Source organism: Oncorhynchus clarkii, chromosome 10 (assembly GCF_045791955.1).
Source record: "Oncorhynchus clarkii lewisi isolate Uvic-CL-2024 chromosome 10, UVic_Ocla_1.0, whole genome shotgun sequence".
Taxonomy (NCBI): domain Eukaryota; kingdom Metazoa; phylum Chordata; class Actinopteri; order Salmoniformes; family Salmonidae; genus Oncorhynchus; species Oncorhynchus clarkii.
Genome location: NC_092156.1, coordinates 9,238,543 through 9,381,000, shown reverse-complemented (window position 1 = coordinate 9,381,000; position 142,458 = coordinate 9,238,543). Strand labels below are relative to the sequence as shown.

At 42.6% G+C, this 142,458-nt stretch overlaps 8 protein-coding genes across 9 annotated transcripts; 5 read left to right on the top strand and 3 right to left on the bottom strand.

The window, feature by feature from the left end:
- Positions 1–34,879: 34,879 nt before the first annotated feature.
- Positions 34,880–36,900, bottom strand: LOC139419420 (forkhead box I3a). Its single transcript, XM_071169367.1, has 2 exons — positions 36,160–36,900; positions 34,880–35,975 (listed from the first exon to the last, which is right to left on the bottom strand). Exons 1-2 carry the CDS (start codon positions 36,752–36,754, stop codon positions 35,428–35,430), a joined length of 1,143 nt encoding a protein of 380 aa, XP_071025468.1. The 5' UTR covers positions 36,755–36,900; the 3' UTR covers positions 34,880–35,427.
- Positions 36,901–38,926: 2,026 nt separating this feature from the next.
- LOC139417987 (lymphocyte cytosolic protein 2a) lies at positions 38,927–55,821 on the bottom strand. 2 transcript variants are annotated; one of them, XM_071167038.1, is made up of 22 exons: positions 55,573–55,819; positions 55,221–55,315; positions 55,027–55,089; positions 54,829–54,875; positions 54,271–54,336; positions 54,149–54,174; positions 53,999–54,039; positions 53,689–53,887; positions 53,394–53,491; positions 53,238–53,304; positions 47,327–47,428; positions 46,837–46,862; positions 46,546–46,565; positions 45,570–45,689; positions 43,563–43,587; positions 43,402–43,414; positions 43,181–43,271; positions 42,988–43,049; positions 42,756–42,865; positions 41,839–41,913; positions 40,109–40,258; positions 38,927–39,765 (listed from the first exon to the last, which is right to left on the bottom strand). In XM_071167038.1, exons 2-22 carry the CDS (start codon positions 55,296–55,298, stop codon positions 39,613–39,615), a joined length of 1,632 nt encoding a protein of 543 aa, XP_071023139.1. In that variant the 5' UTR covers positions 55,299–55,315; positions 55,573–55,819; the 3' UTR covers positions 38,927–39,612. The 2 variants fall into 2 exon arrangements, with proteins under 2 accessions (XP_071023139.1, XP_071023138.1); XM_071167037.1 differs by having other exon boundaries at positions 54,149–54,336; positions 55,573–55,821.
- A 2,681-nt stretch (positions 55,822–58,502) lies between these two features.
- LOC139419813 (putative ammonium transporter 1) lies at positions 58,503–62,611 on the top strand. Its single transcript, XM_071169799.1, has 10 exons — positions 58,503–58,569; positions 59,610–59,699; positions 60,417–60,638; positions 60,755–60,837; positions 60,930–61,055; positions 61,164–61,388; positions 61,531–61,669; positions 61,768–61,847; positions 61,948–62,074; positions 62,190–62,611. Exons 1-10 carry the CDS (start codon positions 58,503–58,505, stop codon positions 62,249–62,251), a joined length of 1,221 nt encoding a protein of 406 aa, XP_071025900.1. The 3' UTR covers positions 62,252–62,611.
- On the bottom strand, positions 62,436–65,370 carry LOC139417986 (zinc finger, matrin-type 2). Its single transcript, XM_071167036.1, has 6 exons — positions 65,334–65,370; positions 64,701–64,812; positions 64,417–64,540; positions 64,149–64,222; positions 63,460–63,605; positions 62,436–63,291 (listed from the first exon to the last, which is right to left on the bottom strand). Exons 1-6 carry the CDS (start codon positions 65,349–65,351, stop codon positions 63,151–63,153), a joined length of 615 nt encoding a protein of 204 aa, XP_071023137.1. The 5' UTR covers positions 65,352–65,370; the 3' UTR covers positions 62,436–63,150.
- A 3,550-nt stretch (positions 65,371–68,920) lies between these two features.
- Positions 68,921–71,589, top strand: LOC139419812 (stem-loop binding protein 2). The gene is made up of 7 exons (XM_071169798.1): positions 68,921–69,045; positions 69,625–69,702; positions 69,885–69,968; positions 70,176–70,322; positions 70,542–70,709; positions 70,789–70,945; positions 71,029–71,589. The coding sequence occupies exons 1-7, from the start codon at positions 68,921–68,923 to the stop codon at positions 71,206–71,208; spliced, it is 939 nt and encodes a 312-aa protein (XP_071025899.1). The 3' UTR covers positions 71,209–71,589.
- Positions 71,590–73,697: 2,108 nt separating this feature from the next.
- LOC139417985 (family with sequence similarity 53 member C) lies at positions 73,698–85,622 on the top strand. Its single transcript, XM_071167035.1, has 5 exons — positions 73,698–74,037; positions 76,597–76,853; positions 77,028–77,085; positions 82,497–83,341; positions 84,340–85,622. Exons 2-5 carry the CDS (start codon positions 76,779–76,781, stop codon positions 84,613–84,615), a joined length of 1,254 nt encoding a protein of 417 aa, XP_071023136.1. The 5' UTR covers positions 73,698–74,037; positions 76,597–76,778; the 3' UTR covers positions 84,616–85,622.
- A 656-nt stretch (positions 85,623–86,278) lies between these two features.
- LOC139417984 (C-terminal-binding protein 2-like) lies at positions 86,279–102,564 on the top strand. Its single transcript, XM_071167034.1, has 10 exons — positions 86,279–86,384; positions 87,157–87,329; positions 95,205–95,359; positions 97,624–97,768; positions 98,013–98,219; positions 98,741–98,955; positions 99,178–99,308; positions 99,439–99,566; positions 99,787–99,907; positions 100,046–102,564. Exons 2-10 carry the CDS (start codon positions 87,272–87,274, stop codon positions 100,233–100,235), a joined length of 1,350 nt encoding a protein of 449 aa, XP_071023135.1. The 5' UTR covers positions 86,279–86,384; positions 87,157–87,271; the 3' UTR covers positions 100,236–102,564.
- A 3,906-nt stretch (positions 102,565–106,470) lies between these two features.
- Positions 106,471–141,083, top strand: LOC139419811 (cyclic nucleotide-gated potassium channel). Its single transcript, XM_071169796.1, has 42 exons — positions 106,471–106,596; positions 106,724–106,910; positions 121,094–121,373; positions 121,604–121,703; positions 121,877–121,962; positions 122,333–122,417; positions 122,704–122,881; positions 123,933–124,097; positions 124,223–124,369; positions 124,629–124,691; positions 124,837–124,951; positions 125,097–125,233; positions 126,951–127,049; positions 128,566–128,701; positions 128,876–128,989; positions 129,123–129,295; positions 129,372–129,514; positions 129,615–129,724; positions 129,805–129,937; positions 130,032–130,148; positions 130,254–130,353; positions 130,634–130,780; positions 130,920–130,982; positions 131,082–131,203; positions 132,380–132,540; positions 132,633–132,741; positions 134,800–135,455; positions 135,875–135,978; positions 136,142–136,285; positions 136,385–136,546; positions 136,659–136,751; positions 136,857–137,006; positions 137,150–137,283; positions 137,381–137,768; positions 137,806–138,123; positions 138,333–138,404; positions 138,621–138,895; positions 139,064–139,185; positions 139,394–139,620; positions 139,770–139,927; positions 140,089–140,192; positions 140,443–141,083. The coding sequence occupies exons 2-42, from the start codon at positions 106,749–106,751 to the stop codon at positions 140,739–140,741; spliced, it is 6,651 nt and encodes a 2,216-aa protein (XP_071025897.1). The 5' UTR covers positions 106,471–106,596; positions 106,724–106,748; the 3' UTR covers positions 140,742–141,083.
- The last annotated feature ends 1,375 nt before the right edge of the window (positions 141,084–142,458 follow it).

The following is a 142,458-nucleotide window of genomic DNA, read 5'->3' as shown; positions in this document are numbered from 1 at the left end:
GTGAGTCCTCCAGATCAGAGGCAGTAGGGATGACCAGGGATGTTCTCTGTTTAGTGAGTCCTCCAGATCAGAGGCAGTAGGGATGACCAGGGATGTTCTCTGTTTAATGAGTCCTCCAGATCAGAGGCAGTAGGGATGACCAGGGATGTTCTCTGTTTAGTGAGTCCTCCAGATCAGAGGCAGTAGGGATGACCAGGGATGTTCTCTGTTTAGTGAGTCCTCCAGATCAGAGGCAGTAGGGATGACCAGGGATGTTCTCTGTTTAGTGAGTCCTCCAGATCAGAGGCAGTAGGGATGACCAGGGATGTTCTCTGTTTAGTGAGTCCTCCAGATCAGAGGCAGTAGGGATGACCAGGGATGTTCTCTGTTTAGTGAGTCCTCCAGATCAGAGGCAGTAGGGATGACCAGGGATGTTCTCTGTTTAGTGAGTCCTCCAGATCAGAGGCAGTAGGGATGACCAGGGATGTTCTCTGTTTAGTGAGTCCTCCAGATCAGATGCAGTAGGGATGACCAGGGATGTTCTCTGTTTAGTGAGTCCTCCAGATCAGAGGCAGTAGGGATGACCAGGGATGTTCTCTGTTTAGTGGGTCCTCCAGATCAGAGGCAGTAGGGATGACCAGGGATGTTCTCTGTTTAGTGAGTCCTCCAGATCAGATGCAGTAGGGATGACCAGGGATGTTCTCTGTTTAGTGAGTCCACCAGATCAGAGGCAGTAGGGATGACCAGGGATGTTCTCTGTTTAGTGAGTCCACCAGATCAGAGGCAGCAGGGAGGACCAGGGATGTTCTCTGTTCAGTGAGTCCTCCAGATCAGAGGCAGTAGGGATGACCAGGGATGTTCTCTGTTTAGTGAGTCCACCAGATCAGAGGCAGTAGGGATGAGCAGGGATGTTCTCTGTTTAGTGAGTCCTCCAGATCAGAGGCAGTAGGGATGACCAGGGATGTTCTCTGTTTAGTGAGTCCACCAGATCAGAGGCAGTAGGGATGACCAGGGATGTTCTCTGTTTAGTGAGTCCACCAGATCAGAGGCAGTAGGGATGACCAGGGATGTTCTCTGTTTAGTGAGTCCACCAGATCAGAGGCAGTAGGGATGACCAGGGATGTTCTCTGTTTAGTGAGTCCACCAGATCAGAGGCAGTAGGGATGACCAGGGATGTTCTCTGTTTAGTGAGTCCTCCAGATCAGAGGCAGTAGGGATGACCAGGGATGTTCTCTGTTTAATGAGTCCTCCAGATCAGAGGCAGTAGGGATGACCAGGGATGTTCTCTGTTTAGTGAGTCCTCCAGATCAGAGGCAGTAGGGATGACCAGGGATGTTCTCTGTTTAGTGAGTCCTCCAGATCAGAGGCAGTAGGGATGACCAGGGATGTTCTCTGTTTAGTGAGTCCTCCAGATCAGATGCAGTAGGGATGACCAGGGATGTTCTCTGTTTAGTGAGTCCTCCAGATCAGAGGCAGTAGGGATGACCAGGGATGTTCTCTGTTTAGTGAGTCCACCAGATCAGACGCAGTAGGGATGACCAGGGATGTTCTCTGTTTAGTGAGTCCACCAGATCAGAGGCAGTAGGGATGACCAGGGATGTTCTCTGTTTAGTGAGTCCACCAGATCAGAGGCAGTAGGGATGACCAGGGATGTTCTCTGTTTATTGAGTCCTCCAGATCAGAGGCAGTAGGGATGACCAGGGATGTTCTCTGTTTAGTGAGTCCACCAGATCAGATGCAGTAGGGATGACCAGGGATGTTCTCTGTTTAGTGAGTCCTCCAGATCAGATGCAGTAGGGATGACCAGGGATGTTCTCTGTTTAGTGAGTCCTCCAGATCAGAGGAAGTAGGAATGACCAGGGATGTTCTCTGTTTAGTGAGTCCTCCAGATCAGAGGCAGTAGGGATGACCAGGGATGTTCTCTGTTTAGTGAGTCCACCAGATCAGAGGCAGTAGGGATGACCAGGGATGTTCTCTGTTTAGTGAGTCCACCAGATCAGAGGCAGTAGGGATGACCAGGGATGTTCTCTGTTTAGTGAGTCCTCCAGATCAGAGGCAGTTGGGATGACCAGGGATGTTCTCTGTTTAGTGAGTCCACCAGATCAGAGGCAGTAGGGATGACCAGGGATGTTCTCTGTTTAGTGAGTCCACCAGATCAGAGGCAGTAGGGATGACCAGGGATGTTCTCTGTTTAGTGAGTCCACCAGATCAGAGGCAGTAGGGATGACCAGGGATGTTCTCTGTTTAGTGAGTCCTCCAGATCAGAGGCAGTAGGGATGACCAGGGATGTTCTCTGTTTAGTGAGTCCTCCAGATCAGATGCAGTAGGGATGACCAGGGATGTTCTCTGTTTAGTGAGTCCTCCAGATCAGAGGCAGTAGGGATGACCAGGGATGTTCTCTGTTTAGTGAGTCCTCCAGATCAGATGCAGTAGGGATGACCAGGGATGTTCTCTGTTTAGTGAGTCCACCAGATCAGAGGCAGTAGGGATGACCAGGGATGTTCTCTGTTTAGTGAGTCCACCAGATCAGAGGCAGTAGGGATGACCAGGGATGTTATCTGTTTAATGAGTCCACCAGATCAGAGGCAGTAGGGATGACCAGGGATGTTCTCTGTTCAGTGAGTCCTCCAGATCAGAGGCAGTAGGGATGACCAGGGTTGTTCTCTGTTCAGTGAGTCCTCCAGATCAGATGCAGTAGGGATGACCAGGGATGTTCTCTGTTTAGTGAGTCCACCAGATCAGAGGCAGTAAGGATGACCAGGGATGTTCTCTGTTTAGTGAGTCCTCCAGATCAGAGGCAGTATGGATGACCAGGGATGTTCTCTGTTTAGTGAGTCCACCAGATCAGAGGCAGTAGGGATGACCAGGGATGTTCTCTGTTTAGTGAGTCCTCCAGATCAGAGGCAGTATGGATGACCAGGGATGTTCTCTGTTTAGTGAGTCCACCAGATCAGAGGCAGTAGGGATGACCAGGGATGTTCTCTGTTTAGTGAGTCCACCAGATCAGAGGCAGTAGGGAGGACCAGGGATGTTCTCTGTTTAGTGAGTCCTCCAGATCAGAGGCAGTAGGGATGACCAGGGATGTTCTCTGTTTAGTGAGTCCACCAGATCAGAGGCAGTAGGGATGACCAGGGATGTTCTCTGTTTAGTGAGTCCTCCAGATCAGAGGCAGTAGGGATGACCAGGGATGTTCTCTGTTTAGTGAGTCCTCCAGATCAGAGGCAGTAGGGATGACCAGGGATGTTCTCTGTTTAGTGAGTCCTCCAGATCAGAGGCAGTAGGGATGACCAGGGATGTTCTCTGTTTAGTGAGTCCTCCAGATCAGATGCAGTAGGGATGACCAGGGATGTTCTCTGTTTAGTGAGTCCTCCAGATCAGAGGCAGTAGGGATGACCAGGGATGTTCTCTGTTTAGTGGGTCCTCCAGATCAGAGGCAGTAGGGATGACCAGGGATGTTCTCTGTTTAGTGAGTCCACCAGATCAGAGGCAGTAGGGATGACCAGGGATGTTCTCTGTTTAGTGAGTCCACCAGATCAGAGGCAGTAGCGTTGACCAGGGATGTTCTCTGTTTATTGAGTCCTCCAGATCAGAGGCAGTAGGGATGACCAGGTATGTTCTCTGTTTAGTGAGTCCACCAGATCAGATGCAGTAGGGATGACCAGGGATGTTCTCTGTTTAGTGAGTCCTCCAGATCAGATGCAGTAGGGATGACCAGGGATGTTCTCTGTTTAGTGGGTCCTCCAGATCAGAGGCAGTAGGGATGACCAGGGATGTTCTCTGTTTAGTGAGTCCTCCAGATCAGATGCAGTAGGGATGACCAGGGATGTTCTCTGTTTAGTGAGTCCACCAGATCAGAGGCAGTAGGGATGACCAGGGATGTTCTCTGTTTAGTGAGTCCACCAGATCAGAGGCAGTAGGGATGACCAGGGATGTTCTCTGTTTAGTGAGTCCTCCAGATCAGAGGCAGTAGGGATGACCAGGGATGTTCTCTGTTTAGTGAGTCCACCAGATCAGAGGCAGTAGGGATGACCAGGGATGTTCTCTGTTTAGTGAGTCCTCCAGATCAGAGGCAGTAGGGATGACCAGGGATGTTCTCTGTTTAGTGAGTCCACCAGATCAGAGGCAGTAGGGATGACCAGGGATGTTCTCTGTTTAGTGAGTCCACCAGATCAGAGGCAGTAGGGATGACCAGGGATGTTCTCTGTTTAGTGAGTCCTCCAGATCAGAGGCAGTAGGGATGACCAGGGATGTTCTCTGTTTAATGAGTCCTCCAGATCAGAGGCAGTAGGGATGACCAGGGATGTTCTCTGTTTAGTGAGTCCTCCAGATCAGAGGCAGTAGGGATGACCAGGGATGTTCTCTGTTTAGTGAGTCCTCCAGATCAGAGGCAGTAGGGATGACCAGGGATGTTCTCTGTTTAGTGAGTCCTCCAGATCAGAGGCAGTAGGGATGACCAGGGATGTTCTCTGTTTAGTGAGTCCTCCAGATCAGAGGCAGTAGGGATGACCAGGGATGTTCTCTGTTTAGTGAGTCCTCCAGATCAGATGCAGTAGGGATGACCAGGGATGTTCTCTGTTTAGTGAGTCCTCCAGATCAGAGGCAGTAGGGATGACCAGGGATGTTCTCTGTTTAGTGGGTCCTCCAGATCAGAGGCAGTAGGGATGACCAGGGATGTTCTCTGTTTAGTGAGTCCACCAGATCAGAGGCAGTAGGGATGACCAGGGATGTTCTCTGTTTAGTGAGTCCACCAGATCAGAGGCAGTAGCGTTGACCAGGGATGTTCTCTGTTTATTGAGTCCTCCAGATCAGAGGCAGTAGGGATGACCAGGTATGTTCTCTGTTTAGTGAGTCCACCAGATCAGATGCAGTAGGGATGACCAGGGATGTTCTCTGTTTAGTGAGTCCTCCAGATCAGATGCAGTAGGGATGACCAGGGATGTTCTCTGTTTAGTGAGTCCTCCAGATCAGAGGAAGTAGGAATGACCAGGGATGTTCTCTGTTTAGTGAGTCCTCCAGATCAGAGGCAGTAGGGATGACCAGGGATGTTCTCTGTTTAGTGAGTCCACCAGATCAGAGGCAGTAATGATGACCAGGGATGTTCTCTGTTTAGTGAGTCCTCCAGATCAGAGGCAGTAGGGATGACCAGGGATGTTCTCTGTTTAGTGAGTCCACCAGATCAGAGGCAGTAGGGATGACCAGGGATGTTCTCTGTTTAGTGAGTCCACCAGATCAGAGGCAGTAGGGAGGACCAGGGATGTTCTCTGTTTAGTGAGTCCTCCAGATCAGAGGCAGTAGGGATGACCAGGGATGTTCTCTGTTTAGTGAGTCCACCAGATCAGAGGCAGTAAGGATGACCAGGGATGTTCTCTGTTTAGTGAGTCCTCCAGATCAGAGGCAGTAGGGATGACCAGGGATGTTCTCTGTTTATTGAGTCCTCCAGATCAGAGGCAGTAGGGATGACCAGGGATGTTCTCTGTTTAGTGAGTCCACCACATCAGATGCAGTAGGGATGACCAGGGATGTTCTCTGTTTAGTGAGTCCTCCAGATCAGATGCAGTAGGGATGACCAGGGATGTTCTCTGTTTAGTGAGTCCTCCAGATCAGAGGAAGTAGGAATGACCAGGGATGTTCTCTGTTTAGTGAGTCCTCCAGATCAGAGGCAGTAGGGATGACCAGGGATGTTCTCTGTTTAGTGAGTCCACCAGATCAGAGGCAGTAAGGATGACCAGGGATGTTCTCTGTTTAGTGAGTCCTCCAGATCAGAGGCAGTAGGGATGACGAGGGATGTTCTCTGTTTAGTGAGTCCACCAGATCAGAGGCAGTAGGGATGACCAGGGATGTTCTCTGTTTAGTGAGTCCACCAGATCAGAGGCAGTAGGGAGGACCAGGGATGTTCTCTGTTTAGTGAGTCCTCCAGATCAGAGGCAGTAGGGATGACCAGGGATGTTCTCTGTTTAGTGAGTCCACCAGATCAGAGGCAGTAAGGATGACCAGGGATGTTCTCTGTTTAGTGAGTCCTCCAGATCAGAGGCAGTAGGGATGACCAGGGATGTTCTCTTTTTAGTGAGTCCTCCAGATCAGAGGCAGTAGGGATGACCAGGGATGTTCTCTGTTTAATGAGTCATCCAGATCAGAGGCAGTAGGGATGACCAGGGATGTTCTCTGTTTAGTGAGTCCTCCAGATCAGAGGCAGTAGGGATGACCAGGGATGTTCTCTGTTTAGTGAGTCCTCCAGATCAGAGGCAGTAGGGATGACCAGGGATGTTCTCTGTTTAGTGAGTCCTCCAGATCAGAGGCAGTAGGGATGACCAGGGATGTTCTCTGTTTAGTGAGTCCTCCAGATCAGAGGCAGTAGGGATGACCAGGGATGTTCTCTGTTTAGTGAGTCCTCCAGATCAGAGGCAGTAGGGATGAGCAGGGATGTTCTCTGTTTAGTGAGTCCTCCAGATCAGAGGCAGTAGGGATGACCAGGGATGTTCTCTGTTTAGTGAGTCCACCAGATCAGAGGCAGTAGGGATGACCAGGGATGTTCTCTGTTTAGTGAGTCCACCAGATCAGAGGCAGTAGGGATGACCAGGGATGTTCTCTGTTTAGTGAGTCCACCAGATCAGAGGCAGTAGGGATGACCAGGGATGTTCTCTGTTTAGTGAGTCCACCAGATCAGAGGCAGTAGGGATGACCAGGGATGTTCTCTGTTTAGTGAGTCCTCCAGATCAGAGGCAGTAGGGATGACCAGGGATGTTCTCTGTTTAATGAGTCCTCCAGATCAGAGGCAGTAGGGATGACCAGGGATGTTCTCTGTTTAGTGAGTCCTCCAGATCAGAGGCAGTAGGGATGACCAGGGATGTTCTCTGTTTAGTGAGTCCTCCAGATCAGAGGCAGTAGGGATGACCAGGGATGTTCTCTGTTTAGTGAGTCCTCCAGATCAGATGCAGTAGGGATGACCAGGGATGTTCTCTGTTTAGTGAGTCCTCCAGATCAGAGGCAGTAGGGATGACCAGGGATGTTCTCTGTTTAGTGAGTCCACCAGATCAGACGCAGTAGGGATGACCAGGGATGTTCTCTGTTTAGTGAGTCCACCAGATCAGAGGCAGTAGGGATGACCAGGGATGTTCTCTGTTTAGTGAGTCCACCAGATCAGAGGCAGTAGGGATGACCAGGGATGTTCTCTGTTTATTGAGTCCTCCAGATCAGAGGCAGTAGGGATGACCAGGGATGTTCTCTGTTTAGTGAGTCCACCAGATCAGATGCAGTAGGGATGACCAGGGATGTTCTCTGTTTAGTGAGTCCTCCAGATCAGATGCAGTAGGGATGACCAGGGATGTTCTCTGTTTAGTGAGTCTTCCAGATCAGAGGAAGTAGGAATGACCAGGGATGTTCTCTGTTTAGTGAGTCCTCCAGATCAGAGGCAGTAGGGATGACCAGGGATGTTCTCTGTTTAGTGAGTCCACCAGATCAGAGGCAGTAATGATGACCAGGGATGTTCTCTGTTTAGTGAGTCCTCCAGATCAGAGGCAGTAGGGATGACCAGGGATGTTCTCTGTTTAGTGAGTCCACCAGATCAGAGGCAGTAGGGATGACCAGGGATGTTCTCTGTTTAGTGAGTCCACCAGATCAGAGGCAGTAGGGAGGACCAGGGATGTTCTCTGTTTAGTGAGTCCTCCAGATCAGAGGCAGTAGGGATGACCAGGGATGTTCTCTGTTTAGTGAGTCCACCAGATCAGAGGCAGTAAGGATGACCAGGGATGTTCTCTGTTTAGTGAGTCCTCCAGATCAGAGGCAGTAGGGATGACCAGGGATGTTCTCTGTTTATTGAGTCCTCCAGATCAGAGGCAGTAGGGATGACCAGGGATGTTCTCTGTTTAGTGAGTCCACCACATCAGATGCAGTAGGGATGACCAGGGATGTTCTCTGTTTAGTGAGTCCTCCAGATCAGATGCAGTAGGGATGACCAGGGATGTTCTCTGTTTAGTGAGTCCTCCAGATCATAGGAAGTAGGAATGACCAGGGATGTTCTCTGTTTAGTGAGTCCTCCAGATCAGAGGCAGTAGGGATGACCAGGGATGTTCTCTGTTTAGTGAGTCCACCAGATCAGAGGCAGTAAGGATGACCAGGGATGTTCTCTGTTTAGTGAGTCCTCCAGATCAGAGGCAGTAGGGATGACCAGGGATGTTCTCTGTTTAGTGAGTCCACCAGATCAGAGGCAGTAGGGATGACCAGGGATGTTCTCTGTTTAGTGAGTCCACCAGATCAGAGGCAGTAGGGAGGACCAGGGATGTTCTCTGTTTAGTGAGTCCTCCAGATCAGAGGCAGTAGGGATGACCAGGGATGTTCTCTGTTTAGTGAGTCCACCAGATCAGAGGCAGTAAGGATGACCAGGGATGTTCTCTGTTTAGTGAGTCCTCCAGATCAGAGGCAGTAGGGATGACCAGGGATGTTCTCTGTTTAGTGAGTCCACCAGATCAGAGGCAGTAGGGATGACCAGGGATGTTCTCTGTTTAGTGAGTCCACCAGATCAGAGGCAGTAGGGATGACCAGGGATGTTCTCTGTTTAGTGAGTCCACCAGATCAGAGGCAGTAGGGATGACCAGGGATGTTCTCTGTTTATTGAGTCCTCCAGATCAGAGGCAGTAGGGATGACCAGGGATGTTCTCTGTTTAGTGAGTCCTCCAGATCAGAGGCAGTAGGGATGACCAGGGATGTTCTCTGTTTAGTGAGTCCTCCAGATCAGAGGCAGTAGGGATGACCAGGGATGTTCTCTGTTTAGTGAGTCCTCCAGATCAGAGGCAGTAGGGATGACCAGGGATGTTCTCTGTTTAGTGAGTCCTCCAGATCAGAGGCAGTAGGGATGACCAGGGATGTTCTCTGTTTAGTGAGTCCTCCAGATCAGATGCAGTAGGGATGACCAGGGATGTTCTCTGTTTAGTGAGTCCTCCAGATCAGAGGCAGTAGGGATGACCAGGGATGTTCTCTGTTTAGTGGGTCCTCCAGATCAGAGGCAGTAGGGATGACCAGGGATGTTCTCTGTTTAGTGAGTCCACCAGATCAGAGGCAGTAGGGATGACCAGGGATGTTCTCTGTTTAGTGAGTCCACCAGATCAGAGGCAGTAGGGATGACCAGGGATGTTCTCTGTTTAGTGAGTCCACCAGATCAGAGGCAGTAGGGATGACCAGGGATGTTCTCTGTTTATTGAGTCCTCCAGATCAGAGGCAGTAGGGATGACCAGGGATGTTCTCTGTTTAGTGAGTCCACCAGATCAGATGCAGTAGGGATGACCAGGGATGTTCTCTGTTTAGTGAGTCCTCCAGATCAGATGCAGTAGGGATGACCAGGGATGTTCTCTGTTTAGTGAGTCCTCCAGATCAGAGGAAGTAGGAATGACCAGGGATGTTCTCTGTTTAGTGAGTCCTCCAGATCAGAGGCAGTAGGGATGACCAGGGATGTTCTCTGTTTAGTGAGTCCACCAGATCAGAGGCAGTAATGATGACCAGGGATGTTCTCTGTTTAGTGAGTCCTCCAGATCAGAGGCAGTAGGGATGACCAGGGATGTTCTCTGTTTAGTGAGTCCACCAGATCAGAGGCAGTAGGGATGACCAGGGATGTTCTCTGTTTAGTGAGTCCACCAGATCAGAGGCAGTAGGGAGGACCAGGGATGTTCTCTGTTTAGTGAGTCCTCCAGATCAGAGGCAGTAGGGATGACCAGGGATGTTCTCTGTTTAGTGAGTCCACCAGATCAGAGGCAGTAAGGATGACCAGGGATGTTCTCTGTTTAGTGAGTCCTCCAGATCAGAGGCAGTAGGGATGACCAGGGATGTTCTCTGTTTATTGAGTCCTCCAGATCAGAGGCAGTAGGGATGACCAGGGATGTTCTCTGTTTAGTGAGTCCACCACATCAGATGCAGTAGGGATGACCAGGGATGTTCTCTGTTTAGTGAGTCCTCCAGATCAGATGCAGTAGGGATGACCAGGGATGTTCTCTGTTTAGTGAGTCCTCCAGATCAGAGGAAGTAGGAATGACCTGGGATGTTCTCTGTTTAGTGAGTCCTCCAGATCAGAGGCAGTAGGGATGACCAGGGATGTTCTCTGTTTAGTGAGTCCACCAGATCAGAGGCAGTAAGGATGACCAGGGATGTTCTCTGTTTAGTGAGTCCTCCAGATCAGAGGCAGTAGGGATGACCAGGGATGTTCTCTGTTTAGTGAGTCCACCAGATCAGAGGCAGTAGGGATGACCAGGGATGTTCTCTGTTTAGTGAGTCCACCAGATCAGAGGCAGTAGGGAGGACCAGGGATGTTCTCTGTTTAGTGAGTCCTCCAGATCAGAGGCAGTAGGGATGACCAGGGATGTTCTCTGTTTAGTGAGTCCACCAGATCAGAGGCAGTAAGGATGACCAAGGATGTTCTCTGTTTAGTGAGTCCTCCAGATCAGAGGCAGTAGGGATGACCAGGGATGTTCTCTGTTTAGTGAGTCCACCAGATCAGAGGCAGTAGGGATGACCAGGGATGTTCTCCGTTTAGTAAGTCCACCAGATCAGAGGCAGTAGGGATGACCAGGGATGTTCTCTGTTTAGTGAGTCCTCCAGATCAGAGGCAGTAGGGATGACCAGGAATGTTCTCTGTTTAATGAGTCCTCCAGATCAGAGGCAGTAGGGATGACCAGGGATGTTCTCTGTTTAGTGAGTCCTCCAGATCAGAGGCAGTAGGGATGACCAGGGATGTTCTCTGTTTAGTGAGTCCACCAGATCAGAGGCAGTAGGGATGACCAGGGATGTTCTCTGTTTAGTGAGTCCACCAGATCAGAGGCAGTAGGGATGACCAGGGATGTTCTCTGTTTACTGAGTCCACCAGATCAGAGGCAGTAGGGATGACCAGGGATGTTCTCTGTTTATTGAGTCCTCCAGATCAGAGGCAGTAGGGATGACCAGGGATGTTCTCTGTTTAGTGAGTCCACCAGATCAGATGCAGTAGGGATGACCAGGGATGTTCTCTGTTTAGTGAGTCCTCCAGATCAGATGCAGTAGGGATGACCAGGGATGTTCTCTGTTTAGTGAGTCCTCCAGATCAGAGGCAGTAGGGATGACCAGGGATGTTCTCTGTTTAGTGAGTCCACCAGATCAGAGGCAGTAGGGATGACCAGGGATGTTCTCTGTTTATTGAGTCCTCCAGATCAGAGGCAGGAGGGATGACCAGGGATGTTCTCTGTTTAGTGAGTCCACCAGATCAGATGCAGTAGGGATGACCAGGGATGTTCTCTGTTTAGTGAGTCTGCCAGATCAGAGGCAGTAGGGATGACCAGGGATGTTCTCTGTTTAGTGAGTCCATCAGATCAGAGGCAGTAGGGATGACCAGGGATGTTCTCTGTTTATTGAGTCCTCCAGATCAGAGGCAGTAGGGATGACCAGGGATGTTCTCTGTTTAGTGAGTCCACCAGATCAGATGCAGTAGGGATGACCAGGGATGTTCTCTGTTTAGTGATTCCTCCAGATCAGAGGCAGTAGGGATGACCAGGGATGTTCTCTGTTCAGTGACTCCTCCAGATCAGAGGCAGTAGGGATGACCAGGGATGTTCTCTGTTTAGTGAGTCCTCCAGATCAGAGGCAGTAGGGATGACCAGGGATGTTCTCTGTTTAGTGAGTCCTCCAGATCAGAGGCAGTAGGGATGACCAGGGATGTTCTCTGTTTAGTGAGTCCACCAGATCAGAGGCAGTAGGGATGACCAGGGATGTTCTCTGTTTAGTGAGTCCACCAGATCAGAGGCAGTAGGGATGACCAGGGATGTTCTCTGTTTATTGAGTCCTCCAGATCAGAGGCAGTTGGGATGAGCAGGGATGTTCTCTGTTTAGTGAGTCCACCAGATCAGAGGCAGTAGGGATGACCAGGGATGTTCTCTGTTTAGTGAGTCCACCAGATCAGAGGCAGTAGGGATGACCAGGGATGTTCTCTGTTCAGTGAGTCCACCAGATCAGAGGCAGTAGGGATGACCAGGGATGTTCTCTGTTTAGTGAGTCCACCAGATCAGAGGCAGTAGGCATGACCAGGGATGTTCTCTGTTTAGTGAGTCCTCCAGATCAGAGGCAGTAGGGATGACCAGGGATGTTCTCTGTTTAGTGAGTCCTCCAGATCAGAGGCAGTAGGGATGACCAGGGATGTTCTCTGTTTAGTGAGTCCACCAGATCAGAGGCAGTAGGGATGACCAGGGATGTTCTCTGTTTAGTGAGTCCACCAGATCAGAGGCAGTAGGGATGACCAGGGATGTTCTCTGTTTAGTAAGTCCACCAGATCAGAGGCAGTAGGGATGACCAGGGATGTTCTCTGTTTAGTGAGTCCTCCAGATCAGAGGCAGTAGGGATGACCAGGAATGTTCTCTGTTTAATGAGTCCTCCAGATCAGAGGCAGTAGGGATGACCAGGGATGTTCTCTGTTTAGTGAGTCCTCCAGATCAGAGGCAGTAGGGATGACCAGGAATGTTCTCTGTTTAGTAAGTCCTCCAGATCAGAGGCAGTAGGGATGACCAGGGATGTTCTCTGTTTAGTGAGTCCTCCAGATCAGAGGCAGTAGGGATGACCAGGGATGTTCTCTGTTTAGTGAGTCCTCCAGATCAGAGGCAGTAGGGATGACCAGGGATGTTCTCTGTTTAGTGAGTCCACCAGATCAGAGGCAGTAGGGATGACCAGGGATGTTCTCTGTTCAGTGACTCCTCCAGATCAGAGGCAGTAGGGATGACCAGGGATGTTCTCTGTTTAGTGAGTCCACCAGATCAGAGGCAGTAGGGATGACCAGGGATGTTCTCTGTTTAGTGAGTCCACCAGATCAGAGGCAGTAGGGATGACCAGGGATGTTCTCTGTTCAGAGACTCCTCCAGATCAGAGGCAGTAGGGATGACTAGGGATGTTCTCTGTTTAGTGAGTCCACCAGATCAGAGGCAGTAGGGATGACCAGGGATGTTCTCTGTTTAGTGAGTCCTCCAGATCAGAGGCAGTAGGGATGACCAGGGTTGTTCTCTGTTTAGTGAGTCCACCAGATCAGAGGCAGTAGGGATGACCAGGGATGTTCTCTGTTTAGTGAGTCCACCAGATCAGAGGCAGTAGGGATGACCAGGGATGTTCTCTGTTTAGTGTGTCCACCAGATCAGAGGCAGTAGGGATGACCAGGGATGTTCTCTGTTTAGTGAGTCCACCAGATCAGAGGCAGTAGGGATGACCAGGGATGTTCTCTGTTTAGTGAGTCCTCCAGATCAGAGGCAGTAGGGATGACCAGGGATGTTCTCTGTTTAGTGAGTCCACCAGATCAGAGGCAGTAGGGATGACCAGGGATGTTCTCTGTTTAGTGAGTCCTCCAGATCAGAGGCAGTAGGGATGACCAGGGATGTTCTCTGTTTAGTGAGTCCACCAGATCAGAGGCAGTAGGGATGACCAGGGATGTTCTCTGTTTAGTGAGTCCACCAGATCAGAGGCAGTAGGGATGACCAGGGATGTTCTCTGTTTAGTGAGTCCACCAGATCAGAGGCAGTAGGGATGACCAGGGATGTTCTCTGTTTAGTGAGTCCTCCAGATCAGAGGCAGTAGGGATGAGCAGGGATGTTCTCTGTTTAGTGAGTCCACCAGATCAGAGGCAGTAGGGATGACCAGGGATGTTCTCTGTTTAGTGAGTCCACCAGATCAGAGGCAGTAGGGATGACCAGGGATGTTCTCTGTTTAGTGAGTCCTCCAGATCAGAGGCAGTAGGGATGACCAGGGATGTTCTCTGTTTAGTGAGTCCACCAGATCAGAGGCAGTAGGGATGACCAGGGATGTTCTCTGTTTAGTGAGTCCACCAGATCAGAGGCAGTAGGGATGACCAGGGATGTTCTCTGTTTAGTGAGTCCTCCAGATCAGAGGCAGTAGGGATGACCAGGGATGTTCACTGTTTAGTGAGTCCACCAGATCAGAGGCAGTAGGGATGACCAGGGATGTTCTCTGTTTAGTGAGTCCTCCAGATCAGAGGCAGTAGGGATGACCAGGGATGTTCTCTGTTTAGTGAGTCCACCAGATCAGAGGCAGTAGGGATGACCAGGGATGTTCTCTGTTTAGTGAGTCCACCAGATCAGAGGCAGTAGGGATGACCAGGGATGTTCTCTGTTTAGTGAGTCCACCAGATCAGAGGCAGTAGGGATGACCAGGGATGTTCTCTGTTTAGTGAGTCCTCCAGATCAGAGGCAGTAGGGATGAGCAGGGATGTTCTCTGTTTAGTGAGTCCACCAGATCAGAGGCAGTAGGGATGACCAGGGATGTTCTCTGTTTAGTGAGTCCTCCAGATCAGAGGCAGTAGGGATGACCAGGGATGTTCTCTGTTTAGTGAGTCCACCAGATCAGAGGCAGTAGGGATGACCAGGGATGTTCTCTGTTTAGTGAGTCCACCAGATCAGAGGCAGTAGGGATGACCAGGGATGTTCTCTGTTTAGTGAGTCCTCCAGATCAGAGGCAGTAGGGATGACCAGGGATGTTCTCTGTTTAATGAGTCCTCCAGATCAGAGGCAGTAGGGATGACCAGGGATGTTCTCTGTTTAGTGAGTCCTCCAGATCAGAGGCAGTAGGGATGACCAGGGATGTTCTCTGTTTAGTGAGTCCTCCAGATCAGAGGCAGTAGGGATGACCAGGGATGTTCTCTGTTTAGTGAGTCCTCCAGATCAGAGGCAGTAGGGATGACCAGGGATGTTCTCTGTTTAGTGAGTCCTCCAGATCAGAGGCAGTAGGGATGACCAGGGATGTTCTCTGTTTAGTGAGTCCTCCAGATCAGATGCAGTAGGGATGACCAGGGATGTTCTCTGTTTAGTGAGTCCTCCAGATCAGAGGCAGTAGGGATGACCAGGGATGTTCTCTGTTTAGTGGGTCCTCCAGATCAGAGGCAGTAGGGATGACCAGGGATGTTCTCTGTTTAGTGAGTCCACCAGATCAGAGGCAGTAGGGATGACCAGGGATGTTCTCTGTTTAGTGAGTCCACCAGATCAGAGGCAGTAGGGATGACCAGGGATGTTCTCTGTTTAATGAGTCCACCAGATCAGAGGCAGTAGGGATGACCAGGGATGTTCTCTGTTTATTGAGTCCTCCAGATCAGAGGCAGTAGGGATGACCAGGGATGTTCTCTGTTTAGTGAGTCCTCCAGATCAGAGGCAGTAGGGATGACCAGGGATGTTCTCTGTTTAGTGAGTCCTCCAGATCAGAGGCAGTAGGGATGACCAGGGATGTTCTCTGTTTAGTGAGTCCACCAGATCAGAGGCAGTAGGGATGACCAGGGATGTTCTCTGTTCAGTGACTCCTCCAGATCAGAGGCAGTAGGGATGACCAGGGATGTTCTCTGTTTAGTGAGTCCACCAGATCAGAGGCAGTAGGGATGACCAGGGATGTTCTCTGTTTAGTGAGGCCACCAGATCAGAGGCAGTAGGGATGACCAGGGATGTTCTCTGTTCAGAGACTCCTCCAGATCAGAGGCAGTAGGGATGACTAGGGATGTTCTCTGTTTAGTGAGTCCACCAGATCAGAGGCAGTAGGGATGACCAGGGATGTTCTCTGTTTAGTGAGTCCTCCAGATCAGAGGCAGTAGGGATGACCAGGGTTGTTCTCTGTTTAGTGAGTCCACCAGATCAGAGGCAGTAGGGATGACCAGGGATGTTCTCTGTTTAGTGAGTCCACCAGATCAGAGGCAGTAGGGATGACCAGGGATGTTCTCTGTTTAGTGTGTCCACCAGATCAGAGGCAGTAGGGATGACCAGGGATGTTCTCTGTTTAGTGAGTCCACCAGATCAGAGGCAGTAGGGATGACCAGGGATGTTCTCTGTTTAGTGAGTCCTCCAGATCAGAGGCAGTAGGGATGACCAGGGATGTTCTCTGTTTAGTGAGTCCACCAGATCAGAGGCAGTAGGGATGACCAGGGATGTTCTCTGTTTAGTGAGTCCTCCAGATCAGAGGCAGTAGGGATGACCAGGGATGTTCTCTGTTTAGTGAGTCCACCAGATCAGAGGCAGTAGGGATGACCAGGGATGTTCTCTGTTTAGTGAGTCCACCAGATCAGAGGCAGTAGGGATGACCAGGGATGTTCTCTGTTTAGTGAGTCCACCAGATCAGAGGCAGTAGGGATGACCAGGGATGTTCTCTGTTTAGTGAGTCCTCCAGATCAGAGGCAGTAGGGATGAGCAGGGATGTTCTCTGTTTAGTGAGTCCACCAGATCAGAGGCAGTAGGGATGACCAGGGATGTTCTCTGTTTAGTGAGTCCACCAGATCAGAGGCAGTAGGGATGACCAGGGATGTTCTCTGTTTAGTGAGTCCTCCAGATCAGAGGCAGTAGGGATGACCAGGGATGTTCTCTGTTTAGTGAGTCCACCAGATCAGAGGCAGTAGGGATGACCAGGGATGTTCTCTGTTTAGTGAGTCCACCAGATCAGAGGCAGTAGGGATGACCAGGGATGTTCTCTGTTTAGTGAGTCCTCCAGATCAGAGGCAGTAGGGATGACCAGGGATGTTCTCTGTTTAGTGAGTCCACCAGATCAGAGGCAGTAGGGATGACCAGGGATGTTCTCTGTTTAGTGAGTCCTCCAGATCAGAGGCAGTAGGGATGACCAGGGATGTTCTCTGTTTAGTGAGTCCACCAGATCAGAGGCAGTAGGGATGACCAGGGATGTTCTCTGTTTAGTGAGTCCACCAGATCAGAGGCAGTAGGGATGACCAGGGATGTTCTCTGTTTAGTGAGTCCACCAGATCAGAGGCAGTAGGGATGACCAGGGATGTTCTCTGTTTAGTGAGTCCTCCAGATCAGAGGCAGTAGGGATGAGCAGGGATGTTCTCTGTTTAGTGAGTCCACCAGATCAGAGGCAGTAGGGATGACCAGGGATGTTCTCTGTTTAGTGAGTCCTCCAGATCAGAGGCAGTAGGGATGACCAGGGATGTTCTCTGTTTAGTGAGTCCACCAGATCAGAGGCAGTAGGGATGACCAGGGATGTTCTCTGTTTAGTGAGTCCACCAGATCAGAGGCAGTAGGGATGACCAGGGATGTTCTCTGTTTAGTGAGTCCTCCAGATCAGAGGCAGTAGGGATGACCAGGGATGTTCTCTGTTTAATGAGTCCTCCAGATCAGAGGCAGTAGGGATGACCAGGGATGTTCTCTGTTTAGTGAGTCCTCCAGATCAGAGGCAGTAGGGATGACCAGGGATGTTCTCTGTTTAGTGAGTCCTCCAGATCAGAGGCAGTAGGGATGACCAGGGATGTTCTCTGTTTAGTGAGTCCTCCAGATCAGAGGCAGTATGGATGACCAGGGATGTTCTCTGTTTAGTGAGTCCTCCAGATCAGAGGCAGTAGGGATGACCAGGGATGTTCTCTGTTTAGTGAGTCCTCCAGATCAGATGCAGTAGGGATGATCAGGGATGTTCTCTGTTTAGTGAGTCCTCCAGATCAGAGGCAGTAGGGATGACCAGGGATGTTCTCTGTTTAGTGGGTCCTCCAGATCAGAGGCAGTAGGGATGACCAGGGATGTTCTCTGTTTAGTGAGTCCACCAGATCAGAGGCAGTAGGGATGACCAGGGATGTTCTCTGTTTAGTGAGTCCACCAGATCAGAGGCAGTAGGGATGACCAGGGATGTTCTCTGTTTAGTGAGTCCACCAGATCAGAGGCAGTAGGGATGACCAGGGATGTTCTCTGTTTATTGAGTCCTCCAGATCAGAGGCAGTAGGGATGACCAGGGATGTTCTCTGTTTAGTGAGTCCACCAGATCAGATGCAGTAGGGATGACCAGGGATGTTCTCTGTTTAGTGAGTCCTCCAGATCAGATGCAGTAGGGATGACCAGGGATGTTCTCTGTTTAGTGAGTCCTCCAGATCAGAGGCAGTAGGGATGACCAGGGATGTTCTCTGTTTAGTGAGTCCACCAGATCAGAGGCAGTAGGGATGACCAGGGATGTTCTCTGTTTATTGAGTCCTCCAGATCAGAGGCAGTAGGGATGACCAGGGGTGTTCTCTGTTTAGTGAGTCCACCAGATCAGAGAGAGTAGGGATGACCAGGGATGTTCTCTGTTTAGTGAGTCCACCAGATCAGAGGCAGTAGGGATGACCAGGGATGTTCTCTGTTTAGTGAGTCCTCCAGATCAGAGGCAGTAGGGATGACCAGGGATGTTCTCTGTTTAATGAGTCCTCCAGATCAGAGGCAGTAGGGATGACCAGGGATGTTCTCTGTTTAGTGAGTCCTCCAGATCAGAGGCAGTAGGGATGACCAGGGATGTTCTCTGTTTAGTGAGTCCTCCAGATCAGAGGCAGTAGGGATGACCAGGGATGTTCTCTGTTTAGTGAGTCCTCCAGATCAGAGGCAGTAGGGATGACCAGGGATGTTCTCTGTTTAGTGAGTCCTCCAGATCAGAGGCAGTAGGGATGACCAGGGATGTTCTCTGTTTAGTGAGTCCTCCAGATCAGATGCAGTAGGGATGACCAGGGATGTTCTCTGTTTAGTGAGTCCTCCAGATCAGAGGCAGTAGGGATGACCAGGGATGTTCTCTGTTTAGTGGGTCCTCCAGATCAGAGGCAGTAGGGATGACCAGGGATGTTCTCTGTTTAGTGAGTCCTCCAGATCAGAGGCAGTAGGGATGACCAGGGATGTTCTCTGTTTAGTGAGTCCTCCAGATCAGAGGCAGTAGGGATGACCAGGGATGTTCTCTGTTTAGTGAGTCCTCCAGATCAGATGCAGTAGGGATGACCAGGGATGTTCTCTGTTTAGTGAGTCCTCCAGATCAGAGGCAGTAGGGATGACCAGGGATGTTCTCTGTTTAGTGGGTCCTCCAGATCAGAGGCAGTAGGGATGACCAGGGATGTTCTCTGTTTAGTGAGTCCACCAGATCAGAGGCAGTAGGGATGAGCAGGGATGTTCTCTGTTTAGTGAGTCCACCAGATCAGAGGCAGTAGGGATGACCAGGGATGTTCTCTGTTTAGTGAGTCCACCAGATCAGAGGCAGTAGGGATGACCAGGGATGTTCTCTGTTTATTGAGTCCTCCAGATCAGAGGCAGTAGGGATGACCAGGGATGTTCTCTGTTTAGTGAGTCCTCCAGATCAGATGCAGTAGGGATGACCAGGGATGTTCTCTGTTTAGTGAGTCCTCCAGATCAGAGGCAGTAGGGATGACCAGGGATGTTCTCTGTTTAGTGAGTCCACCAGATCAGAGGCAGTAGGGATGACCAGGGATGTTCTCTGTTTATTGAGTCCTCCAGATCAGAGGCAGTAGGGATGACCAGGGATGTTCTCTGTTTAGTGAGTCCACCAGATCAGATGCAGTAGGGATGACCAGGGATGTTCTCTGTTTAGTGAGTCCGCCAGATCAGAGGCAGTAGGGATGACCAGGGATGTTCTCTGTTTAGTGAGTCCACCAGATCAGAGGCAGTAGGGATGACCAGGGATGTTCTCTGTTTATTGAGTCCTCCAGATCAGAGGCAGTAGGGATGACCAGGGATGTTCTCTGTTTAGTGAGTCCACCAGATCAGATGCAGTAGGGATGACCAGGGATGTTCTCTGTTTAGTGACTCCTCCAGATCAGATGCAATAGGGATGACCAGGGATGTTCTCTGTTTATTGAGTCCTCCAGATCAGAGGCAGTAGGGATGACCAGGGATGTTCTCTGTTTAGTGGGTCCTCCAGATCAGAGGCAGTAGGGATGACCAGGGATGTTCTCTGTTTAGTGAGTCCACCAGATCAGAGGCAGTAGGGATGACCAGGGATGTTCTCTGTTTAGTGAGTCCACCAGATCAGAGGCAGTAGGGATGACCAGGGATGTTCTCTGTTTAGTGAGTCCACCAGATCAGAGGCAGTAGGGATGACCAGGGATGTTCTCTGTTTATTGAGTCCTCCAGATCAGAGGCAGTAGGGATGACCAGGGATGTTCTCTGTTTAGTGAGTCCACCAGATCAGATGCAGTAGGGATGACCAGGGATGTTCTCTGTTTAGTGAGTCCTCCAGATCAGATGCAGTAGGGATGACCAGGGATGTTCTCTGTTTAGTGAGTCCTCCAGATCAGAGGCAGTAGGGATGACCAGGGATGTTCTCTGTTTAGTGAGTCCACCAGATCAGAGGCAGTAGGGATGACCAGGGATGTTCTCTGTTTATTGAGTCCTCCAGATCAGAGGCAGTAGGGATGACCAGGGATGTTCTCTGTTTAGTGAGTCCACCAGATCAGATGCAGTAGGGATGACCAGGGATGTTCTCTGTTTAGTGAGTCCGCCAGATCAGAGGCAGTAGGGATGACCAGGGATGTTCTCTGTTTAGTGAGTCCACCAGATCAGAGGCAGTAGGGATGACCAGGGATGTTCTCTGTTTATTGAGTCCTCCAGATCAGAGGCAGTAGGGATGACCAGGGATGTTCTCTGTTTAGTGAGTCCACCAGATCAGATGCAGTAGGGATGACCAGGGATGTTCTCTGTTTAGTGACTCCTCCAGATCAGAGGCAGTAGGGATGACCAGGGATGTTCTCTGTTCAGTGACTCCTACAGATCAGAGGCAGTAGGGATGACCAGGGATGTTCTCTGTTTAGTGAGTCCTCCAGATCAGAGGCAGTAGGGATGACCAGGGATGTTCTCTGTTTAGTGAGTCCTCCAGATCAGAGGCAGTAGGGATGACCAGGGATGTTCTCTGTTTAGTGAGTCCACCAGATCAGAGGCAGTAGGGATGACCAGGGATGTTCTCTGTTTAGTGAGTCCACCAGATCAGAGGCAGTAGGGATGACCAGGGATGTTCTCTGTTTAGTGAGTCCTCCAGATCAGAGGCAGTTGGGATGACCAGGGATGTTCTCTGTTCAGTGAGTCCTCCAGATCAGAGGCAGTAGGGATGACCAGGGATGTTCTCTGTTCAGTGAGTCCTCCAGATCAGAGGCAGAAGGGATGACCAGGGATGTTCTCTGTTCAGTGAGTCCTCCAGATCAGAGGCAGAAGGGATGACCAGGGATGTTCTCTGTTCAGTGAGTCCTCCAGATCAGAGGCAGTAGGGATGACCAGGGATGTTCTCTGTTCAGTGAGTCCTCCAGATCAGAGGCAGAAGGGATGACCAGGGATGTTCTCTGTTTAGTGAGTCCTCCAGATCAGAGGCAGTAGGGATGACCAGGGATGTACTCTGTTCAGTGAGTCCTCCAGATCAGGCAGAAGGGATGACCAGGGATGTTCTCTGTTCAGTGACTCCTCCAGATCAGATGCAGTAGGGATGACTAGGGATGTTCTCTGTTCAGTGACTCCTCCAGATCAGATGCAGTAGGGATGACCAGGGATGTTGTCTGTTTAGTGAGTCCTCCAGATCAGAGGCAGTAGGGATGACCAGGGATGTTCTCTGTTTAGTGAGTCTTTTTGGTGTCAGGGAAAATGTATGGAGTTAAAAGTACATTATTTTCTTTAGGAATGTACTGAAGTAAAAGTAAACGTTGTCCAAAATATAAATAGTAAAGTAGAGTACAGATACCTAAAGAAACTACTTAAGTAGTACTTTAAAGTATTTTTACTTAGGTACTTTACACCACTGTCAGTCAGACAACATTTTTGGTAGTTAACATAACATCTGTAAACCCAGACAGGAAACTGAGGTCAGGTTTTCTCAATCCAAGTATCACTCTGGTAATGTACTGTACCACCCATATTCCTAAGCAAATTGTCTGGAGCTATAACTGTAGGGACAGCAACAATGGGAACTGGACCAAATTGTCTGGAGCTATAACTGTAGGGACAGCAACAATGGGAACTGGACCAAATTGATCAAGGATTACAGTGCCTTCCAAAACTATTCACCCTCCTTTGGTGTTTTTCTCATTTTGTTGCATTACAACCTGTAATTTAAATAGATTTTTATCTGGATTTCATGTACTGGACAAACACAAAATAGTCCAAATCAGTGAAGTGAAAAAAAAAAAAAAAACTTGTTTAAAAAAATTCTAAAAGATAAAAAAACAGAAGAGTGGTTTGTGCATATGTATTCACCCCCTTTGCTATGAAGCCCCTAAATAAGATCTGGTGCAACCAATTATCTTAGGAAGTCACATAATTAGTTAAATAAAGTCCACCTGTGTGCAATCTAAGTGTCACATGATCTGTCACATGATCTCAGTATATATACACCTGTTCTGAAAGGCCGCAGAGTCTGCAACACCACTAAGCAAAGGGCACCACTATGTAAGCGGCACTATGAAGACCAAGGAGCTCTCCAAAGAGGTCAGGGACAAAGTTGTGGAGAAGTACAGATCAGGGTAGGGTTATAAAAAAATATCAGAAACTTTGAACATCCCACAAAGCACCATTAAATCAATGATTTAAATATTGAAAGAATATGGCACCACAACAAACCTGCTAAGAGAGGGCCGCCCAGGACCAGGCAATGAGGGCATTAATCAGAGAGGCAACAAAGAGACCAAAGATAACCCTGAAGGAGCTGCAAAGCTCCACAGCGGAGATTGGAGTATCTGTCCATAGGACCACTTTAAGCCGTACACTCCACAGAGCTGGGCTTTATAGAAGAGTGTCCAGAAAAAATAAGCAAACACGTTTGGTGTTCGTCAAAAGGCATGTGGGAGACTCCCCAAACATATGGAATAAGGTACTCCGTTCAGATGAGCCTAAAATGTAGCTTTTTGGCCATCAAGGAAAACGCTATATCTGGCGCAAACCCAACACCTCTCATCACGCTGAGAACACCATCCCGACAGTGAAGGACGGTGGTGGCAGCATCATGCTGTGGGGATGTTTTTCATCAGCAGGGACTGGGAAACTTGTCAGAATTGAAGGAATGATGGATGGCGCTAAATACAGGGAAATTCTTGAGGGAAACCTGTTTCAGTCTTCCAGAGATTTGAGACTGGGACAGAGGTTCACCTTCCTGCAGGACAATGACACTAAGCTTACTGCTAAAGCAGCACTTGAGTGGTTTAAGGGGAAACTTTTAAATGCCTTGGAATGGCCTAGTCAAAGCCCAGACCTCAATCCAATTGAGAATCTGTGGTTTGACTTAAAGATTGCTGTACACAAGCGGAACCCATCCAACTTGAAGGAGCTGGAGCAGTTTTGCCTTGAAGAATTGGCAAAAATCCCAGTGGCTGGATGTGCCAAGTTTATAGAAACATACCCCAAGAGACTTGCAGCTGTTGCATCAAAAGGTGGCTCCACAAAGTATTGACTTTAAATAGTCATGCACGCTCAAGTTTTCTGTTTTTGTGGTCTTGTTTGTTTCACAATAAAAAATGTTTTGCATCTTCAAAGTGGTAGGCATGTTGTGGAAATCAAATGATGCAAACCCCCCCAAAATCCATTTTAATTCCAGGTTGTAAGGCAACAAAATAGGAAACATGCCAAGTGGGGTGAATACTTTCGCAAGTCACTGTATGTCTGTGTTAAGAGGAATAGTACCAACAACCCCATTTAAGATCATATTTCCCCAGGCAAACCTGGATTATGTTCTGACATATATCGTATAAACAAACATGTCATTCATTTTGCAATATTTTAGAGACATACAGTGCCTTCGGAAAATATTCAGACCCCTTGACTTTTCCACATTTTGTTACGTTACAGTCTTATTCTAAAATGGATTTTAAAATTCAATTATCAATCTACTCACAATGCCCCATAATGACAAAGCGAAAACAGGTTTTAGAAATGTTTGTACATTTATTCAAAATCAAAAACAGCAATACCTTATTTACATAAATATTCAGACCCTTTGCTATGAGACTCAAAATTGAGTCGGGCTCTAACCAGAATAGAAAGAGGAGTGGGAAGCCCCGGTGCACAACCGAGCAAGAGGACAAGTACATTAGAGTGTCTAATTTGAGAAACAGAAGCCTCACAAGTCCTCAACTGGCAGCGTCATTAAATAGTATTTGCAAAACACTTTACGTCTCAACGTAAAGGGTGAAGAGGCGACTCTGGGATGGTGGCCTTCTAGGCAGAGTTTTAAAGAAAAGGCCGTATCTGAAACTGGCCAATAAAAAGAAAAGATTAAGATGGGCAAAAGAACACAAACACTGGACAGAGAAACTCTGCCTAGAAGGCCAGCCTCCCAGAGTTGCCTCTTCACCCTTTACGTTGAGACTACTATTTAATGACGCTGCCCGTTGAGGACTTCTGAGGCATCTGTTTCTCAAACTAGACTCTCTAATGTACTTGTCCTCTTGCTCAGTTGTGCATCGGGGCCTCCCACTCCTCTTTCTATTCTGGTTAGAGCCAGTTTGCGCTGTTCTGTGAAGGGAGTAGTACACAGCATTGCACAAGATCTTCAGTTTCTTGGCAATCTCTCGCATGGAATAGCCTTCATTTCTCAGAACTCGAATAGACTGATGAGTTTCAGAAGAAAGTCTTTGTTTATGGCCATTTTGAGCCTGTAATCGAACCCACAAATGCTGATGCTTCAGACACTCAACTAGTCTAAAATAGGCCATTTTTATTGCTTCTTTAGCAGCACAACAGTCTTCAGCTGTGCTAACATAATTGCAAAAGGGGTTTCTAATGATCAATTAGCCTTTTAAAATGATAAACTCGGATTAGCTCCTGGAACACAGGAGTGATGGTTGCTGATAATGGGCCTATGTAGATATTCCATAAAATATCAGCCGTTTCCAGCTACAATAGTAATTTACAACATTAACAATGTCTACACTGTATTTCTGATCAAATGTATGTTATTTTAATGGCCGAAAAAATGTGCTTTTCTTTCAAAACAAGGACATTTCTAAGTGACCCCAAACGTTTGAACGGTAGTGTGTATAAAGTGTAATATTGGGATGCAAACTCAAAATTGAATACAAATCTGACATGGTACAGGTATATATTTTTTAATAAAGCCCATAAACATGTGTGAGGTGTATACATTTGTTTCAAAGTAGATTTTTTTTAAAGACTACCAAGAAACCACCGATTTCGCCCCAATTAGGCCTTTGTTCTTCTGAGATACCTACAATGTGAGAACACTATCTGGGCCAAAGTCACGATCAATCAACTATCTCAAATGTCTCAATATGTCATTAATATTTTTGACACTCTTACTCAACTCTGATTCATGTTTTTGAACTGTGCCAAACAAATAAAAACACAATTTTTTTGTTGGTCGCATGTTTCATGAGCTGAAAAGCTTATTTATCTCAAATTTTGTGCACAAATGTGTTTACATATCTGTTAGTGAGCATTTCTCATTTGCCAAGATAATCCATCCACCTGACAGGTGTGGAATATCAAGAAGCAAATTAAACAGCACGATCCTTACACAGGTGCACCTTGTGCTGGGCACAATACAATTACACTTTAAAATGTGCAGTTTTGGCACACAACACAACGCCACAGATCTCTCAAGTTTTGAGGGAGGCATGCTGACTGCAGGAATGTCCAGCAGAGCTGTTGCCAGATAATTGAATATTAATTGCTTTGCCATACGCTGCTGAGGAGTATTGCTGTCTGTAATAAAGCCATTTTTGAGAAAAACACATTTTGATTGGCTGGGCCTGGAACCCCAGTGGGTGAGCTTGGCTGCCAAGTGGGTGGGCCTATGCCCTCCCAGGCCCATCCATGGCTGCACCCCTGCTTAGTCATGTGAAATCCATAGATTAGGGCCTAATGAATGTATTTCCATTGACTCATTTCCTTATATGAAGTGTAACTCAGTTGCATGTTGTCTTTATATTTTTGTTCAGTGTACATTACTCTGTATTACTCCTCCTCTTTCTTTGCATTGATCCAACCATTTGTTTCATACCTTTCTGAATGAGCACAAGGGCATAGTGAGGCACATAGGTGTTCATATCTCTGCCCCCATCAGCACTAGTGTTTACCAAAAATACAGACTTATTGATGTGGAATGCCACAGCAAACAATATTACGTTGTCACGACCTAGTGAGAACGTAACTTTTCGTACCGCTTACTGTACGTAACTATCTCACGTCACTAGAACCGGAATTGGGACGGACCTATTTTGGTTGGTCGTTACAACGTAATTTACAAACCTTGTCGTTACGCAGTAAAAATCACCAGTCAAGAAATGTTGTCTTCAAGTTTCAAGTTTTAATGTCACATGCAGTGAAATGCCTTTCTAATCCCAGCAATGCAGTAATCCAAATAACAATGTAATACTAAACATAACAAGGTAGAACAAAAAAACAAATTATATAAAAATTGTCATATATTTTAAAATATATTATATTTGAATAACTGCATAAGGCATATACTACTACCATATATTACTTGTTTCTATGTGCTGTTGTAGGAAATTGTAATTTAAAATATTTGACACAGGTCCTCAGATCCTCAAAAAGTTCTAAAGCTGCACCATCTTGACTGGCTGCATCCCTGCTTGGTACGGCAACTGCTTGACATCCGACCGCAAGGGGCTACAGATGGTAGTGCGGAAGGCCCAGTACATCACTGGGGCCGAGCTTCCTGCCATCCAGGACCTCTATACCAGGCGGTGTCAGAGGAAGGCCCTGAAAATGGTCAAAGACTGCAGTTACCCAAGTCATAGACTGTTCTCTCTGCTACCACACGGCAAGTGGTACCGAAGCGACAAGTCTAAGTCTAAAAGACTTCTTAACAGCTTCTACCCCCAAGCCATAAGACTCCTGAACAGATAAACAAAGGCCTAACCAGACCCCTATTTTACGCTGCTGCTACTCTCTGTTTAAAATCTATGCATAGTCACTTAAACTCTACCTACATGTACATATTACCTCAATTACCTCGACTAACCGGTGCCCCCGCGCATTGACTCTGTACCGGTACCCCCTGTATATAGCCTCCACATTGACTCTGTACCGGTACCCCCCTGTATATAGCCTCCACATTGACTCTGTACCGGTAGCCCCTGTATATAGCCTCCACATTGACTCTGTACCGGTACCCCCTGTATATAGCCTCCACATTGACTCTGTACCGTAACACCCTGTATATAGCCTCCACATTGACTCTGTACCGTAACACCCTGTATATAGCCTCCACATTGACTCTGTACCATTACCCACCCCTGTATATAGCCTCCACATTGACTCTGTACCGTAACACCCTGTATATAGCCTCCACATTGACTCTGTACCGGTACCCCCTGTATATAGCCTCCACATTGACTCTGTACCGGTACCCCCTGTATATAGCCTCCACATTGACTCTGTACCGGTACCCCCTGTATATAGCCTCCACACTGACTCTGTACCGTAACCCCCTGTATATAGCCTCCACATTGACTCTGTACCGGTACCCCCTGTATATAGCCTCCACATTGACTCTGTACCGGTACCCCCCTGTATATAGCCTCCACATTGACTCTGTACCGGTACCCCCTGTATATAGTCTCCACATTGACTCTGTACCGGTACCCCCTGTATATAGCCTCCACATTGACTCTGTACCGGTACCCCCTGTATATAGCCTCCACACTGACTCTGTACCGGTACCCCCCTGTATATAGTCTCCACATTGACTCTGTACCGGTACCCCCTGTATATAGCCTCCACACTGACTCTGTACCGGTACCCCCCTGTATATAGTCTCCACATTGACTCTGTACCGGTACCCCCTGTATATAGCCTCCACACTGACTCTGTACCGGTACCCCCCTGTATATAGCCTCCACATTGTTATTTTACTGCTGCTGTTTAATTATTTGTTACCTTTATTTTCCATTTTTATTATTATTTTACTATTTTAATTCACCTTTATTCAACCAGGTAGGCCAGTCGAGAACAAGTTCTCATTTACAACTGTGACCTGGCCAAGATAAAGCAAAGCAGTGCAACAAAAACAACACAGAGTTACACATGGAATAAACACACATACAGTCAATAACAAAATAGAAAATGTATATGTACAGTGTGTGCAAAGGTAGTACGATTGTAAGGCAATAAATAGGCCGTAGTGGCGAAATAATTACAATTTAGCAATTAACACTGGAGTGATAGACATGCAGATGATGATGTGCAAATAGAGATACTGGGGTGCAAAAAAGCAACAAAAACTAAAAAATATAATGAGGATGAGGTAGTTTGGTGTGCTATTTATAGATGGGCTGTGTACAGGTACAGTGATCGGTAAGCTGCTCTAACAGCTGATGTTTAAAGTTAGAGAGGGAGATAAGTCTCCAGCTTCAGTGATTTTTGCAATTCCTTCCAGTCATTGGCAGCAGAGAACTGAAAGGAAAGGCGGCCAAAGGAGGTGTTGGCTTTGGGGATGACCAGTGAAATATACCTGCTGGAGGGCGTGCTACGGGTGGGGGTTGCTACGGTGACCAGTGAGCTGAGATAAGACGGGACTTTACCTAGCAAAGACTTGATGACCTGGAACCAGTGGGTTTGTAGCGAGGGTCAGCCAACGAGAGAATACAGGTCGCAGTGGTGGGTAGTACATGGGGCTTTGGGGACAAAACGGATGGCACTGTGATAGACTACATCCAATTTGCTGAGTAGAGTGTTGGAGGCTATTTTGTAAATGACATGGCAGAAGTCAAGGATATGTAGGCTAGTCAGTTTTACGAGGGTTTGTTTAGCAGCCTGAGTGAAGTTGTTGTTAACTTATCTATTTTTTACTTACCACTTATTTGTATTTCTTTTCTTAAAATGTCTTAAAGCATTGTTGGTTAAGGGCTTGTAAGTAAACATTTCCTGTTCGGCACAAATAATGTTTCATTTGATTTGATACAGCAGGTTTGAACCATACAGCAGGTTGGAACCATACAGCAGGTTGGAACCATATAGCAGGTTGGAACCATACAGCAGGTTGGAACCATACAGCAGGTTGGAACCATACAGCAGGTTGGAACCATACAGCAGACTGGAACCATACAGAAGGTTGGAACCATACAACAGGTTGGAACCATACAGCACATGCAGCAGGTTGGAACGATACAGCAGACTGGAACCATACAGAAGGTTGGAACCATACAGTAGGTTGGAACCATACAGCAGGAAACCTGTCAGCAGCAAACCTGTCTCTGTGTCAAAATGGGTTTATTGGTGCCACTGGTTTGGATTCAAAGTGCTCACATGATGAATGGTACCATTACCAATACCATTACTGGTAATTACCATTACCAGTATGTGGGGTATTACAGTACTATACTTCAATTATTAAACAGGAACAACTTACTAACATTATGATTGTACAGAAATTAGGTAGTCATTCAAAAATCATGTTAAACACTATTATTGCACACAGAGTGAGTCCATGGAACTTATTATGTAACATGTTAAGCACATTTTTATCCTGAATTTATTTAGGCTTGCCGTAACAAAGGGGTTGAATACTTATTATTCAGCGTTTCTTTTTAAAATGTATTTGTAAATATTTCGGAAAACATTTTTCCACTTTGACATTATGGACTTGTATGTAGGCCAGTAACAAACAAAAAGATCGCAATTTTATCCATTTTTAATTTAGGCTGTAACACAACAAAGTGTGGAACAAAGTCAAGGGGTGTGAATTACTTTCTGAAGTTAGTTCGTTATTTTTCCTAATCTCTCCTCATTTGTCTTTCAAGCATCCGCGTGGGTTTGTGTCTTCCTGATATCCAATAAGAAGGAGAGTTGCAGCGTGTCGACCATCTAAATAGAACCAAGTTGTATTTTAGCGCCTGACCGCCCAGACGCTCATTCACACGAGCGAGCGGTATGAGTAAAATTATTGAATGAATTAATGTCTACATTGCAACGCTCGCGCGGTGAGTTATAAGATAGGGAATCAGGAGAGACGCATTTGAACAGGTAGAGCTGTTTCATCAATTCAGTTTCATCAATACACTATAGACATGACTGAACTTGTGGATAAGCAGAGAGATGTTAACAGCAGGTCGAGGGGGCAGGGTTATTTAAGAAGCTGTTTTCCCCGTTTGGCCTCAGACCAGCCTGGTCTCATAGACTAGACCGGCCAGCCCAGCTTCAGACAGGCCCACACACCTGTGAACTAGAGAAGAACCTCAGGTATATTCTACATGTCACACAGAACAGATTAAAGCCCTCATTTGTACCCATCTGGCAGCTGTTTATCTATTTGACTTGTTAGAGACATTCATTTACATAATTCATTTTACATTAAAAAAAATGGGTGTGAAATCCTGGAAAATTGGCCTGGTAAAATTTTTATTCATATTTATTGTATTTACCTTAATTAAATTGGCCTGGCTAAGATTTTGATAGGGGGTCTGAGTTGGTTAGAGTAGACAGTATGTGGCATGAGATGAGAGCGGCAGGTAGCCTAGCTGGGCCATTAACCGAGAAGTTGTTGGTTTATCGAATGCTCTGAAGTGGTTTAAAATCTATCAAAGTGTCCTTGAGCATGGCGCTCTACCCTAATTGCTCCTGTAAGTTGCTCTGGATAACAATGTTTGTTAAATGGCAAAAAAAAAATGTAAAGGGGGAAAAAAATGTTTAACTACTGTCATGCAGAAAGCTAAAGGCGAAATCTCTAGATTTCCTCATAAGCAACACTGACAGGTACAGTTAAAGAGGCACAAGACCATAAACACAGGGCACACCTACGCTGTCGTTGGTCACCTATCAATCACCTCGACATCTAAAGGGGATGGGCCGTCTCATCATGTCAAGATAGTGGATCCCAGTATTGTGTCAATAAACACATGAGGATGGGGGCCCTGGAGCATGTGGGCGGGGTGGTGGAAGGAATGGGGCTATAGTTCCACATGTGTTGACTGGGTAATGACCTGCTGTGTTCATCCACTGACAGAGGGACTGGACACTTGCCTCTCTGAGGGTTCACTAGGCTAATGAGGCAAGTTGGAGTAATTACTGAATATCACATGACTCCTCCTTACCTTAGGCTATCAAATTGAAATCTATGACTGGACTTTAACTGGACTCACTCTTATATCTTACATTTGAGATACTGCAGAAGTGTGGATTTTGCTCAGCACAAGTTAGAGCAAGGACACATATTTGATGTTTGACACAATTTGGTGTCAAAATCAACCAGTCACAATCACACTCCTTCTCAGAATCAACCAGTCACAATCACACTCCTTCTCAGAATCAACCAGTCACAATCACACTCCTTCTCAAAACTAACCAGTCACAATCACACTCCTTCTCAAAATCAACCAGTCACAATCACACTCTTTCTCAGAATCAACCAGTCACAATCACACTCCTTCTCAGAATCAACCAGTCACAATCACACTCCTTCTCAAAACTAACCAGTCACAATCACACTCCTTCTCAGAATCAACCAGTCACAATCACACTCCTTCTCAGAATCAACCAGTCACAATCACACTCCTTCTCAGAATCAACCAGTCACAATCACACTCCTTCTCAAAACTAACCAGTCACAATCACACTCCTTCTCAAAATCAACCAGTCACAATCACACTCTTTCTCAGAATCAACCAGTCACAATCACACTCCTTCTCAGAATCAACCAGTCACAATCACACTCCTTCTCAAAACTAACCAGTCACAATCACACTCCTTCTCAAAATCAACCAGTCACAATCACACTCTTTCTCAGAATCAACCAGTCACAATCACACTCCTTCTCAGAATCAACCAGTCACAATCACACTCCTTCTCAAAACTAACCAGTCACAATCACACTCCTTCTCAAAATCAACCAGTTACAATCACACTCCTTCTCAAAATCAACCAGTCACAATCACACTCTTTCTCAGAATCAGTCTTTACTCCTCCCTCTCCCTCCATGTTAGAGGATCAGTCTTTACCCCTCCCTCTCCCTCCATGTTAGAGGATCAGTCTTTACCCCTCCCTCTCCCTCCATGTTAGAGGATCAGTCTTTACCCCTCCCTCTCCCTCCATGTTAGAGGATCAGTCTTTACCCCTCCCTCTCCCTCCATGTTAGAGGATCAGTCTTTACCCCTCCCTCTCCCTCCATGTTAGGGGAACAGTCTTTACCCCTCCCTCTCCCTCCATGTTAGAGGATCAGTCTTTACCCCTCCCTCTCCCTCCATGTTAGAGGATCAGTCTTTACCCCTCCCTCTCCCTCCATGTTAGATAGAGGATCAGTCTTTACCCCTCCCTCTCCCTCCATGTTAGAGGATCAGTCTTTACCCCTCCCTCTCCCTCCATGTTAGGGGATCAGTCTTTACCCCTCCCCCTCCCTCCATGTTAGAGGATCAGTCTTTACCCCTCCCTCCATGTTAGAGGATCAGTCTTTACCCCTCCCTCTCCCTCCATGTTAGGGGATCAGTCTTTACCCCTCCCCCTTCCTCCATGTTAGAGGAACAGTCTTTACTCCTCCCTCTCCCTCCATGTTAGAGGATCAGTCTTTACCCCTCCCTCCATGTTAGAGGATCAGTCTTTACCCCTCCCTCCATGTTAGGGGATCAGTCTTTACCCCTCCCTCTCCCTCCAGACTAGTAGTAACAGGAGAGGAATGGAATGAGGGGTATGACAAGAGGAGAGAGGGATTGGAAGGTGCCGAGGCCTGTAGAGTGGAGAGGATCCTTATCCCACCGTCCCTCTCTCCATGTGTGAGAGTGATCGTTAAACACTTCCCCCTTCTCCTCATTCGCCCCATTAATCCCTTAATTTTCTCACTCCATTTGTACTCTCGGGCCTTTCCACAGATTCTTCATCGCCAAAGATAGACATGGGAATGGATCCTCAAACCGGTTCTCTAGTCCCCATTTGCTGCCTGCAACTCCGAGGGAGACATGGGGTGCTCTGGTTCCCACGGCTGTAAGCGTTGGGCTACAGATGTTGACCGTAGCATCTCACAGACCTTCTCAATTGAATCTGCTGAGGTGACATGTTTTTCAGCTCGTGTGAATATTGGAGGTGTGAGATTTTAAATGATACTGTCAGCAGTTTTCTTTGTGCTGAGATGAAAGCAAATTGTTAAAGCAAATAGATATATGCCAAACATGTAATGCGCTGAAAAAATTATAATGCTGTCAACTGTCAAACTTGTTGTGAGAAGAGTCTACTTTCACATTCCCAGGTTGTACAGTTGTGCATGCTCTACGAAACAGCCTAGAGAAGCTAAAAACAGCTTCAAACCAATGGCGTGTTAGAGACATGTTGAAGACTGCATTTAAGAATGTGAACAGAACTCAATTTTAGTTGTGAAGTGGGTGGGACAGAAATAGGACTGGTGTGGAGTGTACGTTTAAGGAGAAAACTCAAGAAGGAGAGGCCATCCAAAGTTGAGGCCATCCAAAGTTGAGGCCATCCAAAGTTGAAATGCCACACCACCTCCAAACCCTAGCAGAAACGTTAATGGAGTTGTTTAAAGGGCCAATACAGCAATCTTTATCAAATCATTTCAGTTTAATAATCAAATACCTTACTATAATAATTTTCCATTTACAAAAAAAAATGCTTTTTATCATTTTAGCAAAACTATTTCTCAAGGAAGAATTTTGATAGGACTGTCTGGGAGTGGTCTGAGTGGGGAGGGGAAAACTGAAAACTAGCTGCTATTGGCAGAGAGGTTTGGAACTCTCTTTGTGTTTGGTCTATTAACCAATTTACCGCCTGGTGATGTCACCAGGCAAGCTGAAACTCCCGCCAATGCAAACAGGCTGATTAGGTCCTGTGTAGATTGTATTTTCATCCAGCAACTATCAGGATATAATATTGATTAAAAAAATCCACACTTTTACAGTGTCAGTTTTATCAGCTGCTGTACAATATGATACAAAACACAGGAAATACAGTTTTGACTACACTGGGCCTTTAAAGATTGTATTTGCCAATATGGGAAAAATAACACAATTACAAATAGCCGTCTGTTCATATAGTGTAAAAGGAAATAAATGTGTTAAATAGGTTATTAGGTCTCCAAAAGCGTGGCAGACTGATGTTGAGAGGCATGGGCTTGTACCCTGAACACAAGAGGGGCACATAAAGGGAGACAGGTGTGAGGAGAGGGCGCTGTGGCAGTAAGTGGGAGCAAAGGGGAACCTTGAGGAACAAGTTCTGTTGCATTTATCTTTTAGTTCACTGGCTGTCAAACCTGTCTTTTTCCCCCCCTGTTCAGCGTTGTTTAACGGTTTCTTTATCTCCCTCATTTCACAACCTGTCTCTGTGATGTGGATCATTGACTGTAATGGGAGCTTGACTTGTCTTCTCAACCAAAAGCACTGGCAATCACAAATCTTGATCAAACTGTGTTTAAGCACCATGCTAAATAGGAATTTCTGAATTAATCACAACCCAAATAACGTTTTGGGGTTTAAAGTGTGACCATACCCTGTATTTCTCTCTTTTATTCAGTTTTAAATAAATACTCCCAGAAAAATAGCAGTGAGAATGTCTTGTTTATGCTGTTTTTTATTTTACCAATATGAAAAAGCATGAGGACATGACATTTATGTACAGCTCATACACAACCCACACGTTTTTACTAAAGTCAAGAATCCCTCAATAATCATTTGACAGATAGTTCAGTTGATATTATGAAGACAATACGTGGAACCGCAAACAATATACATATGTACAATCAATTAAGAGAGAGAAAAAAAACATTGTAAATCACCCACTGTTTAGTATGAGTTCAGTGCACTTTCATTCTCTGCTGGGGAAGACATTCCAGTGAGTTTGTCGAAGACAAGCTGCCCTATGGTCTACACTACACAGTACGGGTTGTTCCACAAAATGAGTGCCTTTTTGTTGATACTTTAAGTAGAAATTGTGCGCAAATATTTAAAAGCCTGTTATATTAAATGAAGTGCATGGGAAATTCAATACATCTGAATTATAATACGAATAAAGATTTGCTAAAGTGCCAAACTTCAGCATTTTGACAGGTCCCTCTGTGGCTTCTAGGAAGATTTTAACCCACTTAACCCCAACATTTCTCCAGGTTTTCACCATCATTGTAAAGCCCTAGTTATTATGTTACTTTGGCAAAGTAATTTCTAAAGATGATTATTTATTTAATGTTATTAGTGATTTATTTTAAGGTCAATCCTGTTTTGTTTTTTCAAAAGACACATTGAACATTTAATAGTCAAATCATAGCGTAAAAGCAGGTGAGCTGGCTCTAAAATTTGTTTTGTGGTGGAAAACTAAGCGGGTCGAGCATAATACCTCAATCCTGTTACCCATAGATAGACAGGCTAGAATTATTTTTTTATCAATAGACACAAATTTGTGAAGCTTGCTTTCAATTGCCCCTCCCTGTTGCACACAACACGCTTCCATTCCCCCTGTCACAAGGGGATTTATGGCTCATTTAAGATGGTCAACCCTGTTACTTGGCACTTATTTATTTTTTATTTTTTTATTTTTTTTAACCTTTATTTAACTAGGCAAGTCAGTTAAGAACAAATTCTTATTTTCAATGACGGCCTAGGAACAGTGGGTTAACTGCCTATTCAGATGGGAAAGGGTGTTTTTTATTAAGTTGAACCAGTGCTCTTTATGACAGAATGTTAAAAGTAGGTGAATTTTTTTTTTTTAAATCGGGCAAATTAAAATACTCGAAGGCACCTAATTGGTGGAACGACCCAGTAGATGTATCAGTTGTGCTTTACACCTCTGTGCCTTCCCGTGGGTAAAGCATTGAGGCAGAGTCCAGGGCTGGGTATAGTTGGCTGCTGAGCTGGGTGAGGACAGAGTCACTGTAGCCCGCAGGGTAGAGGGGAGGAGAGGAGGAAATGGTAGGCTGCTGTGGATGGGACATACAGACCTCCCACTGAGGCATCGGAGCATTGGGGGAGTAGGAGCCGTATCTCTGGGCCGGAGAGACCCGTTGGGACAGCTCTGTAGCCAGGCTAGGTCTGTGGAGGGTATCTGACACTACTGTGTTTGATACCGTCCCCACTTCAGCCATCTGAGACAGGAAGCTGTTCAGGCAGAGGGAGGGGGCTGAGGAGATGGGGGAGGGGCCGCGCTCGGAGGAGCTGGAAACGTCATTCATGTTGTTGTGGTGTTTGGGGCTGGACTCTAACGACTCAGAACCTGAGGAGCCCCCCTCACCAGGCAGGGAGTCCGACTTCCTCTTCCTCTTGCGACGGAAGTTGCCGTTGTCAAACATCTTCTCACAGTTGGGATCCAGGGTCCAGTAGTTACCCTTGCCTATAAGGAGACACATAAGTCATTTTTGTTAAGGAGTTGCTCTCACATAGTTAGGCAAGAGTTAATATTTGTCTTTTTTTCAAGGTTATACTGTACGTGTATACACTTCCCAAACATTGAGTAGGCATGGAACACCTTGAAATTAAAAGATACATTTTAAAAACCAAGTTCCAAACGTTCTTACCTGGATCATCCTCATCTCGGGGCACCTTCTTGAAGCAGTCGTTGAGGGAGAGGTTGTGGCGGATAGAGTTCTGCCACCCGGCCTTGCTCTTGTTGTAGAAGGGGAAGTTGTCTGCAACATATTGGTAGATCTGGCTCAGGGTGAGCCGTCTGTCTTGGCCCCCGTGGATCGCCATGGCAATAAGGGCAGAGTAGGAGTAAGGTGGCCTGGCTAGCTTCATCAGCTCCTCCTGAGAGGGCATGGAGAACCAGCTCAGGTCCCCTACACCACCCCTCGGCGCGCCAGCACCCAGATAGGGCCTCTGCATGTTGTAGAGTTGGGGCACATAGGGCCCACAGACTGGCCCTGTGGGCCCACCTAGGTAGGGAACACTGTTGAGCTCTGGGCCGTTGAACCACAAGTAAGGGTTGGAAGGAGGGCTGGTGTAGTCTCCCAGGTCGTAGGAAGTAGGGGTGGCCTGCTGCGGGCTAGGCAGGGTTGGAGTGCTGTAGAAGTTGTTGCTGTACAGGCTGAACTCTGGAGGCTCCTGTTCGAGGCTAGGGTACTGGGTTCCACAAGGAGGTGGGGAGAGGCCCTGTGGCACAAACGACATCATGCTCACCCACAGACTGATCCTTGGATTGGCAGCTGGTCTCTTCAGTCTAATAAATGGCTCTGGTAAAAAATAAATAAATCTGGATCTCGCTTTTCTTCAGTATTATTTGTTCCTCTGTTTCCAGCTGAGAGGTATTTTCCTTTCACTCTGTATTTAGTGTCCAGTGCAGGTGCATCACAACCTGACACCTGTCTCACCTGATCAATTTATAGTACTACAGCAACACCCATGTCTGCTCTCATTGGGTGTTTCTGTGACTATGTCATTTGAGTGAGTTTAGGCGTGGAGAATTCCCTTTGAATAGGAGGTGAAATTCCACCAGTTCTCCACCAGAAGTTAGTCTAAACTCTGTGAAATGTTTAGCTATTTTAATTTGACATCCAACCATTTACTTAAGAACATTTTAAAGTTGGTTATTTTACAGCAGAACGGGATAATGAGTGCAACATTTACAAATGTTACAGTAATTTAATGTATAACAATTTCAGGACTCAAATATAATATATAAATATAACGTAATATGAAAGGATAATTGAATGTCAGTTGAATTTGAAGTTTGTACATTTATTTGTTTTTCCTCTAACATAGTTGTATGTGCAATATGCGACACTGTTTTATTATAACGACAGGCTCAACATTCCAAGGGGAAACTGCATTTAGGCTTCTTCCTATACATCATTGTATTGCTTCTGAATTATACATTTGTTCTATCCCAAAACTTTTTTTCCGCCCTTGTCCATTTCTGAGATGTCACAAACATTTTAGACATCATGCTTGTTGAAATGTAGATTTTTATTCAGAAACAGGTGTTATAAATACTACGGTTGGGTGTGAAGCCATGAACACCTTCATCGTCAAAACAGATATGATTGTTAAAATCTATCTGTATTATGTATTATACTCCATCCCGCCATGGATGATTTTAATATCATTTATTTACCCCGCCAAATAATGATTTTAAGAATGCCCTATTCTCCATATTACATTACTGTAAAACATACAATTGTGTTATTTCTCTGCGCATGGACATTTAAAGCTCACAAAATTGACATATCATTAGCAGTTCTGAAATGTCTCTGTTTTGTTTTTCTCGTATAGGAAGCTATACTCGTAGTTTAATTGATAAATGGCCGTGGCCAGGACGCCAGGAATGAATATGCTTCCATTGTAGCGTGCTCTGCAATGCCCATAATAGGATACACAAGAGCGGAGCGCGCTCGGAGATATTTGGTAGTCTGCACACATTGTGCGCGGATTGGTTACCATGGCTTCTTTTTCATGCAGAATAATTCGTTTTTACTGGGGAAGGTAGTATGTACCGCAATGGAATTTTTCGGGGTGGGTGGAAACACAAATATGAGATGAGTGATTCAGGAACGTTATGATTACATGCCTCAGTTCAGTGATCCATGCAGGCTTAGAAGAGTTTATGTGCTTTTTTTTTTTTTTTACTGCAAACATTTCTGCACAGTCATGTGTCCTGTAATCCAAGCCTGAATATGGGCAGAGACATGATGGCAGTTTGATTGTTTCTGCTTTTCATCATTTGTGAACTTGGAAGTTCCTTCCAAAGATATATCCTACTTTGTCAGCTTAGAGATGGTGTCTCTCTCAAATTGCCTGCAAGGACTGGGCTAAGTGTTCCATGATTCATTTCAAAGAAACAAATCTCTGAGGTTACCAAGGATGGCAGTTAGTGTGATTATAGTAATCCTCTTCAGTGGTTCTGACACAGACATAACGGCACATCTGTCCCTCCTGGGGGTTTATATTGTCTGTCTGCTGTTGTATTTTACATACTGGATGCTTAAGATCTTCACACTCCAAATGACAAGGCTTGTGTAAATTACAACAGACAAATAAGAGAGATTAGGGACATAAATCTTGTATACGGTCTGATTTCAATACCGATACCGACGGTGAGGCATTGTATTTTACAACAGGTTAGTAGTGCAGATCCGACACGCTTTCGTATTCACTTGCCTAATATTACAGCGCCAGATCAGCAGTAAGGAGCCTTTGGTAATCGTCCATGCTTCAGAGAAGTTAGAGAAACAATGGACGTCGATGATATAAAGTTGAATGAAAAAAGAACAGAGGTCAGTGGTTGGAACAGAGGTCAGGGAAGTTTTTCCTAGTGTGACCAATGATTTGTAGAATTTCTGCCACAAGTTTCCAATTTAAAAAAAAAATGCAAACGTTTATTTGAAACATTGATAATAGCTATGTTATAGAACATACAGTGTGAGAGATTAAAGAATATAGTTTTCATTTAACCAGTAAACAATGCAGGATATTGAAACAAAATCCATATTATAAAAGCTCAGCAGTTGTGACTGACGGGGTCGACCCCACTATTTCCTTACTTGGATAATGTATGCTGCTTCTGATTTATTGCAGAGCTAGCTGCTATTCTAGACCTTTCCATTGCACGTAACAGGGAAATAGAGAGCAAACACAAGCATTTACGTAACTACTCACATGGACGTGTTCAGCGTCTGTGCTTTCAATACACATTGAGACAAAAACTAGGAATATTATTGTGTATATGGACTTCTTTCTGAGGCCCATACAGTGAACAGTTGACAGAGATGTACCGTACCTACCATCTCAATCCAAGAGTCACTTGTCTTTATATGAAATGACCTTACATGTAAAAGACTATGAACTGCAATTCAAAGGTTGCATAAGTCCTTCCACCCATAATGTGAGTGGCAGTCCTTTAAAACCACTGTGAATCTTGACTATTGCTCCATGTTATTGTTATCACTCCCCCAGCTGTCTGTTAAAAGGACGGGTAGAGACTTGCTAGTGCTCCGCCTGCTGGGTAGATCAGGGGACACTGGCTCTGCTGTCTGTTAAAAGGACGGGTAGAGACTTGCTAGTGCTCCGCCTGCTGGGTAGATCAGGGGACACTGGCTCTGCTGTCCTGATCCACGGTTCTTAGCATCAATCAGCAGAAGAGGTGACTGTCTGTAATGAGCGATGATGTGTGCCACCATCGGATAGGTCTGGAACATAAAACATGAACCAATACATTAACAGGGCATCATTGAGCTGTGTCATAACAGAAGTTGAAACATAAAATGTAAGATGGCTTGCTGTACATCTAATTGAATCTCGTAGTTGATGTTTTGGCAAAAAAAATGGCTATATAACAAACTTTCAGATGACAGATTCATGGATCCAGTTCACAAAGCTCACTGCTTCATCAGTGATTGATAATATGACATAAAATTACACATATTACTCTGACTGGTCATACTTAGGGATATGAGTTCATTCCTGACCATGTGACCTGGTCAGGAACAATTCTTGGCCATAGTCAGAATGAATGAGGCAGATATTGTGTACCTCTGAGACCTTCAGACCAGTCCCCAGCAGAAACTCATTCTGTTCACAGCGGATCTGGATGTTGTAAACTTTGTCCTGATAGAGTACCATGAGTGTATAGGGCTGAATGGACGACCGTTTTGAACTGTCCCGTACCAGAAATGCACCGTCCTAAACAGATAATGAAACATTGTACATTATAGTGGTGTTTGTGTTGTATTCTATCACCAAAGAGCACTGGTGAACTATCCACATAAAAAATATTTTATACTGTATATTGTCATTCTGGACAGCGCATTCGGAAAGTATTCAGACCCCTTGACTTTTTCCACATTTTGTTACATTACAGCCTTATTCTAAAATTGATTACATAGTTTCCCCCCTCATCAATCTACACACAATACCCCATAATGACAAAGCAAAAACAGTTTTTAAAAAACATTTTTTTTTTACAAAGAATACCAAAATACAAACTGAAATATCACCATTACAGAAGTATTCAGACCCTTTACTCAGGACTGAGTTGAAGCACCTTTGGCAGCGATTACAGCTTAGAGACTTACTTGGGCATGACACTACTAGCTTGGCACAACTGTATTTGTGGGTAGTTTCTCCCATTCTTCTCTGCAGATCCTTTCAAGCTCTGTCAGGTTGGATGGAGAGAGTTGCTGCACAGCTATTTCTCCAGAGATGATCAATCGGGTTCAAGTCCGGGCTCTGGCTGGGCCACTCAATGATATTCAGAGATTTGTCCCGAAGCCATTCCTGTCTTGTCTTGGCTGTGTGTGTAACCGATGTGAAATGGCTAGCTAGTTAGCGGTGGTGCGCGCTAATAGCGTTTCAATTGGGAAGTCACTTGCTCTAAGACCTTGAAGTAGTTGTTTCCCTTGCTCTGCTTTTGTGGCGCGATGGGTAACGATGCTTCAAGGGTGGCTGCAGAGGGTTCGGGGCGAGGAGAGGGATGGAAGCTATACTGTTACATGTGCTTGGGGTGGCTGTCCTGTTGGAAGGTGAACCTTTGCCCCAGTCTGACGTCCTGAGCACTCTGTAGCAGGTTTTCATCAAGTATCTCTCTGTACTTCATCAAGTATTGCTCCGTTCATCTTTCCCTCAATCCTGACTAGTCTTCCAGTCCCTGCAGCTGAAAAACATTTTTGGTACCCTGCCCCAGATCTGTGCCTCAACCCAATCCTGTCTCGGAGCTCTACGAACAATTCCTTTGACCCCATGGCTTGGTTTTTGCTCTGATATGCACTGTCAACTGTATAGACAGGTGTGTGTGCCTTTCCAAATCATGTCCAATCAATTGAATTGACCACAGGTGGACTCCGATCAAGTTGTAGAAACATCTCGAGGATTATCAATGGAAACAGGATGCACCTGAGCTCAATTTCGTGTCTCACAGCAAAGGGTCTGAATACTTATGTAAATAAGGTATTTCTGTTTAAAATGTTTTGAACATTTCTAACTATTTCTAAAAACCTGTTTTCGCTTTGTCATTATGGTGTATTGCGTGTAGATTGATGAGGACACATTTGTATTTAATCCATTTTAGAATAAGGCTGTAACATAACATTTTGAAAAAGTCAACGGGTCTGAATGCTTTCCAAATGCACTGTATGTGATATTGCATTGTCCCTTCAAAAACCATTGTCACAATTAATCTGTGAGAACAGAGTGTGAATGTCAGTTTGCCTGTTATTACAGTTAACCAGGTGTGTGAGTGATATTGACAGCAGAAGATGTCTCACCATGTTGACCTGTCTGAGACAGCCCTCCGCTTGACCCCGTGTCACCTGACCAACGTACCACTGAGGGTTCAGGTCCTACATATTCACACAGGAACACAATCACACATCAATCAGATGGGATTTGTGACTTTGTGACCTGTTACTAATTTCTGTGATAGGCTTCAGACCAAAAAAAAACACATTAACAAAAATCCTTGAGTTTGCAACATGTTTCCACATTGTTCAATAGAAGTGAGTTGTTAAATGCACCAAATGACATTACTTGCACATACTGTACTATATGAGGACCTAGGGAAATATTTGATCTATTCAATAAGAGCTGACTAGTTTTAGAGACAAAGGGCTCTGCTCAACACAGCTGTTGAGATTAGTGGTTGGCAGCCTGAACGTACAATGCTCCCTTAGAATAACAATGCAATGGCGCCACCTACTGAGCTATGCAAGTCATTGCATCACTAGACCACATCCAACATTCATGTACGGTCATATTTGAGAATCAATCTATCTATCTATCTATCTATCTATCTGTCTGTCTGTCTGTCTGTCTGTCTGTCTGTCTGTCTGTCTGTCTGTCTGTCTGTCTGTCTGTCTGTCTGTCTGTCTGTCTGTCTGTCTGTCTGTCTGTCTGCCTGCCTGCCTGCCTGCCTGCCTGTCTGTCTGTCTGTCTGTCTGTCTGTCTGTCTGTCTGCCTGCCTGCCTGCCTGTCTGTCTGTCTGTCTGTCTGTCTGTCTGTCTGTCTGTCTGTCTGCCTGCCTGCCTGTCTGTCTGTCTGTCTGTCTATCTGTCTGTCTGTCTGTCTGTCTGTCTGTCTGTCTGCCTGCCTGCCTGCCTGCCTGCCTGTCTGTCTGTCTGTCTGTCTGTCTGTCTGTCTGTCTGCCTGCCTGTCTGTCTGTCTGTGTGTGTGTTGTGGGGATCACCTGTTCATCCTCTAGGTCTGCCGGTGGGGGGATAGAAGCTTGCATAGGTGGCGGAGGGGGCATAATGTGTCTGTCTGGCACAATCCTAGAACTGCTCCTGGGCGAGATGGCTTTGAAAGAAAGAAAGAAATTAGAATCATACCAGTTAACGAAAGGAGAAGTTGTGACACACATATACACACCGTACAGTATATTTTAAGGATGGGTACTGAAGTGAAAACAAAGCACTCACATGCCTGCAGTGCCTGCAGTTTTGAAGGTAGAGATGCAGTTGAAGCGATATTAGGAGGAAAGCTGGAGAGAGATGGAACAACAGTGTGCAGATTACCATTAAAATGTGCGTATCTCCAGCAAAGCGCTGTCCTCCATGTAAGCCTAGAGGCCATTTGAATTCCTAACTTTGGACAAGACAAAACTGATCTTACCCGTCTGAATGTAAGGATTGTCCGGGGAGCACTGCTCTAGGGTGCCCTGGTCTAGGAAATGTGTTGGAGTTGTATGGTTTGGGCATGGGCACTAAAAGAGAGAAACGCTCATGCAATCACCATGACTGCATAGTCCTTCAATGTAAAACAGGATGAAGATTAAATAGCTACAATGTAAAGTTCCCTTAACAAGTCGAAAAAGGTTTCAGAAAATGTCTTACCATCATCTTGTACCTGTTGATGACATAATATTAAACATTTTATGAGGAGGAACTATAGACTTTTCTCAGTTACGATAAAGACACAGTTTGAAAATCCTTATCAGCCTCTTCCCACCCCATCATGGTGATGTCACCACGTGTACACCAAAATATACCTTTACCTCATTTCTTGCATCAGACACATATCTGCAACACAAATGGAAATGACAGTTGAATTAAGTTGCTATATTCACTTGCATATCGCTTCTTGGTGTTGAACTCAATAAGCGAGCACGAAGATTTAGTCAAATCCTGTATGTGCAACAACCAGCAAATCAAACAAAACGCAGGCGGAAGACTGGAAGGCTAATCATAAAATGATACACATCTTGAGATGCAGACTTCCTTCATTCTATAACAAGTAAAGGTCATACGAAGCTGTGCTCTGTGGCAGTGATTCACCCCAGCTCAATTAGCTCCTGCTGACTAAACAACCACAATTCCAATCCGTCACCCCATGTATTTCTGATGAAGTGTACTTCCTTATAAACCGGGTGGTTCGAGCCATGAATGCTGATGACAAAATTACATTGATAATCAGTTTATAATAGCATTAAGGCACCTCAGGGTTTGTGGCATAGGGCCAATATACACTGCTCAAAAAAATAAAGGGAACACTTAAACAACACAATGTAACTCCAAGTCAATCACACTTCTGTGAAATCAAACTGTCTGATCCTAGGAAGCAACACTGATTGACAATAAATTTCACATGCTGTTGTGCAAATGGAATAGGCAACAGGTGGAAATTATAGGCAATTTGCAAGACACCCCCAATAAAGGAGTGGTTCTGCAGGTGGTGACCACAGACCACTTCTCAGTTCCTATGCTTCCTGGCTGATGTTTTGGTCACTTTTGAATGCTGGCGGTGCTTTCACTCTAGTGGTAGCATGAGACGGAGTCTACAACCCATACAAGTGGCTCAGGTAGTGCAGCTCATCCAGGATGGCACATCAATGCAAGCTGTGGCAAGAAGGTTTGCTGTGTCTGTCAGCGTAGTGTCCAGAGCATGGAGGCGCTACCAGGAGACAGGCCAGTACACCAGGAGACGTGGAGGAGGCCGTAGGAGGGCAACAACTCAGCAGCAGGACTGCTACCTCCACCTTTGTGCAAGGAGGAGCAGGAGGAGCACTGCCAGAGCCCTGCAAAATGACCTCCAGCAGGCCACAAATGTGCATGTGTCTGTTCAAACGGTCAGAAACAGACTCCATGAGGGTGGTATGAGGGCCCGACGTCTACAGGTGGGGGTTGTGCTTACAGCCCAACACCGTGCAGGACGTTTGGCATTTGCCAGAGAACACCAAGATTGGTGTATTGGGGGGCCGCACAGCCCTCCATGTGCTCGCCAGAGGTAGCCTGACTGCCATTAGGTACCGAGATGAGATCCTCAGACCCCTTGTGAGACCATATGCTGGTGCGGTTGGCCCTGGGTTCCTCCTAATGCAAGACAATGCTAGACCTCATGTGGCTGGAGTGTGTCAGCAGTTCCTGCAAGAGGAAGGCATTGATGTTATGGACTGGCCCGCCCGTTCCCCAGACCTGAATCCAATTGAGCACATCTGGGACATCATGTCTCGCTCCATCCACCACCGCCACGTTGCACCACAGACTGTCCAGGAGTTGGCAGATGCTTTAGTCCAGGTCTGGGAGGAGATCCCTCAGGAGACCATCCGCCACCTCATCAGGAGCATGCCCAGGCGTTGTAGGGAGGTCATACAGGCACGTGGAGGCCACACACACTACTGAGCCTCATTTTGACTTGTTTTAAGGACATTAGATCAAAGTTGGATCAGCCTGTAGTGTGGTTTTCCACATTAATTTTGAGTGTGACTCCAAATCCAGACCTCCATGGGTTGATTAATTTGATTTCCATTGATAATTTTTGTGTGATTTTGTTGTCAGCACATTCAACTATGTAAAGAAAAAAGTATTTAATAAGAATATTTCATTCATTCAGATCTAGGATGTGTTATTTTAGTGTTCCCTTTATTTTTTTGAGCAGTGTACCATGGCTTAACTAACCACTGAATCACAGTGTGTTTATTTAAGGATCAGTTGATGTGTAGTCTATATGTGATGTGTGTCTGGAGCGGTGCCATGTGGAGGATGGAGGGAGGTGCACTGCAGACCTGTTGTTGTTCAGCGGGGCTCTGCCGACCGACGAGCTGCTCCTGCTGACACTACTTGACACAGGGAGGGGAGGTTTGGGCATTCTGGGAGGGTCTGGGCCCCTCTCTTCTGCCTGAGGCCTGGATATAGGAGCAATGTGAAGTCAGAGGTTCCAAAACTGGACAGTGTAGTTACCAATTCAGGAAGTTATAGCTTGGTTAATTTCTTGTAGAAAAGGCACCGTTTTTAGAAACTGAATGTATGTATGTACAACAAATGTGGTGTACAGTGCCTTCAGGAAGTATTCACACCCCTTGACTTTCCCACATTGTTGTTGTCTTACAGTCTGAATTTAAAATGGATTACATTTAGATGTTGTGTCACTGGCCTACACACAATACCCCATTATGTCAAAGAAGAATTGTGTTTTTCCAAAATGTTACAAATTAATAAAAAATGAAAAGCTGAAATGTCTTGAGTCAATAAGTATTCGACCCCTTTGTTATTACAAGCTTAAATAAGTTCAGGAGTAAAAATGTGCTTAACAAGTCACATAATAAATTGCATGGACTCACGCTTTGTGCAATAATAGTGTTTACCATGATTTTTGAATAACTACCTCATCTCTGTAAACCACACAAAGAAATGGTCTGTAAGGTACCGCAGTCGAGCAGATCATTTCAAACACAGATTCAATCACAAAAACCAGTGAGGTTCTCCCATGCCTCGCAAAAGCGTTCTGTTTTGGGGCAAATCCACAACAACACATCACCGAGTACCACTCTTCATATTTTCAAGCAAGGTAGTGACAATTAAATCCATTTTAATCCCACTTTGTAACACAACACATTTCTGAAAAAGGTCCACGGGGTGTGAATATACTTATGTGCAGTCATCATTCAAACAGAAAACGAGGTGTCAATGACATTGTGAAATAGAATAGCGAGAAGTCACATGACTGGAAAGCAATACAGAACCAAAATAAGTATTCTGTACCTCCATGAATGTGGAGCAGGCTGCGTGTGAGAGACAAAACAAACATGTCATACACTTCATTGTGAAATCTTCATATTTCAAACTATTAGCAAAGTGTCTGGGATGGTCTTTAAACACTCATATGTCAACATTCTTATAGCTATTAGCTATACAGTTATATAGGCCAACTACAACTTTAGCAAGCACATGCAAAGATCTATAGGCATATGTTTGTTCACTTGACATTAGGATGAGAAGAACGTTGTTTGGACACACAGGACTGATCCAAACATAAGCAAAGTTCATTCTCACCATGTTAGTTGTGTTTAACTTCGTTGCTGTGTGGAATAACAGATCAGGTCAGTACGAGGGCATAAAAAAACATGATATTATTGCTTTATGGTGATGATAAATCCAATAAATGTGATTAAGTATATAAATTGAACATAAATAGAAAGCATCCTCTCTATACTAACATTGACACATACTTATGGAAGAGGAACTGTTAAATGACATGTATCTGTGCGCAGGCAGGTGTAGGAACAGACAACTGCAGTAGTAAACATTTTCTTGCTAGGTTTAGATTGGTGTGAGACACGGGAGGTTGGTGGCACCTTAATTGAGGAGAACGGGCTCGTGGTAATAACGGGAGCGGAATCAGTGGAATGGAATCAAATACATCAAACACATGGTTTCCATGGTTTCCATTGTTTCCAGGTGTTTGATGCCATTCCATTTGCTCCATTCCGGACATTATCATGAGCCGTCCTCCCCTCAGCAGCCTCCTGTGGTGTGAGAGTACCTGGTATTGGAGATTCAGCAAGTCTTGTGCGATCCAGTTTGGTGGGCTTTCTTCTGCGGTCAACTGGTGGAGCGGGGGCAGCATTTGAGGAAGTAGCAGGCACTTTAAAAGACAATATGAAAAGACAGGGTACAAATCAATACAAGGGAATAAAAAGTGTTCAAATGCTATATTTAAGCAATACGGCACGAGGAGATGTGGTTATGGCCAATATACCACGGCTAAGCGATGTTCTTCTAAATTGTATTTATTTATTTCGAAACATACAATATACTTGCAGTGAAGCCGCTCAACAACTACATCATACCAGTCATCCAACATATTCCCATTCAGAGTGACACACAGAAGCATCCAGGGTCAATGCCCTGCTCAAGGGCGCATTGACAGATCTACCACCAGGCCAAAAAACGAACCCGAACCCTCCAAGATCCCCCCACAGTTCCCCAATAGCTGTCCCTCAACCATTCGAGACCCCTCCTAAAGTCCCCCCCCAACAAGAAGAAGAAAAAATAAAATAAGAATACAATTAATTCCAGTCCCTGCCCCCAGGATGCACCCCAGTGCACCAACAACCAAGAGAATGAACCCCCACCCCCAAGAACCACCCCAGTGCACCAACAACCAAGAGAATGAACCCCCACCCCCAAGAACCCCCCCAATGCACCAACAACCAAGAGAATGAACCCCCACCCCCAAGAACCACCCCAGTGCACCAACAACCAAGAGAATGAACCCCCACCCCCAAGAACCACCCCAGTGCACCAACAACCAAGAGAATGAACCCCCACCCCCAAGAACCCCCCCAATGCACCAACAACCAAGAGAATGAACCCCCACCCCCAAGAACCACCCCAGTGCACCAACAACCAAGAGAATGAACCCCCACCCCCAAGAAACCCCCCAGTGCACCAACAACCAAGAGAATGAACTAAAGAGAAAAAAGGAAGACAGAAGAAAACAGAAAACAACAATGCAAAAATAAATAAACAAAATAATACATTTAAAACAAAGGACATCAAGGACAACTGAAATCATAACAGCAATGCCACCTGTATATGTTTGTGTGCATGTCTGGCACTACTACATGTATGTGTGTATTCTTGTATGTGTTTAATTGAATGAGAGTGTGTGTATATGCATGTGTACAAACACCTGCACGGCATCAGCCCCAGGCTGACCGGCATTAGCTGTAAAAACACTGCCACTTAGTGTCATTCAAATGTACTTTTGAATAGGTTTTATTTAGACTTTTTATTTTATTTTTTACTTTTATCTTTGACCATCATTCTATCTTCCACACAGCAACTCCACTCCCACTTGTCTCCAATTCCTCAACTTCCCTCATCCCATCTATCTCTGCTGGCCACCCACTTTGGGTTTCTACGCAACACATATCTTTCAACTATGCTGTGATGTTTAACACATTGCGAGTTGAAGATAAATACTTTTACTAAGAGTATTGACTGGCCCGGTCTCTCCAAATCTCTTAACAGTATTATTTCTAGGGTCAATTTTAGATCAATGCTATGCATTTTCAGCCATTCCTGAACATGAGACCAGAAACAGGCTACCTGAGGGCAATACCAAAATAAATGGTCTATTGAGTCTGTATCCTCACGACAAAATCTGCAGAGCTTCGATGATTTTATGCCTCAAATATTCAACATTTTGTTGGTGGCAAGAATTCTATATAATAATTTTAGCTGAAAAGAACGAAGTCTTGAATCTTGCGTTGTTTTTATATATCAACTCATACACCCTGTACCATGGAATCGGTACATCAAAAATCTCTTCCCAACTATTTTGCAATCTGTATGGCACAGTTGTCAACATCCTGGTCCTCAAATGAAACTGGTATACTTTCCTATTTATGCTATTTTTATTCCTCCGCCAGTTTTGATCCTTTATATTGGGCAGACAGACCAGTACCATGCCTCCTCCTGCTGCCACCTGCCTCCTGCATTTTTGGGGTAATGCTGTAATCAATTGGTTGTACTCTTGGATTGAGCAGATCTTCCCGTACAATTCTGTTAACTCCACGAAGGACATAACTCTACCATTACAATTTACAATATCATTTAATAACAAAATACCCCTTTCAAACACCTTTTCCATAAATACAGGTATTTTATCAACCAGCACATTTGAGTTCAGCCATAATATTTGTTGGAATATTTGTTCTATCTTTTCAGGGGGATGAAATTGAAATTGTAGCCAGCTCTGCAATGCTTGTTTGAAAAAGAGAGATACTTTGAAAAAAGTATCCTTTTCAATTAATCGAAAATGAGACACGGCAATCTGCACAAAGGCAAAAAGGCAATTTTTAAACAATGGATGAGCTTTTCTTATTAATCTACTTGAGAACCATTTAGGGGTCAAATAAAACTTTTGAATGAGTGAGGCTAGAGAGAGAGAGAGAGGGGTTCAGTGGTTTTATATTGAATAATCTCAACCCACCCAATTCATATTCATTATATAGATAGGCACGTTTTATTTTGTCTGGTTTAACGTCCCAGATAAAGCGAAATATTTTTTTCTTGTATGATTTGAAAACTAATCATCAGGAGTAGGCAGCGTCATAAGTAAGTGAGTAAACTGAGATATGACTAAGGAGTTAATCAGGGCAATTTTTCCATAAATAGACAGGTATTTACCTCTCCATGGTTACAGGATCTTGTCTATTCTTACAAGTTTTCTATTGAAATTCATTGTGGGGAGCTTATTTATCAAATCAAATCAAATCAAATCAAATTTTATTTGTCACATACACATGGTTAGCAGATGTTAATGCGAGTGTAGCGAAGTGCTTCTAGTTCCGACAATGCAGTAATAACAAGTAATCTAACTAACAATTCCAAAACTACTGTCTTGTACACAGTGTAAGGGGATAAAGAATATGTACATAAGGATATATGAATGAGTGATGGTACAGAGCAGCATAGGCAAGATACAGTAGATGGTATCGAGTACAGTATGTACAAATGAGATGAGTATGTAAACAAAGTGGCATAGTTTAAAGTGGCTAGTGATACATGTATTACATAAGGATACAGTCGATGATATAGAGTACAGTATATACGTATGCATATGAGATGAATAATGTAGGGTAAGTAACATTATATAAGGTAGCATTGTTTAAAGTGGCTAGTGATATATTTACATCATTTCCCATCAATTCCCATTATTAAAGTGGCTGGAGTTGAGTCAGTGTCAGTGTGTTGGCAGCAGCCACTCAGTGTTAGTGGTGGCTGTTTAACAGTCTGATGGCCTTGAGATAGAAGCTGTTTTTCAGTCTCTCGGTCCCAGCTTTGATGCACCTGTACTGACCTCGCCTTCTGGATGATAGCGGGGTGAACAGGCAGTGGCTCGGGTGGTTGATGTTCTTGATGATCTTTATGGCCTTCCTGTGACATCGGGTGGTGTAGGTGTCCTGGAGGGCAGGTAGTTTGCCCCCGGTGATAAGTTGTGCAGACCTCACTACCCTCTGGAGAGCCTTACGGTTGAGGGCGGTGCAGTTGCCATACCAGGCGGTGATACAGCCCGCCAGGATGCTCTCGATTGTGCATCTGTAGAAGTTTGTGAGTGCTTTTGGTGACAAGCCGAATTTCTTCAGCCTCCTGAGGTTGAAGAGGCGCTGCTGCGCCTTCTTCACGATGCTGTCTGTGTGAGTGGACCAATTCAGTTTGTCTGTGATGTGTTTGCCGAGGAACTTAAAACTTGCTACCCTCTCCACCACTGTTCCATCGATGTGGATAGGGGGGTGTTCCCTCTGCTGTTTCCTGAAGTCCACAATCATCTCCTTAGTTTTGTTGACGTTGAGTGTGAGGTTATTTTCCTGACACCACACTCCGAGGGCCCTCACCTCCTCCCTGTAGGCCGTCTCGTCATTGTTGGTAATCAAGCCTACCACTGTTGTGTCGTCCGCAAACTTGATGATTGAGTTGGAGGCGTGCGTGGCCACGCAGTCGTGGGTGAACAGGGAGTACAGGAGAGGGCTCAGAACGCACCCTTGTGGGGCCCCAGTGTTGAGGATCAGCGGGGAGGAGATGTTGTTGCCTACCCTCACCACCTGGGGGCGGCCCGTCAGGAAGTCCAGTACCCAGTTGCACAGGGCGGGGTCGAGACCCAGGGTCTCGAGCTTGATGACGAGCTTGGAGGGTACTATGGTGTTGAATGCCGAGCTGTAGTCGATGAACAGCATTCTCACATAGGTATTCCTCTTGTCCAGATGGGTTAGGGCAGTGTGCAGTGTGGTTGAGATTGCATCGTCTGTGGACCTATTTGGGCGGTAAGCAAATTGGAGTGGGTCTAGGGTGTCAGGTAGGGTGGAGGTGATATGGTCCTTGACTAGTCTCTCAAAGCACTTCATGATGACGGAAGTGAGTGCTACGGGGCGGTAGTCGTTTAGCTCAGTTACCTTAGCTTTCTTGGGAACAGGAACAATGGTGGCCCTCTTGAAGCATGTGGGAACAGCAGACTGGTATAGGGATTGATTGAATATGTCCGTAAACACACCGGCCAGCTGGTCTGCGCATGCTCTGAGGGCGCGGCTGGGGATGCCGTCTGGGCCTGCAGCCTTGCGAGGGTTAACACGTTTAAATGTCTTACTCACCTCGGCTGCAGTGAAGGAGAGACCGCATGTTTTCGTTGCAGGCCGTGTCAGTGGCACTGTATTGTCCTCAAAGCGGGCAAAAAAGTTATTTAGTCTGCCTGGGAGCAAGACATCCTGGTCTGTGACTGGGCTGGATTTCTTCCTGTAGTCCGTGATTGACTGTAGACCCTGCCACATGCCTCTTGTGTCTGAGCCGTTGAATTGAGATTCTACTTTGTCTCTGTACTGGCGCTTAGCTTGTTTGATAGCCTTGCGGAGGGAATAGCTGCACTGTTTGTATTCGGTCATGTTACCAGACACCTTGCCCTGATTAAAAGCAGTGGTTCGCGCTTTCAGTTTCACACGAATGCTATATCTTCTGTGATATGACTACCAAGTATGTCTACTTCACCATCAGCCCATTTTATAGGTAAACTACAGGATCATTTAAAAATTGTATTTTTTAAAGATCCAATACGTAATATTGTACACTTATCATAATTAGGTGTTAGTCCAGAGTACAGAAAGAATATCTAGATCTTCAATGAGACATTGCAGGGATCTAGCTTGTGGACTTAATATAAAACTTGAGTCATCGGCATACATGGACTCCTTTGTTTTTAAGCCTTGTATTTCTAATCCTCTAATGTTGTTATTGGATCTGATTTTAATAGCTAGCATTTCGATGAACATAACGAATAGATATGGTGACCCTTGTTTAACTCCTCTTGACAATTCAAAACTCTCTGAGAAGTAGCCGTTATTTATTATTTTACACCTGGGGTTGCTATACATTATTTTTACCCAAGAGAGTTACCAAAATTGAAAAAATCCGGACATTTATAAATAAAATCCAGTCTTACTTTATCAAATGCCTAAAAGCGGCAGGGTAGCCTAGTGGTTAGAGCGTTTGACTAGTAACCGGAAGGTTGCAAGTTCAAATCCCCCGAGCTGACAAGGTACAAATCTGTCGTTCTGCCCCTGAACAGGCACTGCCACCACTGTTCCTAGGCCGTCATTGAAAATAAGAATTTGTTCTTAACTGACTTGCCTAGTAAAATAAAGGTAAAAACAAATAAAGATGTTCTTTATGCACGACACAATGCAGAGTGCCTGGATACAGTCTTTAGCTGTGTTATACCACAAACCCCCAAGGTGTCTTATTGCTATTATAAACTGGTTGCCAACGTAATTAGAGCAGTAAAACAATTTTTTTGTCATACCCGTGGTATGCGGGCTGTCAGCCAATCAGCATTCAGGGCTCGAACCCCACAGTTTATAATTATAGTTAGATAGTAACATTCCAGATTGCACACTTACACTTGCCAGTTATTCTGCCAGGGTGCTGGGGAGATTGCTCTCTTCTGGGTGGGGGAGGCTGCAGTAGCTGCAGATACAAGGAATGAAATGTAATGTTGAATGACTGTGTGGAAGGAGGGAGGGAGAGAGTGGAGGAGTCAGAGGGAAGATACTCACACTAGGGTGACTGGCAGAGGGGATTGGAGGACCAGCCCCAGGGCGTTGAGTTGTTGGAGGAGGATGGCTTCTAGCTGTACTGCGGTGCGGTGTACTATCTAAACACAGAGACAGAGAGACAGAGAGACAGAGAGACAGAGAGACAGAGAGACAGACAGACAGACAGACAGACACAAAATTGTATCAATGTGGAACAAAACAAATTAAAATGTTGTTAAAATTGAAAATCACAACATATATTCTTTGTGAGAGGAGTTGAGCACGGCAAGGCAATGTTGTATTGATGTCTCCGTACCAATGTATTCTCCGTCAGCCATGGGCTTGGCAGCACGGAGCTGATGGGGAATTTCTTCAGGCGCCTCAGACGGAGGTGACTCATAGCCGTTGTCACTGTCCTCAAGTCCAACATCCTCTGTTGGTGACTCGTAATCTCCCCCACTACCATCATCTTCCTCAGCATCTGGATTCTCATAGTCTTCGTCACTCCCCTCATCCTGGGAGAGACAGACAACCAAGTTGAATTCTGATGGAGTGATAAATCATCTAGGGAGGAACACTTTAATGGAATAAAACAGGAAGGAATGGTATACCAAATACAGACTTACAAATTCATCCGGTCCCCAGGGCTGATCCTCTTGTGGCATAGCTGTAGTAGGTAGCAGTACAATGGTAAAATTGGCAATTTATCATGGTCCAATTGCTTCTCTGTTGATCATAATAACTTGATCTAAAGTAAGGTCTGAAATAATCCATACCTGGTTCATATTTTGGTGCTGCAGTTCTAGAGAAAATACAGAGGAGAGCAAAATTGTGCTTGGATATTGCTTTGAATTGAATGACTACAGTTGAATAGCTAAGAATGGCAGTAAGTGCACACCTTTTAGTAAAGAATCTCCTTTTTTCTTCTTTCCTGTTGATTTCACTGCAGATTTTGGAGATGAGTCTGCAGAAAGAGCATGCAACATTGTGGCAGTAAATACGGCTACCATATTTTGGGGCAAACAATGCTTCCATCTTTTGTCACACAGTCGTGTAGCGACACAGTCAAGAACTGCCTTGCAAGTTGTGTTCTAAGCATGTGTCGGATCTTCAATATTGTGAGCAGTGATTGGTGAGTTCTATTTGAGTCTGCCACTGTGACAGGATGTGGTATCTGAAGTATATTTAAGTTTCAATTTCAGTCTTTGTCTCCACATCTTCTTCTCTAAAATACGGCACACTGGTACACTCCTCCCTCTCTGTCTATCTCTCATGGTCTCTCTGCTTACTCAGTTTCCTGCCCTAAAAACACTAATGTAGCTCCATTTTCTTGCTGTTGAATAGTTTCCTTTCCCTGTGCAATTAGCATACTTCCCAACGTATTCATAGTTTAATGTAATTGTTGTAATGTTCAGTTTTCTTAAAATAATGAAAGAGAAAGTAATTCATCACTCACGGCGCATGGATTTTGGGGAATTTCTGATGGTCATTTTCAGTCATGTTCTACAAAATGATAGATTAAGTATTTCCATCAAGTGATACATTTACATGACAGTCAAAAGCATTGTTTGAATATGAAATTCATGATCAAAGTTGAATAATTATACAAGGAACACACGGGAAAAGGGACACACATCTGCTTCATATCACTTACCAAGAACCTTTGTCCATTTATGCTACATTTCATAATGACTTTATCGCAGCCACTTAAATTCAACTGTAAATGCATAAAACACATGAATTAATATGGATCCTGGGAAACAGCATTGAATATGATGTTGTAAGACAGAGAACTGAAATGTTACAGGTTGTGAACTGTCAACAAAAGGTTCAATAATTTATTTTTACCTTCTTCATGTAGTCTGCCAATTGGTGTGGATTCCAGTCCATTACCACTGACTTGGATGGCACTCGGTCAAAACTCATTGTTCCCTTCTCTTCTTCTGAATATAAATGAAATACAAAATCCTTTGAAAGACAATTGACTGCAACACCTCCTCTGTTACGGTGCAGTCATATCCACAGCCATGTTCGACTTCGAGGCCTGTCAGAAAATGGCTCCTTGTATCTTGCTGCTACGCCCTTGGCAATGCTCTGTCTGGCCCTTTGTCGAGGAAGTTTGCAGTCTGACCAGTATTCAGAGAAATAAAATAGGAAGATATTACTCTTTCACCACACAGAAAAGCATTACAACACTCACCACAAGTGCAATCTGAGGACTCCAGAAAGAAAGAAAAAACGTCACTATTTTGTCTCCTTCCTCTTCTGTGAAATCATGTTGGGTGTGTCAATTGTCTGGTAAGTGATGAAAGCTATTCACCAAGAGTTATGTATGATCTGAAGTCCAGACAAGAGCAACACAAACATTTAAATGTCAATATCTTAAATGGTAGGCTAGTCAGTTATCTGAGAGCTCTGAGAAAAGAAAGAAAGAAAGAAAGCAAACTTCCTCATGAGTTTCCTGTTGACGATGACAGTGGGGGCAATAGCAAAGAGAAGTTATAGCCCCTTCTAAGAACAACTGCAGTTAACATAGAAGCATAACACTATACACAATAAACCTAATAACACACACACACACACACACGCACGCATACACACACACACACACACACACACAAATCACATAAATTGTTGTTGTTACTATTTTATTTATTTATTATTACATAAGTGTCACAAACAAATGTCATAAGTTTAGCATGGGAACAGTACACAGAAACATTTAAAATGTCAGTTATTCTAAAATATTGATTTATGCGTGACATATTCAGAATGAATATTATTTGCTTTAATTTGAACCATAAAATGAACACACATTTAATGTTATCTGACAAAGGTTTGGACAACAACAGCAACTTTTTAACTTTAATGACTTGAGACTTCAGCAAGGTCACTAACTTGTAAAAAAAAAAAGAATCCAAGACTAAGGTCAGTAGTGATGGGCATTCGGGCTCTTTAAAAAGATATATGTTTTGTATTTTTTCTATTCAAACAGTTTGCGATAGTTTGACTATGATTGGTGTTAAAACAATTCTAATTAAATTATTAAATTAAATCAAACTCTACCTAAACCACAATGTATTTTAAAATGCATTGGTTTGTTCTGAAAAATAATGCTATTAAACATTTGCATTTAAAGTATAACTTTTTAATGTATATAAACAAAGTCCATATAAATAACCATTCAAACTAATACAATCTGAACAACATAATAATAGAATATTGCACCATATCAAAGACAAATCAATAACGATGTGCAAAAATGCAGCATCCCACTTAAAACATTAAACTGGTCCCTCATTTCTCTCTCTTCTTTATTGTCATGTTATAGTCAGCAGCACACAGCAATGCTGACCAGATTTTGCTTTAAGAGACATTTGCATTCAGAAATGCAAGCTGCCTCAATTTCGAGGGGCTGATGCGGTTTCTTCTCCCAGTAATTATTTATCCAGTTTTTCCGAGAAGACCCTCTCAGAGGGAACGGATGTGGCCACTATGCAGTCTCTCTGTCATGACTATAGTAAGCCGTGGGTAGACAGAGGCCTTGTTCCTCCACCAGCTCAGAGGATCTGCAGATCTTTGGAGGAGGGACTCCTCCAAATAGGATCGGACCTCCATTATGGCATCTGCTGAGGGATTCCTTCGTGCTGCATCCCCAGTTGCTCTCTCGTCAAACAGCATCCAAACAGCAGATGTTTGTGGCACTACTGCTGGTGCTTCTGCTCCATCTGCTCCCTCTTCTTCCTGTTGCCCTGGTGCCTGAGCGAGCTGACTGCTGGGGCTGTCCCTCCCTGCTGATGAGGTTATTATTCTTTGAAGAGCCTCACCAATCGCTCTGGCATCACTGAAGGCTAATTTCTTAAGCCTGTGGTCAAGTGCAGCGGTTTCTGATAGCACGTGATTATATTCCATTCTGTGGAACTTCCTGTCCATTGATGAACATAGGGTGTCCATCAACTCTGTCACATGTCCTGTGGTTACATTTGCTTCTCTCTGGTGTGACTGTGAGTGAGTTGGCTCGGCCCTCCCTCACGCATCTTTGGTTAATTGATTGACACTGCGTGTCTGATTGACAGGAACAACAGGTGAGGCTGTTAGTCTAAGCAGGCAGTCAACAGTCAGAACGAATGTGTGTGCTCTTGAGCATTTAGGCCTATTTTATTTTTTATTTTTTTATTTCTTTGAATTAGTTCATTCTATTCATTTAAATATTTTGATTATTTATATCTTAATTTTTAAAATATTTGTATAAATAGATTCGGCTCTTCTGATATTCGAACCGGCTCCCAACGTTCACCTCGTTCGTGAACGACCCGTGATGGGTCGAGGCATTTCGCGCTCTCTTCGGTATAGGTTTTTGACATGAAAAATATAATATGTTACTACAATGATAACAAGACAACTGAAATTATTGTAAAAAATTGTATTCTGGTTGCCAAATACTTCATAGACAAACAAAAATTCTTTACACATCTTATTAAAACATTAACCCTAGTGAATAACAACAAGAATAACATCTTCCTAAATCATTATAATACGATTTTTGTCAGAGTGAATACAATTCCACTAAAATGGTTTCTTTTTTGTATTATTTTATTTATATTATTTTTGTATGTTTGATTATTTTCTTGTTAATAACTGTGTTTGTTTTGTTAGACATGTTTGATGTAGCAATGTAAGTTGATTTTTGTATTATGAATAATAAATAAATAAATCAAATGGATTTATTATTATTATTAGCTAATCACACAGGTCCTGTGACGTAATAGAAGCACCCGAATTCGAGTTCGGGAAAGAAAATGCAATTTATACTTTGCTAGCTAAGTACTTATCTTCAACCTAGCCTGGATATATGTATGTATCGTGTCTGCCTCCATCACGATCAGTCACTTGCGAGCCTGATACCGTGAACCACACATAGCTAATGTGCTTGATACGTGTAACATTAGCTAGGCTACTTGTTTGTTTTGCCATTGCATAGTTAGCTAACGGCTGCGCTAACGAACCAGATTGCAAGCTAGTAGCTAGTCTATTTATGCTACCAGCTGGCTAACGGCTGCGCTAACGAACCAGATTGCAAGCTAGCTGTTTATGCTACTTGCTGGCTAGCTGTACAGTTTTTTGTTTGACATGGCTTTCCCTGATTCGATAGCTGTCCACGATGCGTTCATTCTCCTCGCCAGCTTCTTTGCATTGTGTGAGTATTGTTCATGAATCTGTCTGTCTGACAGGCAGGCTAGGTAATGTAGCTAGCTAGCTAGAGTAGTAAAGTAAGATCTTACTGCTATCTCGTCTCAGTTCCGTGGTTACCATGGGGAAGCTTTAGTAGAGAGCTCTGTAAATGTAGATATTTTTTTGTTATTTTAAGTATTTAAAAAATATATATATTTGTTGTTGTTGTGGGGGTTGATGACCTGTTGAGGGTTGGCCTAAAACATATGTTGGTGACTCATGGAGTTGCAGGACTGAATGTTGTTTACCTTGTCTTGGCTAACTATAGCTAACTGGCTGATTGAATTTGAATAATGCATTCCAACACCTGATCAACATAGCACCGGATTTTTTTTTTTATCACACCTTCCCCTGTTTCTGGAAGGACGTGGACTGTGCGAGTCGATGACAGAGGCTCGCCTCATAGGATAACTGCCGAGGTGTGGTGGTCTCTAAGGCTCTTATAGCTGCCGAAGGATGACCCATGTGGGGGTTACACTTTCGTGGGGGATGTCCCAGCCTATACAGAGCCGTAGCTGTGAACTTCAAAGACAGAAGAGCCTGGTGAAAAGCTCCTGGCCTGTCTGATTGATGTTTCTCCCTCCCTGGCTGTACCATTAACGCCACCTCAGTAAATAATGGACCTGATCGGACAGCTCAGTTTCTTCTCTTTTCTGTCCATAAAAAACAAATGTATTGGTGAAAGAGGCAGGGCAGGCCAGGAGCAAGGAAGGAGGGTGTGGTCAAGGAAGGCATCTCCCGAGGCTAAATGCCCTAAGGTTTTTTATCAGAACAGGCGTAAGGCACCACTCAAACTACTCCTTTATTGAACGGGATCATCATCGATCTGTGGAAGACCATCTCCAATGAACTGCCAGCTGCCTGAATTGTTTTGTTTTTAATTTTTTTAAAGCGACTTGGAGAATCTGTATGAAAAGCGCTAACTATATAAAATAGATATATTATTATTTGATGATAAAAAAAAATATATGTATTCTAACTTTACTTTCAACTTTGATTGCACAGGCCTCAAGTTTGGGTTTGCGTTTGTGGAGGCAGGCAAAACAGATCCAAAGAACGTCTCCAATGTCATCTTTAAAAATGTAGCAGACACATGTAAGTTGACATTTTTTGGTAGTTTTTTTTGCCTAGTTTGAAGATAATCTAGGAGATTATGAAAAATAGAAATGTCATGAGATGCAAACACATATGCCAAATTGTTAGAATTGATCAAATTTAACTTGTTCACCCAATGCTGTTTGATGGAAGTGTAATTATTTTACCGGTTTGCTGATATTGAGCTGCACAACAGTAGTTGTAAAAACATTTTTAGGCAACTGCTCTTTTGCGATATCAAAATTATAACTTTGAAGGAGAGCATTGTGTGAGTGTTTAATCTGTGAAGAATCAGGAATCACATCTTAAAATATATATTTTTTAAATGTGACTAGAATGAGAGGAGGCTGTATTCTCAGGATACTTACTGTAGCTGTCACATGCTTACAGGCCTCCACCAACACCAACCCATAAACACGTTGCAAGCTTTATGCTTGCATGTTAGTGCAAGAAGTGGCAATAGCATGCATGCTGTTTGTTTCGATAGCACAGTTTCCACTTCCTGGTGACTGATGTGGCAGAGTAGGAGTTTGAACTATAGGCCTACAGGTCAAAGAAGGAAATGAGTAGGTGACTGTTTAGTTCATGAAGATCTTTAATCTGCTGGAAAAAAGTATTCATGTTTTTATGCAATGCAACCGACTTAACAAACAGCCTAATGGGTAAACCTTAGTTCACTACTTATTTTAACCCATTCCATCCCTTGTTTGTTTTCAGTTGTCACCTTGCTGGCTTTCTTTCTCCATGGCTATGCATTTGCCTTTGGGGAGCACAACGCTGTTATCGGAACCCAATTCTTCCTCACACTGAACAAGACAAACATGGTAAACTTCTTCTTCAACTATGTTCGCTGTGCTGTAGCCACTACTCTGGCACTAGGGGCTGCCAACGAGAGGACAGAACCAATCGGCTACCTCATATCCGCATACGTTTTCTCAGGTATTCTCACTCACTGATTCTAAAGCCACAATTTTTGGGCCACTTTCCCTTCACTCAATACTTTTAAGGTGAGGTTTGTTATATTGCTTGTGTTCAGAGTCTCTCTGTTTCCTCAGGAATAATCTACCCTCTGGCTTGTCACTGGGTCTGGGACCAGCAAGGCATCTTCAGTCCAACCTCCACCTCCTACCCATCACAGGTGTGAACCAGTCACATCACATAATCAAATTCAGGATTTAACTATGCATTACGAGCAGAGAGATTCTCGTATTGACCCACATTTCCGTTCAGGACTATGCAGGCAGCGGTGTGATCTTCTTGCTGGGTGGTGCAGCGGCAGCTGTCTCACTGCGGGTTATAGGATCACGGGCTGGACGCTGGAGTCCCCATTTCAAACGGACAGAGCACAGCCAGCCTGTAAGTCATGGATACAAGTGCAAAGGCCATCTTGAAGACTACAAAAGTAGATGCATTCTTCTGCATCCACCAACTCCTTGTCTCCTTTGTGTGTATGACTGTTCTTAGATGGTGGTGCTGGGAGGATGCCTTCAAATGCTGGGCTTCTTGGGCCTGGTGATAGGCACTCACCCCCGTGTGTTGGATGCTGATGAGGGCCTGTTACTGGGGCTAGGCACTGTAAACTTGCTGCATGCTGCTACAAGCGGAGGACTCTACGGACTAATGATCCAACGCATCGATAAGAACTACTATGATCTCGACAGCATGCTCTCTGGGGCCATTGCTGGCATGGTAATACAGTTCGGGGCTTGGGAGATGTAGGTCCGTTGTGACTGCACATCATCTATGGGGCTTGTGCTGACCTGTGCATAATCAATAACTAAGCATTTGTTTTTACGCTGAGCTCAGTCCGGTCTTTCTGTGGTGTTTACAGGTGGCAGTGTGTGCAGGAGTAGACACCTACATGCCTGGTGTGGCAGTCATGTGTGGGGCCACTGGATCTCTCCTCTTTATTGGCTTTCGCCGCTTCCTCTGTGCTGTGAGGGTGGATGACCCCCTTAACATCATCTCCGGTTAGAATCATATTTCTGGTTGAAATACAAAAAAATGATAATTGCCTCCCATCCCCAAAACCCACATGAATCATAATGCGTCTCACTTTCTCTGTCAGGGTACTTAATTCCAGGGGCCTGGGGCTTGATGCTTGCAGGTTTATTCTCTGATCATGGGGCTCTTGGAGGACATATCCAGGTGAGGAATGAAACAGACCACCCTGGAGTGACCTCTGCTGCATAATTGCTGTAGCGCACAACATTTATGAAGTTGGTTCTCCTTTTGTTATTATTTCCAGGTGTTGGGGAACAATTGCATTGTGGCACTGGTGTTATTCTTCTGGGCAGTGGCTATTATGTACCCTCTTCTCTCCATACTCATGTGTTTTGGAGTGCTGCGAGTCCCCCGCTTCATGGAGAAACAAGGTGAGATAATACCGTTGCCCTGCAGTCATTTCAGCACTGGAAGCTAAGAGAAATGGTACATTTGGTATGCATAATGATGCATTCTCCCTGGTGTTTTTTTTTTTTTTTTTTACAGGAATAGACAAAATCAGACACACGCTAAGACACCCTCACGGCACCAGGAAGTCACTGAACTAACCCCAGACAGAAACATCAATCCAGAGGCAATGAAGTTAAACCTGGGGATAATTTTTGAATGTTTTTTTCTAAACAATTTCTTAATGCATAACTAAAACATTTGTTAGCAAGCATATTTGTTCCAGAGTAATCCTCTTTTGTTTGCACCATAGTTTCATATTGAGAAGGATGGCAGTACAAAATATTTACAAAGTCAAACAATTTATTGTATGAATTACAGATGTCTTGAGTAAGGCAAACACTACTACACACAATTGCCCCATGTTTCTAGGTGGAATTTATTAGGGAAGCATTTAGTTGTGAGGTTGTTATTTGGGGGCCGAACAGTTGAAAAGTCAAATAAAATAAAAATGCACTGTCCAATAACTGACATCTTTGATAGCAGATAAACATCCACTATATTTGCGTGAGAAAACAGGTAGTGCAACTAGTGGAATGTAGGCAAATTAACACACAAAAAAATCTTCAAGGTCAATGGGAACCTGTTGTAAGTTATTATTATTATTATTTTTTAAACATCTGTGGACATTTACCCTAAATTCAGATATAAAATTCCCAATAAATTACTAATTGTATTACTATGACATGTTATCCCATTCTATCAACCACAAACCTAGCAGTTTCAGGGACTCCTCAGACTGTATGTACAGCATGCGGTTAGTTTTTTTGGGAGGCTGGTTTGGGAATAGAATGGGTTTTGGGGATGAGTCATAGAATACCGACCTGGTGGCAGAACAGTTTGCTCTATAGCCAACCCTTTTGTTGTGCTCATGACAACAAGTAGCTGGCTTTAGCACATCTGGGAACAGGCTGATAGAATACTACAGACAGCAAAGTTTACTTTGATCAGCTGAAAGGGAAAGGTTGTAGAGTGTAAAGAAATGCATAAAGTCTTTAGGTCATTTGCCTTTCTTTGATGAACCAAACCCCGAGAATCCCATCACAGCAGCCATTTCATCATCCTCCTCGAAGAGATCCTCCTCTGCTTTGCGCTTCTTTTCCTTCTGCTTCTCCTTCTTGTAAGCCTTTGCTTTCTCCTCCTTGGAAAAGTGACAGGGATACATGCTTTCACGATTTGTTTTAACATGGCTTAATGGTCATTGTACTCACATGTTAGACATAACAGCAATGGTATTTATTTCCTGACCTGAACTAATAACACACATTACATCCATTTGGGCTGACAGTATTCTAGCCCCATCACCTACCTCTTCTCGAAGCTCTTTCATGCGCTCTTCAAAATCATACTCCGTCTGCTTCTCCTCAATCTTCTTCTTGTTAACTTCAAATCGTTTCTTCACCTGGTCCAATGAGGATCGCTCTACGCGCATGGACATTCCCAGATTCCTCTGGTCTGTGAGGAGAAAGTAGATGAGAAAACAGATGACCAATTTAGCCATCTACATTGCACTTTACATTTTTTGGGGTATTTTACACCCTTTTCCGATCTTGTCTCGCCACTGCAACTCCCCAACGGGCTCGGGAGGCAAAGGTCGAGTCATGCATCCTCTGAAACATGACCCGCCAAACTGCGCTTCTTAACACTGTCCGCTTCACCTGGAAGCCAGCCGCACCAATGTGTCAGAGGAAACCCTGTTACCTGACAACCGAGGTCAGCTTGTAAGGTGCCCGGCCCGACACAAGGAGTCGCTAGACCGCGATGAGCCAAGTAAAGCACCACCCCAGCCAAACCATCCCCTAACCCAGACGACGCTGGGCTAATTGTGCACTGCCCTAAGGGACTCCAGATCATGGCCGGTTGTGATACAGCCCGGGATCGAACCTGGGTTTGTAGTGACACCGCTAGCACTCCAATGCAGTGCCTTAGACCGCTGCGCCCCTCAGGGAGGCCATACGTTGCACTTGTAATGTAGATGATAATGTTGTGCATACTCACGTTTCTTGCCATTGATGTGGTCCAAGAAGTTGATGGAATCCTTCACAACACAATCACACACATTGCAGTAGTACCTGAACATTAGATAGAAGAGGTTAGCACTCAATGCCTTTATCAGACACCTGTATCACTTGTCAAAAAGACAATGACATCAATTAGGGCTAATCTGTATCCATAAATAATATAATGCATACAGCTCTTAGATAAGGGAGTGACAATAACAGTGTCAACTTCATTTCAGAAGAATCTTTGGATGCCAGCCTCTTACCCGCCCATCTCAGCCTGTGGTGTGGTCTTGGTGATAACAATGGTTTTACCCAGCTTGGACTCAAGGTCCACCTTGTAGTCCCTGTGTCGCAGGAGTTCCCGCTTAACTGGGGGCGCTGGCTTGCCTGAGAGAAGGGGGCATGATAATTATGTATACGTTCATGGTGTGTTCATTCTCTATCCATTACTCACAGGAATTAATGTATTCATGGGAATCAATTTCAATTTGAAGCTTTCACTTAGTTAACTCCCATGTGTTAGTTACAGGGGCGAAAGGATAATTACCATCTTTTTTGTCTCTCTCCTCATCGAGACGTTTTTGAGCCAGTTGTTCATACTCATCTTTGTCCCACTTTCGTCGAAAATCATTCTTGCTGCTATTACCTCCACCACTGGACTTCAGGAACAAAACAAAAACAAACAAAAAAGGGGGGGTTAGTTTAAGAAATGCATGATGACTGTACATTTCAACACAGAACAATTTCTTCAAGCACAATTACTTATATTTTTTACTTTCTACCTATAGTTCTCAAACCTCCTGGGGACCAACAACCGTACCTTCTATTTGATCTATTCCGGAGCTAGCAAATCTGATTCAAATTGTAAACTAATTATCAAGCCCTTGACTAAGTGTATCAGGTGAAGTAGTTCAGGCCTACAACAAAATTGTGAAACATCTGGGGGGGGGTCCAGTGGAGAGTTTTGAGAACCGGTGAGTTAGACAAACAAATAGCTATTGGTAACAGCCACAAGCTTTACTAGTTAGTTAGCACGGCTAGCTTACGTCCATAATGGCTGGTAATTTTACAAAGTTAGAATTTATCTCAAACGTTCTACTCTCACACGAATTATGACATATAAAAGTCGTGTTGATTTCACCCTAAAACCGTAAGGATTAATTAGCCTCACGATACATACCCCACTGCCGGACGCCATTTTGTTTGTAACAACGTTATGGAATACGTTACTGTCGCAATATTTGGGGGGTGTGAAGTATATTGTCGTGTTTATGTCGAGCGCCTTGTTTTAAGTAGGAAAAATAAATAGCCTATTCACATCAATTCATTGATTCATCATATAATGGGATTTCTTAACAAAAGCTGACACCTTTCTTAGATTTTTTTATGAAATGGAAAAATCGAATGCATTGCATTATGGTAAATCATTATTATTATTATCTACTGTACATCAAATAATTAGCCCCATCAAATAATTAGCTAGCTATTAAATGAAGTACTTTAAGCGTACTGGGAAGCCGGACCAAAGGGTTGTCACTAGTTACCCCACCACAGCCACAAAGTAAAAATAGGCTATATCGTAAAATTTAATTAATTTAGTTGTGAGGTTGTCATTTGGGGGCCCAATTTAAGTTTAGGGTTAGGCATAACGTCTTAATTTAAGTTTATCGTTAGGCATAAAGTTAGCAGATTTTAAAATGGGGGTAACATGGGATGAAAGCCCCCCCCCCAATGCCTAATAGCTGAAACAAAAAAAGCAAAGCTTGGAGAAACATTTTTGGACATGCTTAGGGTAGCAAACTATAAAGGAAAATAAATTACTACAGTTTAAATGTTAACATTTATTTTTTAGGAAAGGGACAGCTAATATAAGTTTATGCCATAGGGTTTCACAGAAGTGTCCCTATTAAAAAAAATAAAAAAAATAATCCAATTTTACCTATTTTGCACATAAATTATCTTTCTTCTTTAACCTTTATACTCCATTGTGAACAGTTAAACTAAACTCATTATCATTTGAATAAGGAAAGATTGTATATCCCAGCAGTCTTTAAAAATGAATTCAAGAGCCAAAAGGTTTTAAATAGTTTGTAATATTTATATTTTCATTTGGAATATAACTGATTAAATGTTGATTAAACACACACACATTAAGCATTTTATAACAATAACTTAACACAATGGCATTTACCCTAGATTTTTTATTGACACAGAGGTCACAAATGAATCCCATCCCAGTTCAATTTGAGCATAGCTCTTGAGCCCACCTTTGACACTGCTGGCACCGTATCCAGTCCCCACCGGTAACAGAGAAGAGCTCGTTTAGGGTGTTTGTTGTGGTTTTGGAACCTGGAAGAACCTTTTTCAGTGGCACCACAGCTTTCTTCTGTGTCACTGGTTTCCTTTTGCTTTCTTAGTTCTCTCAAAAGTTGTTTTGCCTTGTCCTCCAGGAACCTCTTGTGGGGTGAGGCTGTCAGGACTGTAGCTGACTCAGCCTTTATTTTCCTAGGACTCGCCTCCTGTATTCTTGGCCTGGGGGACAACTCCAATATGACATCTGCCACTGTTTGTTGTTGTAGAACTGGTACTGTTAACAAAAACAAACAAACAAACAACAACAAGAATTAATGAGTATTGGTTCAATAAACATGTATTTCTAATCACTCTATATGCTACTTTATGTTTCCTAAAATGAGTGCAAACATGTATTTTTCTTACCAACATTCAGAACAAGTTCACTGGAGACCTGTGAGTGTTGAGTAGGCTGTGGGGTGGAGGTTGCGGCGGATGTTGATGTTGTGGTAGAGGTTGCTTGTGGGATACGGATGGATTTTTTATTTTATTTATTTATTTTACCTTTATTTAACCAGGTAGGCAAGTTGAGAACAAGTTCTCATTTACAATTGCGACCTGGCCAAGATAAAGCAAAGCAGTTCGACAGCAAAATAAATAAATTAATTAAATACAGTTGGGAAAGAGGTAGTTGTTTGGGCTAAATTATAGGTGGGCTATGTACAGGTGCAGTAATCTGTGAGCTGCTCTGACAGTTGGTGCTTAAAGCTAGTGAGGGAGATAAGTGTTTCCAGTTTCAGAGATTTTTGTAGTTTGTTCCAGTCATTGGCAGCAGAGAACTGGAAAGAGAGGCGGCCAAAGAAAGAATTGGTTTTGGGGGTGACTAGAGAGATATACCTGCTGGAGCGTGTGCTACAGGTGGGAGATGCTATGGTGACCAGCGAGCTGAGATAAGGGGGGGGGGGGGGATAATCCTGTGTGCCGCTTCATATGCATGTTAGTCTAACCTGGCCCCTATTCTAACTCTGACCCCTAACCCTAAATAAATGGGTGACCACTAACCCTCACCATAAATGGGTGAGATGCCCCACTGGAGGAGGGGCATCTTGTCCCCAACATACTAACCTAACATATTACTACTTCACTAAAAAACAATCAACATTTTTCTCGCTAAACAAGTGGGAGATTTATCTTAAGGCTTCCTTACAAGTACATTTCAAAAATAATAATGGATCTAACTTCCTTGGATTATATCTATAACTTTTTCTAAATTGCAATTGAAATGATAAACTTTCCTCAAAATCGTTTTGATGGAATTATGGAACTGAATACATTTGTAGTTGATCAAGGAAGGCTGAGGAACTGTTGATTTGGATTATTATTTATTTATTTATTTTTTACATCATGTGTTTTTTTGTGAGAATTTACAGGGGGTTGGGGGGCATCTTACCCCAGGGGGCATCTCATCCCATATAACTCTATATTTGGACATGTATGACATGGCAGCCTTCAATGCAGGTGTCTGCTGACTGATCTATAAAGAACCTTGCATTCTAAATAACTAGCCCTACTCATTATTATTTGTAAATCAGTCAGTCAGTCACAATTTACCAACGATACATTACAGATTTGTTCCTCTCGAACAAGGACAAATTGTAGAAATAAGGGTTTTAGCCATAATTATGGTCTTGTTCCCCTGCTCAGATGTTGCATGCGTCAAAACATTCGACTCTGTCATCGACTGACAGATTTCTATAACATATGGTGCTTTCATGACGCACCAAAGTTATAGCAAACCCCTAAAATAGCAGAACACAGGGAGCAGGGAACAAAATGTTACTCAGTCAATATTCAGTAGTTTTAAACTACACATGATAGAATGACAAAAACATACAGACCTCGGCTCCATAAATGCACCTCGAAACGGGTGTTGGTGTTTTGGGGAAACATGTCGTTCAGAACAACCCGTTATGCAACGTATCAAACGTTCAATCGAACTAAACGCACCCAAGATAGGGCAGGTGCCACACCCCTGCAGCCCCGCCCTGATGGCACCTGGCGTTAATTTAAAACCTTTCCTTGCCGCAATGGGGAATTTACTGCGTGGCTGCAGCCAAATATATCATGTCAACAAGCGTCGAATCCGCATTTCAAGGTCCATTTATGGAGTCGAGGTCTGTATTTTTTTGTTTGTCATTCTATCAAGTGTAGTTTACATCGTCTCTACATTGAAGATGATTAGGTTATGTTTATTATGTGTATGGCCGAAAATCCCATCACCATAAAGTGGCCGACCACCGCTAGATTATTTTTTATATATTTTTTTATCTGGTACTAATTACAACAAGGTCACGTAATTGATTCTGAAATTGTTTAGTCTACCCTCAAAGTTAAGTGGTATAATTGAACAAAAACGATTCACTTATATTGAATAATATTTTTCCCCCTGTGTACTGTTATTTTAGGGGTTGGTCAATGCCTCTTTTGTCTGGCGTTCCAGCGCTGCCCCCTGGCTTCAGGTCCAGACCACCTTCTTATCCAAGCAGCCCTGAACCTTGGCTTCTCCCAGGATGTAGCTCTGTGTATGACAGTCTGGTCAGGTACATTTCTTTTATTGATTGAGCACGACAACAGTCAACCTAAACTTACCCAGAGAAACTGGTTTGGGCCCAAATGTCTGGTTTACTTTTAGAGAATATTTGACATGCAGAAAATGAAAGGCAGTGCGCTAACCCCAACTAACTTCTATGCCTTTCCCTAATATTTAACACTTACCTGAACCTTACCTGAACCTCACTAAAACTATCTTTAATCTAACCCTTGTTCCTAACCATAATTATGCCTAATATGAAATGTTTGTTCAGCTGTGCAAAAGTCCACCTATTCACTGGTTACTTATATTTGGGTAGCCTAAGGTTAGAGTGTTGGGCCAGTAACCAAAAGGTTGCTGGATCGAATCCCTGAGCTGACAAGGTAAAAAGGTTGTTCTACCCCTGAGTAAGTCAGTTAACCCACTGTTCCCCTGGTGCTGAAGACGTGGATGTTGATTATGGCTGCCCATGCACTTCTGTTTCTGAGGGGTTGGGTTAAAATCTGAAGACACATTTCAGTTGAATACATTCAGTTGTACAACTGACTAGGTATCCCCCCCCCTTCCTTTATTTTCCTGTCCCTTTCAGTAATACAGCCCCAGCCATGCCTCCCTCCCCCATTAATGGAGAAAGAGGACCTGCCCCTGCTATGCAAAAGCTACGCAGGTATTATTCATTACTCTGGTATTCCAGCACCTGCCTTGGACTTCTGCTCTAACAACGGTTGTATTTGTTAGTGCACACTAGAGAATTTTCGCAAAGGAAAACATTTAGGTCAGTTCTTTCTTTCCTGATTTTTACTTTGATTACTCTAACCTGAACTTTTGTCTGATTGCTTTTCCTATCAGGTCCTCCATCCTTGAGCGATGTATCCTTAGGATGTCTACTGCAAGTGTTGCTGTTGGAACGGAAGACATGGATGGCGTCAGGAGGTAGGAATCCACTCATTTCTTTTGTCAGCCTATAGGAGCACAGTTAAGGACTCTTATATGAAGGGCCTCCGTTCCTCAATCAGTTGACTTGAACTCTTTACCAATTTGCTCTTTTGAAATGTATAACATATTCTCTATTTAGATGGGGAATTCCCATGCACTATTTCAAGCAATGTTAGTAGAAATCCTGAAGGCTTGTTTTTCTAGGTCCCAGGCAGGGATGCGTTTGGCCCCACGAAACCTGGATCCAGCTCACATGGAAGGCAATGAATCTGTTCTGAAACGACGGCAGAAACAGGTTCAGTACGGCAAGAACACCGCTGGCTACCAGAATTACCTGGAGCAAGTTCCCAAGTATGACAACTGATTATTCTGTTTATTTTGTTGCTATCAGAACAAGCACAGTAACTAGGTTCTAAAGGGTAACTAATGTCCTGTGAAAAACCCTAAACACTTTTACTTAACTATTTATTGGATGAGACCTTGGAAACTCAAAAGTTGGCTATAAATGTAAGTCTCCATGAGTAGGTGGAATATTTATTCATTTTTTTTCTCCCCTCTTTCTGATACAAGGCGTTTGAGAATCCCTGGGCTGCACCCATCCACTCCAAACAAATATAGAAAGTACAGCCGCCGATCTTGGGACATGCAGGTTCGCCTTTGGCGGAGAGCTCTGCATGCGTGGGACCCTCTGTCTGAAGTGCATGGAGAAGCGGAGGAACAAGACCCTCTTGACCAACTGTAGGCATTGGGTGTTTTTACATTTGTAATAGTATTTGCTTGTCTTAAGTTGAACTGATCAATTCTTGACTATATGCAGGCAGGGGTTGCTTGAGCAGATGAATTGCGAGCTATATGAAGACTATAGTGGTAAAGAGAGGACCAGAGGGATGCTGTCAAACTCCAAAGCCCCCTTCTCCTCTAAGCCTCCAGTAATGTCATTCAACAGTCCCTGGATGTTTCCCCATGGATCTCAGGTGTGTCAGTTTTACTCTCTTCTTAGTAGGTGTTGTCTTGTATTTGGAGATAACTGTACAGACTGTGACTTGCCTCTCTTTAGGTGGATGTGTCGGGTCCTCAGGTGCCATCCTCCCAGCCAGGCTTGGGGTATGCCTTTAGCAGTCATCTAACGGCTGATGAGAATGTGGTGGGATGGCTAAGATTTCTCCTGGAAACTGACCACTCCCGCGATCAACAGGCGCCCCTGCAGGGCGACCGGCTACTGTGGAAGCCGTACTGATCATTGCTGTCAGTCACAGCGGTAGATCTTTTGGGTATATCCTAATAGACTTGCAGGGTTGCACTGGGTGTTGTGCTGACTATGAAAGGGATGATTGCTGTAAAATATTTACCACTTTTGGGTTCACTTTTTACACTTTGGTTATGGTTTTGTAGCGCACATTTTCAAACTGCTTCACTAATCATGTACCTACATTGATGTGTATTTGGACCACTGTAATGCACTTTTTGCACCATTTACCTTTGTCACAATTACATTTGAGTTATGTTAGGTTTTCACTGCCCCATCCTCTAAAACAGGATTCTATTCTGACCTGCCTAAATTCTGTTTTCTCTCTAAAGAGTAAAAATGTATTAGCTTTATGTTGCGTTTTGCACACCAGCCACATCACCATGTTCACCAGTCTGTGACCCAACTGACTGTCAGGCTCTATACGGTCTCATGCACCATCCTCTCCTGCCTACCTAGCTGTTTTTCTAAAAACAATGTCGATGGGGAAAATGCTATCACTTTGTTTAGTAGTTTTTTTTTTATTCATTTTTTTTTCTTAATTGTCTTTTTGTACAACCTGAGTACTGATGCAAAACGAAATTAATAAAGATATGTTCCAAATTGAATATGTGGAAAATTGACTGTGGGGAAATGGCACCAGGCTCCAGGATAGAGTTCCAGGATAGAGTTCAGTGTGTCAAATCGGAGGGTCTGTTGTCCGAACCTCTGGCAGTCTCTATGGGGGTGCCACAGGGTTCAATTCTTGGACAGACTCTCTTCTCTGTATACATCAATGATGTCGCTCTTGCTGCTGGTGAGTCTCTGATCCATCTCTACGCAGATGACACCATTCTGTATACTTCTGGCCCTTCTTTGGACACTGTTAACAACCCTCCAGGCAAGCTTTAATGCCATACAACTCTCCTTTCGTGTCCTCCAATTGCTCTTAAATACAAGTAAAACTAAATGCATGCTCTTCAACCGATCGCTACCTGCACCTGCCCGCCTGTCCAACATCACTACTCTGGACGGCTCTGACTTAGAATACGTGGACAACTACAAATACTTAGGTGTCTGGTTAGACTGTAAACTCTCCTTCCAGACCCATATCAAACATCTCCAATCCAAAGTTAAATCTAGAATTGGCTTCCTATTTCGCAACAAAGCATCCTTCACTCATGCTGCCAAACATACCCTTGTAAAACTGACCATCCTACCAATCCTCGACTTCGGCAATGTCATTTACAAAATAGCCTCCAATACCCTACTCAACAAATTGGATGCAGTCTATCACAGTGCAATCCGTTTTGTCACCAAAGCCCCATATACTACCCACCATTGCGACCTGTACGCTCTCGTTGGCTGGCCCTCGCTTCATACTCGTCGCCAAACCCACTGGCTCCATGTCATCTACAAGACCCTGCTAGGTAAAGTCCCCCCTTATCTCAACTCGCTGGTCACCATAGCATCTCCCACCTGTAGCACACGCTCCAGCAGGTATATCTCTCTAGTCACCCCCAAAACTAATTATTTCTTTGGCCGCCTCTCCTTTCAGTTCTCTGCTGCCAATGACTGGAACGAACTACAAAAATCTCTGAAACTGGACTCACTTATCTCCCTCACTAGCTTTAAGCACCAACTGTCAGAGCAGCTCACAGATTACTGCACCTGTAATAGCCCACCTATAATTTAGCCCAAACAACTACCTCTTTCCCTACTGTATTTAATTGATTTATTTTGCTCCTTTGCACCCCATTATTTCTACTTTGCACATTCTTCCACTGCAACTCTACCATTCCAGTGTTTTACTTGCTATATTCTATTTACTTCGCCACCATGGTCTTTTTTTGCCTTTTATCTCCCTTCTCACCTCATTTGCTCACATCGTATATAGACTTGTTTATACTGTATTATTGACTGTGTTTGTTTGACTGTATGTTTGTTTTACTCCGTGTAACTCTGTCGTATGTGTCGAACTGCTTTGCTTTATCTTGGCCGGGTCGCAATTGTAAATGAGAACTTGTTCTCAACTAGCCTACCTGGTTAAATAAAGGTGAAATAAAATAAAAGGCTTCAACATACTAACTGCATTACGCCAAGCAGCCACAAGATGACACTATACGCTTAGGGTGAATCTTTAATTTTGTTTTACTTGCCACACCAATACCCGCCAATTTGACGCAAATGTATTGTGGGATGACCAATGCGTCTCAGAAAGCCTATTATCAAAAGTGATCTATTCCAATGTTGGGCCCTGGCATTATCTGTCAGGTCTTATCAATTTGTCACGTAAACAACTGATCCTGATTTAGCGAACTACAAGTCCCAAACATTTTTATCGGTTCAGTCCAATTTTTGCAATTTCCTAGCATGAATGACATTTTGCGCTTGCTTTTTATTTAAAGCATAAATTCCGAGCTATTTTAATGTTAACATATTTTGTATGCACTATTGAATACTCACTGCTTGCCCCCACCCCACCCCCAACTGTAAATGTTATTTATGAATTCCAATCGCTTACGGGCGTGTGAATGTTTTTTTTTTAAATGGACGACTGGATGAATTGCTTGTAGGCGATGTATTTTTCAAAGAGAGATAATATCTTTAGATATTTGGCACGCTGATCATATTACATTTGATGTTCCAGATATTGGAATCGACGAATGGTCTGTTACATGTTATGCTTTTTAATGGGTCAATACATCGGAGACCCATAGCCGAACACTAGCGCGGCTGACTAGTCGGGAGCTGCACAGGCTACAAATTAGGTTTATCCTTCATGAGCAGTATTTAACCCGTGTGTGCAAGGCCTAAGGTCCGGTGGGCTTCTTGGTCAAGGTAAGAACGACATTAAATCAAGTAGCTGTTACAAAAAGTTATTGATACCAGCTCCGTTTAATCAGAAAAATAGCTCACTGCATTATATTCTGCATGGCGGTGTTTTGCTAGCACGCGTCCTAGACTCAGCAGAGGTCCTAGGGTGTAGCAATACATGCATGCAATAGCCTCGATAGCTAGGGATTGAATCAGATGGTGGGGAGGGAGTCATTGTAATTGACTCATTTAAGGCCAACAAGCTTTGTTGATTTTAATGTTTGTGTTTGTCTGCAAATCGGCATAATCAGTTAAATGGACGTACGCTGAGCTAACGTTAGCTTGCTAGCCATAGCAATTACGATTTGCGCTTGCGTTAACTGACCGGCTAGTTAGCTACCATAGCATCAGATTGTCACAGTGCGGGCTGGTTGTGGATCTAACGTTAAATCAACAACTAGCTACCAATGTTAGCGGAATAGCTAACGTTCGTTTTTTTTTATTGATGTAGCGATGAGAATGCTTAATATCACGTGAACGGGTTTAGACCGACCTTCAAAACTACGATATAATAATTGTGAATGAATAGCTACTATTGCACACTGGATATGTTTGTAATGGGCCAGTTAATGTGTTATCTACCAGCTACACCTATGTAGCCGTCATTCTGGTTTCCCCCCCCTCTCTCAAACTGGCTATATCTCAATCTGCTACATTGGCCATTTGATCATGCAGAAGAGCGTGCCAATTGATAGATTATGACAAGCTTGATAACATACGCACCATACACACACGTACATATATATATATGGCTTTTGTGTTGTCGATATGTAGTTGTAAATCAGTGGCCTTAGGGTACACACTTAAATGTGTTGTGAAATGTAATGTTTTTCATTGTGTATATAAGTTAATTACCTTCATTTCGCTGGACCGCAGGACGAGTAGCTACTGCATTGGTAGCAGCTAATGGGGATCCATAATAAATAGAAAAATAATTTGCGAGATTGGACCTCAGTATGACCCCTTTCAAATATACATATCCATCATTAAAGGTATACTTACGGACTTTGGTAATGAGGCTCTTTGTTTATCTTCTTCTCCAGAGTCAGGTGGATACCATTTTTATGTTGGTGTCCAGTATGAAGTAAGAGTAAGTTTTGCGAGCCAATGATAACTAGCGTAAGCGCAATGTCTGGAAGTCTATGGGTATCTACTAGTGCAATGACTGGAAGTCTATGGGTATCTACTAGTGCAATGACTGGAAGTCTATGGGTATCTACTAGTGCAATGACTGGAAGTCTATGGGTATCTACTAGCGCAATGACTGGAAGTCTATGGTTATCTACTAGTGCAATGACTGGAAGTCTATGGGTATCTACTAGCGCAATGACTGGAAGTCTATGGGTATCTACTAGTGCAATGACTGGAAGTCTATGGGTATCTACTAGTGCAATGACTGGAAGTCTATGGGTATCTACTAGTGCAATGACTGAAAGTCTATGGGTATCTACTAGCATGCTAACAGATACCATAGGCTTCCAGTTCATTGAGCTCGTCAGCTTGTAGTCCTAAATAAGGAATGATTTATCTCTGGTTTGTTCAGCCATTCCTATGGGGAAAGAATAGGGTTTTGTAATAACCTCAGACATTATTGTTGTCGTTTAACACCGGTTTATGCAATCTTGTACTGTTTTGTTCTATGAGATATTAGTCAGTTAACATAACCTTCGTGAATTATGAAGCCTTTATGAGCTTTATGTTGTGCTTTATTACATACATGCTTCAAAATTCACAGAAAGGCACGTTAGCTGATGAAGATTATATCGTAGAACAAAACGTACAAGATCTCCTAAGCCTGTTTACCACAGACCTTATTTTCAGTGTTTATCATCAACAACAAAAAACAACAACAAAAAAAACAACATTAATTTTCTCCATAGACTTTGTTCAACAAACCATGGCGGATTTAGTGCCTACAAAAAGACGCCATTACTATTGCTCTCTATTCCCATATATTTCCAGTTATGGCGCTAGCTGTAGTTAACTTTCTTCAAACTGCACGCAGAGAAATAAAAAAATGGCATCCACAAGTTTATCTGACTCTGGGGAAATAGATACATTTCCTCATTGCCAAAATCCCAAAGTATCCTTTTAAGGTTACTGGTTGATATATTTTTGGTTAAATGTTCTGGTTGTTGGACATGTGCGTAGTGATAAATGCTATCTGGAATCTAGGGGAAGTCCATAACCTTAACCCTTACCTTAACCATTTTACATTTTAATTTCAAATGGGATAGGGACGTTCCAGGGATTACGGATAGCGTGGACTGTTCAAGAAACCCAGAGTGGCTTCATCAGGCAGGTCAGCCCTGAACAGCAGGCACCTTGAGGTTTCATGCTTTCCCCAGGCACCTGTCACCATTCTTTCTGCACTCACATATAGTGTGTGTCTGAACACATGTTAATGTGCATGTTTCCTAAAGGGTTGTTCAGTGGAGGTGGTGACCCTTGTATTGCCTTTTCCTGTTGAGAAGACAAAAGTGGTAACAGGGCTCCTGTTGTGTGTCTGATTTCTCCCTTCAGGTGAGCTGACTACAGTGATGAACATGCCCCAGTGAGACAGGGCAGGGCAACCTGGCCCAGAGGAGTACTGGAGGTGCCAGAATAGCTTGGATACTCACAATCAGACGGACGAACAGACAGAGGGCCACCCCTCCCCCTAACCCTCCACCTCACCCACCTCCCCTACTCCTCGCAACCATGCCATGGTCACACTGATCGCCGAGCGTCTGCGGGAACATATTCTGGACGGCAACACTCACAAAACGGCCATCAACGTGGTAAGGTTTCTTCTCTTCTGTGTTAGCCTATGACTGCTTGCGTGCCTTTGCCCCTTGTCTTGACTGTAATATAGTCCTCATGTTTAGGACCGTTTATGTCCCCTGCTGTCAGTTTGTTTCTGATAGGTATTTTCTGTGCTGTGGCTCCTCTAAATGAACATGTATGTCTTCCAGTCTCTGCTGGACCCCAACAACCTAGGAATTTGCTGGCCTACAGATGGATTGATGCCTGGTGAGTATGTACAAGTATAGCCACTTAGCCTGTGATTCAGCATTACGCTTTGTAACTTTGGCTTTGTGCTGTGCCATGTTGACACGAGCACAGGGTAATGGGGGTGAATTCCAAATTACAGAAGGGAATTGGTTGTTGAAAGGAGTATATGTAACATTTTAATAGGGCAAACAACTGTTAGAAAACAACTTGACAACCACCCAGTAGCCTATTCACAACCAATAGTAATCTAATTTCACCTTGTTTAAAAAAAATAAGACTACTTTTTATGTTAATTTGCAGAGACGTTTTGAAAAACAGTTGGTTTCTGTCAATTGCTCTGTGACAGCACTGGGGGAACCACTCGCTTAACTGGTGGCATAGAAATCAATACAACTGAGTGTACTGGCACTGCAAACATTGCGCACATGTTCAGCATTTTAGCTCATGTAGTTATCCTAGGAAATTATTTTGCACCAAAATGTTGTGACACAATAGACCAGTAGCCAAATTACATGTCACAACGTTTTTGATAATTTACAGATGTCCTTGTCCTTCAATAGAGTGGTATATGGGTGACGAGGTGATTTGCAAGGTGTATGCCTATTCATCATTGAAATATGCTGATCATAACCACTGTAATATCATAATAATAACACAGTAATTTTGTAATGTAAAATATGAGACGCAGGGATGGATTGATCAGGGGATGTTCAGTCATCAAACAACCCTTTAGCTGTCCTTCTCAATGCCTATCCTGGGGAGTAGCGTAGCTCTAAAAGGCTACTGAGAGTGCACAGTCATACGGTCTGAATGCTAGCTGACATTCTCTCTCTCTCTTTTTAAAGATGAGAGAGAGAGAGAGAGAGAGAGAGAGAGAGAGAGCAAAAACAAACTAGGGGGGGGGGGGGGGCAAGAGGTGCGTTCATTTTCCACCTCTCAAAAAGTAGGCTACTGCTAATAAAGTTAAATAGACTGAACAACAAGGGTGAAGGGTTTCCTTCTCCACGACCCCTTGTTTTATATACACCCCAAACAGGAAACCACATTATGCGATCTATTGCATGCATGTACTTTAGGCGGATCATGCAAAGGAAATCTTCTAAAAACAGAAACTACAGTTGGCAGAGATGATTCCTCAAAGCTTGTCAGCTATCACTATATACACTACATACTTGTATTTGGTATGATTGTCAATGTCATCTTCATACAATAGCATAGCTGTCCCCTTCATACAGTACTTTCCTTGTCAATTCATTATCTTAGAGCCTACTTTCAGGAAAGGAAGGTGTTTGAATACGTTATTTTGGGGTCTGACATATGCTGGTGACTTTGATTGGTGCCTTTACGGAGGTGTATGTATGTGTGTGAGTTCGCTGATTCTCTCTAGCCTATACACTCACCGGACAGTTTATTAGGAACACCATCTAGTACCGGGTCGAACAGCCTGAATTATTCGGGGCATTCTTCAAGGTGTCAAATGTTCCACAGGAATGTTGGTACATGCTGACACGATGGCTGCAGATTGGCGATGCTACATTCATGCTGGGAACAGCCCGTTCCGTCTCATCTCAAAGATACTCTATTGGGTTGAGGTCTGGGGACTTAAAAAAAATAAATATATATATATATATATATATATATTTCACCTTTATTTAACCAGGTAGGCCAGTCGAGAACAAGTTCTCATTTACAACTGTGACCTGGCCAAGATAAAGCAAAGCAGTGCGACAAAAACAACAACACAGAGTTACACATGGGATAAACAAATGTACAGTCAATAACACAATAGAAAAATCTGTATACAGTGTGTGTAAATGAAGTAAGGAGGTAAGACAATTTTATTTAACCTTTATTTAACCAGGTAGGTTAGTTGAGAACACCTTTATTTAACCAGGTAGGCTAGTTGAGAACAAGTTCTCATTTGCATCTGTGACCTGCAATAAATAGGCCAATAGTGGTGAAGTAATTACAATTTAGCCATTTACACTGGAGTGATATACGTGCAGATGAGGATGTGCAAGTAGAAATACTGGTGTGCAAAAGAGCAGAAAACAAATATGGGGAGGAGGTGGTTGGATGGATGGACTGCGCAGGCCACTCAAGTAAACTGAACTCGCTGTTATGTTCCAGGCAATGTTTTTTCAAATACTAGATCCGGCGCGCCTGGCACCGACGATCATAACACGCTCAATGTTCCTTAGGTCTCTAGTTTTGCCCATTCTAAGTTCAATCGAATATCAACTGAATTCCTGGAAGCCTGTCTGCCTGCTTTATATAACAAGCCACACTGTCTGTAGGACCGAACCATTTTCTTCAACGGGGTGGTGTACCTAAAAAAATAGCTGGTATGTCCATTCAGAAAGGCTACTTCAGGAAACTGTCTGGACTCCATCTCTTTAATAAGAATGAAACGCTCCTGTCATTACGTAATCTTGTAAAAGGCGTGTTTTCAGTAGCTTAGGCTACATTACTTCTCTCAACACGGCGTTCTCTCTTTGACGGACATATGCCAATGCCAATGAATGACCGCAGCAGCTGTGTTTGTGACAAATATTTAGGGAAAAGTAAAAAACCCATCATACTTCGTTTGAATGGTTTTGTGCATCGAAATAGGTTCTGTATAAAAAAAATATGTACATACAGAAAAGCCAACAGACAAGAACATATCTCTTTAATTTGACTCAGTTAAATGTTGTCAATACGAAAATGCGACCAACCTGGCATTTCTTAATTTGTTGATTAATATTTATAAGTAATAACCTGAATAATAATAATAATGTAATGGCATGATAATAACGAAGTGTAATGGCTTGTTTCAAATAGGTTTTTACTAAGAAGCATATCCTTGTAAACAAGTGAACAAACAGAATTTCTGACAGAAGACGAATGTCTGTGCTGCAACGAATTAGATCGCGGACAGTTCTTACTGGAGAGGGTCACTGCAGACCCAATGGATCGTGTGTCTGTGACAAGACCATCGAAGTTTCGTCTCACGTATGGATAGAGCTGTGCTGGAGATGTTCTTCAGAACCTCCAAGAACATCTGGTGGCGGCAGCCTAGACCAGAAGGGCAAATGACAAACGAGTAAGTTGTTTTGTAGTCGGTAGCTAGCTAGCAATATAAGCTATTTTTTTCAAATGAAGCAGTGTTGTTCAGTTTGTGATCGATTCGGCCGTAACGGGGCTTACTAGTACCACTACAAGCCAAGCTAGGCAAGTTGAGCTTGCCAGCTTTGTTTGCTATACCTAAAATGTACTGTAGTCTGTTATAGCTAGCTAACCTCTTTGTATCTTTTTAGGATCAAAGTTGGAGAAATGTTTTGATGATGACGAAGAGTAAAGGAATTCATTTGGATGGAGAGCAAAGGAATGATTCGTATTAGTTTTTGAGTAACTATACCTGTGTGTTGTAGCTAGCTAGCTGTGTGGTTGGGAGATGTGTTATGTTCTGCATCGTGTTGCTACAGTAGGAATACAGACAGAACACAACGATTGCCCATGAAAGGCATTTTTTTTGTCATTATCTTACAGACAATAGAGTTTGGTGGCCTACAGATTATTTTTGGAGTTCTATGTGGAGAGAAGCTAGGCACAGAACACTGAATATCTTTGCCTGCGTGTGTTGTTGGGGCCATTAAAGCAATTAATCCCTCACACGATGGACAGTATGTTGGATACAAATAAATTGATGTCTTTAGACGAGATGTGTTAAGTCCATAACAACAATCTCCCCTTGTTTCAAAGTGACTCCAAACACCTCATTGCACCCACCAAACACACCATATGCAAATATTCCCTTTTTAAAACTATAGTATTGTATTTTTATTCTACGGTATATACACTGAGTGTACAAAACTCAGTATTAGGAAGGTGTTCTTTAAAAGTTTTTTACACTCAGTGTATGTCATACAACTGTGTAAACTCACCTCGGTCTCCAGAACAAATAAACTTTGTTTTGAATACAATCCAAGTCTACTTATTTGCTACATTGACTAATCTGTTTTATTGAAACATGTTTCCTTGCCCACAAATTAAAGTGTAAATGATACACCAACTACCTACATAATTTGTTTTCGCATTAAAGATTATTGTAGTTACTTCCAAATACATTACATGAATATCACAATAAATTCATCATGAAGTTGAAGTCAACACTTGCTTGGTTTCTGATGCAGCTGGAATTGTTTAGTCACTTGTCAGTCACACTTGTAAATAAGATTCTAAAAAAACAAAAGCATGTTTTAACTCAATTATATACATATGTACAAGAGCTAGCAATATCTAGACCACAATGCAGTTGTGAGCATACTTTTCATTCTGTATTATACTACAACATCAGTCTTACTCAATATGGATGTTGTGTTTGCTGAATGTTCCAGGCAGAGTCCTGAATGTTCATTAACTGGTGAACCTTGTGTTGGGCAATGGCAGTTGGTCTGGCAGAACTTCATGAGCTCCTTGACCTTGGACTCATAGACTGTACACTTTGGCTCTTGCCAGCCCTGCGCACTCTTTTCCTCTTCAGATGTTGAGCTTGAGCTTGTTCCTGGCTGAAAGCTTTCATCCACTGGGTCCAATGTGTTTATTTGCTCATCATGGAGTCATGGAACAAATTTAGCAAAGGTGACTTCCACTAGGTCCTGGTGCTGAGCTTGATATCGATGCCGCTGCAGGTGTTAATGGGATCGGACTCTGTAAATGGAACACATAAGCCAGTTCCTTTAGCCTCAGCAGTAGCTCGTTAGCTAGCTAATGGTTAGATACGGTCCGATAGGCTGTAGCTAACGTAACCTAATGTAGCTAACGTTAGCTTGCAAAGTTACAAATCACATCGCCAGATAGCAGCTGGCTAATTACATTAGTTTGCTTTGAAAAGTCTAGCCAGCGAATTATGAAACCTAGCCAGATTTTGGTTTAGATAAACAACTGTACACTGAACAAAAATATAAACGCAACATGCAACAATTTCAAAGATTTTACTGAGTTACAGTTCATATAAGGAAATCAGTCAATTGAAATAAATTCATTATGCCCTAGTATATGGATTTCACATGACTGGAATACAGATACCCCAGTCTGTAGTGACTCCGCAACACTGCGATGCAGTGCCTCAGACCACTGCGCCACTCAGGAGGCCTGGAAATTCTTGATTTTTTTTAACATATTATTGGACATATACAGTGAAAGACCAGCGGTGAAATGTCCCTTTTAAAGGGCTAAGTCCACTGTGTTTAATGCATAACAGCTCCCTGTAAAAGTTGAATCATGATACCGCTTTGCATTTTTCTCTCTGTTGGTTGTTGTCAAGAGCAAACTGCAACTACATTGCATCAGGAATGAATTGCCTTCTGTCCATTTTCTCACAATTTAATTAAATTAATATTGACAGTAGTTTGTATTAATGGTATCATCTTTCTTTCTCCTCACAGAGAGCAGTTATTGGCAGTTCAGCCCTCCCTCCAAGCCTGGCCTGCAGGGTGTGCTGAGCTCCAGTTTCCCCCCTGGCCCTGTCCCTTTGGTTTCCCCCGAAACCCACCTCCCAGAGGGGGAAGTCCTACACCGGCCCCTGGTCCCAAGCACCTCAGTAACGGACCTGTCTTTTCCCGGTGCACCCCCTCCCCCCCCGCCACCCCCCAAACGCCACTGTCGCTCACTGTCCGTGCCAGAGGACCTTTCACGCTGCCGTTACACCTGGCGGCCCAGCGCGTCGAGGGTCTGGACACCTGTGAATCGCCAATGCCACAGTGGAGGGGGAGCGGGGGGGCCTTGTCCGCTTCGTGCTCCTAGCTCGTCTCTAAACTCCTCTCTACACTCCTCTTCAAGCCCCACATTCTTTAGCCTTGCTCTCTCCCCTGACTCCCCACTGCCCTGGAATTTCCCATGGGACCCAAGTGACACTGCTGGAGGAGGCGCCTGCTGCTGTTTCTTCCCCTCTCCGTCATCCTGCTCATCCTCTCCCTCCCCGCTCCACCCTCCCCCTCCTCCGCAGCGACGCTTCTCGCTGTCCCCTGTCCTTATCAGAGAAGCTGCTGCTCAGTTCCTGCCCCCGCCTCCAGTTCCACCCCAACGTGCAGCACCCCCTCCAGTTGTGCCTGCTTCGCCCTCCTCTGCCTGCAGCACCCCGTCCTCTCTTCGCCGAGCCATCCCCCCTCAGCTCCCACGCTGCCACTCCCAGCCCTGCGACCTGCTTCTTCTCAAACCGGGCCTGAAGCGACGGCGTGACCCAGACAGACCATTTGCCCGGCCAGTACTGGATTTCACCAAGATGACTCAGGTAAACAAAAGATAACCGCGGGTCAGCAAATGAATAGAAATGGTTGCCGTATGTAGATTGGCCATCTTCTAGCCAGAGGAAGGCTTAAAAGGCATCCTTGTTAAGCTTGTCAAACTACACAGTTTAACCGTACTGTAACAAAGAAACATTCCAATTCATCAGTGAGATGGACCATTCATTTTTATAATATCAGTAGACATACATGAGGCAAAACTGTCACCCAGACCACACCTGCCTATAATTGTTCTTGTTACCCATTGTCCCAGGCCACAGTTGTCTCTTCTTCTACCCCCCATGCCTTAGGCTCAGCCCTTGAGTTTGGGTGATTGGCAGGGTTTCAATGGCCCTGACTGTAGGCAATGGCAGCTCACTGTTGTACTGTACACCAAGACTCATTCTGGAATTTATTTGCATATACTTTGCATGCAGCTGCTGAATGTCTTTGAGAAAGTCTGGCTTCCCTTGTTAGTGCTTCCAGTCACCCCCTGACATAAAAAAAAATACTAAGAATACTACACTAAGAAGTTGTTAATTTCCTGCTAAACATGTACATGTGGTATATGTAAAACAGTTGTGTTCTAGCTAAGTTTGGAATAGTCTCTTTCAAAAGCCACAGTCATTTGAAGAGTGAGTCGGGCACACGAGACTAGGCTTAGACCTCTACAGTATTTGTCAGTTCAGCCCAATATATTCAATTTGGCGATACTATCACAGTTAATTTTCAGGGATATGTGGTATCATATTACCCTTGTTTCTACAGTTTGTCACATTTTAACTGAAAAACTATCTTTGGCACCCATGTTAAAAGAATTACAGATATTGTGTATGATGGTATATTTTTTCCACTTCCTAGCCAGTTATATCAACTTGGTTTCATTTGATATACCTATTTCTTTATTGTAAATAGAGTCCTGAATGTAAACTGCTCTTGTATTTATAGAGGCATGATAAAATGTGTAAACAAGGCCTTGTTTGATCTCCTATTTGTGTCTTTCCAGACTCGCAGTACCGACCCCTTGAGTTGTATGGAGCGTGGGAGGCTGGCTTCTGGGGGGGACGTTTGCATGGGCCTTGAGCCTTTCTGGGGGGATTTCAGAGGGTCATGTTCACCAGCAGAGGGGCTGGGCAGGACGAGCATTGGACCTCTAAGCGAGAGTGATGAGGAGGGTGAAGAGGGGGAGGAAGAGGAGGACCCTGATCGAGAAGAGTGTCAGCCGAGTGTCTTTGAGAGGGATTGTACAGAACTAGATTTGAGCCTAATTGAAGAAAATTAAAATCTTGTTAATTGGAGACTGTTTTTCCCCTCTAGCCCCAGCATTCAACACTCCACCCCAGCCCTGCTCCGCTTTCATCAGCAGGGCTCTCAGGAACACGACTTCTCTCTCATGGGATGAGCTTGGGTGTATATATATAATCTCATTGACAACAGTCATGAATTGCCTACTACCAATAAGAACAATTCATGCAAGTAGCCATGGATGCGGTCTTTCCATCAGAGTACATTCCAGAACCAGTTGCTGAAACATTCTTGTGAATAATCTGAATGCTGGAGATGCCAGCTATTCCCGTAGTGTGTGTTGAATGGCTTCTTAATGCGCCCTCAAACAGACTAGGATGGAATGTTAGAAGACCAACAACCTTCTGGTCACTTGCTTTCTTTTACATGACTTTCCTCTCGATTGTCTTTTTCGGTACAGTAGTAAGAATAGACTTTCTTGAATGATGGTGATGAATTGAATATCTGTGTTTTGTTAAGTTTGATGCAGAAGGGCAGTGTGTCATTGCAGTTTTATTCCTGCGGTCCTTATATTTCCTGGTAAACAATCCACATGATTCAGCATAAGCCTTAAGAACAACTTTTTTTCTGTAAACAAAAAAAAAAATACTACTATGAAAATGAAATGAATTGTGTAGCAGTTGATATTAGTCATTTTGTTATTTATTTTCTGCTGTTTTCTTAATATTTCTTATCTCTAGGACTCGTCCTCTGAATATAGAGATGTATAGACATTGATAATGAATGCACTGTGTTTGACAAGTTAAACAAAAACCTGAAAATGGGAAGCAACCACTGAGGGCACATTGTAATATTGTATTATACAGCGATCATTTTGTTGAAAACAAGTTATGTGTAAAGCTGGTAGCTGACAGACCCGGGGAAGGCCATTGCTGTCTTTTAGAGATGTTTTTTATTGTATGTGTTAAAAAGATGGTGATTTCAAACTCCGTTTGTGTATAAATAAAGTTTATTGGAAATTATTTTACAAGGAAAGGAAACAAAGAGTCTGAGCTTTTTTGAAAAGAGTATGGGGAAGGGCTTTTCAACTGCATGTGATCTAGTCTTTACCATTTTACTTGTACTTATTTTAAGCACATTTATGTATCATATTCCCTTTGATCTCAAGCATGTATGTCAGGTATCTGTCCTCATCCACCATAAATGAGTGGCCCCCATCCCACTCGCCAGAGTACAGGGAATAGGAAGGCAGGTATTTTAGCGGGTTGGAGCGTTGGGCTAGTAACTGAAAGGTCGCTGGTTTGAATTCACTAGCCGACTAGGTGAAACATCTGTGCTGTATTTCGTGGATAAGAGCGTCTGCTAAATGACTAAAATGCATAATGCTTTAGCACTGTCCACTCGGCCTTGTCATGTGACTGTCCTCCACTCAGATCACTGGTACTGTAGTTATTATTATTGTACAATAAAGGGAAGTAGTAGTATACCTGTGGTTAAGAATACATTATGACCTTTGCCATCTTGAAAGAAACCTCATCAAGCTCAAATGTGGTTCCTGAGAAATCGGGGGTCGGATGGTCAGTGTGCAGGTCTGGTCTGGTCTGCAATACCCCTTGTGTTACGTGAAGGCGCCACACTCCACTAACAGTGGTTTATCAAGACTTCTCATTATTTTGTGACACCGACTCGTCCGTCACCTGACTCATCTGAACAAACTGTTTGGATTCATGACGATCCGTTAAGTGGGAAGACGTAAACTCATATTGACCCCCACAAGACCGAGATTAACAGAACCTGCAGTACTTGGTAATGAACCAATAACCTTAGCTAGCCACTTTAGTAGTGCTGTGATCTGATCCAACAGCTAACGTTACTGCTCCGTAGTCGTCTTCTTGGTATTATTCTGTTGAAGCAAAAATAGTTTTACGCCGCCTAAACGTGTGTTGATTTGCTTGTAAATTACCATCAGTGGCGTTAGCTATTAGTATTAACTAGCTACAGTAGCTGTGTTAGCTTTGTAAAACAGGCCTCTTTTCGTGCAACTCTGTATCACGTTTGCGTGATTGTAGATAAGCTAACTAGCTAGCCATGTTAGCCACACGAATATTGTCTACCGACTTTGAATTGGTAGACTAGTTACTTTTTTTTTTTAGCTAACTAGCAACATTTAGCCAGCTAGCTAGCTAACTACTGTGCACATTGCGTGGGTAATTTAGCTAGCTAGCTATAAACTGGCGCTTCAAATTAATTGTTTATTTTTTTTATTATTTCTTAACTAAAGTTAACTAAAGTCAGTGCAGTGTGAAAGTTGGGAAAATAAACGAATGTTAGCTAGCTAGCGTGATAACCGGCTGTGGTGTAAACTACAATATTGTCTCTGGCCAGCGGTGCTAGCCTTCAAAGTGACGCTAGCTAGCGTTAGCTAAAATAGCTAGATTAAAACTATATGTAATTCCAAATCAACAACTTTATTATCCACACAACTAGTCGTGTGGCTACACTTTTAGGCATGGTAGCTAGGAAACGTTTAGTAGGTAAACCAGTCATGTAGATATTAAAACGTTAATTTTATTTACAGGTTTTCACCGGGGCATATACTTGTTCCTTGGGAGGTGTTTGACTCTGACATTTGCCTTGTGTGGCTCAGCTTTGGTCTGATTTTGTTTGTGCTTTGGCTGGGGTGAAGAACGCCGATGGCTCTCATGGATAAGCATAAAGTCAAGCGACAGAGGCTTGACCGCATTTGTGAAGGTCAGTATTAACATACTTTCCCCCGATTATCATGTTAGAGACTGACAATGCACGTGTACAAACTTTTGTAGTTAACGGCTGGCAATCTAAGGATTCTTGGACATTTTCATATTTTCTCCAATATAGAATGGGAAATGACAAACATTGGCCCGATGGACCGTAGACATACATAGGTGATGGACACAATACATCTGTGCTTGACTTCATTATGTCAGACAGTGCCATATAGCGCCGTACGACCAAATATATTTATAACTAATCCCATTCTGTCCCTGATACAATTATGGCTGACCCTGTAAAACAACACATTTCATTGTATTTCACAGTGTATGTGACAATAACATTTCAAAGTGTTATACTCCTGTCTAATCTGTGTTGGGAAGGGTTGTCAAATAACGGAGTCAATAACAGATCTAATTCCATAAACAGCCAAAGAGGGAGGGTGCCTGTGGACCTACTTACTTCCTGTTGCCTTTGTGAAGTCATTACTGGCAGTTTAGATTACACTGATAACAAACAGCAGGCTATATCTTGTATATTTGTATGCAGTGCATTGCACTGTTTTCCTTGCATCACACACCTGCTTCTAGGACAGTCGCGCGCACACACACTGATGAACCCCTCACTTGCACCATTGGCTTGACTTTGGCTCATGCCACTGTCAAACCTTATGCCTCCATCCCTTCATAATAATAATACAAATGATAATTTATTTAACTTCTATAATGTAGTTGTTATTTCTACAGTTAATGTGCTACCTACAGAATTTCTGCTGATACACCAGTCACTTAAGGGCGCAGTTCAAATACTGCTGTATTAACACTGTATTAACACAATTTTATTCATTTCTATGGCTATCTGTTGGTGTCGGTGTTCTCTCGCCGCTGGATAGGTAGAGTGCAAATGGGCATTTAAAAAAAAGAACTATTACCATGTACCTGAACAGAGCTCTCTACTTTCAGTGGTGGAACTGTCAGGAATGTGATTTCTGAAAGGCACATTTGTTCCAGTTGCAAATGTGACTCTTAGAGTCATTTGAGTTTTATAGATATAGATATAATAAAAGAATGACCATTTGCTCTGTGCTTTGTCCAGTGCCCAGAGGATGCTGACAGGTCTGAAAGATCTGGCAGAGGATTAGGATTTTTAGAATTTTCCCATTTAACTCTCGGTTTATAATTGCGGAACTGGTTGTGATATCAATGTGAATGGCCATTCAGCTCTTCCTGACAGTGATTTGACTGCAAATGTGTAGTGGATGGCTAAACTTGTATTACGCAGTGAGGTCACCTTTCTGAGATTGAAATACTGTTTTTTTATTTAATTAGGCAAGTCAGTTAAGAACAAATTATTATTTTCAATGAAGGCCTACTTCTTTGTTCAGGGGCAGAACGATAGATTTTTACCTTGTCAGCTCGGGGATTCGATCTTGCAACCTTTCGGTTACTAGTCCAACGCTCTAACCACTAGGCTACCTGCCGCCCCACTGTACCGGTAATGATGATGAATGCATTTGTTTGGTTGTGACGTGTTCGAACCCCAGGTCTGCTGTGGCAGGGATACAGTCTCTGTTACAGTGGTGCAGGTGACTGCTGGGTTTGCTGCGGAGGTCCCACTCATCTTCCATAATGAGCATCCACTGGAATAATATGCACAGAAATATTTTTGGGATAGTAGGATTTTTAGTTGACAGGGATGATTGTAATCCTGTACTCGTGTTTATTGAAAATTTATAAAAATCATTCAAGGGGTTTAATTGGCTATGTTTTAAAATATTTTTTTCACACAATAGCTTTTTGCTATTTATGCATCAGTTAATGTGAATCTAGTATCAAGTAGCAGCCTATACAGTCAGTTCCTTAGCTACTGTTGACCAGTCAAATCAATGTTGCACGTAGTGGCGTTTTGATAATTTCATTAATTTGTAATATTAGTGAATTAGTATGTGCTTTCTGAATTTGATCTTCTAAAAATATTTTATTTGAATAGACTGGCCATAATCATTTACCTTTTTAGTTGTTTTTCCAGCGAGCAATGCACCACACTGGCTCACATTTCTCTTTAAAAAACAACATGGAAATTGCCTCTACTGCACACTACCCAACCTAGCCTCTCAATGCTAATAAGCTCAGTTTTGGTTGGCTATGGCTGAATTGTTCCTCCCTCTGATTGGAGCAAGGGGTAGGTTGAAGGAGGAGAGAGTTTGCCTGGGATTGTGCCAAGCGAAAGCATTCTGACAGTAACTGTAAGTGGAGAAGGAGAAGAAGAAAGGCTGGTCAACTGCAGCATGCAAGGTTAGGATGGTGAATGTCTTCTCTTTTGTTTTCCTACAGCGCGATAGCGAGAGGGAAGGAAGGAAGGAAGGAAGGAGAGGAGGAGGAGGCGGGGTTAGATCGATAGGACAGAGGAGTACAAATCTGCTATTTTGTTTTGTATGATTTATATAGGTGATTCGCCATCCCGGTGCATTTTTGTCCTTGGTCTTCTATAGTATTGTGTGTGTGTGAGAGTGCTCTGGAGCCTGTGTGGCAGGGGGTAGGGTGGGGTACTGCAGCATTATCCCCCACCCCTCCCTGCGAGCTCGCTTACTTACACCCACAGAGTGGCAGGCGGACGGGGGAGAATGAATGAGCGCTGAATGAATAGCATTGTGTGCATGGCCCTGCTGCTGGTCGGACCAGGCGTTCTACTCACACACACACACTCACACACACGCGGTCACACAGTCACATGGTCATACACTCTGCCAGACCATATGGTGCATGTGTGTTGCCAGCTCCGCTCTCTTTCCTTGTCGAATGTGCCTTTCTTGTCCTTCCTTAGGTTAATTTGAATTCATGTCTTCGTCTTTTTGTCCAGAAAGATGTAGGTCATTTTTGTAGGTTTGTTGAACACTCCTTTTGCTATGCAGTGTGTTTTCTAATTCTGCTTCAATCCCCTGTGAAGATTTTTGTCATGCTAGCTCCTCGTTACTGCTATGTTTCTCATGTTCTGGATCAGATTAGAAAGAGCCAAAAAGCAATTTATTTGTCCATAACTTGTCTTTTTTTTAAAAGATGAATGAAGGAATCTTTTGGGCGATAGAGCACTAAGCAGTACTGTGTGTGTGTGTGTGTGTGTGTGTGTGTGTGTGTGTGTGTGTGTGTGTGTGTGTGTGTGTGTGTATATATAGATATCTATCTATCTCTATCAAAGGATGCTATTGACATTCACAATGAGTGGTGTGGTCAGTGTGTGTAGTGCTGTTGCTTTGAGGATCGAATTCTCATGTTGATTTCTTTTATTAAGTGCCATCAATGTCTCTAGGCTGCTCTATGACTATCCTTAGCTCTGAAGAAATCTTAGGTCCACAAGGCCCCTTGTGTGCCTTTAAAAAAAAAAAAAAAAAAAAAATTGTGAGGGTCATGTGACACTCTCTGGCTTTAGTTGCTACACTTTGTATTGTCCGGTTGGGCTACTGTCCATCCACTGTTGCCCAATTGTTGGTGTCACTGTCAATACAAACACATCATTAAGATTGAAAAAGTCCACACATCAATGTGTTAATTGCTAAACGCATGTAATCTCTCATAGTTCTTGGGGGAGGGTCAACTAACTTGTTTTTTGGGGTGGGGGGGGCTATGGTAATGTTATCTCTTATGAATGAGCTTGTTCATTTTAGGCTATTTGTGTTTGCAGTTGTCTCTACTGGGGACTCTGGCATCAAGGTTTTAGAATTTCACTATTGGAGTGGGTTGGCATTCTCTGCCCTAATAATAATTTGGTGGGTGCTTGTATTTGTGCTATTTCACATGCAATAGTACAAGTGGCTCAGCGGTCTAAGGCACTGCATCTCAGTGCTAGAGGTGTCACTACAGACCCTGGTTTGATTTCAGGCTGAATTTATGGTGAACTTGCAAAGTCTACTCAGACTGGGCTCTTGGTTATAACAAGCGATGAAATTATACAATTGATCAACATCGCTAGCTCCTCATACGAAAAAAGACTGCAGTTAGAGTGCAGTGTAACTTCAGTATGGTGCAAATAAGTTATTTTTACTGCAGTAAGTTTGCAGAACATTGCAGTTATTCTGAAATTACAGTGTTTAAAATACCACAGTTGATTGCAGTTACTGCACTTTTTTTACTGCAGTTTCAAACCTGCACTATTTTGTAAGGTTCTGCGCGCTGCTCCAATGTGAACATCTAACATATCTAAGGCTCCCGAGTGGCGCAGCGGTCTAAGGCACTGCATCTCAGTGCTAGAGACGTCACTACAGACTGGTTTGATCCCGGGCTGTATTTACAACCGGCCGTGATCAGGAGTCCCATAGGGTGGCACACAATTGGCCCAGGGTCGTCCGGGTTAGTAGGGGAGGGTTTGGCTGGGGTAGGCCATTGTAAAAATAAGAGTTTGTTCTTAACTGACTTGCCTAGTTTAATCAATAAAATAAACAACAAAAGAGTCATCTCTATATATGCGGTTGAAGAGAACCAGGTGAGGGCTGATTACAACTTCCACACGTGCTATGGGCATGAAAGCGACGTGGATATCATTGGACCTGCTCATACAAGAGACTAGTGGCTGTTACTTGAATTCAACTACATCTGTAAACAAAACTGACTTTATAAAAATTGCATACTAAAATATTAAGTAGCATGACGTTTTTGTCCCATGGTACTGGTATACCGTGCAACACTACTATGTTTTTGCCTCTGCTTAGCTCTATTCAGTTTCTTTATATCCTAAAAAACGATCTAGCCCTTGCCAATGACAAGCATACCCATAACATGATGCAGCCACCACCATGCTTGATACTCAGTCATGTGTTGTTGGATTTGCCCCAAACATAACACTTTGTATTCAGGACATTAAAGTTAATTTCTTTGCCACATTTTTTTCAGTTGTGCCTAATTGCAAACATAACGCTTGTTTTGGAATATGTTTATTCCGTACATGCTTCCTTTTCTCTCTGTCATTTAGGTTAGTATTGTGTACAATCTTGTTGATCCATCCTCTATTTTCTCCTATCACAGCCATTAAACTCTTAACTGTTTTAAAGTCACCATTGGCCACATTGTGAAATTTCATGATCGGTTTCCTTCCTCTCCGGCAACTGAGTTGTGAAGGAGGCCTGTATCTATGTAGTGACTGAGTATATTGATACACCATCCAAAGTGTAATTTAATAACTTCACCATGCCCAAAGGGATATTCTACATGAGCTTTAAAAATAAAACAGATCTACCAATGGGTGTCCTTCTTTGTGAGGCATTGGAAAACCTCCCTGATCTTTGTGTTTGAAATTCACTGCTCGAATGAGGGACCTTACAATTATCTGTATATGTGGGGTACAGAGATGAGGTAGTCATTCAAAAATCACTTTAAACACTATTGTTGCACACAGAGTGAGTCTATGCAAGTTGTGATTTGATAAGCAATTATTACTCCTGAACTTATTTAGTCTTGCCATAACAAGGGGGTTGAATACTTATTTTAAATTAATTTGTATAAAAAAATAATCTAAAAACATAATTCCACATTGACATTATGGGATATTCTGACTCAATCTCAATGTAATTAATTGTAAATTCAGGCTGTAACAAGGGGTGTGAATACTTTCTGAAGGCACTGTATCAATATCACATACATACTGCATTGACAACTGTTAATGCAGTATGTATATCCCAGCTATGAGCCATATCTATCTTTGCTAATTTAGGTTTCTCTCTAATTGATGTTTATTTATGAGATGTGTGAGCTTTATGATGATAGGGTAGACTGTGTATCGTTGCAGAAGGGCAGGGGAAATGATGGTTATAATAACTCAAAAGAAGCCTGTGCCTCCAATCCCACCCTTCTGTTGGAGGAGTCTGCCCTTTTATGGGGGTTGGAGGAGTCTGCCCTGTGCTGGGGGCTGGAGGAGTCTGCCCTGTTGTGGGAGTTGGAGGAGTCTGCCCTGTTGGTGGGGGGTTGGAGGAGTCTGCCCTGTTGGTGGGGGGGGGGGGGGCTGGAGGAGTCTGCCCTGTTGGTGGGGGGGCTGGAGGAGTCTGCCCTGTTGGTGTGGGGGGGGGGGGTGGAGGAGTCTGCCCTGTTGGTGGGGGGGGTGGAGGAGTCTGCCCTGTTGGTGGGGGGGCTGGAGGAGTCTGCCCTGTTGGTGTGGGGGGGGGGTGGAGGAGTCTGCCCTGTTGGTGGGGGGGGATGGAGGAGTCTGCCCTGTTATGGGGGTTGGAGGAGTCTGCCCTGTTGGTGGGGGGGCTGGAGGAGTCTGCCCTGTTATGGGGGTTGGAGGAGTCTGCCCTGTTGGTGGGGGGGCTGGAGGAGTCTGCCCTGTTGGTGGGGGGGGCTGGAGTAGTCTGCCCTGTTGGTGGGGGGGGCTGGAGGAGTCTGCCCTGTTGGTGGGGGGGCTGGAGGAGTCTGCCCTGTTGGTGGGGGGGCTGGAGGAGTCTGCCCTGTTGGTGGGGGGGGCTGGAGAAGTCTGCCCTGTTGGTGGGGGGGGCTGGAGGAGTCTGCCCTGTTGGTGAGGGGACTGGAGGAGTCTGCCCTGTTGGTGGGGGGGCTGGAGGAGTCTGCCCTGTAGGTGGGGGAGCTGTACCTCTCATAAATACAAGAAGTGATGAAGTCAATCTCTCCTCCCACTTTGAGCCAGGAGAGATTGACATGCATATTATTGATATTAGCTCTCTGTCTACATCCAAGGGCCAGCCGTGCTGCCCTGTTCTGAGCCAATTGCAATTTTCCTAAGTCCCTCTTTGTGGCACCTGACCACACGACTGAACAGTAGTCCAGGTGTGACAAAACTAGAGCCTGTAGGACCTGCCTTGTTGATAGTAGTGTTAAGAAGGTAGAAACTAGGGTCTGTAGGACCTGCCTTGTTGAGAAGACAGAGCAGTGCTTTATTATGGACAGACGTCTCCCGACTGGGGCAGCGGTCTACAGCACTGTATGTCAGTGCTAGAGGCGTCACTACAGACCCTGGTTCGATCCCGGGCTGTATCACAACCGGCCGTGATCGGGAGTCCCATAGGGCGGCCCAGCGTCGTCCGGGTTAGGGGAGGGTTTGGCCGGGGTAGGCCGTCATGAGATTCCTCCAAAGGTCTCCCAGGACCAGTTGAAAAAATGTATGGAAGTATATATGGAGGCTGTTTAGTGCCAAAAATAAAGGTTTAAATAAATACAAAATAAATAAAAAATGTGTTTCCTGTTCGTTCTTATCTCTGTTTATAGGACAGACACTTCAGAACAAACTTCCTTTATTTTTTTTTTGGAGGGGGGACTGTTCCATGTAGTGAATCTGTTATTCAGTGTGTTTGTATAGGCTGTTACCTTAGCCCACAAGAGTCTAAGCCCTGTCTGTCTTTTAATAGGCATTTTGTAATATACTTTTTAATGGTTTTATTTTTTATACTGGAAGTTTGATATAAATGGAATTGTATGACAGATAGATCAATGTGATCATGTAGTAGGCCTAACTGTCATACAATTCAATCAGATAGATCAATGTGAAATGTGATCATGTAGTAGGTCTATCTGATTGAATTGTATGACAGATAGATCAATGTGATCATGTAGTAGGTCTATCTGTCATACAATTCAATCAGATAGACCTACTACATGATCACATTGATCTATCTGTCATACAATTCAATCAGATAGATCAATGTGATCATGTAGTAGGTCTAACTGTCATACAATTCAATCAGATAGATCAATGTGATCATGTAGTTGGTCTAACTGTCATACAATTCAATCAGATAGACCTACTACATGATCACATTGATCTATCTGATTGATCCGTTAGAAAGGACACAAGTGATAAACCCTGGATAAAGATCCAAATAGTGTTTTTTTTAAAATTTATTTTTAAGTCTTGTCCATTTTATGTTGATCTGTATAGGCATTCGCCCCCCGATTTTGAATGGGCCGATGCACCCGCGCCCCCTAGTGGCACTGTTGGATGGTCGCGACTGCACCGTGGAGATGCCTGTCCTGAAGGACGTGGCCACGGTGGCCTTCTGTGATGCCCAGTCGACCCAGGAGATCCACGAGAAGGTAACCAACCTCTAACTATCTGGTTCTCCTCTAAGTATCCGTTTGCACTTTATAGCGAGGGAAATGTCTGCATCGTGAACACGTCTGCTATTTTTGTGGTGGGCTTTAATTCCAACTCGATAGAGTTAGAGAAAGTCTCTGCTCTTTTATTGCAATGGTAGAATAAGGATATCGATTCAATAGCTTCTTCTGAACACTCACCAGTGATGGGGGGGGGGGGGGGAGATCGATACAGTCACATATTGGATATTATTTTTTACGATATTGTATCGTTTTGACTATCGCAATATTATTTTTGAGCTAGTTGGCTGTACCTCCACCAACTCTCCAGTATTTTTCCTTCTGTAGCTTGTTCTCCGTCTTTAAATAGGGAGCCAATATGTTTTCAGCACAAAACCTGTTTTCTCATGTGTCTCTCTGGTCCCTCTGCAGCAGACGTATAGTGAGCAATATGTTTGGAACATAAAATCGCAATAAAATCACTATCGAATCACACTACATAGAATCACACTATACATATAGAATCACACTATACATATGAAATCGCGCACTATACATATGGAATCACTACATAAAGTTGAAGTTGGAAGTTTACATACACTACAATTCACTGTATCACAATTCCAGTGGGTTAGAAGTTTACATGCACTAAGTTGACTGTGCCTTTAAACAGCTTGGAAAATTCCAGAAAATTATGTGATGGCTTCTTCAGAAGCTTCTAATAGGCTAATTGACATAATTTGAGTCAATTGGAGGTGTACCTGTGGATGTATTTCAAGGCCTACCTTCAAACGCAGTGCCTCTTTGCTTGACATCATGGGAAAATCAAAAGATATCAGCCAAGACCTCAGAAATAAACATTGAAGACCTCAGAAATAATTCATCTTTGGGATACATTTCCAAATGCCTGAAGGTACCGCGTTCATCTGTACAAACAATAGTACACAAGTATAAACACCATGGGACCATGCAGCCGTCATACCGCCCAGGAAGGAGACTCGTTCTGTCTCCTAGAGATTAACGTACTTTGGTGCGAAAGTGCAAATCAATCCCAGAACAACAGCAAAGGACCTTGTGAAGATGCTGGAGGAAACGGGTACAAAAGTATCTATATCCACAGTAAAACGAGTTCTATATCGACATAACCTGAAAGGCCGCTCAGCAAGGAAGAAGACACTGCTCCAAAACCACCTAAAAAAAAAGCCATATGGTTTGCAACTGCACATGGGGACAAAGATCGTATTTTTTGGAGAAATGTCCTCTGGTCTGATGAAAAAAAATAGAACTGTTTGGCCATAATGACCATCGTTATGTTTGGAGGAAAAAGGTTGAGGCTTGCATGCCAAAGAACACCATCCCATCCCTGAAGCATGGTGGTGGCAGCATCATGTTGTGGGGATGCTTTGCTGCAGGAGGGACTGGTGCACTTCACAAAATAGAGGAAGGAAAATTGTGGATATATTGAAGCAACATCTGAAGACATCAGTCAGAAAGTTAAAGCTTGGTCGCAAATGGGTCTTCCAAATGGACAATGATCCCAAGCACACTTCCATAGTTGTGGAAAATGGCTTACGGACAACAAAGTCAAAGTATTGGAGTGCCCATCACAAAGCCCTGACCTTAATCCTATAGAACATTTGTGGGCAGGACTGAAAAAGCATGTGCGAGCAAGGAGGCCAACAAACCTGACTCAGTTACACCAGCTCTGTCAGGAGGAATGGGCCAAAATGCACCCAACTTATTGTGGAAGGCTAACAAACGTTTGACCCAAGTTAAACAATTTAAAGGGGCGGCAGGGTAGCCTAATGGTTAGAGCGTTGGACTAGTAACCGGAAGGTTGCAAGTTCAAACCCCCGAGCTGACAAGGTACAAATCTGCCACTGCCCCTGAACAGGCAGTTAACCCACTGTTCCTAGGCCGTCATTGAAAATAATAATTTGTTCTTAACTGACTTGCCTAGTTAAATAAAGGTAAAAATTAAAAAGGCACTTCTGACCCACTGGGAATGTGATGAAAGGAATAAAAGCTGAAATGAATCATTCATGCTATTATTCTGACATTTCACATTCTTAAAATCAAGTGGTGATCCTAACTGTAATTTTTACTAAGATTAAATGTCAGGAATTGTGGAAAAACTGAGTTTAAATGTATTTGGTGTATGTAAACTTCCAACTTCAACTGTATAGAATCGCGCACTCTACATATAGAATCGGCACCAAAGTATTGCGGTAATTCCCCGCCCTATTCTCTCCCTGGTGCTTCAGGTGCTGAATGAAGCAGTGGGCGCCCTGATGTACCACACCATCACTCTCTCGCGGGACGACCTCGACAAGTTCAAGGGCCTGCGGATCATCGTGCGAATAGGCAGTGGCTTTGACAATGTGGACATCAAGGCCGCGGCTGAACTAGGTTGGCTACTGGATCATTACTTTGCTTCTCCTACCCCTCCAGTCGACCTATTACACCCCTCCAGTCGACCTATTACACCCCTCCAGTCGACCTATTACATCCCTCCCGTGGACCTATTACACCCCTCCAGTCGACCCATTACACTCCTCCCGTCGACCCATTACACCCCTCCCGTCGACCCATCCATCCACCTAAATATATATGAGAACTAACCACTGTCTCCTTTGTGCTCTGTCCCCCTCAGGTATAGCTGTGTGTAATGTGCCTGCCACGTCAGTGGAGGAGACAGCGGACACCTCCATGTGTCTGATCCTGAACCTTTACCGCCGCGTCACCTGGATGCACCAGGCTATGAGAGAGGGCACCAGGGCTTCCAGCGTGGAGCAGATCAGGGAGGTGGCCAGCGGCGCTGCCCGCATCCGGGGAGAGACGCTGGGCATCATTGGTCTGGGTGAGGAGGGAAATGGGTCTTGTCTTAGCATGGGCTCTCTGCAAGTGTAGTCACAAAGGATGTGGTACATAGAAAACATTAAGGACACCTGCTCTTTCCGTGACATAGACGGACCATGTGAATCCAGGTGAAAGCTATGATCCCTTCTCGATGTCACTTGTTAAATTATTTTCAATCAGTGTAGATGAAGGGTGGAGACAGGTTAAAAAATGATTTTTAAGCCTTGAGACAATTGAGACATGGATTATGCCATTCAGAGGGGGAATGGGCAAGACAAAAGATTGAAGTGCCTTTGAAAAGGGTACGGCAGTAGGTGCCAGGTGCTCCGGTTTATTTCAAGAATTGCAGAGAGTTTTTCACGCTCAACCCTTTTTATGGTAATTATAATGGGTGGCCTCACGGGTCATTTCAGTGTATATTTAATGTAAATCATTTTAGGTTTCTCAGAGTTAGTGAGCGGTTCCTCTCTCCCCTATTCCGTCCTCCAGTCTGAGCATAGAGTGTCTGTGTTTGTTCCGCAGGGCGAGTGGGCCAGGCTGTAGCGCTGCGAGCCAAGGCCTTTGGCTTCAGTGTGATATTCTACGACCCCTACCTGCCAGACGGAGTGGAACGCTCTCTGGGCCTGCAGAGAATGGCCACCCTGCAGGACCTTCTCATTCACTCTGATTGTGTGTCACTGCACTGCAGCCTCAACGAGCACAACCATCACCTCATCAACGACTTCACCATTAAACAGGTATAAGACAGACACACATACACAGGTGTGTGCCACCCACAACACCCCCATTATCATTGATTTCACTTTCAAACTCCATGAACAAGTCACCCCTCATAACCTCGAGTCTTGAGTGTATCTCCGTTCACCCCAATAATGAGACCATGCGTTTTGGTTATTGTTGTCTGCATGGCTTGCTTTGCGATATCTATCCCATTCCCTCTGACTGTGATTTCTGTGCAGATGCGCCAGGGGGCATTTTTGGTGAACACGGCGCGAGGGGGCCTGGTGGATGAGAAGGCCCTGGCCCAGGCACTGAAAGAGGGAAGGATACGGGGTGCGGCCTTGGACGTACATGAGACGGAGCCCTTCAGGTCAGCTTCCTCCCAGCCTCCTCCGACTTATAGCCCAGCCATTTAAGACTTGAAAACAATAACTGTTTTAAACGTTGTGATTCTCTGTGTAAACTCCACCTTGTACACTCTTAAATCTGTTTCTCTCCAGCTTCTCTCAGGGCCCACTGAAGGACGCTCCCAATCTGATTTGCACCCCCCACACATCCTGGTACAGTGAGCAGGCGTCCCTTGAGGCTCGGGAGGAGGCAGCTAGAGAAGTGCGCCGGGCCATCACAGGTATTCAGTAATGCAAGCCTCAGGGTGTATGACAGAATATTTATAGGCACAAATACACCAGGCGTGCAGAGTGAACAAGCGTCTAGCCATGTGATACTTGGCACAGTAGTCTTTACCATTTTAGTGCTATAGTTTGTATTACCGCGCAAAGAACCTTTTCAAGAGTTGTCATTGATCATTTGATCAGTTAGCTTCACTGTTGTGATGGTTTTCCTGACAGGCCGCATCCCTGACAGTCTGAAGAACTGTGTGAACAAGGAGTATCTGATGGCAACACCCCAGTGGCCTGGTGTGGACCATGGGGCCGTGCACTCAGAACAGAACGGAGCTGCAGCTTACAGGTACGACTAGACTTAAGCACATGTAGGTAATATATACATTACAGTTAGACAACTCCAGGTATTGATTTGAATCGGGCTTGTGTTCTATGACCTTAGAAAGCTGTTGTAATTCTTCTGACTCCACCCCCTGATCCACAGGTTCCCTACTGGCCTAGTGGGAGTGACAGCAGGAGGCCTGACAGGGGCAGGTGCTGCAGTGGAGGGAATTGTTGCAGGAAACCTGGCTATGGCACATGGGATTGCCCCCATGTCCCGACCCCCCCACACCCCATCGCCGGGGCAACCCTCTAAAGCAGAAACAGACAGAGACATGCCAACGGACCAGTAGCCCCCCACCCCCCAATTGTCCCCAATCCCCCTCTTGTCCACAACATTCCGTCGTCACCCTTCATGTTCATTCAAGCTTATAGACAGACACTGGTATTGAGGTCCATTCTGACCTGGCTTTGGTCCCGTCCTACAGAACAGAATCCTTCAGGAGGGACAGAATCCTCGACTCCCTCCACACATCCTGTTTTCTCTCATCCAGAATGCAATAAGTGGATTACTCAAGGATTTAATTTTTCTTCCAGTTTGCTTTTAAACCCCTCTGTCTCTGACGTTCATGTGGCTCAGTGGTTTTGTAAATTAGTCCTTTGTGGGAGACCTGTTCCAATTTTTTTCCTGTGTTATTTGCTTTTGTTATCTCTTTTGCTGTTTGACATGCTATAAAGTGAGGCATACGTCTGGAACGGTATTGAAGATGACCCCCCCCCCCCCACTACTATTTGTTCACAAACCTTACAAAGGATTTTCTAATGTCGGACTCTACATTTTAGTCATCACAATAAAAGTGTGGCTGTGATTTATTTTTTTTAATAGCTTTATGACATAAATTCAATAATATCACATTATATGCCTCTGCTGATAAAACACAGAAATATGTACAGTATATTTCTGTGTCAAGACCACCACATTCAGTCGTGGCCGAAAGTTTTGAGAATGACACATTCATTTTCAAAGTTTGCTGCTTCAGTGTCTTCAGATATTTTTGTCAGATGTTACTATGGAATACTGAAGTATAATTACAAGCATTTCATAAGTGTCAAAGGCTTTTATTGACAATTACATGAAGTTGATGTGTTGACCCTTCTTTTTCAAGATCTCTGCAATCTGCCCTGGCATTCTGTCAATTAACTTCAGGGCCACATCCTGACCGATGGCAGCCCATTCTTGCATAATCAATGCTTGGAGTTTGTCAGAATTTGTGAGTTTTTGTTTGTCCACCCGCCTCTTGAGGATTGACCCACAAGTTTTCAATGGGATTAAGGTCTGGGGAGTTTCCTGGCCATGGACCCAAAATATCGATGTTTTGTTCCCCGAGCCACTTAGTTATCACTTTTGCCTAATGGCAAGGTGCTCCATTATGCTGGAAAAGGCATTGTTTGTCAACAAACTGTTCCTGGATGGTTGGGAGAAGTTGCTCTCGGAGGATGTGTTGGTACCATTCTTTATTCATGGCTGTGTTCTTAGGCAAAATTGTGAGTGAGTCCACTCCCTTGGCTGAGAAGCAACCCCACACATGAATGGTATCAGGATGCTTTACTGTTGGCATTATACAGGACTGATGGTAGCGCTCACCTTGTCTTCTCCGGACAAGCTTTTTTCCGGATTCCCCAACCAATCGGAAAGGGGATTTATCAGAGAAAATGACTTTACCCCAGTCCTCAGCAGTCCAATCCCTGTAACTTTTGCAGAATATCAGTCTGTCCCTGATGTTTTTCCTGGAGAGAAGTGGCTTCTTTGCTGCCCTTCTTGACACCAGGCCATCCTCCAAAAGTCTTCGCCTCACTGTGCGTGCAGATGCATTCACACCTGCCTGCTGCAATTCCTGAGCAAGCGCTGTACTGGTGGTGTCCCGATCCCGTAGCTGAAGCAACTTTAAGGGACGGTCCTGGCGCTTGTTGAACTTTCTTGGGTGCCCTGAAGCTTTCTTCACAACAATTGAACCGCTCTCCTTGAAGTTCTTGATGATCCAATAAATGGTTGATTTAGGTGCAATCTTACTGGCAGCGATATCCTTGCCTGTGAAGCCCTTTTTGTGCAAAGCAATGATGACGGCACGTGTTTCCTTGCAGGTAACCATGATTTACAGAGGAAGAACAATGATTCCAAGCACCACCCTCCTTTTGAAGCTTCAAGTCTGTTATTCGAACTCAGTCAGCATGACAGAGTGAACTCCAGCCTTGTCCTCGTCAACACTCACACCTGTGTTAACGAGATAATCACTGACATGATGTCAGCTGGTCCTTTTGTGGCAGGGCTGAAATGCAGTGGAAACGTTTTTTGGGGGGATTCAGTTCATTTGCATGGCAAAGAGGGACTTTGCGATTAATTGCAATTCATCTGATCACTCGTCATAACATTATGGAGTATATGCAAATTGCCATCATACAAACTGAGGCAGCAGACATGGTGAAAATGTATATTTGTGTCATTCTCAACTTTCGGCCACGACTGTACACTAGTTTGCTCTTATAACCGTTTTTTTCCCCCTTGATTAAATGTGTAGATGTTCTGCACATTGTGGTTGCTAAGACTAGCGTGACGACGGTCTTCATACCTTCCTATTTCTTTTTTTATGTTACCTTTTTGATATGAATAGAACATGAAAACAATATCTTTGTCAAGTCCTCAAATTATCTATCCTCTTTAGGTACTCCGGTATCACAATTACCCCCCCCCCCCCCCCCCACCCCCCAACAGTGTTTGCTGCCATTGACACTCATTTCAGGGTTTCATCTTGTGTTACTACTGCAGGCGTTAAGTTATTTTACCCATATGGATTCCACAGTTGCTGTCGATCTCAAATAGACTAGAGTAATCAGTCTTCAAGGAATTTTCTATGTCACTCTTAAAGGGAAATTTCTAAAATGTTCAACTTCATATTCATCTCCAGGGTTGGGGAATAACAGATTACATGTTTGTTTTTTTTGTAATCACTTACATGTAAACTGTAATCCATTACTAGGGAAAATATTTGGATTAGATACTTTTGAAGAACTAGATGACCTTGAGGATTACTTTTAAATTTAGAAAGTATGTTTGTGATTTTTTTTTGGGGGGGGGGGGACACTTCTGTTGTCTCAATGACATTCAAATCAGCATTGAAAAAAAGGAACACGTTTAAGTTTGTTCCACCTGAGCAAGTCTGACCACAAGTCAGCGACCACTATGATGGATCACGGGTAACGAGCAGGAATATACTTTTTTTAGGCTACGGTCCAAGCAATGTCTTCCTGACTGCTGTCAGAATCCAAAGATTATCCAATTTGAGTAAACGCAACCATTCTTTTTGAATCCAATGGACAGCCAGTGAAAAATGCTCACATGCATAGTGCGGATCCCAGCCTATGGAATAAAAGTGGGTATTTTATAGCGCCATATAATTCATGCTGATAAATTCATAGGCCTAATGGACACATGCTCAAACTCGCACACATTTGATTGACTTAAAGGGACAATCTGTAGTTGCTACATCATATAAAATGTATCTCCATTGATTCTTGAAGAATATAACTTATAAATGCCTCATGGGCTTAGTTCAAATGTCACACCCCATGAGAACCCAAAATATAAGCTGGTCTTTCTCCAATGTTTGTAAACATTCTTAATGTAAACAAACACTGTATAGCCTCATAACATGGTTAAAACAAGTTTGATATCATGGATGGTCAGTCCTTGCATCCATACCTCTGTCTTAATCTGAGACTGGTTACAATCCTCAAGGCCCATCCCTCAGCTTTTTACCAAAACAGAGACGGGGTGGCCGTTTTGTTATTTTTCATATGGATTTGCCCTTTAAACAGCTGCATATTGTCAAGATATCAAAATGTCACCAACTAAAAGGTGAACAATAGGCCTATAGCAAATGCAGCATATGGCATTTACTTCTCACACGTAAATAGCACTTTTCAGTAGTGCTGAAAACATGCCATTCCATGAGCGCCGCATTTATTTTTCAACTCGAATCAATGAGCCCAATCAGTCCTCCATGACAACAAAATCATAAACAAGAGAGTAGGGCTGGCTAATAAGTCCTATTCTTGAAGATCAAGGGGTATAACATTTATTGGAATGACTGGAATTCTGATAGACTTTGGTTTTTAATGTAAATATATAATTGAATCGTATTATTATATGTAGTAGAAAGCGATGGGTTAGAAGAAGTCTACATAACCAACCCATAAAGTAAAATGTAACATCCATATATGGCCAGCTATGTAAATTTTTACAATGATTTATCCTGCAATAGATCTCGTTTAATTGGAAACATACATTTGTGTCGTCTTCTAATGACTCCTAAGGAAAACATGGAAACAATATCCATGTCAAGTCCTCAAATGATCTATCCTCTTTAGGTACTCCTAAGGGGAAAGTAATCTAAAAGTAACTGAATGTAATCAGATTAGGTCATCCAGAATTTCGTTACTGATGACGATTTTGGACAGGTAACCGTAACGGATTACATTTAGAAAGTAACCTAATCATCTCCAGACCCACCAAATATAGGTGAAAATTGTTTTTTTTTAATGATCTGTAGTAACAAACACCAGATGTGATTCCAATGACCGCATCGGTGTCCATTGTGTGATTTTTAAAAAAAATAATTATGATTAGCATGATCTACTAATTTATTTAACCAGGCAAATCAGTTAAGAACAAATTCTTATTTACAAAGACAGCCTAGGAACAGCAGGTTAATTGCCTTGTTCAGGAGCAGAACGACAGATTTTTACCTTGTCAGCTTGGGGATTCGATCCAACAACCTTTCGGGTACTGGCCCAACACTCTAACCACTAGGCTACCTGCCACCGCTAATTGGTTTATTATGTTATAGGAAACACTTATTTTACTTTTTAATTATTATTTTTTTTAACTACAAACATAGAAAATTGCCATTTTCACATCTGTTGATGTTGGGGGTGGTGCTGAAGATGATGAATATGAAGTTGAACATTTTAAATTTAACTTTAAAACACATTTCATCCTAGCAAAACGAGGTCACAATCATAGAAATATTATTAAGATGGTAGGAGCCCAGTTGATGTTGGTTCAGTGCAAGGCCCAGACCACATGTGGAACACATTATTCTGGTTGTTTTCAGCTTTTGAGTGTGAACCTGGGGCTTGCTGCTGTGTGGTGATGTGTGTTTGCATCTGTGAGTTGGTCACATGGGTGTTCACAACCACATTCAGAACATTTGAAGACCGGAGGACAGTGGTTCATTACTAGTATATTAATTAGAAAACTGATTGATTAGATGTGGCTTAATTTCTTCATCTGACAGAATTGATCCTTGGCAGTGAATCCCTGGCAGGGATGTCCAATCTGTTTCCTGACTGTCAAGGTAAGTATAAGAACCGAGGAAGTGGAAAAATCGAGTACACTTTTGGTTGTGTATTTAGCATAGCAGTGTGATGTGGATAAGGAAGTCCCTATGTTGCATAAAGTCAGAGATTAAAATATGCTAGTGGCAAAGCCTTAACACCCCCAACAGTCATTGAAAATCAAGGGAGTTTATAGATATAACACTGAGCCAGGCACAGCTTTAGAGTTGTGTGTGTTACTGGAGAGGGGATATGTGTGAGGAGAGTAGGCTACTCAAACACAGACAATTCTGCCTAAGGTGGGCAGCCTCCTATAATTCCTACTTGTAATCGGGTCATTTACAACTGGAAAAGTAATTGGAACAGAGTTCTGCCATCTTTGGGCACAACGGCTACAGAATTTCACATCAACCCCTGCTCGTTATGGTACACTCTGGCCAAGTATAGGGAAATACCTTAGTTGATCTCAATGCTTTGTGGTGTTTAAGTTGTTGTCTGGTGGTATGTCTTGCTCCTTGTGGGAATTAATTAGTCATTAGAATCCAAAACATTTTATAGAGATGAGAATGTTACTTGCTTTGATGGAACAATAACAAAATAAATAGTTGTCCTTGCCTGTTTCATCAATCAAGTTTTATCATTGATTTACTTGTCTTATTGAGAGAGATATCAAATCTTTAGAAATGGAATCAATGTGGATCAAATGTGATGTGCTCTATGCCTGGATAATTTACATTACAACGTACACAAATGTCATTGTGTGCATTAGGTTATTTTATTTCATGTTTAGATGTCATCTCCATCAGACTGCAAAATGAGGAAAAACCCAATACATTTGTAACTAGGATTTATTCTGAACTTTTTAAATAGAAACACGTATTTGTGATGTTAGCTTCTACAATAAAGTATTTTAATTAAAAAAATCCTGTTCCTCCGAAATGTTACAGGCATGGCAATGCATTTTGATTTTATAATTTATTTTCATTGGTTTGGTTTCAGATGAATCAATGTTTAAAGCTTCACATGGAGTAATTCAAGTTGGTGTGTATCTGGTGTGTATAATTTGAAAAGCTCCTGTCACAGCCATCCTGCACGGTGCACCTGCACATTTCAAAAAGCCTTAGTCGCGCGCTCAAACAACTGTTAGGAATAGCGAGGAGAGCATCGCCAACGGATTTTTTTCTGAAACACGGATTCCGTCACATCTTATAGCTAGCTCGCTAACGTTAGCTACATTTACCCTATTTTTTTCAGAGAAACATTGAAGAAACGGTAGTTATATAGAAGATACAAACGAAAATGTCTTGAATTCAACATCTGGTACGTTTTTATGAAGATAGCTAACTAGTTTTCTTTAACTAATGCAATCTAACTAAATTAGCTAACTAGCTAACGTTAGTAAAAACAGATGGATAAATCCTGTTTTTTTTCTGTCGGATTTTTACAGATACCATACCAACCGTCCCTTGACAATGGGGTTCGAGGAAATGTACAATATCAAGGAGGAATGCCCGACAACTGTTTTGAAAAAAAATGAGGTCAACATAATTTCTCCGAAACAGAACATTGTACGAATATGGAATTTATTCATCGCCCTAACATCGTTGGTGGCTGTGACAGTGTCTTTATTTGAGGTAGGCAAACGTTAGCTATGTTCTTCCTTGTGAAATATTTATGTAGCTATGTTGTCAGTATGCAGCACTACTGTTATCTTGGATCACTCCAATATGGTATCCTTCCGCGCGACAGGACACATTTAGAGTGAGTAAGGATTTCAGATCAGTCCAGTGTACGGGGTAGTGCTGCGGCTGACCCCTTAAATACTTCCACCTCCTTCATTTTTCCAGTTTATCCCAGAGAGTATTTGCTTAGTAAGAGCTTTATGTTAAGAGTGTACAAACGCACAAACAAGTATGCCCGCATGGAGCAGCTTCTCCATCAGGGTGCTCTGCTGCCCCCCCCCCCCCCCCCCACTCGGTTTGGCTCATGCCAGCTATCTCGTTTGGGTTTTTCCCCTGTTTTTATTACTTGTGACAGTGTACAAACCTTGGCGATACTCTGTTTTGTCGGCCAGTACTGCCAGTGACAACAGTGACTTGTCTGTTCACTGTTCCCTTGGAAACTCACATCTCAGCTGTATTATACTAAGGGTTTGTGTGTAGCTGTGTGTACTATAGTTCTGTTGCATTACTTTACAGGACAGACAGTAACTACTTTTCAGATATATACACTGCGGCATTGCACAGTGTGTAGCTGGATTTACTATGTTTTTTCTGTTGCTCTACTTTACAGTACAGACGTAACTATAGTAGTTTCCATTGAAAACTCACATTACAGTTGTATTACACTTCTGTTTTTCACACAGTGTGTAGCTGGGTTGGTGCGCAATAGTTTTTCTGTTACACTACTTTACAGTACATACAGTGACTATGCTAGCTAGTTTTACTTGGAAAATCACAGCTCATATCTATTACACTGTTTCAGTGTATATCTGGGTTAGCTATTATTATCTGATCCTGCTGGTCATCTATGAGAGGACTTGCCACCCCTCAGAGACTGGTTCTTCTCTAGGGTTCTTCTGAGGTTCAAGCCTTTCTAGGGAGTTGTTTTCTATCCACCATGCTTCTTTTTCTGCATTGCTTGCTGTTTGGGGTTTTAGGCTGAGTTTCTGTACAGCACTTTGTGACATCGGCTGATGTAAAAATGACTATAAATACATTGATTGATTGAGCTATAGTTCTCTTACACTACTTTACAGTACAGACAGTAACTATCCTAGTTTCCCTTAGAAACTCACATAACCTCTAGATGACACTACTGGTAAATGCAGTGTGTAGCTGGAGTTGCCATATGTTTCTGTTATACTGCAGGGTATACACTACCCTTTTCTTCACACAGAGAGAAATGTCAATTTCCAGTATGGCGTTTCGACGTTGAGAAATGCAGTGGACTGTGTCTAAGAAGGGTGACAGTCGGCAGTCATCCTGGGGTGCTTGTCGCTGGCATTGGCAGCTTCTCACAGGCCCAAAGGCCAAACTGAGAGCGGCAAGTGGAGTCCCCATGGGTCCTGAACACAGTAATGGAAGGCTACAAACTCTAATTCTGATGCCGGCCACGGCTATAGTTCTCGTGCCTTTTAATGTCTCAGGGTCTTCTGGTGTTGAAGCCCTGGTTGACTGAATGTTTCCGAATGAGTTCAGATGAAGAGTGTTTCAACCTACATCCTAACCCCTCATTCTGGCCAAGGGTTCTATCTGACAGACATGTTAATCGGCCATTACAATTATCCACATATGCCCCTCTTTCTGTTGCGGGTGAACTAGGGGCTTCCCTCAGTTTGTTGTGCACGGCTGGGGCAATGGACACTTACTTTTCGCAGACAGAGCCAATACGAAAGTTTTATCAGTTTTCTTTTACTATGGTGAAAGAGTTCTGGGCCACAGCCTATCCAACCGGGCTCTCCCATTGCGTTATGGACACTGTTACCGCTAGAGGTTCACCGATTATGATTTTTCAACGCCGATACCGATTATTGGAGGACCAAAAAAGCAGATACCGATTAATCGGACGATTTACAGTGCCTTGCGAAAGTTTTCGGCACCCTTGAACTTTGCGACCTTTTGCCACATTTCAGGCTTCAAACACAAAGATATAAAACTGTATTTTTTTGTGAAGAATCAACAACAAGTGGGACACAATCATGAAGTGGAACGACATTTATTGGATATTTCTAACTTTTTTAACAAATCAAAAACGGAAAAATTGGGCGTGCAAAATTATTCAGCCCCCTTAAGTTAATACTTTGTAGCGCCACCTTTTGCTGCGATTACAGCTGTAAGTCGCTTGGGTTATGTCTCTATCAGTTTTGCACATCGAGAGACTGACATTTTTTCACATTCCTCCTTGCAAAACAGCTCGAGCTCAGTGAGGTTGGATGGAGAGCATTTGTGAACAGCAGTTTTCAGTTCTTTCCACAGATTCTCGATTGGATTCAGGTCTGGACTTTGACTTGGCCATTCTAACACCTGGATATGTTTATTTTTGAACCATTCCATTGTAGATTTTGCTTTATGTTTTGGATCATTGTCTTGTTGGAAGACAAATCTCCGTCCCAGTCTCAGGTCTTTTGCAGACTCCATCAGGTTTTCTTCCAGAATGGTCCTGTATTTGGCTCCATCCATCTTCCCATCAATTTTAACCATCTTCCCTGTCCCTGCTGAAGAAAAGCAGGCCCAAACCATGATGCTGCCACCACCATGTTTGACAGTGGGGATGGTGTGTTCAGGGTGATGAGCTGTGTTGCTTTTACGCCAAACATAACGTTTTGCATTGTTGCCAAAAAGTTTAATTTTAGTTTCATCTGACCAGAGCACCTTCTTCCACATGTTTGGTGTGTCTCCCAGGTGGCTTGTGGCAAACTTTAAACAACACTTTTTATGGAAATCTTTAAGAAATGGCTTTCTTCTTGCCACTCTTCCATAAAGGCCAGATTTGTGCAATATACGACTGATTGTTGTCCTATGGACACAGTCTCCCACCTCAGCTGTATATCTCTGCAGTTCATCCAGAGTGATCATGGGCCTCTTGGCTGCATCTCTGATCAGTCTTCTCCTTGTATGAGCTGAAAGTTTAGAGGGACGGCCAGGTCTTGGTAGATTTGCAGTGGTCTGATACTCCTTCCATTTCAATATTATCGCTTGCACAGTGCTCCTTGGGATGTTTAAAGCTTGGGAAATCTTTTTGTATCCAAATCCGGCTTTAAACTTCTTCACAACAGTATCTTGGACCTGCCTGGTGTGTTCCTTGTTCTTCATGATGCTCTCTGCGCTTTTAACGGACCTCTGAGACTATCACAGTGCAGGTGCATTTATACGGAGACTTGATTACACACAGGTGGATTGTAATTTATCATCATTAGTCATTTAGGTCAACATTGGATCATTCAGAGATCCTCACTGAACTTCTGGAGAGAGTTTGCTGCACTGAAAGTAAAGGGGCTGAATAATTTTGCACGCCCAATTTTTCAGTTTTTGATTTGTTAAAAAAGTTTGAAATATCCAATAAATGTCGTTCCACTTCATGATTGTGTCCCACTTGTTGTTGATTCTTCACAAAAAAATACAGGTTTATATCTTTGTGTTTGAAGCCTGAAATGTGGCAAAAGGTCGCAAAGTTCAAGGGGGCCGAATACTTTCGCAAGGCACTGTATGTAAAAAAAAAAAAATGTATTTGTAATAATGACAATTACAACAATACTGAATTAACACTTATTTTAACTTAGTATAATACATCAATAAAATCTATTTAGCCTCAAGTAGATAATGAAACATGCTCAATTTGGTTTAAATAATGCAAAAACAAAGTGTTGGAGAAGAATATAAAAGTGCAATATGTGCCATGTAAGAAAGCTAACATATTAGTTCCTTGCTCAGAACATGAGAACATATGAAAGCTGGTGGTTCCTTTTAACATGAGTCTTCAATATGCCCAGGTAAGAAGTTTTAGGTTGTGGTTATTATAGGACTATTTCCCTCTATACCATTTGTATTTCATTAATCTTTGACTATTGGATGTTCTTATAGGCACTTTAGTGTTGCCAGTGTAACAGTATAGCTTCCTTCCCTCTCCTCGCTCCTCCCTGGCCTCGAACCAGCAACACAACGACAACAGCCACCACATCGAAGCAGCTTTACCCATGCAGAGCAAGGGAAACAACCACCCCAAGGCTCAGAGCGAGTGAAGTTTGAAACGCTATTAGCGCGCGCTAACTAGCCAGCCATTTCACTTCGGTCACACCAGCCTCATCTCTGGAGTTGATAGGTTTGAAGTCATAAACAGCGCAATGCTTGACGCACAATGAAGAGCTGCTGGCAAAACGCACGACAGTGCTGTTTGAATGAATGTTTACGCGCCTGCTTCTGCCTACCAACGCTCAGTCAGATACTTGTATTCAGTCAGATTATATGCAACACAGGACACGCTAGATAAGATCTAGTAATATCATCAACCATGTGTAGTTAACTAGTGATTATGATTGATTGTTTTTTATAAGATAAGTTTAATGCTAGCTAGCATTTAATGCTAGCTAGCTTACCTTGGCTTACTGCATTTGCGTAACAGGCAGTAAGTCTCCTTGTGGAGTGCAACGAGAGAGAGAGGCAGGTCGTTATTGCGTTGGACAAGTTAACTGTAAGGTTGCAAGATTGAATCCCCCGAGCTGACAAGGTGGAAATCGGTCTTTCTGCCCCTGAACGAGGCAGTTAACCCACCGTTCCTCGGCCGTCATTGAAAATAAGAATGACTTGCCTAGTTAAATAAAGATGAAATAAAGGTGTAAAAAAAAAATGGCTGTTGGTGATGTGTCTGTGTTCGCTATCCCGCTCCTTCCTGATCAGAGTTCTCCGCAGAGAGCTGATGTGCCCTGACGCTCTTTGATGGGTTGGGGTGCCATGTTCAGAGGAATGGCCTACACTGGAGCACGCCATGGAGTGGTCAACAATTCAATGTGTTGGAGCTCAGGGTGGTTCACATAGCTCTCCAACAGTTCCAGCCCAACCTGGTAGGACAGCATTTCCTGGTCCAATGGCTCTTGCCATGGGCCCAGAACTGCTTTTCATTACTGCAAGCAGCACATATCCCCGGGGTCCTGAACAATGCAGTGGACATGCTCTCGGACACCCTCAGGTGGTGCTCACTCACGATTGACTGGCAACGAAGCTTTACGTGTTCCCACCATTTCCTCTGATCACAGCTACGCTAGACAGGGTCATCGTGATGGGCCACCAATGCCATCACAGCAGCAAGATTTGTGACCTGTTACCACAAGAAAAGGGCAACCAGTGAAGAACAAACACCATTGTAAATACAACCCATATTTCTGTTTATTTTCCCTTTTGTACTGTAACCATTTGTACATTGTTACAACACTGTATACAAACATAATGACATTTTAAATGTCTTTATTCTTTTGGAACTTCTGTGAGTGTGTCGTGTCTTTGTCGAATTAAGTGATATGACATGCTATTCTATAAAATCCTTTCTCCGTAATTAATATTACCTGATTGAGCTCATCATGTAAATGTAATTAACTAGAGAGTCGGGGCACCACAAAATAATATTTATAGAGCTGTTATCTTCCGAATAAACTCTTAAAGACCTAGTAATATTTTACATCAATAGCAGTCAATATTAATCGTCACCTTAATTCAGTCTCATCTGAAAGTTGTAAATTCTTGGTTATCTTCACGAACCCTGGCTAACAAGTTGAATCAGCAATACAAAATTGGAAAATGCAATAAATATTTACTCTGAGCTGCGCTTCGGTAGGTTGATGGTAGATGGAAGGCCATGTTGCCCAACCGAGTCCTTTGAAGAATGTCTCTGTTGGTAAATTGGATACGTTGTAGTAACGTCGTTGTGTGGTAGACGGGATACTCTGTCTATTCTTTCCTAGCCTACGTTTGCAGCTGGTGTTGCTAACTCAACGGCTAGGAGGTATCACTTCTGTAGTGAATAAGAGTTCAAAGCTCATGCTGAGTTTGTCTTCGTTCTGTAGTTGTTATCTGAACCATTCTGACATCGGACCGTTGTTCTCACATCCTCGGAACAGGAGGTTACATTTTCGTCAAGGCTTTATATAGTGGAGCAAGAAGGGTGTGTCTGAAAAGTTTTATAACCCATGTCTCTTCACAGGGGCGGGCCACTGATTGAGCAGAGCCCTAACCTTATGAAAACCCAAATCTCTCATTTGGAAGCTAAAATTACATTGTATCTCTTCACCAATAATTTTATATTCAAACATTTAAATTGAACAACAATTCCATGTGTCTCCGATAACTACAATGTGCAGACTTTCCACTGTAGAGTTTATGTGGTGAACACATTGCGGAGCGTCATGGCTCCTTCTACCAATGCGTCATGTCAAATTTGGTGGGGCATATTCTGTACCTGGTTGTGAGAGTCATATGTGCAAACGTTCTGACGGTTTTCAGTTACTGCTCAATGTAGGCCGAGCGGCATCCACATTGAGAGTGTATCTAGCTGCTATCTTGGCATGCCATGACGACGGCCAAGAGGGAGCCATGGGTGGCTACCCATTGCTCTCCAAATGTATAAAGGAAAATCAACGTTTCTGTCCAGCAATGGCCTGCTCGGGCCCCTCATTCTTGCCCAAGATCCTGTCTGATAGACATGTGAACCGGCCCTTACATTTGTCCGCATATGCCTTTCTGCTGTGGGTGAGCTGGGTGTTTTTCGCCAAGTGTGCTGTGCCCGGTCAGGGCCCCATTACACAGACACAGGCAATACAGCAGTCTGATTGGCTTTTCGTTTGCTATCGATACAGAGAGACTCACATTGGATTGTGGAAACTATTACTACAGCATATCGGCTGGCCAACGGCCTCTGACCTCTTCTGTAGGGGCGCATTCTACTAAAGGATTAGCTACATCATGGGCCCTGCTCCGAGGAGTTCCTCTCAGTAACATTTGCACCTTGGCCAGTTGGGCATCGTCTAGCACCTTTTCTAGGTACTATCTAGTCAATGTTGCCCCTGCCAATGAGGTGGGGATGGCTGTGCTGGTTGTTGCCTCCGCTTAACTGATTGGGGACGGAGGGACACTGCAACTATGACTGCCCTGAGCTCAGCTCTACGGGACTTTGCTCTCTGTCTGACCCTTACCTAGTTCACAAATTAATCTGGTATTGTGATACCATATTGGCGTGATCCAATATAGTGCTACATAACGAAGGTTACGTATGTAACCACGGTTATGTGCACTATTGGATCAATCCAATCCTCTTTGTCTGTGATCTACGTAAAAAGACACGAGGTGGAAGTAGTGCGGTGGCAGCTATTTAAGGGGGTCAGCCTCAGCACTACCCAGTACATGGGACTAATCTGAAATCCTTACTTGGAATGTATCCTGCCGCACGGAACGATACCATATTGGAGTGATCCAATAGGCAACATAACTGTGGGTATATACGTATCCTTCATTTAAGTCTACCACAGTATGAGTCATAATAAAAACCTAGTGGTCAAACACGAAAGTGGTTCCAATCGTTTTTCAACCATTCATTTTATCCATAGTGGATTTTAGAAACACTTTGAATAAGTGCTCTGTTTTGTGTAGGCTTACCCAGGCGTGAAGTTTTGATAAGCGTGTAAATCTCTCTCGGACAAGGTGACTTTTATTATCAATATAATCGCCTGTATTTACCCACCCAAAAATTACATTCTAATTAGCTGCTAATGTGGCTATCATACAGAACTACAAATGCCTGTCTCAAGCTTCACGTCACTGACCAGTGCCATGAAGATCAGGATGAGACTGCCAAATCGAGGCAAAGGTAAGAATATCTGGATTAACTATCTAATGTTAGCTACATTTTGTAATTATTAAATTGGTTCAAGTTGTTTAAATTGACAATTCTGTTAACTGTCTTGGGCAATTTTTAAATTGAAAATGCCTATTATCTAGCTAGCTAGCTCATGGTTAGCAACATTAGCTTGGCTAGATGGCTACATAAACCGTCTATTTTTCCAGCCATTTAAATGCATGAGAAATTAATAAAACAAGTTTAGCTTTCTTTGGCTTATAAACCAACATTCTAGCTTGCTAGTTATCTAGCTAGCTAACTTATATGGTGAAGCTAGGGCTAGGCATTCTTGATAATTCTTGATAATGTTTGATATATATAACGCATGCTCCACTCTCAAGTTGAACTTGTTGACTGATTCCATGGCGGTGGCTGTTAAGAAGAAGGGAGCAGCTGCGAACCAGAAGACTGCAGCCATGGCAGCACTGGTCCAACACCTGCCTTGTCTGTCAGGTGAGTAGTATTGGTTGGTACTGTATGTGCCTTTAGGTTCCTCTCCATGTGTAGGCTATTGTACTGGCCTGTGTGGTACAATCTTTCATATGTGTAGTAGTTTGTTCCATCGTATTGCTTAGTTTGTCATTTTTGTCTACTTTGAATTCAAATCTAAGCCATAGATTATTTACTTCCTCCATTTTGTACTTGACCTTTATAGATGCAGACCAGAAGATATTCAAGCAGCACTTTGAGAGTAAGTAACATTCTTTCATCGTTCACACACAGTAGACATTGTAAACCACCATGTTGTCAACAAAATGCTGTCCTCAATGCTTAAGTTGTATTGTCTATGGCTCAATTTGTGGAAATGCTGTGATCAATCATAATTTTTAATGTTGTGACTCACAGACACACGATGACCACGATTTGAATGCTGCAACAGACGGACTAACGTCAAGGGACACGCCTGGACCCCGAGTATGACTGGACATGGGCTGGATATTTGTGACATCGACCTAAAAGGGGTGCAGAAAGCACACCAGCACCCTATTTTATTTTTGATTCCATGACCAACCATCTCTAGCTGCCTCTTATTCCACACTATGCCCTATGGTCCCTTAACTTCGGACACTATAAACCTCTATAAACCTATCCTACCTTCACCCATTTTGCCTATGCTGCTTCCTTCACTTGTTCTTCTCCTGATTTGATAACATCTAGACTCACTAACAATTTTAAGTGTTGCGGGGTACTGTTTTTGCTACCTTTTTCTCAGCCGTGTAACGATGTCCTGCTTATTCTGGGGTTCAGACTGAATGTAGTGGTAAATGTGCTGCTCAGAATTGACAGCAGCAACATGGACTTGTTAAATTGACCAGAAGGGTGTTGATATAGCTGAGTTTAGGCATGGCTTCCTTGTTTTGAGTCTGTTAAATGTGTTCCTCATTCTGCTGGAGTTGACCTAGTATTTTATATAAACCTACCTCACGCATCCAGTTTTTCCATATGTAACTCGCCCACCAAAAACACAATATGCTGTTTTATATGTTGTGTTATTTGTTCTTGTCTAATTCCTAAACTGGAAAAGCAGAAGAATCTGTGCGCTATTGGATAGTAATAACAGTTCATATGGTGCTCATCAATGTCACAGGTTTGTGGTATTGATTAATAAATCATTGAATTAATACTTAAATTCAGATGTTTATATGTTATGTCTAAAAGTCATATGTATGCATTGTTTACTATTTATATTTCTTTAAAACAATGTAATTGTTGGAGTGCAGGTGTTTGATTTTATTGATGGGTGACTAAGTGCATTCCTGTCAAATAAATATGCTTAATTTATTCATGATTTTGGATACATTCTGCAATGAGTTAATCTGGCTTTGAATCTGCAACAGAACATGTCAACAAGTTAGTTCTGAATTGCTTTAATACAGTGGTGTGTTCTGACACCATGAATTGAAATAGATTTCACCTGGTTCATATTGTTGCCAGAAATTATAAGGGATTAAATAACGACCTCCACCGGCTAAAGGAGAAGAGGATCTGGTAAAATAAGGGTGTCGCTAATATCATGTAGGTAGGTAGCAAGCTAGCTATATAGCTTCTTTGCAGAAAACGTACCTAGTATTCATGGCACATTTATACATATGTGTCTACCACAGTACGAGACAAGACCAAATGCCTAAAAAAAAATATGGGACTGTACATTAGTGTTCAATAAATATTTCATTTTTGCCCTTCTTACATCAACTGATATCTCAAAGTGCTGTACAGAATACCCAGCCTAAAACCCCCAACAGCAAGCAATGCAGGTGTAGAAGCACGGTGGCTAGGAAAAACTCCCTAGAAAGGGAGTCAAGGTAGCTAGTAGCTAGCTAGCTGACAGTAAAGGTGTCAGCTAGAGGTAAGGTGTCAGCTAGAGGTGACGTGCAGGATTCGTCGTCTTCCATGATGTCTATTTTTACGCTAATATATACTGAACAAAAATATAAATGCAGCATGCAACAATTTCAACGATTTTACTGAGTTACAGTTCATATAAGGGACGGATCCATGGGCGGTCCTCGGAGGGCATAGGCCCACCCAATTAGTTTTTCCCCACAAAAGGGCCATATGACAGACATAAATACTCTTCATTGTCATCAGCTGGCTGGATGTCTGGTCTCAGACGATCCCGCAGGTGAAGAAGCCGCATGTGGAGGTCCTGGGCTGGAGTGGTTACACGTGGTTGGACTTATTATGTCAAATTCTCTAAAATGACGTTGGAAGCGGCTTATGATAGAGAAATTAACATTCAGTTCTCTGGCAACATCTCTGGTGGACATTCCTGCAGTCGCATGCCAATTGCACGATCCCTCAAAACTTGAGATATCTGTGGCATAGTGTTGTGTGACAAAATTGCACATTTTAGAGTGGCCTTTTATTGTCCCCAGAAGAAAGTGCACCTGTGTAATGATCATGCTGTTTAATCAGCTTATTGATATTCCACTCCTATCAGGTGGATGGACTATCTTGGCAATGAAGAAATGCTCACTAACGGATGTAAACAAATGTGTGCACAAAATTTGAGAGAAATATGCTTTTTGTGCGTATGGAAAATTTCTGTGATCTTTTATTTCAGCTCATGAGACATGGGACCAACACTTTACATGTTGTGTTTATATTTTTGTTCAGTATATATATACAGTGCCTTGCGAAAGTATTCGGCCCCCTTGAACTTTGCGACCTTTTGCCACATTTCAGGGTTCAAACATAAAGATATAAAACTGTATTTTTTTGTGAAGAATCAACAACAAGTGGGACACAATCATGAGGTGGAACGACATTTATTGGATATTTCAAACTTTTTTAACAAATCAAAAACTGAAAAATTGGGCGTGCAAAATTATTCAGCCCCCTTAAGTTAATACTTTGTAGCACCACCTTTTGCTGCGATTACAGCTGTAAGTCGCTTGGGGTATGTCTCTATCAGTTTTGCACATCGAGAGACTGACATTTTTTCCCATTCCTCCTTGCAAAACAGCTCGAGCTCAGTGAGGTTGGATGGAGAGCATTTGTGAACAGCAGTTTTCAGTTCTTTCCACAGATTCTCGATTGGATTCAGGTCTGGACTTTAACTTGGCCATTCTAACACCTGGATATGTTTATTTTTGAACCATTCCATTGTAGATTTTGCTTTATGTTTTGGATCATTGTCTTGTCGGAAGACAAATCTCCGTCCCAGTCTCAGGTCTTTTGCAGACTCCATCAGGTTTTCTTCCAGAATGGTCCTGTATTTGGCTCCATCCATCTTCCCATCAATTTTAACCATCTTCCCTGTCCCTGCTGAAGAAAAGCAGGCCCAAACCATGATGCTGCCACCACCATGTTTGACAGTGGGGATGGTGTGTTGCTTTTACGCCAAACATAACGTTTTGCATTGTTGCCAAAAAGTTCAATTTTGGTTTCATCTGACCAGAGCACCTTCTTCCACATGTTTGGTGTGTCTCCCAGGTGGCTTGTGGCAAACTTTAAACAACACTTTTTATGGATATCTTTAAGAAATGGCTTTCTTCTTGCCACTCTTCCATAAAGGCCAGATTTGTGCAATATACGACTGATTGTTGTCCTATGGACACAGTCTCCCACCTCAGCTGTAGATCTCTGCAGTTCATCCAGAGTGATCATGGGCCTCTTGGCTGCATCTCTGATCAGTCTTCTCCTTGTATGAGCTGAAAGTTTAGAGGGACGGCCAGGTCTTGGTAGATTTGCAGTGGTCTGATACTCCTTCCATTTCAATATTATCGCTTGCACAGTGCTCCTTGGGATGTTTAAAGCTTGGGAAATCTTTTTGTATCCAAATCCGGCTTTAAACTTCTTCACAACAGTATCTCGGACCTGCCTGGTGTGTTCCTTGTTCTTCATGATGCTCTCTGCGCTTTTAACGGACCTCTGAGACTATCACAGTGCAGGTGCATTTATACGGAGACTTGATTACACACAGGTGGATTGTATTTATCATCATTAGTCATTTAGGTCAACATTGGATCATTCAGAGATCCTCACTGAACTTCTGGAGAGAGTTTGCTGCACTGAAAGTAAAGGGGCTGAATAATTTTGCACGCCCAATTTTTCAGTTTTTGATTTGTTAAAAAAGTTTGAAATATCCAATAAATGTTGTTCCACTTCATGATTGTGTCCCACTTGTTGTTGATTCTTCACAAAAAAATACAGTTTTATATCTTTATGTTTGAAGCCTGAAATGTGGCAAAAGGTCGCAAAGTTCAAGGGTGCCAAATACTTTCGCAAGGCACTGTAAATATATATATATATATATATATATATATATATATACATGGTAAGTCACCTTGTCCGAGAGAGATTTACACAGTTATCAAAACATCACATAAGCCTACACGAAACACTTTCTAAAATCCACAAAGAACAAAAATAATGGTGAAAAAACTATTGGAACTATTTCCGTGTTTGACCGTTGGGTTTTATGGGTATTTTATGACCCGTCCACTGTGGGGCTCAATATTACCTTGCGTGTAAGCTAGCTAGAATAACCGTAGCTAGTGATCAGGGCAAGTGCTGTGCTACAACACTACAAAGTCAGATTTAAAGGGGCAATCTGCAGTTGCTACATCTATTTTTGGACTTATAAATGAATGATATGTACCCATTGATTCTTGACAACTATAACTTATGCCTCATTATCTTAGTTTAACTATCGTAACCCATAAGAACCCAAAATAGGCTGTAGATTGTTTTTTTCTCTATTTGTAAACAAAGTACCCTGTGTGTGTGGCCTCATGGCCATCATGGTTAAAACTAGAATTTTGATGTCAATTATCGTCAGTCCTTGCATCCATAGCGCTGTCTATGAATTTGAGAGTGGTTAAATTTCTCCAGCAAAATATCAATTTAATTCTTATCAAAACATTATTAGACATGTATATAATATTATAAAGAAGTACTGATATTTTAGCACAATTACAGTAAATTAGCATATTCTGTCAAACCAAAATATATATATTTTTCCCTTAAATAATCATCTGCAACTTTTCTTTTCAAAGGACAACCCACACTAGTACTAAAAAGCTGATTTACGATCATTTGAATATAGTATAATTTCATTTTTAGAAATGTTAAGTAAATATAATTGTTATTTATGTGGTAAAAACGACTGCTATTTAAAGGGCCGGTACACCCAGTATTTTAATATACTTAATTTTATCGACAAAAGTGATCCATCCATTCATCCTGAGAGACAATGACAAAAAATACGGTTTCGTTTTCTTTATTTACTTACCTCACATCCAGCATTAGCATCGCTACTAGAGAATCAATAGGTGTGTTAGGGCTTATGGTAGGATACCTAAAGTCTCTTTAAATCAAATGTTATAGCAAACCAAATACCATAATAAATTGTGCATGTAGAATATTGGAGTATATAATAGGAATTCTATAATATTTCCTGTAAAATAACATTTATTTCTGAGAATACACACCAATACAGCACTATGTGTACATATAGATGGGTAGCTGGTTTCTGTATTACAGTTCTACCAAGTATTCATTCCAGTGAAATAGTTTTATGAGCTGTTTTGAATGCAACTAAGCATATATGTAAGGTAATATTGATTGTAAATTTTTTTTTTTTTTTAATGCACTGTATATAATTTCTATACTTTTATATATCATATAAGGCCGTTTTTTGCACTAGATTGCAGGAAATGGCATTTATAAGTGTTCAAAAATCTCTGAGTCCAAAGGAGGGTGCCTCCCCACAGCCGTACTCAGAAGCACCACCTTGTTAAAACATCCATTGGCGGATTTTTATATGCGCTAAAATAAGATTATTTTGGTTTTGTACACAGCCATATGATATGTGGTATAGAAAAGTACAATCTTAGGCGAATGCATGGGGAGCTATATCTCTGCAGATGATCTGCCTATCTGGTCAAAATCACTGAGACAGGTCCAGCTAACCTTTTTGTTTTGTTTTTAGCTGTTCTTCAACTCCGGTATCCCTGTCGTTGTCGGGATAAGATACTGCCTGGATGTCATCTTCCTGTTGAACATCATCTCACGCTTTTACATTGGATATGAAAGTAATGGTGTAGTCATAATTGATTCTAAACCAGTGCAGAGAAAATATCTCCGAACATGGTTTATCATGGACCTGTTGGCTGTTCTTCCCTTTGAGACTCTGAGATATGCCTCGCCTGAATTGCATTTTATGCATATCAATCGATGTCTAAGAGTCTTACGGCTGTTTGACATAATATGTAAGTTTCTTGATTTCATTTGATTGTTTTATTGTACAATAGTGATGACATTAATCACTACTGTATTTGTAAACCACCTAAAGCCCTACCTTAAAAAAAATAAATAATGGTACATGTTAATGATTAACATAATGACAACAAGATAAAATTATAGAATTCTATTTGCTGTTCCAAAACTGCCAATGAATCCAATCTTAACCTGTATATACTGTCTCATTGTTTCAATTAAGCGTCCTTTGGAAAAGAACCTGACACCAACAAGATACATGTTGCAGTCCTGAATTCCTTTTCTATTGTTGTCCTCAGTGTTCAAGTCTCTGCGTGTGCCTGGTGAGTTGGTCTTTTAGTCAAAATGACATGGCCCTTCAAACCCCCCACCATTCAAAGGCCCCTTTACAAGTAATACTATGACATGGTTTTTTCCTTCAGTCTCAAGATGAAAGATAAAATACTTGCATTTTAAAGTTGAATTCCGTATTATCTTCTTTATTTTTGCATACTAGGTACAATCAGGTGTGTATAGCTGCTCATGGTGGCCATCCAAGGGAGTGTCCCAAAGAGGAGAACTGGTTACAGCTGTTGCCAGAGTGTAAGTTTTAGAGTTTTCTTCTTTGCAAAATGAGGTAGTTAGCTAGGTACTGTATGTCTGTAGAGCAGGGCTCTACAGTGCAACCATTTTACTCACATATGCGCCGAAATATTTTGCTGTGCCACCTGTAATTTTCATCTAGGAGGGGAAAAAAAGAGTCAGCATAGAGCCCTGATGTAGAGCAAAACATGCTCTAATGACTGGAAACAGAGATGGGATTTGTTTCCTAAGTGTTGATCAACGATGTAATCCCATCATTGGTGTTGATAAACATGTTGACAACACTAAGATGTTAATAAATGTATCATTGTAGGTGCATGTATGAATGAGTCATTGTTATGTATTGAATTCAATGTTTTTTTCTTGGAAGTTTCAACCAATTTGACAGGAGTAACAGATTTGGAGTTGTATGCCACGTCACTATACTGGTCTGCAATAACTCTATGTTCTGTGGGGTAAGTAAGTTGCTTTTTAATGGGTTTAAATATATATATCATTTTTTACCAGTACCACTTGGATATAGTGAGCGATGTTAGACAAAGGCTATTAAACATCACAAATTAACCATCTGGGCTACCTATAACCACATGGATGCTTTGTGACGTTCTCCATACATTTGTGTTCCTCTGTATTTGCATTAGTTTGTTTTTGATGGGCACAGGTGTTTTGTATTGAATGCTTTAGAATACTGGTAATTTTTCATAAAGAACTGAAAGTATAATAATATTTAGATTTTCTTAGCTATGGAGACATACATGCTATGAAGATCCCGGAGGTTATGGTTGCCTCACTGGTAATGGTGCTTGGTTTATTTGCCTTCATTGGAGTCATCGCGACTGGAATGAGCTCCATCATTAGCAATCTGGATGCCCGGAGAGGAAGGTTCTGCCATCGAATGGAGTCCATTTGTCTTTATATGGTATATCTCAACACCCATTGACATAATTAAGTGATAATGCCCGAGGAGACGGTGTTTGGAGGATATATTGGCACGTGTGTTGTTAGGGAGAACCCTGTCAATATGTCCTCCAAACACCGGTTTTGAGGGTATTATCACTTTTATACAACAGGTTACCAAAATATTCAAATAATGATTGACATATTTTAATTAAAAATATTATTTTGATTCATTTATTCATACTATTTTATCCTTCCACAAGATATAGTCCCGACACAAATCTAGGGTTGCTACCCAAGCCTGTTGGTCGTTCGTTCTATCGGTTCGGTCGCTAGAGCCAGGTGTTCAGTCTTTTTGTTCTGTATCTATGGCAGTCGTTCTAAGTGTTCCATTGCCATACTGGCTGGCACCGTTCTTATCCCTTACTTGCTGGCTAGCCAACTACGTCTAACTTACAGTCACGGCAAAAAGTGCAGCCAGAATAACAGCAAAGTAGATTTGTTTATTTGGATACATCCATAACAATGAGCTAATGAGGCGTGAATTCACCTGGCATAGAAAATGTGCTCACTCATCAGGACACTGTTGTTCAGAGGAGCCAACAACACAGCTAACACACTTCAAACTCAAGCTGGAATGGCTGCAAACAAGCTGCAATAGATTTTGTTTTATAATTTTTCAATTGACATTTCTTTTCTTTCTCTGTCTCGTCCCGACACGTTAATTTATATGGGACAGCTGGAGATCGAATTTGGATATTGAAACAATGTTGCAAATGTCGGAGAGACAGACAGGAAGGTTTATACAAATCTCTGCTGTTAAAAACGAAATGTTAGTCTAAAAGACATGTGAGATAATGTCTAGATGCTTTTTATAGTGGAGATCAAGTTAATAAATTGCTTGGCTGGGCTGATTAGACTGTGGATAGGCATTTTAACGTCATAGATTTAGCCAATGGTAACTTGTGGAATAGACACCGTCTAGAATCCAGTTATAACCAATCTGCATTCAGGATGTATAAAAAATTAATAATCGTGATAAAAACAAACAGCTTTTCTTTGTCTTTTTCCAGAAACAAATGGGATTGCCAGAGGAAGTTCAAACATGGGTGCATAAATATTACTATTATCTGTGGACGCATCGCAAAGGCAGTGTAATCGCTGGCCTACTGGATGACCTTCCTTTTGCGCTACATTCAGAAATATCCTCTGCTTGTTACAAATCTCTGATGAAAAAGGTAAGATTTGTTTTAATGTGTACCTTGGTTTGGTCAGCCATGTATGATCCTTATAGTACTAAGATAAAGTCAAAGGCTTGAACTGTTGAGACAATGAGTATTAAATGTTTTGTATTCTCTTTCAGACAACCCTGTTTCATGATACTGAAGATGGCTTCAAAAGGGCTTTGTCACTTAAATTCAACACCTACACATACAGTCCTGGACAAATTTTGGCAAAGCCTGGAGAAATCAATCAAAATGCATACTACATTGAACATGGAGTGGTGCAGGTACATTTAGTTTTATCTATGAATATCAGCAGTCATCACTTTGATGCCATCATAATGAGTAACAGTTTTTCATTCAACATGATTAAACTAGTTAGTACAAAACTTTAATCGATCATCCAAGTCTTTACCAGACTAAAGTGAAAATGTATAGTCCTATGCTGTAAACATTGAGTGTCCAACCAAATTTAGATTTCCATATTTCAAAATGAATTCATTAGAACATTGCTTTCATTTACAAATTATTATGCCCTCCTTACAGGTATTAGGAGATAATCATTGTGACAAAGTTGCCCGTTTGCTACCTGGATCGTTAATTGGAGAGGTATGGCAAAGAGCATCACGTCTGTTTTGATATTTTGAAGTATTTATTTAAAAAATAAAAAAAAATATTAAAAAAAATGTGTTTGTAAGCTATTCCATGGGCTTATGCATCATGTGTGTGTAAAATATGATTATTGTCCTTCAAGGCTTATCTGATGTACAGAATTCCGAGAAACACTACGATTTGTGCAGCAACATTGTGTGAAATTTGTGTGTTGGAACGCAGTGATCTTCTTGCATTGTTTGCGGATTACCCAGAAGGTAGGTATAGTTTTTTTTTAAATCACATTTTGATAGAACATATTGTTTAATGTAGTGTACATCCCTTGAAATCTGTTCTTTGAAATCTGTATTTTCTGTGACATTACAAATACTGTCATATTGCAAAATAAAATATCTTCAACAGCTGGTTTGAAGATCGCAAGAACAGCTCAAAAACGGCTGCATAATGTTAAGCATCCTATTAGGGAAGCCTTTGCTCTAGGAGTGGCATCGAACCCCCAGAATGTGGTTTTTCAGAAGGATTTAAGTGTAAATCTTTTGGTAAGTATGAGTTCTATCACAAGCCATTTCATCCAGTGTTGATGCTTCAGCGATGAACAGTACCAGTCAAAAGTTCGGACACACCTACTCATTCAAGGGTTTTTCTTTATTTGAACTATTTTCTACATTGTAAAAATAATAGTGAAGATGTCAAAACCATGAAATAACACATATGGAATCATATAGTAATGTTAGCAGTTTTACCTTTATTTAACTAGGCAAGTCAGTGAAGAACAAATTCTTATTTTCAATGACCGCCTAGGAACAGTGGGTTAACTGCCTGTTCAGGGGCAGAACGACAGATTTGTACCTTGTCAGCTCAGGGATTTAATATTGCAACCTTGCTGTTACAAGTCCAACGCTCTAACCACTAGGCTACCTGCCGCCACTTAATAACACAGACCCCAAAGCAAATCAGGGGGAGGTAAATAGGGTTATTCAAAGAGGATAAATCATAGTTATGCTGAGAGGTAGATGGTAGATGGTCGTTCCTTCCCTGTCCTCTGTGATTCTCTCCTGTGATTCTCTCCACAGAACAAAGGGACAGAATATAGTTTTATAACCCAGCCCTAGCCTGTGATTGACCAATTACAATTCCTTGCAATAAAACTGTGCCAATGGCCAAATAACAAGTATCCTATTTCAGGTTGGACCAATAAGCACGTGCCATATGTATATATAAGTTATATAAGTATATAAGTTCAGGACTGACATTCCTAACAGATGTTGAACTGAAAACCCTATTGACTGTTAGTACTCCATTGACCTCTTGTCCTCTGCGTTGTGTATTTATCGTTGAAATATTCTTACAGTAACCAAAAAAATGTTCAACAAATCAAAATACATTTGACATTTTAGATTCTTCAAAGTAGCCATCCTTTGCCTTGATGACAGCTTTGTATGCTCTTGGCATTCTCTCAACCTGCTTCACCTGGAATGGTTTTCCAACGGTCCAACTCATCCCAAACCATCTCAATTGGGTTGAGGTCGGGTTATTGTGGAGGCCAGGTCATCTGATGCAGCACTCCATCACTCTCCTTCTTGGTCAAATAGCCCTTACACAGCCCAGAGGTGTGTTGGGTCATTGTCCTGTTGAAAACAAATGATAGTCCCACTAAGTGCAAACCAGATGGTATGGAGTATCGCTGCAGAATGCTGTGGCAGCCATGCTGGTTAAGTGTGCTTTGAATTCTAAATAAATCACTGACAGTGTCACCAGCAAAGCACCTCTTTGCTTGTTTTAGCTGTTCTTGCCATAATATGGACTTGCTCTTATACCAAATAGGGCTATCTTCTGTATACCACCCCTACCTTGGCACAACACAACTGATTGGCTCAAACGCATTAAGAAGGAAATTCCACAAATTAACTTTTAACAAGGCACACCTGTTAATTGAAATGCATTCCAGGTGACTACCTCGTGAAGGTGGTTGAGAGAATGCCAAGAGTGTGCAAAGCTGTCATCAAGGCATAGGGTGGCTACTTTGAAGAATTTAAAATATAAAATATATTTAGATTTGTTTAACACTGGTTGCTACATGATTCCATATGTGTTATTTCATAGTTTTGATGTCTTCACTATTATTCTACAATGTTGAAAATTGTAAAAAATAAAGAAAAACCCTGGAATGAGTAGGTGTGGCCAAACCTTTGACTGGTACTGCACGTCTATTTGACTTGGCGTGATGTTATTGTATTTCATTATTTTCCTTTTCAGCCAAGGGATCAGAAGATTTTTACATTGTTTATGGAATATCTTGCAAACCAGTCCCACAATGTCTCTTCATCAGTTAAAACATCTACAGATGTGAAAAGGGTAGGTTAGATGAACGAAGCAAATTGCTCAGAAATAAGAGAACATTTATTTGATTGTACAGTTGAAGTCGGAAGTTTACATACACTTAGGTTGGAGTCATTAAAACTTGGAGTCATTAAAAAAAATGTTCAACCACCACTAATTTCTTGTTAACAAACTATAGTTTTGGCAAGTTTTGTGCATGACACAAGTAATTTTCCCAACAATTGTTTACAGACAGATTATTTCACTTATAATTCACTGTATCACAATTCCAGTGGGTCAAAAGTTTACATACACTAAGTTGACTGTGCCTTTAAACAGCTTGGAGAATTCCAGAAAATGATGTCATGGTTTTAGAAGCTTCTGATAGACTAATTGACATCATTTGAGTCAATTGGAGGTGTATCTCTGGATGTATTTCAAGGCCTACCTTCAAACTCAGTGCCTCTTTGCTTGACATGGGAAAATCAAAATAAATCAGCCAAGACCTCAGAAATAAAATTGTAGACTTCCATAAGTCTGGTTCATCCTTGGGAGAAATTTCCAAATGCCTGAAGGTACCACATTCATCTGTACAAACAATAGTATGCAAGTATAAACACCATGGGACCATGCAGCCATCATACCGCTCAGAAAGGAGACGCGTTCTGTCTCCTAGAGATGAACATACATAGTTGTTGTGAAAAGTGCAAATCAATCCCAGAACAACAGCAAAGGACCTTGTGAAGATGCTGGAGGAAACGGGTACAAAAGTATCTATATCCATAGTAAAAACGAGTCCTATATCAACATAACCTGAAAGGACGCCCAGCAAGGAAGAAGCCACTGCTCCAAAACCGCCATAAAAAAGCCAGACTGTACTTTTTGGAGAAATGTCCTCTGGTCTGATGAAACAAAAATATAACTGTTTGGCCATAATCTCAACACATCAGTCAGGAAGGTCACAAATGGGTCTTCCAAATGGACAATGACCCCAAGCATACATCCTAAGTTGTGTCAAAATGTATTGAGGACAACAAAGTCAAGGTATTGGAGTGGCCATCACAAAACCCTGACATCAATCCTACAGAAAATTTGTGGGCAGAACTGAAAAAGCATGTGCGAGCAAGGAGGCCTACAAACCTGACTCAGTTACACCAGCTCTGTCAGGAGGAATGGGCCAAAATTCACCCAACTTATTGTGGGAAGCTTGTGGAAGGCTACCCAAAACGTTTTACCCAAGTTAAACAATTTAAAGGCAATGCTACCAAATACTAATTGAGTGTATGCAAATTCTGACCCACTGGGAATGTGATGACAGAAATAAAAGCTGAAATAAATCATTCTCTCTAATGTTATTCTGACATTTCAAATTCTTAAAATAATGTTGTGATCCTATCTGATCTACGACAGGGAATTTTTACTAGGATTAAATGTCAGGAATTGTGAAAAACTGAGTTTAAATGTATTTGGCATAGGTGTATGTAAACTTCTGACCTCAACTGTATATCCTTCTATGAGTGCTTAATGTCTTGATTTTTTTTTTTTCCCCCAGTCTGTTTGGATGACAACTATTCGACCAGATGGCATTTTTGCTCAGAAGTGGGAGGTTTTTATGTTTTGGTGTATCACCATTTCAATTTTTATTGAAACATGGGTACTTTTTTTCACCAACAACCTAGACACAAAGGGTGAGTCGTGTTGTAATTTTTCAATGGCCTGATTTTACAGACCACCACTAGAACAACTGTAAACTCTTTTGTTGAAAGAAATGCATCCACCACTAAAGGTTAGCGAGTCCTTAATCTAAAATGAATCAATTACTGAACATTTTTTTGTGAAGTTTTTTTTTAATGGCTTTACAGGCTTTTACAATGAAGGATGGGGTGTGTTCTATCTTACAATCAGCTCATTGGTTGATGTTTTTGCCATTATCGACATATTTGTGAACCTCCGCACAGAAGTTTTTACAAAAGATGGTAATGTGTTGGTCTTCGTTGTTTTATAGAAAAGTGTACTCACTCACTGTTATTTGACAGGTTTGATACTGATGCCATTTCAGTGAATAGAAACACGCATGTTAATTGTGGTTTATTTTTTATGTTAACAAAGGCTATCAAGCTGACATAATGGGTATTTTCGGCAACTATCGAAAATCTTGGAATCTATATTATGACGTCCTGGCTGTTGTCCCTTTGGACTTCTTCTCTTTTACAACAAGTGGAGAAGCACATTGGAGAGTTTTAGGCTATGTCCGATGGAATCGTCTTATTTGGATTCGGAAGGTAACAAGTTTAATATCTCCTCGTTTTTTATGACCATGTAGGTCATTGTGAGGTCATTGTCGTTCTTACATTCCAGGTGTGTTTGTTTTTCGACAAAAAAGAAAATGACATGGATAAGAACCTGTTTGAACTGAGAACGGCTAAATGTCTTTTCCTCCTGATTTTCTCTGTGCACTGCTGCTCTGGAGTAATGTATCTCACAGGCTGCAAGGACTTCAGGTAATACTCCAATCTTTTAGGGAAAAAAAGACAATGGGTTGGAAGTGTTAATGACTTCTGTTTCAATTGATGTTTAGACAAATATTACATTTTTCCATAGGTGTGATGAAGAGTCATGGGCCTGGAACACAGGACTGAAAGCCAGCCATAGCAACTTGTATCATTATATGATTTCTGTTTATTGGACCACAACAAGCATGACAACCATTGGTAAGATTAAGTCCACCCTGCTCAGTTAATACAACAGTACAGTGCCTTAAACGTTTCATAACTGAATATTTCTCTCTCAGGATATGGTGACATTGTTCCCAGCACTATGAAAGAGCGACTTACTGCTGTGTTTGTTTGCTTCATTGGCTTGTTTGTCTTTAACTACATTATCAGTCAAGTCTATGCCACATTGGCCAGTCAGAATGCTGCCAGGTAAATCTTTTTTACTTTTGTATGTTTTTTAATCTTACGTGTGTATTGATGTGCATTGGTTTATAACTCCTAAGCAAGACTATCTTTTCTCCAGGGTTACATTTCAGAATCTCCTCTCAGCTATGACCAACTTCATGGAAAGCCATGACCTTAGTGTATCTCTTCAAACAAGGGTCACTGAGTATATGAGTCTTCTTTGGTCAAAGTACAAGTAAGTTTTTTTATTTTTTTAATTTTTTAAAAAGTTTTTCAAATATATCTCAGAGGCCATTCCTTTCAATAGACCAAATATGTATTATTATTTTTTATGTTTCAGGGGTCAAGCATACCCAGGAGGCCAATTTTTAATGCATGACTTGCCAATCGAACTTCAACAGATTGTCCTGATGAAAGAGAGAGGGAGGTTCTTGTCAAAGGTATCCATATTTGTACCTGTATGTACCTGTATGCTGATAAAGACAGTCATATCACATATTTTGTAGTTAGGAAGAAAAACACATTGCAGACTGTTTATAAAGGAAATCGATTTTTCATACAGCTTTAACTTAATTTACAATCATAACAGGGCACTGTTATGTTTTTGAGTCATTTTTGAGCTCATCAGTTATTTCTTCTTTCATCGCAACCATCATCCGTTTTATACAGCATAATCAACCTATGTTTAAATTAAGAGAACCAGTTATTTTTATTCAACAGATTCCTTATTTCGAGCAAGCTGGACAAGCGTTCATTCGGGATCTGGCATCAACCTCTGTCATGTATTTCTTTCCCAGAGGGGAGATCATCCAGTACAGTGAAACTATTACCAGAGAACTATTTTGCATTCGAAGAGGGACTTGCCAGGTTTGTATGAAAGAGTTATGCTTGTATGAATGATATGTAATGTGTATTCACATTATACAGTTACTCACCCCCCCCCCCCCCCCCCCCCCCCACATTTGTTTTTGTTTTTACAAGTAAATCCTTTGATTTGATTTTCAAGATTCTAAGTGATGACTTGTCTGAAATTGTTGGACTCTACGGTGAAGGAATGTATTTCGGGGAGGTAATATTTACAAAGACATTTCCTCAAGCAAAGTTTTGATTGACTACTTTTATTCATATTTGGAATGTTACACTGAATACTCGTTGGATCTCATTTCAGGCTGGATTTTTGTTTGGAAAACAAGCTACAATGACCGTCCGTGCAAAGACTCATTGTGAGATATTAGTGATCGATTTTGACAAAATTAAATCTGTTCTGGAGAGATACCCGGTCATTGAAAGGTACATCTATTTTAACACTTGGAGCTCTAGTTTCAGTTGGTGCCAGTGTCAAACGCACGTTAGTTTGAAATTTCGTCATGTAAAAACTGGAGAAATGCAATTTCCAAGCCCTAAAGCCAGGTTCGGGAATTGACCCCGTCTTATATCAGCTCGCTTGCGCTCAGATGGGAGGGTAGACATATTTGAGGTTTGTCCTTAAAATCATGATCCAAAGTGCCAATTTCAGGCAGCGCTGATAGGGATTATAAAATATAAACCCATGTGGTAATGGGATGCATTTGGAAGGCGGAAACAGCCTATCCAGCGGTGACGCACACTGACAATATTGCGCCTGGAACATGAGTAGCCTTTATACTTCGTATTTAGAAACATAAAAAAATAAATGTTTCTTCCTATTTCGTTTATTTGGTTAAAAACCAAGCATAACCTCCCCTGCTCTCAATGAAGGCTTTGTTTTTGTCCTGCCCACTGCAATAGCAAAGTAGTCAAGACTCTCGATAAGGGTTTGGCTCCTGAGACCGTTTGGAAATACATCTTAATCACCTAAGCTGTATTAATATATCAAGTTTGAGAGGAGTAAAACAGTGAGCTGATATTCCCTTTTTATCTATACATTGTAGGCAGACTCACTTTATTTTAGCCATGCAGGTCCCGTTTTGGACGTGCTTATTAAAACACTCCATGATGTAGGCTAAATGTCCATAAGCCATTTAACAAACTATAACGGACTAACATTGGAGTTGGAGTTGATTCCAAGGCAACACATAAATTACCGTAAACACAACTTGAAGCAACCATATATTCCGCCATGGAGCATGTTCTGATTGGCCAAGCCTCGACACACCCACAACTTGTTTATTCATCTAACCCCCACAAAACCCATCAAATATTAGTTCACTGTTTTACTCCTCTCAAACTTGATAAATGTGAAAGTTAAAATAGCACAAATATTTCTGACATACCACTGAACCTATAGCACTACCGCCTGTGCTTAGATTGACCCTTTTGTTAAAAATAGTCCATAATATTCTTTGTCATATGAATTGTCAAATGTCATAAGAGATGTCCTGTTAAAATGTGTATGCACAAACGTTATAAATGCCATATACTGGTAGAGAAACAGATTGAGTGAATTATATAATACAAATCATGATTTCTGATTTTGTTTCCTTCTAGCCAAATTACAGAATTGCAATCAACACCAGAGTATTACGACACTTTACTGCGAAGCGTTGAAGAAATTATGAAGTCTGAGGAACAGGATGATGACACACTAAAGAAGAAAGATGCCTCGTTGACATATCAAGGTCGTCGATATGCCAAGAAGTCAAAGTGTTGTAAGTTTTCCCTTCACCATGTCTGCATACAATATGTGCCTCTTATTCAATTACTAGGAAAAACTAAACATACAACATACAATGGATTGTAGATATTGAGGACTTTGGAAACTTCCCAATCTATGCTGGAGCAGAGGAAGAAACTGTTGAGGAAAAACTTCTGAAACTGAGCAAAACTAAACGGATACCTCCCACAACAAGGTATGCAGACAACTGCTCAGGCTTGTAAAACTTGTCACTGTCAAACCATCCACATTTCATAATAAAAACCACAATATAACAAGCATTTACATAAACATTTACATCTAGTTAGTTTTTTTGCTCCAAAAGACAAATTACAGTGCATTCTGAAGGTATTCAGACCCCCTGATTTTTTTTCCACATTTTGTTACGTTAAAACCTTTTTCTAAAATGTATTAAATAAATAACAAATCTTCATCAATCTACACACAATACCCCATAATGAAATGGCGAAAACAGGTTTTTAGAAATGTACATAAGTATTCAAACCCTTTGCTATGAAACTCAAAATTGAGCTCAGGTGCATCCTGTTTGCATTGATCATATTTGAGATATTTCTACAACTTGATTGGAGTCCACATGTGGTAAATTCAATTGATAGGACATGATTTGGAAAGGCACACACCTGTCTATATAAGGTCCCACAGTTGACAGTGCATGTCAGAGCAAAAAACAAGCCATGAGGTCGAAGGAATTATCTGTAGAGCTCCGAGACAGGACTGTGTCGAGGCACCTATCTGGGGAATGGTACTTAAACATTTCGGCAGCATTGAAGGTCCCCAAGAACATTGTGGCCTTCTTCATTCTTAAATGGAAGAAGTTTGGAACCACCAAGGCTCTTCCTAGAGCTGGCTGCCCTGCCAAACTAAGCAATCATGGGAGAAGGGCTATGGTCAGGGATGTGACCAAGAACCCAATGGTCACTCTGACAGAGCTCCAGAGTTCCTCTGTGGAGATGGGAGAATCTTACAGAACGACAACCATCTCTGCAGCACTCAACCGATCAGGCCTTTATGATAGAGTGGCCACTCCTCAGTAAAGGGCATATGACAGCACAGTTGGAGTTTGCCGAAAGGCACCTAAAGACTCTCAGACTATGATAAACAATATTCTCTGGTCTGATGAAACTAAGATTGAACACTTTGGCCTAATTGCCAAGCGTCACATCTGGAAGAAACCTGGCACCATCCCTACGGTGAAGCATGGTGGTGGCAGCATGCTGTGGGGATGTTTTTCAGCGGCAGGGACTGGGAGACTAGTCAGGATCGAGGGAAAGATGAACGGAGCAAAGTACAGAGAGATCCTTGATGAAAACCTGCTCTCAGACTGGGGCGAAGGTTAACCTTCCAACAGGACAACAACCCTAATCACACAGAAATGGCTTCAGGACAAATTTCTGAATGTCCATGAGTGGCCAAGCCAGAGCTCGGACTTGAAACCGATCAAACATCTCTGGAGAGACCTGAAAATAGCTGTGCAGCGACACTCCCCATCCAACCTGACAGAGCTTGAGAGGATCTGCAGAGATGAACGGGAGAAATTCCTCAAATACAGGTGTGCTAAGCTTGTTGCGTCATACCCAGGAAGACTTGAGGCTGTAATCTCTGCCAGACATACGTAAACAAAGTACTGAGTAAAAAGTCTGAATACTTATGGAGATGTTATGTTTCCGTTTTTTTTTTATACATTTGCAAAAAAAAATCTAAAAACCTGTTTTTGCTTTGTCATTATGAGATATTGTGTGTAGATTGACGAGGGAAAAAATATGTAATACATTTTGAAGTAAGGCTATAACGTAACTAAATTTGGAAAAAGTCAAGGGGTCTAAATACTTTCCGAATGCACTAAATGTCTGTAACAAATTAATCAAATCAAACTTTATTTGTCACGTGCGCCGAATACAACACGTTTCGACTTTAACGGGAAATGCTTACTTACAAGCCCTTAACCCACAATGCAGTTCAAGAAATATAGGTAATCAAATATTTACTAAATAAACTAAAGTAAATTAAAAAATAGTGTGAGAAGTTACAACCTCTTTTTTTAGAACTGCGCAAGAGAGATTAGCAGAGTTTTTCTTCAGATCCTGTCCTTCAGTGTATATAATGCTTAATGTTTAATTGAGACAAACTGACAGACAGTGTGTTCTAAATGACTTGAAATAATAGTATGTTATGGGACTTGATGACAGTGTATGTATGACACTGCTCTGTAATGACATTTTTTTTTTCCTTCTAGATATAGGGGTGCCATTTTGCCTAGCAATCCACTGTACATCCGATGGGAATGTTTCCGATTTGTTTTGGCCATAACGGTCAGCATCAATAGCTCTCTTCTTTTTGCTTTTCTCCACTACAAAAAGGAACTCTGGATTTTGTCCTATATTCTGGGCCTTTTTTGCTGGATTGACATGTATATCCGTTTGCATGTTGCTTTTTACAAGGACAATCTCAAAGTGGACACGCTGGAAACGGCAAAACACTATGTGAAGACAAGCTTTCTAATAGATCTCATCAGCTGTTTTCCTTGGGAAGTTATTGGTTGGATGGTGGTTTCCCCTTTCGATGAGAATGGATTTTACTCCAACAGTGAAGCGCTGCACCTATATGCATATCTCAGAGCCCCTCATCTTCTCCAGTTATATCGGATTCCTCTTGCATTTTCATTCTGGCAATCAGGGATTGCAACCGAAAAGACGATTGTCACATTTGCTAAGTTCTTTCTGTATTGCGTCCTTTTTCTTCACTTCAGCACTTGCATCGTTTTTGCAATTGTATGCCCTCCAGCAGACTTGTTTGGTGACACAACCAATTACTTATTGCCTATGGTAAAGCACAACTGTTCATCACAGTCCTGGGTGTATCACATGGACTACACGTTTAACGTGGTGTATGGTAGGTTCTAACTCAACTCGTTTGTTTTACTGCTGCTGTTGTTGTACTACTATCTTAACCCTATACAGTACCAGTCAAAAGTTTGGACACAGAATGCCCAGAGTGTGCAAAGCTGTCATCAAGGCCAAGGGTGGCTACTTTGAAGAATCTAAAATATATTTAGATTTGTTTAACACTTTATTGGTTACTACCTGATTCTATATGTGTTATTTCATAGGTTTGATGTCTTCATTATTATTCTACAATGTAGAAAATAGTACAAATAAAGAAAAACCCTTGAATGAGTAGGTGTGTCCAAACTTTTGACTGGTATTGTATAATATCATTAAATGACAAAAGTTATCAAAAATATTTTTTATAGAAAGTGTGTAACTTACTTGAGAACTTCGTATTGTCATGGAAACTCTTCTTCCCCTCAGAAACGGCTACCTTCACAGAACTGTATTGCATAAGTTTATATTTTGCAACTGCAACTCTCAGTGGTGTAGGCTATGGTGATATACATCCTTATCTAACCTCTATGGTAAGGTTATTCAAATTACAGTTTTAGGATCAATGAAGTAAACAACTCAAGATCACAGCAATATATTTTTTTAAAGCTACTGTAAAAGGTTTATACGGTTATTATTAAATGTACAGTATTCAAAAGGAATTGTATTGTTTGTTTTTTGTGTGTGTCTTTGCAGAAAATTACCATGGTCTTCATAATGGTGTCTGGAGCATTGTATTGTGGTTATGTGGCTGGTACATTTGCTGCTATGTTAGCCAATGCAGATGCTACAAGGGCAGCTTTTACTGAGAAAAAGGAAAGCATACAACTATTCTTGAAGGTAAGGTTTTTATTTTTGTAGATGTGATATCGTTTGTAGCTTCTGTTGCTTACCTGTTGTATGTTTTGAGGTCTCATTATGTGCAATTCTCTGCCTTAGAGTCAGAATATTACAGGGCATCTATATCACAATACTGTGAACTTCTATGCTTTCAAATGGATAAGAACGAAAGGAATAGACCAAGACACACTGTTTGAGTATTTGCCATCATCTCTACTCGGAGATATATCTACCATTATCTACTCTGACCTTATTGCAAAGGTACATTTATCAAATGATTTTTTTTATCTGGTTAGAATACCTTGATTTAATGTTGTGACTAAAGTAAATATACCGGTATACACTTCTTCTTCTTCTTATTGTTTAATTTTAGGCATTTGGACTTGATATCAAGAGGAAGCAGCGAAGGAACTCAGTGGCACAACATTTATCCCCACTCGAGAGAACATTATCTGGAAAGCTTGATGTAAAATCATTTTTACTTTTTCCAGCTCATAAATCTTTTCTTAAAATCTTTTCTACATAATTAATTCTGGAAGCTAAGTTTCTTTTTGTTCTGCCAACTCTACAGGGACCCTTTTTTCACAAAATACTGAGAAAAGAGAGTGTGAACCAATTGGAAACAGATGGAGGATTCATTCGGTTACTAGCTAGACAGATTCGACCGTGCCTTTACAGAGCTAATGACCTGATATGCAAAAGAAATGACTTTGGATCTGAGGTGTGACACACGGCCCTGCTTTGTTAAGGTTTCTATGTTCTATGACAGCAGGGCTCCATCCTAATTACAGAACGGGTGTACATGAGATTGTTGCTGTTGCTCTTCACCATATTTGTTATTACTAGCATTTTTTTTCTTCTTAGATGTATTTCATTGAAAAGGGAGAAGTAGAAGTCTTGTCACAGGACGAGTTGACTGTTATCATCAAACTGAATGCCGGACAATACTTTGGAGAAGGAAGCCTTCTGTTTGCAGAACCTCGTGCAACCACAATAAGGCATGATGCTTTTGATGACTTAAAGCATCATTTTCTCTCATTTAAATATAAAATGATGTGTCTCTGATCAATTATACTGTTTTCTTGTGCGTCCCAGGGCTGCCACAAATTGTGATCTGTATGTCCTCTCCAAGAAAAGCCTTGATGAAACTGTCAAATACTATCCAGACATTTGCAAACAGATCAAGAAAGCTGCAGAAGCGAAACGTGAACAGCTACTGCAAAGAACAATGGACATGTCAAAAGTTCAGAAGAATGTTTCAGCAACTGACATACTTATGAATGACACCGGATGTAAGTTGGCTGGCATTACTTCAGAAATGTTGCTATATTCATGTGTTGATGAAATAGAAAGTCCGGCAAAAGCAAATCTATGTAACTTTTATAATTATTGTATTTGTACTGAGGCACCCTACCACACATTTTTAAACTGTCCACAAAAATGTTTTGGTGCCAACATGTTTTATTTTTTTTTAATCTTTCAAGTTATAGGAAAAAGCTTTGCTTAGCTCTTTGGTGTAGTATTGCTGCAGCAAACATATTTATTATAATTGTAGCTTTTATGGGTTGCACCATTTATACATGAGCCGTTTGTTTCGTCCATCAGATATAAAGCTTTACAGGACATGCATGGCAGAAGAGGAAAATAAAGCAAAGTTTAAAGACTTCCCATTTCATGTCCGAATTAAGACAAGCATCACTCAATTCTTGATCAGTTTTCTGTTGAACGTCATCAGAATCCACAACACAACAATCAACCCGGAAAGCACAGTACGTGTTGTGTATCAGTACACATCTTGCCTTCTGATCATCATTCTGTTTTGGGCGATAACATATATGGTAGGTGGTACACATTGTTCTCGGAATTAGAATTTGTTGTCGCATAATGGTTTGCTATATCCATTAGCGGAGTTCTGCCTATTGTATTATTGACCTCAAGGTAAAATATCAGTCAAATATAATAATAATCTTTATGAATATTCGTGTTGGGACACTTGAGATCTAAGTAGTATAAGAAAATATGAATAATTGATTTCCCTCAATTTCAGCCATCTGTGTTCAATCTTGACCGAGGCATCTTTTTGTTAACTATGATTATCGAATACATTCAAATGATTGAGGTAAGAGACGCAGCTCACGAATTTGTCAGTAATCTAAATAACCACCTTAGGGTCCTTTCAGTCTGTTGAAACATTGTGTTTCCATAAATTATAATGTACACTACACCCACCTTGTTGTATTAATTAAGCCTGCCTCAATATGCAAATATCCTTCAGAACGGATTTGTTTTTCAGTCTTTGCGTGTGATTACATAAAAAATGTTATTTTTCTTTTAGATCATTTTGAAATTTCATATTTGCTTCTATGATGAAAGTGGATCATACATCTCAGACTACAGATCTGTGTCACTGAGCTACATGACGAGGAAAGTGGGATACATTTATGATGTCATATGCTCATTCCCATATGCATTTACAATTTTGCACCTCATGAATCAAGTGTCACCGGCAGCATTTCTGCCCATAATAGTATATGTTCGCACTTTTCATCTACTCCGGATTCTGACTGTACTTGTCTTCATGCACAAGGAGGAGCAATCCATCATAACTAAGTATATGCATTATGTTTTTGTTAAATTTAGCATGTTCTCAATGCTGTTTTTACCAGTATGTGTTTAACAGTTGTGTAATACAATTTCCCACAGTCAAGTTGTTGATTGGTGTTATCCCAAGTATTTTGCCTCTAATCTATTTTCTCTTCTCTCGTTTTACATTGACAGCTTACTTGCCATACGAATCATCAAGTACTTGGTCCATGCAATCCTGTTTGTCCACTGTACCGCAGTTTTATTTCTTTTATTTGCTTTGCATGGTGGCTTTAATTCGTGGGTTGTCAACACAGGTAAGGTCAGCTAAAATGGATAAAGCATGATGAATGATTAAATTAGTTTTGGTAATGAAAATAAATAAATTAATATAATTCATGTATTAATTACAATACATTTATTAGACTTTTGACAGAGCTTTTAGTATGACATGCAACATTTCTGAGTTTCTAAATATGTAAACACTAGATTTATTTGTGTTGTTTTAATGTTTTGTTTTTACAGAAGTGTTTTACCTCCCTGATATTTACACCTACTCCGTATATTGGACTTTAGCAACTTACACAACAACAGGCTATGGTGATATCCGTGCAGTGACATACAGAGAATTGTTATTCTCCGTTTTGATAATGATTCTTTCCAAGATGCAAGTCAGTTATAATATGGGACTTCTCTCATCCACGCAAACAAACAAGCAATCACTTCAAGTGGCGTATGAAGAGAAGCTGCAGGTATTATTAACAAAATACTTAGACTAGAATTTAACTTTTTCAGAGTCAACTTTTGATTTATTGCAATTCAGTTTTCAAAAGCTGAAAATTAGGTACTGTTGCGAGAGACCTATGCATTTGAGTGGCTCATTATCTTTCTTTTAATGCAGGCAGTCCAAAACTACATGATGGATGAAAACATTCCATCGGCGCTGCAAAATCGCGTAATCCGATTCTACAATTACCGATGGACACGCACCAAAGGGATAGATTCAGAAGAATTGTTCAAAGATACACCTCATTGTATGAAAGTTGAAATTTTCTCAAGGTAACTAGCAAGGCATCAATACTAATGTCTGCAACTGCTTAGTGATGAAATGTTAAACTGTTACATACTGTACCAAACTACTGCTTCATTTGACGAATGATGTGTACAAACGAAGACCATGTAGCATGGGATTATAAAACACTATTTTCTCACCATTTTAGAATAAGCGTGAATCTACTGAAGAAAAATCAGCTCTTCACTCACCTCTCAGAAACATTCCTGCGACACTTGGCAACGAAAATGTTGCTGAAAAGCTACACCTCTGGTAAACATGAGCATCATGGGCTAAATACTAACTTGACATTCACCTGCATAACTTCACATTTTGCGCTAGTAGTCTGCAGGGTGTAAAGTCGGCCCATTTCACTTTCTTCATTAACTAAGATTCTGCACCTAACCACTTCTGATGAATAATCTGACAGTGTGTGCATTACCACATGAGTTATTCACAACTATTTTGAGTGAGGAACAGTGTATACTTTTCGGTATACATGCTGAAATGCGATCTCTTCTAGGGGAATACATCAATAGAAGGGGAGACTCTGGCCGTGGCATGTTGCTGATCCTGATTGGTAAGGTGAAACTTTGCTCATGGAGAACTGGAAAGGAGGCCATTGAGTATCTTACAACTGGAGCCGCATTGGGAGTTGACTTGCTGCTGAAATCCAAGTTGTGTAGATACACTGCCATTGCTGATAACTATGTGGATATATTTTTCCTGTCGAAAGAGCACTTTGAAGAAGTTGGGTCGTATTACCCAGATGTCATGAATAAGCTGCTAAAGAGAGCCTCAAACGTTATCAACATGTACTAACTGACTAGGTACCCCCTTTCCCTACTAAGGTATACAGGCTGGAAAGCTCAAATGTGAACTCCTTTGTAATTCTGTTTACAGTTTTTTTTTTTTTGTGACCAAAGATGACTTGTTGACTGAAAATATATTGTCTCGGTAAATATACTATTATAGAATATATATTTATATCCCTTTAAGTAAATAATCTAGATGTATAGAAATAATTGACAAATAAATGTCTCAACTGTTTTACATATGCTTGAACCCAATGTGAATAAAGTGTACTTATTGTTTAACTGGATTGCTTCATTATATATTCATTGAAGTAAATGAATGAATAATGACTTAAGTGTTTTTACCCTTTATGTGCCTGAAAAAAACAGCACTACGAACTATGGCCCTTAGGAAAGAAGGGGATGATGGGAGCATTTGTAGTTCTCTTCTTGAACAGCAGAGGGCCCAATTGATTCATACAAGTTACACTAGCCACGTGTGCCTTTTTGTTTGTCGAGGTCATGTCAATGTTCTGCTCTTAGAACCAAAAGCCAGCACCTAGATGATCTAGTTTTTCATGCATTTTAATAGTGTGATTTCCTGCCAATAATGCCCAGATTCCATAAACATAACATTGCAGTGAATTACTCTTTTTTTTTTTGCATTTCAATAGGCATTTTTAATTTCACATCGCTGGATGAAGTATGGACATTCGAAAATAAATACATATTCTGTACACTTACCATTTGTTTATGTATTGTCAATTATATTGTACTTAACCCATTTAATCCCAAATTTTTCCCAGTCATGAAAATATCCAAATCAAGTGTCATTGTAACGGTTTTCCGTATGAGAAGGAGAGTCGGACCAAAATGCAGCGTGTCGATTGCGATCCATGTTTTAATAAACAAACGTAAAACACGAATCAATACAAACACTACAAAATAAAGAACGTAATGAAAACCTAAACAGCCTATCTGGTGAAAACACATAGACAGGAACAATCACCCACAAACACACAGTGAAACCCAGGCTACCTAAATATGGTTCCCAATCAGAGACAATGACGAACACCTGCCTCTGACTGAGAACCATATCAGGTTGAACATAGAAATAGACAAACAAGACATGAAACATAGAATACCCACTCAGATCACACCCTGACCAATCAAAACATAGAAAATACAAAGTAAACTATGGTCAGGGCGTGACAGTACCCCCCCCCCAAGGTGCGGACTCCGGCCGCAAAACCTGAACCTATAGGGGAGGGTCTGGGTGGGCATCTGTCCGCGGTGGCGGCTCTGGCGCTGGACGTGGACCCCACTCCATGACAGTTTTAATCCCCCTCCTAAACGTCCCTAAATAGGTTACCCACCACAATGATAACATGGGACAGAGGGACAGCTCGGGACAGAGGTAACTCGGGACAGATGGGTAGCTCAGCACTGAGAGGAAGCTCAGCACTGAGAAGAAGCTCAGCACTGAGAGGAAGCCCAGGCAGGTAGTAGAAACTACCAGAACCTGGCTGGCTGGCGGTTTCAGCAGATCCTGGTCGACTAGCAGATCTGGAAGAATCTGGTCGACTGGCGGATCTGGGAGAATCTGGTCGACTGGCGGATCTGGGAGAATCTGGTCGACTGGCGGATCTGGGAGAATCTGGTCGACTGGCGGATCTGGGAGAATCTGGTCGACTGGCGGAGCTGGGAGAATCTGGTCGACTGGCGGAGCTGGGAGAATCTGGTCG

Excerpts from the sequence above, each read along its gene's own strand:
- LOC139419420 (XM_071169367.1), bottom strand. The coding sequence starts at position 36,754 with ATGATGTCGTTTGTGCCACAGGGCCTCTCCCCACCTCCTTGTGGAACC. Across the intron at positions 35,976-36,159 it reads CCGAGATGAGGATGATCCAG|GCAAGGGTAACTACTGGACC; the intron begins GTAAGAACGTTT and ends GTCTCCTTATAG.
- LOC139417987 (XM_071167037.1), bottom strand. The coding sequence starts at position 55,298 with ATGAGTTTTGACCGAGTGCCATCCAAGTCAGTGGTAATGGACTGGAAT. Across the intron at positions 43,050-43,180 it reads CAATCCTTACATTCAGACGG|CTTTCCTCCTAATATCGCTT; the intron begins GTAAGATCAGTT and ends ATCTCTCTCCAG. Across the intron at positions 41,914-42,755 it reads CAGACCTAGAGGATGAACAG|GACCTGAACCCTCAGTGGTA; the intron begins GTGATCCCCACA and ends GTGAATATGTAG.
- LOC139419813 (XM_071169799.1), top strand. The coding sequence starts at position 58,503 with ATGGCTTTCCCTGATTCGATAGCTGTCCACGATGCGTTCATTCTCCTC. Across the intron at positions 60,639-60,754 it reads ATCCGCATACGTTTTCTCAG|GAATAATCTACCCTCTGGCT; the intron begins GTATTCTCACTC and ends CTGTTTCCTCAG. Across the intron at positions 61,848-61,947 it reads CTCTTGGAGGACATATCCAG|GTGTTGGGGAACAATTGCAT; the intron begins GTGAGGAATGAA and ends TATTATTTCCAG.
- LOC139417986 (XM_071167036.1), bottom strand. Across the intron at positions 64,541-64,700 it reads GGAGAGAGACAAAAAAGATG|GCAAGCCAGCGCCCCCAGTT; the intron begins GTAATTATCCTT and ends CCCTTCTCTCAG. Across the intron at positions 63,606-64,148 it reads CCACATCAATGGCAAGAAAC|ACCAGAGGAATCTGGGAATG; the intron begins GTGAGTATGCAC and ends TTCTCCTCACAG.
- LOC139419812 (XM_071169798.1), top strand. The coding sequence starts at position 68,921 with ATGCCTCTTTTGTCTGGCGTTCCAGCGCTGCCCCCTGGCTTCAGGTCC. Across the intron at positions 69,703-69,884 it reads GCTATGCAAAAGCTACGCAG|GTCCTCCATCCTTGAGCGAT; the intron begins GTATTATTCATT and ends TTTTCCTATCAG. Across the intron at positions 69,969-70,175 it reads GACATGGATGGCGTCAGGAG|GTCCCAGGCAGGGATGCGTT; the intron begins GTAGGAATCCAC and ends TTGTTTTTCTAG.
- LOC139417985 (XM_071167035.1), top strand. The coding sequence starts at position 76,779 with ATGGTCACACTGATCGCCGAGCGTCTGCGGGAACATATTCTGGACGGC. Across the intron at positions 76,854-77,027 it reads ACAAAACGGCCATCAACGTG|TCTCTGCTGGACCCCAACAA; the intron begins GTAAGGTTTCTT and ends TATGTCTTCCAG. Across the intron at positions 77,086-82,496 it reads TACAGATGGATTGATGCCTG|AGAGCAGTTATTGGCAGTTC; the intron begins GTGAGTATGTAC and ends TTCTCCTCACAG.
- LOC139417984 (XM_071167034.1), top strand. The coding sequence starts at position 87,272 with ATGGCTCTCATGGATAAGCATAAAGTCAAGCGACAGAGGCTTGACCGC. Across the intron at positions 98,220-98,740 it reads GCTGGGCATCATTGGTCTGG|GGCGAGTGGGCCAGGCTGTA; the intron begins GTGAGGAGGGAA and ends TTTGTTCCGCAG. Across the intron at positions 99,908-100,045 it reads AACGGAGCTGCAGCTTACAG|GTTCCCTACTGGCCTAGTGG; the intron begins GTACGACTAGAC and ends CCTGATCCACAG.
- LOC139419811 (XM_071169796.1), top strand. The coding sequence starts at position 106,749 with ATGGGGTTCGAGGAAATGTACAATATCAAGGAGGAATGCCCGACAACT. Across the intron at positions 138,124-138,332 it reads TTTGGGCGATAACATATATG|CCATCTGTGTTCAATCTTGA; the intron begins GTAGGTGGTACA and ends CCTCAATTTCAG. Across the intron at positions 140,193-140,442 it reads GCTGAAAAGCTACACCTCTG|GGGAATACATCAATAGAAGG; the intron begins GTAAACATGAGC and ends GATCTCTTCTAG.